General features: G+C 49.8%; 4 protein-coding genes, 1 long non-coding RNA gene and 1 pseudogene across 27 annotated transcripts in view; 5 read left to right on the forward strand and 1 right to left on the reverse strand.

The window, feature by feature from the left end:
• Positions 1–4,131: 4,131 nt before the first annotated feature.
• On the reverse strand, positions 4,132–61,789 carry LOC122429075. Of its 7 annotated transcripts, none has more exons than XR_006265919.1 (4): positions 61,652–61,789; positions 55,762–55,861; positions 7,169–7,236; positions 4,132–4,580 (listed from the first exon to the last, which is right to left on the reverse strand). It is a non-coding gene; the product is annotated as an uncharacterized LOC122429075 (long non-coding RNA). The 7 variants fall into 7 exon arrangements; XR_006265918.1 differs by lacking the exon at positions 4,132–4,580 and adding an exon at positions 6,104–6,992; XR_006265917.1 differs by lacking the exons at positions 4,132–4,580; positions 7,169–7,236 and adding exons at positions 11,720–14,983; positions 37,829–37,912.
• On the forward strand, positions 17,618–53,451 carry SCUBE3 (signal peptide, CUB domain and EGF like domain containing 3). Of its 5 annotated transcripts, none has more exons than XM_043449205.1 (23): positions 17,619–18,161; positions 30,729–30,851; positions 31,817–31,942; positions 33,564–33,698; positions 34,747–34,869; positions 35,039–35,155; positions 37,266–37,313; positions 39,633–39,749; positions 41,459–41,581; positions 42,087–42,203; positions 42,693–42,818; positions 43,103–43,219; positions 43,355–43,459; positions 43,745–43,861; positions 44,177–44,335; positions 44,559–44,774; positions 45,110–45,271; positions 45,479–45,646; positions 46,154–46,315; positions 46,741–46,938; positions 47,377–47,529; positions 47,644–47,723; positions 49,409–53,451. In XM_043449205.1, exons 1-23 carry the CDS (start codon positions 18,077–18,079, stop codon positions 49,556–49,558), a joined length of 3,027 nt encoding a protein of 1,008 aa, XP_043305140.1. In that variant the 5' UTR covers positions 17,619–18,076; the 3' UTR covers positions 49,559–53,451. The 5 variants fall into 5 exon arrangements, with proteins under 5 accessions (XP_043305142.1, XP_043305140.1, XP_043305141.1 ...); XM_043449204.1 differs by having other exon boundaries at positions 17,621–18,161; positions 34,744–34,869; XM_043449207.1 differs by lacking the exon at positions 37,266–37,313 and having other exon boundaries at positions 17,618–18,161.
• LOC122429074 lies at positions 57,073–57,978 on the forward strand (annotated as a pseudogene).
• Positions 61,790–61,972: 183 nt separating the features above from the next.
• On the forward strand, positions 61,973–90,145 carry ZNF76 (zinc finger protein 76). Of its 11 annotated transcripts, none has more exons than XM_043449212.1 (14): positions 61,973–62,106; positions 77,051–77,222; positions 80,538–80,648; positions 80,764–80,841; positions 82,066–82,265; positions 84,239–84,355; positions 84,694–84,769; positions 85,319–85,444; positions 85,537–85,716; positions 86,510–86,743; positions 86,834–86,997; positions 87,719–87,883; positions 88,648–88,761; positions 89,298–90,145. In XM_043449212.1, the coding sequence occupies exons 2-14, from the start codon at positions 77,147–77,149 to the stop codon at positions 89,400–89,402; spliced, it is 1,746 nt and encodes a 581-aa protein (XP_043305147.1). In that variant the 5' UTR covers positions 61,973–62,106; positions 77,051–77,146; the 3' UTR covers positions 89,403–90,145. The 11 variants fall into 11 exon arrangements, with proteins under 11 accessions (XP_043305147.1, XP_043305144.1, XP_043305148.1 ...); XM_043449209.1 differs by having other exon boundaries at positions 80,781–80,841; positions 82,007–82,265; XM_043449213.1 differs by having other exon boundaries at positions 80,568–80,648.
• A 1,525-nt stretch (positions 90,146–91,670) lies between these two features.
• DEF6 (DEF6 guanine nucleotide exchange factor) lies at positions 91,671–113,948 on the forward strand. The gene is made up of 11 exons (XM_043450531.1): positions 91,671–91,954; positions 103,146–103,286; positions 103,934–104,119; positions 105,784–106,020; positions 106,110–106,256; positions 110,007–110,115; positions 110,303–110,601; positions 111,658–111,824; positions 111,939–112,137; positions 113,079–113,169; positions 113,364–113,948. Exons 1-11 carry the CDS (start codon positions 91,859–91,861, stop codon positions 113,585–113,587), a joined length of 1,896 nt encoding a protein of 631 aa, XP_043306466.1. The 5' UTR covers positions 91,671–91,858; the 3' UTR covers positions 113,588–113,948.
• A 4,896-nt stretch (positions 113,949–118,844) lies between these two features.
• Positions 118,845–140,257, forward strand: part of PPARD (peroxisome proliferator activated receptor delta) — an 86,417-nt gene continuing 65,004 nt past the window's right edge. The window contains exon 1 of one of the 3 annotated variants that reach the window (XM_043449615.1): positions 118,845–118,996. The gene's annotated coding sequence lies outside the window, so the exon portion shown is untranslated. The remainder of the gene's footprint in view (positions 118,997–140,257) is intronic. The other 2 variants (XM_043449616.1, XM_043449617.1) reach the window with 2 other exon arrangements.

Below are 140,257 nucleotides of genomic sequence, written 5' to 3' on the forward strand. Positions count from 1 at the left end.
TCATGTACTATGTGCAGAGAAAATAGCTGGTATAATGGGGGGTGGTTTAGAATTTGGGGGGAGTTTATTGTATGTGAATTCTAAACATGTATTTGAAAAAAAAGTGTTCTCAGTTTGTAGGGTACAACATATATTAGTTAAAGCTTGTTAACTTTGTCACTCAAATCCTCTATTATTTTCATTATTTTTCTACTTCACTTGCAGATTTTGGAGACTTCATCCATGGCAATCAGTCAGTTCAGTTCAGTTCAGTTACTCAGTTGTGTCCGACTCTTTGCGACCCTATGACCTGCAGCACACCAGGTCTCCCTGTCCATCACCAATCCATGGCAATAGATTTGTTCCTTTATCCTTGATTTCCACTAACATTTGCTTTATATATTTTTAAATTTGACTGTTAAAAATCATAGATGTTAAAAATTTTTGTTAAGACCTTAACTTTTTTCAGTGAATCTTGTTTCTTTTAGGGCTTTTTGCCTTGAATTCCAAATTATCTAATGCTAATATACTTGTTCTACTTTTGTTATCATTTGCTTGGTATATTTCCCCCATCTATTCATATTCAAAATGTTCTGCCACTTGGTTTCAAACGCATCTGTGTAAACAGTATATAGCCGGATTTTGCCCTTTAATGGAAGAACCGTCTCTTTTTTCGTGTAATATTAATGATAGTTGCAGACTTACCCTGTCATTCTATGCTTCCCCTTTACCATGCTTTCTTTTTCTTTTTAAAAAATCTTTTCTTCATGCTTTTTCTTAGATTAAGTTTTTTGCCCTTTTCATTCACTCTTGTGATTTGGAAGTTGATTTTCCAATATCCCATTTTCTGTTCTTAAATTTGAATCCTATATTCTTAAAAAAAAAAAAAAACACATTTATTTTTGGTGTTAGTTGTGGCACACAGCATCTTTGCTGTGGCCCGGGGGCTTTTTAGTTGAGGCGTGCAGGCTCAGTAACTGCCACACGAGGGCTCCCCAACCAGAGATTGAACCTGGGTCCCCTGCATGGGAAGGTAGATTCTTAACCACTGGACCACCAGGGAAGTCCCAAATCCTATGTTCTTTAACTCACAATTTTCTATCAATGTCTAGAGATGATTAGGAAATTCTTTCTCCATTAATACACGTTAACATTCTTTTTCCTCCCCCATGTTTAGATCTTCCAGGTAGATTATGGATCCAAAGTGTTGTTTTTGAAATGTTTACATTATGCCTCAATAATTTAGACTTCACTAATAGTTTTACTAATTTCTTTGCTCACCACAGTTTTAGCATCCCACGTCTTCCTCTTTCTTGCATCCACTTATCTTAATTGAAGCATCTCTCCTAGGAATTCTTTAGAGAAAATGAGGGTGGCAAACTTTCTCCTTATAAAACAAAAAATGTCTTAAACATCCCTCCCACTTGAATACTTCCTCTCCCTTTGGAACTTGGAGATAGTGCCCCATTGTCTTTTAACATCCAGTCTCATGCCAGTATAAAATATTGTGTTAATGACCTGCTTTTTCCTCTCTGGAAACTTCCAGATATTTTTTTCTTTATCTTTGGTGATCTGAAATTTCACCAAAATGTGTCTAGGTATGAGAATTTCTCCCCCCCAACCCCCTTGGGAACATTCAATCTAGTAATTAATTTCTTTCTTCAACAACTGGAAAATTTTCTTTTATTAGTTCTTCAATTACTTTCTCTCTTCTATTCTCTTAAGCTATATCCTTTTGTAATGCCTATTAGACAAATGGTTCTTAACTTTCCTCTCAGACTTTCCGTCTCTTTATGGTTTTCACTGTGTTTAAGAAGACTTCTTCAGCTCAGTCTTTCTAATAATCAGATCACTAAATTTATCTCAGACCATCTACTGAGATTCAAATTCTGACGATCAGTTTTAAAATTTTTAAAAAATACCTGGTTGGTTTTTCAAATGGACTTTATTATTATTTTTCATCTCTTGAAAATAACTATTCTGCAATTCAAGTGATCTTAACAAAGACAGTTAAAAAAACAAAACCAACAGTTTTTTGTTCTGTTATCTCTATTTCTTTCGGCGTTCACTCTTCTACATGTTGAGTTCAGGGCTTTACTATCCAATACTGTATCTGCTTTCTATTTAAATTAAATTAAGACAAAATTAAATTTAAAATTCAGTTCCTCAGTTGAAGCAGCCACACTCAGGTGGTCACTAGCCACATGTGGCGTGCGCTACATGTTGGACAGCTCACATCCAGAACACTTCTATCATCACAGAAGGTTCTATTGGACAGGACTGGCTGTGCAACACAATTTCTCTGAACCATGGTTTTATTTTCCCTTTCCCCTTAGAGATTCTTGGTGTTTTGCTCATTTTTGTGTTGGAGAATATCTGTTTGCCAGTTTTGTGTTCACTATAGCCTTGTCACTGGTTATTGAGGGTGGGAGAGAGAGGAGTGGCCTGCTAGCAGCTTTTCTTCTGAATGAGGACTCCCTACTTCCCTTTCAGAGTGTCAGTAGCTGCTTGGAACGTTGCTCTGCCCCTCTAGAACCCCTGCAACCTGGGGCAAATCCTCTACTGTGAACTACTGAACACAGATCAGGAAGCAGAAAGGAACACTTCTGAGACCTCCTCTGGTTATTTTGAGTCTGTTGTCTCAGGCTTAGAGCTCCCCTCTGACCCCTGTCTCCCAAACCACTTTTCCCTCCTCTGTGGCCTTCTCCTTCATATGTATTAGCTTGGTTTCCTCCAGTCTTATTCCTTTATAGCTTTGATGCTATTTGTTCTTTATCTTTCTGGCACCCAACATTTCTGATAGGCTGAGCATTCTCTTTTAGTTTTCTCACACTATAATATAGTTTGTTTGTTTTCTTGTAGCTTCCTGTCGTTCTGTGGATTGGGGCAGGAGAAAGGGTCTTCTGCCAGGTTGACCCAAACTTTAACAATGCCTTTGTATCAGCATCATTTTGCTCTTTTGTAGACCCATTTCATAACTAATACTTCCCTAAACCTGGGGTTCCCAAATTCAGACAGGTCCTGGTTGCATTAGAATCGCCTGAGAATCAATGGGCCCCACTCTTTGGGGATTTGAATGCATAGCTCACTGTGGGAAGCTTCAGCCTACTTAGTGGGATGGGTGGAAACTGGACTTCAATCCTGGAGACAAGCCACTTACTTTGCAGGCTAGTTTGTGTCCAATGCCCAAATGGCCAAGATCTCTCATAGTCAAATGACTGTTTCTGGGAGTGAATGGGGCACTGAGTGTGTGCAGAGATGGGGAACATAAGGAACCTCTTCCTCCTTGAACTGAAGGAGGGTGAGAAGTTACAAAACCCTCTGAGGATAACTTAAGGACAAGAGAGATACAATACGTGCAACTGAATGAAATTGAAATGAAGGATTGCTGTAGGTCCCCCTCCCTCCCACAGTGATATCAACTCTGCAAACCCCCAAAATCAAAATGGGCCAGAAAATTCCCCCATCTAGAGATTTTTTTTTAAAGCTTTAATTGCTATCCTACTGAGGGGTCCAACTCCAGCTTTGAGGAGATATATTTACTGGTTAGATTTACAGTAATGATTATTATTGTTACTGTTAAGAAGAATCCACTCATTGTCTCCAGTGAACTCACAACGCTGCATAAACATGACCTCATTTCTCCTCTGAACGGGGCAGGTATTGCTAACTCTGTTTTCCTAAAGGAGGACGTGGAGGTCCATTGCAGTCCAACGCCTTGAGCAAGGCCACACATCAAGAGAGGGAGGGGAAAAGCAAGCAGGCCCCAGGCCGCTTGCATTGGGGTCCCAGGGTTCTCTGCGCTGGTCTAGACTCCCTTGTCTGGTCAGTCCCCTCGACTTCCTTTGTGGCCACAGATCCGGTTCCAGGGTCGAAGGGGATCAGAGCCATTGGAGTCATGGACATCAGATACCACAAGAGGAATAATTATTACTTTTCATAGGCTCAGCCAAGTCTAGACTCCAGGCTCAGCAATCAAAATCGTCCCTGGTTCATCTCCAGTTTCACTAGGCTCCAACTTAGCTGACTTCTCTCCTGGCTTCTCCATCAAGGGACACAAACACTTCACCCCTGGATCCGTTCAGACCAGAAGTTGTATTCACACTGCATTTGTTCTTCTGCCCCTTGTGGACAGAAGACAGAAGGTCTGCGGCCTGCGTGTTCTTTGGGTCAGTTGCAGTGCCTGTTGCCCACTGTGCTTTCTTGGGGCTTTTGCTTCTGCCATTCCCTAAGCCCTGTCCTAGAAGACATTTCCCCCTTCCTACCCTCTAGTCTTCCTAACCAAGAAGACTTCCTTTGATTTTCCAGAGGGGTCCCTCTCCCTCTCTGAGCTCCTGCCATCCTTATTTATTCACTCTACAGATAATTATTCAGAGCCGGCTATATGGTGGGCACCAGGGGAGGTAATGCAGATACAACGGTGAACAAGCCACGCACTGTCCCTGCTCTCATGGGGGAGATAGGACAAACAAAAGTAAGGAACTCTGTATGTCAAATATTTATGAGTTGTCATAAGGGTGTATGAAAAGGCTCCAAAACATATCCAATACTTGCCAGTGTCTCTCCGTCTTCTGTTTCGTCCAAGAAAAAGCTTGGCTTACCTAGGTACATAAAAAAATTCCACGTGTCAAAGACAACATAAAAGCAAAGTCTCAGTTTTACACAATAATAGCATTTTAGTGGAAACCAAAGAAGTACAAAATGAAAATATATGATAAATATGGTCTGATTCTTAAGATTGGTTCATGCAGTCTGTATTGGAGTTTCTTTTTACACCTTAACTTATAAATTAAGAATAATTGGTTTTTCTCTCACTCTACTATACACACACATATATGTGTATATATTTAAATAAAAGTAAAGCCAAAGTTCTAAATAAAAGGAAATCTTTTAAAAAAGCTTCCCTTGACTAAAGGGTGGTAGATGGTGGACAAGAGCAGAGAGGCACACCTAAGACAAGACAAGCCCACCGAGGCCGTGGGGGCCACGCTGAGTCGCTGGATCTCATCCTCAGAGCAGTGGGAAGTCATTGCAGGGTTTCACAGGGAGTGACATGATCAGATTTATACTTAATGACAGAAATCCTCAGTGGGATGGGGGTGGGGAGGGGAAACCTCGCCCCCCTTTCCTGAGGGACACTTGACAGGATCTGGAGACGTGTTTGGTCGTCACAGCTCGGGCGGGGGTGCTCCTGGCATCCAGCGGGTAGAGGCCAGGGTGTTGCTGCACGTCCAACGAGGCACAGGACAGCCCCCCCAACACATGTCAAGAGAGCTGAGGTTGTGAAACTCTGTTTGAAGATGACTCTGGCTGCCATGTGAAGAACAGGCTCTCAGACCCCAAGAGTGGAATTAGAGAAACTACTTGAAAGGCCACTTAACGTCATATAGCTATTACACTGATCTGCTGGAAACGTCTCTCCATGTATGCCAAACCTCATCTTCCGGGGTCTGGGGACTCTGCGTTCTGTTGGGTGATGGACAGCCAGCCAGCGCTACTCATCTTCACAAGAAGCCCCTTTGCATTTTAATAGGGGCTTTCTGATGACAATGCCATAACCTGTGAGAACAGTCAGCCTTAGCTGAGCAGGAGAGGAGCCACTCTGAGGCATCACTGTGCAGGGGCCATCTGCTCTGTCCGGGAGGACGCGGGGTCGCAGAGACTAGCTTCCACGCCCTCTCCCCCGCTAGTCACAGCTGTGACCTTGTCATGACAGCTGCAGCCAGCTCAGCGTTCCTCTCCTCCCTGACCTCCTGAATGCCAGGCAGGCCTATATGGGGTTTGCAGAGGATCTGGGCGCCCAAGACATGTGATGCCCAGCACTTACAGTGAAGTTTATGAGTATTTACACCAGGCATGAGAACCTATCATTTACTGCCTTGCCATGTAAATCAGTAGAGTTAAAGGGCTCTGCTCTTGCCCCTGCCCCCAGCTTGAGGTTGGTTTTAAGATTTCAGAAAGGCATGACTGAGCAGTGGTGACCGTGGGAGGTCTGTGGAAGAAGCATCTCCAGAGGAGCGGGGCAGGGGGTGGGGGTGGGGGTGGCCCAGTTCCTCCTCAGGGGTGGGACGGGACAAGCAGGTAGGACAGTTTGTCTTCTGGGCCCCAGTTATGAACCAGTCTTCTCCCACTTCCAGAGAGATTTTCTGCCTGTGTGAGGGGGCGGGAGTGTCATGAAAACTTTGAAGAAAGCTATAGAAAACCTCTCTCTGGAAAAATGAACACCGGGGATAAAAACCCGTGTACAGTACCAGAGATTCCCAGATCCCCTCGCAGCCAATCCATGACCTTATGAACTGATTCACACCAAAATGCAAATTACTAACAAGGTTCAGTATATTTCCATATTTAATGGGGAGTAAAGCCCTGAAGCCACACTGGATTTCTTACGAGGGGAGCTGCTCCATCAGTGGGTTGAGACACATTCTAAAGCAGATGGGAGGCATCTCCTAGCTTCTGAATTCTTCCCAAATCCCTGCTGTACCGACATAGAAAACTGGGTTTGGAGGAGGAGAAGGAACAGAAGGAAGAAGGGGAACAGGGGCCGTTCTTAGGCTAATTTGGAATCAAAAGGCCACCTGAAACTGGACCCAATGGGGCTTGTTGGGAACCCACACCAGATATTCCTGGTCAGCCCAGGGCATCTGATCTTGTTAATGGGCCAATAAAAATTAGGGGGACAAAGGCTAAGCCCTGGCAGCTCAAATGAATCTCCTCTGCAAGAGGGAGCAATCTCGTAAAGAGTCATAACCAAGCAAACGGAGGACTCATTGTGTTTCATTAACTTTAATAGTGCTCGTTAGGTTGGCTTCCAAGGGCTGTGGGACAGGAGAGAGAAGGCCAGACTCATCATCAGGGCTTGAGAGCAGGCGGGCTCGCGTGGACTCCCCCCTCGGCCCCCAGTGCCGAGCTGAAAGTGGCTGCTCTTTGTACCCTTACAGACTCCCCAGCCCAGCACGACATCCTGGCCACACAGGCAAGGAGCCCAGGCCTCAAGGACTCTTAATTTTTTCCTGTCGGGGTAGAGAAAGACAAGGACAAAGAGCTGGATGCAAACCATCTCTGTGCTTGGGCCAGCCACCACCTGGCTCTGGGTGCCCACTTAGAGGCCTCTCCCAGGAACATCCAAAGTCCAACTCCAATGCCTACAAGCCCCCACTTGAAGAGTCCCAGCAGCCCAGAGCCTGACCTGGGGGCCACTGTCACTGCGAGCCACGGTGCTGATCTCCTCCTTCTTCTCTACCCCAGATGCATCCACTGCCAGGAAAATAATAATAATAGAAAACAAACAAACAGGGCCAGCAGCAAACACATCACCAAACAAGCCCGCCTCACATTGTCCTCTGTGGTTGCCGGGGCTGGGAGCCAGAGGCTGCTGGCCTGGAAAAGTGCAGACAGCTCCCTGAGCACAGCACCAGGCCGAGCCTCCTCCCAGGGCGGGCTCTGCCTTCCCCCTCCCCTGCTGCCTCTCCTCCTTCTCCATCTTTTCTTCCCTTCTAGCCATCATTTCCCTCCCCTTCACCAGTTTCTGTGCCCCCTTTCTGCTCTGTTCTCTTCCTGCATCCTTGATGAGATAAAGTCGCTAAACACTGAAGAAGTCCCACAGAGCACATAAGTATCCAGGGTATGGAAAGGTAGCTCATGACAGGAGCCAGCCCTGCTGCTGCCTTGCTTAAAGTCCTCCGGGTTCCCGGAGCCAGGACACCAGGATCGACCCGTTAGCCCCGGCTGGGAACAGGCTCTTCACCACCCCACCTTTCAGATCTTCCTCTCCAGCCCCTTAAACCCGTGTCAAACCCTAGTCAAACCACATTAATTCCTGGCAGACATTCCCCCTCAAATCCTTGCTCACCTTGTTTCCACCACCTGGAAAGCCCTCGCCATCTTCGCCCAACTCCGTGTATAGAAAGTCTACCTATTCTTTGGGGGTCGTCTTTAAAACCTCTCCTCGTCTGAGTCGTTCCCCAAGCTTCCAGCTGGAATTAATCTGTCTCTTTTAATGCTTTCATTAGAATTTTATGTTGGCACCTCCGTATTTGGGTATTTACCATGTTCTGCCTTTTTTAAAAAAAAAAATTTTATTTTGTGTTGGCTGCCCTGGGTCTTTGTTGCTGTGTGAGGGCTTTCTCTAGTTGCGGGGAGTGGGGGCTACTTTGCGGCCGCAGTGGGCGGGCTTCTCACTGAGGCGGCTTCTCTTGTTGCAGAGCGCAGGCTCCAGGGTGCGGGCTCGGTGGTTGGGGCACATGAGCTCAGCGGTTGCTGGCTCAGCTGCCAGCATGTGGAATCTTCCCAGAGCAGGGATCGAACCCATGTCCCCTTCATTGACAGGAAGATTCTTAACCAGTGGACCACCAGGGAAGTCCCATGTTCTACCTTATACTCTAATTATTTAGAGGCACATTTCGCTCTCCTACGTAATTATGAACTTTAAAAGAAAAACCATGCCATCTCTGAATGCCTGTATCTTTTAAGTTCCTGGCACGTAGCAAGTGCACAATGAATGTCAAACTGATTAAAAATGGAAATCTGTGGTTATTCAGAAACACACAATTAATTTCACATTTTAACTTCATCAATGTGGGAGTATCTCATTTATAATAATTTCATTTGCAGATTGTCTGAAGCGCTGGGTGCTTTGGGAAGGCTCCCCAAGGTTTGGCTTCAGGACTTCACCAAAGACTGGAGGATGGTATGATAGACGGCGGCACCTACTGGTGAAGGGTAACATTACAGCTTGGGTCTGGCGAAGAGAAGCAAGGGAGTTTCTCCGCCAATCCCAGCAGGACCGGACCAGGGCCGGGACGGGTGGGTAAGGGCAGGAGAGGACTAGCAGGAGTTCCCCTCTCTCCTCAAGAGCCCTCAGGCCCAAGTCAAGGTCAGGACTTCTTCAGGCTCCTGCAGACAATTGTTGCAGGACCAGGGTGAGACACCAAGGAGTCCCAGCCTGGCGGTGATGCCCGTTAGCTTCGCTGAGCAAGCTCGCCAAACGCCCAGGACAGAGGGGAAGTGGTGGCATGAAGAAGGGAGAGCCTACCACCAAACAAGGGAGGCGCCCTCTCTGAGGGCCTCAGCACTCAGCTTGAGGACAGGCGGTAGAGATGCCAACCCCTTCCTCGCTACGGGTTTTCGGCTTCTTCTAAATGGATTCTCAGTCCTGTAAGGGCCCTTCTTGGAAAATAGAACAATAGAAGCTAATGGGGGAACCGAGTTTTGCTTTACAGCAATTCACCTTATAAGTTGGTTCGCGAGTACCTTGAACTTTGCCCCAATACCTCCATCTCCACTCATCCTGGCTTTAATCCAGGATACCTGTAGCAAGGCCTCCTCCATCTCTCCATCTTCTCCTCTGGGGAGAGCTGGGGCAGCAGAGCCATGAGGAAACAGGGCAGGCGGAGCAAAGCCGAACCGGTGCTCAGCCAAGTTCAGAAGTTCAGCCAGTGTCCCTGTAGCCCCTCCTTTGCCATGGCACTGTTAGAGCTTCAGCAGATAACTAACATGTTAACTCACAAAGGAGTCATCTCTCACAGGGATATTTGTATTTGGGACCCAAGAAATACAATTTTAGCTCAAAGGAGTTATCTTCTAATGGTGACATTTGAAGCATCAGTATGAAAGATCTCTGATGAAGGGGTAGAGACGATGAGGGTTCGCCCTCCTGAGTCTGCTTCCCCAGGGTTCAGCGAGGGAACCTGCCAGTAGACCCCACCCGCCTCATCCATCTTGGCCCCAGGCCTCGGATCATTGCTTCTCTCCCCAGTTTCTTGCCTCTGGCTGCTTTACGCAGATTGTCATCATCCAGTTCTCCAAACCTTTGGGGAGACCTCCAGTCCTGGCTTGGAAGGTTCCAGCTCGGATTCTTTGCCTTCCAGAATCTCAGAGTCTCTGGCCAGAAGAGCCCCTCCCAGGGTCTCCTGCACCTCTGTGCTCTCTCCTCAGGCTGGCCTCTCCACCCACCCCTGACTTCCATGCTGAGCCTCCCTTTAACACCTTCTGCTGCCACCAGTCCTTTAGGCAACACAGCTCGGGGCTGGTGGGAGGCAGGGGGACAGGTCAGGGGCGCACTGCCCCCCTCCTTGGGGCTCCCAAGAGCTCACCATTCCTCCATTCATTCGGCAAACACTCACTGAGCACGACTATGTGCCAGGCATATGCTCGGGGCTGGGGATACAAGGTCCTGCCCTCAAACGTCTGACAGATACTGAAGAGAAACCATTAAAGCGCAGCACACCCAGGGCCATCCGGGTAGGTTTCAAGGGCCACTGAGCACCACGCCTGTGGGGGCCACAGGAAGACCTCATAAACAAGGTACATCTAAACCGGATCTCGAAGGGCAGTAGCGGTTTCCCAGCTGTCAAGGCCATGGTATGTGGCAGGCTGATGTTGCTTGGCTGTGCCAACAGTGAGATCAGAAGGGGGACACGAAGTGTCTTTGGGGAAGAGGGCTCAGGACTGGCACGGAGGCCCGTGTGTGTCCACGGGAGACATGCTGAGCGCCTGGAGGCTGAGGCAGCAGCAACGGGGGTGGAGAGGAGGCGTAGAACTGAGGGAGGTTTCAGATGTTTCGCCCTCAGGATGCAGTGACCTCTCAGATGGGAGAGGAAGAGGGAGTCTTTTCAGACTCTGAGAAAGCCAGCTGGGGCCGCTGAGTGGTCATGTGGCCATTATATGGAGGTCAAGAAGAGGACAGGTCAGGGGTGCGTGCAGAGAGGGACAACGTTCGGCTGGGGTTGGTTCATCTTGAGATCTTGAAAAACACCAGTGGGAATCTCTCTCGGTGGGCAAAAATACAGGGCAAGTTAGGAGAGAGAGAAGAGCGCTAGACATACGGGCCTGAAAACTGGACACATAGAGTTAGAGTTACAAGGAAAGTGGGGGCTAGAGATGTAGATTTGGGGGTCATCACATTGGTGACCGTTGGAGCTGTAATGTCCCACACTGTGGGGTAAACTGCCCCCTTCTTTGTGCTGGACCTTCCACGCGACCTATCTGTGCCCTCCAACACGAGCAAGGTCAGAATTTCATCCTCCCATTTTCTAGATGAGAAAGTTTATGCTCCGAGAGGTAAAGAAACTTGCTCAAACTCACCCATTGTTGGGACTGGGATTGAAACCTAGAACCATCTGACTACAGAGCCAGTATTCGTCCCTCCACCCTTGCTGTTCCTGGGTTAGGGTCCCTGAGAAGGTCACACAGGGTGAGAACTGAAAAGAGCCAAGCTAGAAGTGTTTCAGAGGCCAGTGAAGGGGGAGTGACTGGCGAGATACTAGGGGAAAGAAAGGACGCAGGAAGGGAAAAGAAAACATTCAGAGGCTTCCGATGATGCAGAGAGGTCAAGATAGGTATGGACCAGCAGGCATCCTCATACATGGAGATGGGGAAGGTGGTGGAGACCTGGCAGACGGGTTAGAGAGGGCCTGGGCCGGATTGCACAAGGGCAAGGGGTGAAGGAAGCAGGGGAGATGGAGAGCAGGAGCCCTCCTCCTAGAAGTTCAGGAGACTGGGAGGACGAGAGGCAGCAGGGTCTAGGGGAGCTTGCGGTTGCTCCTGTGTTACTCCTGCCGCAGGTTACACTGTGTTTCTAGGAGAAGAAGGAGCCCAGGTGAGGGATTCGGGAAAGGGAGGGGGTAACTGACAGCACTGGTTCCCTGTCGAGGCAAGACGGCGTGGGATCCTTGTGCATGTATGTGGGGGTTGTTCTTGGTCAAAAGGAGAGACCCCCTCTCCTAGCAGTGGCGGGACAGGGAGGTGGGAGATATGAAGTGCATGTCAGATGGCTTCCGGCTTCTCAAGGAAACAGGAGGTGAGAGCACTGATTGGGACGTAAGGGGCTGAGCCTGGTGGAGCGGCATCCGAAGTGTGGAAGAGCAGCTGTGTTGGAGGTGACAGGGCGAAGGCTTGGGGCAGTTTGGAGACTTGCCTTGTGATGTGGAGAAGTCTGGAACCACACATCAGTGCTCATGCCAATTGGCAGGTTGGAGATTTTTGCTTCCTTCATGAAAGCAGCCAGGGAGCAGGTGGGGAGGAAGCAGGTGGCAAAGTGACTCAGGTGTGGGGGTGGGCAGGGAGGCAGGGCTGGGGGGGGGACCCTGGGATGAGAGGCCAAGGAGGCTGCCCAGTGGGGAGGTGTGGGCGGCTCAGACCAGGTTCTCCCCGCCCCCAGCAGGTCCTGGCAGGACTGCCAGCAGACCTCTGCACAGAGACAAGACCAGGGGCCTTGGGGAACAAGCTACTCCTAGAATCCCAGGGCCAGAACACACTTTGAGAGAGCGTTACTTCCAATCTTCTGCTTATCTGTCTAAGCGGCTGCTCAGCCATCCTGGGCAGGTGGGAAACAAGGCCTGCCCAGGGTCGACCTGTCCACTGACCTAGCATGTGCCCCACTCCTTTTGTCTATTTCTTCTACTGTTGTTGTTCTGACTGTTCTTTATCTCTGTCCCTGATTTTTGTTTATATTCCTCTCTTGTACCTCTCTTTCTAAGTGTCATTAACATTTACCTCAAATCCCTCCTAATGTCCACGGAACCTACTTGGATGATCGACTCCTGTCTCCTCTGACTTTCTCTGGTACTCTCTGTCTGGATTGCTTGATGTTGCATTCAGATATTATTTTGCATATACAAGCCTTGCCTTCCTGGTGAGACTCTGGGCATTTGGGGATTTGCCTTATGGTACAAAGGGGTCTGAAAGCATACACTGGTGCTGACCTCTTTTTAAAATGAATTAATTTTCGGCTCTGCTGGGTCTTCATTGCTGCAGTGTGGGCTTTCTCTAGTTGCAGCAAGTGGGGGTCTACTCTTCCCTGAGGTGTGCAGGCTCTCGGGCACGCGGGCTTCAGGAGCTGGGGCTCGGGCTCAGTTGCTCCATGGCACGTGGGATCTTCCCAGACCAGGGATCGAACCTGCAGGTGGACTCTCATCCACTGGATCACCAGGGACGTCCCTGATACACCTCTTTGATTGGGGATCATATTTTCTATTTCTTTTGTACATTCTAGAGGGCCTTGGACAGTGTATACTGGGGAGAAGGATGTGGGATAAGTACCATATGCCACTTGACAGAAGGATTTGTGACTGATCAGATCATGAGGAAAAGGAAAACTGAGAACTGGAAGAGGGGAGATCCGCAGCTCTCAGGGTACAGACTAAGGAGCACTGATCCAGGAGTCAGAAGTCAGAGGAGGGACTTCCTTGGTGGTTCAGTGACTAAGACTCCATGCTCCCAAGGCAGGGGGCCCTGGTCCAATTCCTGGTCAGGGAACCAGATCCCACATGCCACTAAGATCCTCCATGTCACAGCAAAGATCACTGATCCCACATGCCACAGCTAAGACCTGGAACAGCCAAATAGACAATAAAAATAAATATATTTTCTTAAAAAAGACGTCAGGGGAGACATGAATCTTGCTTCTAGCTTTGCCTCTTTACTATGTCGTGTGACCTCTCAGTCTTCTGAAATCCTACCCCTGTGTGATTCTCCGGGACAAGGGTACTGCCCTGCTACCTCTTGTATGTAAAGGGGCTGATCTACGCTGAATGATTAAATTGTAACAGTGGCAAGAAGATGTTGAGTCGCTGTCTTTTCAGAGGAGGCAGAAAAGAGAATGAGGAGGCCATACACATTTCAGAGTCAAGCCTGCGTCCCAGATCCTGGCTTCATCCGTTCCTAGTCAGTCATCTGGGTGGGCTGACGTTTCTTCGCTTCGGTTTTCCCACCAGCAGAATGAGGTTAGCAGTTCTTGCCTGGTGCGTTTGTGGTGGAGCACCTGGCACATAGGAAAGCTCTGAGTTGATGGTAGCCATGAGTGCTCATTAGAGTGTCTGTGCCTTCTGAAGGCCGGGTGGGAGGTACAAGGTGGTGGGGAAAGAGCTGCTCTACCTGGCAGGTAAGTTTCCTTCCACCCTTCCAGTTTGGAAGTGCTGCTGACAAGGGCAGTGTGCTGGAATGCATGGCATTTTTGGAACCTTCTCAGAAGGAATGTGTGACAGACAGGACTCTATGGAGGGTGGTGAGGCTTGAGCCCAGTTGGCTGCACTCACACTCAGCTGGGTCAGAGTCTGGCCTGCAACAAGACTGCTCCTTCCCAGGCACTACTATACCTTTACCATCAGACATCTGTGTTCCTTGTTCCTTCTGAGAAGTAGTCGAAATAACAGCAATAGCCACCACCTATTGAATGCCTACTGTGTGCCAGGGTTTTCCATTCATTAGCTCATTCAGTCAACACCATAACCCGATGAGGTTTATATTCCCTTCGTCATAAAACTGAAGCTTGCTGAAATTAACTTATCTGAGTCACACAGCTGAGATTTGAACTGCAGTTTTATTTCACTCTAGGGCTGGTGTGATAGATGCCTCACCTATGCAGCTGTAGGCACATACCCATTTTATAGATGTGGAAGATGAGACTCAGCGAAATGAAATAAATTACCCAAAATAGATAGATGGCTGGGATATGGTAGGGCCTGACATTGACCTTGGGGTACTGTTGTTTCAGTACATGCATGTTCTCCATTAAGACTGTATCTTCTGTCAAGATAGAGGCACCAGATTCATTTAACAGATGGGGTAGCTCAGGAGCAGAGAGAGAAAAAGCAAAAGCTCCTGGAAAGAGACTTCGCAGGGGAGGCTAAGTCCCTCCCCTGGCAGAGGCCTGGCAGAGGCATCCTTGGAAGCAGGACGAGAACTGAGAGATACTAGCTGTGGGTCCCCCAGCCCCACCCTTCTCCCTCAACATCTGCAAGAGAAATCAGAATGAAGTGAATGTCAGAGATTTCCTTGAAGGAGAGAGGCACCCAAAAGCAAACTGCCACCTGAGGCGAGTGTAGGAGACCCCAGAGAATGCAGGGACATTTTACCCACCCCACTCCACCCACACCCCGCACCCCCCTACCCGCCGCCCCCTTGAGGCCGTGGTATGTGCTGCTGCTTTGTAGAAGCACTTGCAAGAGCCATCTCCTTATTCCTTCCTTGTCACCGTCCGGAGTAACTCTCCCGTTGTGAGCCCCTGCAGAAATGGACAGGACAGAGGGCAATGTGACCCACACCCGGCTCCTATAGACTCCTCTGAAGGGCTGAGGGTAGGCGGGGACTAGAATGGAAGGTGGGGAGCAGGGCAGGGAACTGCCTCTTCTGCCCAGAGGTAGAGAAAGCTCACCTTCCTAGAGGAACAGAGGAATAAACAGAGGAAAGTAATCGGGGTGGGGGTGGGGGGGAGGAAATGAGTAAGAGACACTGAGCCTCCCAGAGATATAGCAGCTAAGGTGGGGCCACACACTTCCCTCCCCGCGAAGCCAGGGCAATGTCCACACTCAGAGGATCAGGAAATCAAGCTGCCCTGGAGAGAAGGTCTGAGTTAAGCTATTGATCTGCTCATGCAGAACCCTCCAAGCCCATCTCACCTGCTTTAGAGACTGGGCAGGAGCCCTCCTCCGTAGGGACCCAGAGGAGCTCACACCAGTGTCCAAATCAAGGCAGAGACAAAGCAAGTGAATTGAAGTGAAGTCGCTCAGTCGTGTCCGACTCTTTGCGACCCCATGAACTGTAGCCTACCATGCTCCTCCATCCATGGGATTTCCCAGGCAAGAGTACTGGAGTGGGTAAAAGCACAGTGCAATCTCCTTTCCCTGCCTGGGGGGCGCTAATCAACCCTCTGTGCCCCCATGTGGATAGGCACCCTCTGGCAACCTCTGATGCTATTTTTTTTTTTAAACCACTCTCCTGTTTGGGGCATAGAGGATGGCAGGTTTGCACTTGTCCTCTAGTCCTACACATAATTGGTGGCAGCAGGCAAAGCTGTTTCAAGGGGAGGGGTTTGCCAGTGGAATGAAGGAGGGAGAGAGCCCTAGAGTGACGGGGCTGAAAGGGACCTCGGGGATCATCTGACCCAAACGTTTGTGGCCTTCACTCCATCCCCATGTTCTGCGTGCTCCCATCCCAACTGCCATCTCTCATGTCATGCAGGGAATTCTCCAGGCCTCCTCCCCTAGAGTTCCTAAGGGCACTGTCTCCTTCCAACCACTGAGCTAACCCAGCCTCCTTTTCAGTGACAATACTGAGGTACACTGAGGAATGATCTGCCCAAAGGTAATCTCCGACCCAGGATAGAATCAGGACAGGAAATCCAGATGCCTGAGTCCGAATCCTCCCACTTGTCCACTCAGTCCCTAGGGGCGGAACCGCTTTGTTCTTCTCCCTGGGGGTTAAGGAAACCTCTGACAAAGCACACCTGTCACCCAAGCTAATACCGGATGCCAGTGTGAAGGGTCTAAGGACTGAGTTATTTTCAGGAGAATCCTGATCATTATCTCTTCCTCCAGGGTACCCTGAAGACAGACTCTGAGGTTAGCCTGGGTCCCAAAGGTCTCTATCCTGCAGAAGTTTGGCTCTGAAGCATAAGTGACTGCCTAGGGCCAGGCAGTCTTATTCCGACCGAACAAAGCTCCCTACTCCAGAAAAGCTCTCACCACTATCAAGAAGTCCTTCATCTTTCCCCTAGGATGGACGGAGAAAAGAGGCAGAGCTGATACATGCAGCAGGTGGTGTTGTCCATGCTTCAGGGACACTCCGTTGGCACACTTTGCCCCTATTTTTTAAGATATCGTTTATCTTCCCTTTTTTGCCCCTGCAAGTTGGAAGGATGAAGGCTTAAGGATGTTCCGGTGAGGACCACATCTTGAAGGTGGGAGGGCAGGTTTGGAGGAGAGAGTTGCGCATATTTTGGGGGTCTCGTGTTTACACACATAGTCAGGTTTCTGCGGGTTAGCTTTTGCCCTCGTGCTGAGCCCGAGAGTGTTTTTTCACATGAGTCCAGGTCTCTATGGGGAGAATGCTGAGTGAGACAGTAACTGCAGGACAGTCTGCCCTAGAGCTAGCAGTTTCAGCTGGGGAAAGGCTACTTTCTTTTTGGTCCTCGATTAAAGCGGACTAGGCACTAGGCGAGGGAACTGGGTCCCGAGGGCGTGGGGGGTGTGGTGGAGGTGAGCTGGGAGGGCATTAACTCGGCCGCTGTCGGAGCCGCTCTCAGCCTTCCGAGGTCCTATGTGGCTGTGCCCCGCGTGTCGTGCTGTGTCGGCGGGCGTCCCGGAGTGCCCGTGCGATTCGGTCTGCCCCGGCCTCCCCGACACCCTTCCCTCTCTTTGTCTGCTCTGTAGGTGTGCGTGCAAACCTGCGTCGCACAGCCCTCGTCGCGTGCGAACGCGGGGGCGCACCCTGGCTCCCCCGCGCTTTCCGCCGGTAGACAGGACTAGCCGGAGCCCGGTGCTGTTTGGTCTGGAGCCGAGCGGGGCTTGCATTGATCCATTGATTGTGCGCGGTCTGCGCCTGACCTCCCTGCTCCCGGGGAAGCCGTCTCCATGGAGACCGGGCCCGCTCCCCCAGCGCCGGATTGTAAATTCCTGCAGGCAGCGGCCCGGCAGCCTGGGGAGGGGGCCGCCGCGCCCGGGCGCGCAGGGGGAGCGGCCGCCGCGCCGAGGCCCCATTTGAAAGAAAAAAGGGCACGGAAAACGAGGTGGAGGAGGAGGAGGAGGGGGGGGGAGGAGGAAGAAAACGAAAAGGAGCGAGGAGAGGAGGAGAAAGAGGAGGAGGAGGAGAGAGGCGAAGAAAAAGAGACGGAGCCCGAGAGACGGAGAAAGAGCGAGAGAGGAAGAAAGAGAGGCAGAAAGGGCGTGTTTCTGGCGCTGCGTTTCTCCTCCCCTTTCCCAGGTCCCTCGCCCGGGCTCTGCGCGCTCTCCGCGGCAGCTCTCTCCCGGCGGAGCTGGGAATTGGGTGGGATTGTACGGAGCAGCCCCGCCGCCGCCGCTAGCGGAGCCGGCCTTGGAGAGGGCGGGGGCTCCCCTCCGTCAGCGGCGCCGGGCGCCCCCAGCCCCGTCGCACCCTCCTCCGCCTCGCTCTCCCGGGCATCGCGCCGGGAGAAGCCGGCAGCATTGGTAGCCTCCCGCCGAGGGCGCCGCTGTCCGCGCCCCGCGCCCACAGACCCCGGTCCGGCCCTGGCCGGGCGCCCCCGCCCCTCTGCCCTTCGGCTCGCGGGGGCCCGGCCCGCTTCCGCCCTCCCTGGGCTGCGAGACCGACCCCGGCCGCCCGGCCGCCGGTAGCTCCAGCCATGGGCTCGGGGCGCGTGCCCGGGCTCTGCCTGCTCGTCCTGCTGGTCCACGCCCGCGCCGCCCAGCACAGCAAAGCCGTGCAAGGTAAGGAAGGAGGGGCGCGCGGCCGCGGGGCCGCCGGGGCTTCAGGGTCCGAGGGCGGGGGCGCGATTTCCACGGGGCAGGGCAGGTGCTGGGAAGCGTGCTCCTGTCAGGACCGGGCACCGTGCGCCCACCCTCCTCGGTGGGGGACCTGACCTCTGGGCACCAAGCCCCGGGCGAAAGGCTGGAGGAGACAGGGGCAGCACGGATGAGTGAGAAGTTTGGGGAGCCCCACGCGCCTCCAAATGCTGCCCGACTTCACTGCCACCCCAGCATCTTCCAAAGACTTCCTGCCTTCCAAAAGTATGAGAGAGAATCTTCTCTTCTCCCAAACATTGCCAGAAACTTAAGTTTTGGCCTGGAGAGACTGAAAGAATGAAAACTTTTTCAGCCATGCCATACATTTCTTCCGCTTGCCCCCAATTCTCCTCAAAGTTAGACAGAAATTTTGTAGTTGTCTTATCAGAAAAAAATGTTAAGGAAAAATAGGATCTTTTATGGAAAACTAAAAAAAAAAAGAAAAGAAAGAAATCAACTTGTCTCCCTCTTGTTGGAAGAGGGCTGAAGAAGTGAAGAAAATTTCTGTGATTCTGGCTCCCGGCAAGAATGTCGCATTTCTGCCTCTTTGGGGGAAATCTTTTTCGTCTTGCATGGCTTTCATTTCTTATCATAATATTTATTTATTAAGGCCTTGGGTTTCCAATTCCATTTAAATCCAGGTCAGAATTGCATTAAAATAACAAAGTAAAATTCCAGGCTGGGGAGCTCTGACAGATCCCTCTAGGAATTAGGGAGAGAGAGAGAGGGAGGCCCTCCCACCCCCATCTCTGACCCCAGGCTCCTTGCCTGGTCAGTCCCAAGGCTGTGCTGGGAGAACCAGGCTGGTGGGCTACAGTTCTCTTGGGGACAGCCTCCCCTCCCCCTTGACCTCCTGCTGCACCCTTCCCCCATTGAGTCCTCACCCAGGAAGAGATTTATATGGACAAAAAAAAAAAAAAAATTCCTCCTAGCAAAGCTTCACTCAGGAGGATATGATTCTGCCTATTGTCCTAGGGGCTCCGTGAAGCCGGGCTGGGGTGTGGAGGTGGCTGGGCCAGAAGGGGAAGTTGAACTTGGGAGTTGGGGAGGCCTGGGTCTCTGGCAGTCAGGTTGCGGCATCCTGGAGCCTGAGCACTTGGCTCTTAGGCTGCTCTGTGTCCTGGATGGACTCCTGCTCTGCTAAAAGGAAGGCGCTGTATCACTGCACTCTCTTCTCCCCAAGCACTGCCTCTTCAACTACCCCCTTCCTCCTCGAACCTGTTCTTTAACAGAAGCACAAGAGACCCTCTGCTGTCAAACACCAGACCCCATCCCTACCCCTTCCAACCCCAAACTACCTCTTCCCTGGTCCTGGTTCCACACCGCCCACTACCACCGCCACCCCCGGCCTGGGAGCAGCCCTCCTTCCACTGTGGATTTGCTTGTGTTTTCATAAACAAAGCTGGCTTTTGTAGTGCATGCTGACTTACTCATAGCATGGAATTAGCTTGGGAGTTTAGTCTGAAGGAAGGAACAGATTTTGAGAGACAAGATAAGGGCCTCTTTCAAGTTGGAGCCAGTGTCTGTAGTGGCCTCGTGAGACTGGAGCCAAGACGTGGAGCAAGCAGTATCCTCCAGGGGGTTCTTGGGGCAGATGGAGAGTCTGAGAAGGGACAGGTGCCCTCAAGCCAAGGCTTTCAAGCCTGGGAGATCAACTATCCTTCAGGGACAGAGGGACATAGAATCTCTCCGGAGCACTTTAGGGCTCCCTCTTTCATTTCATCCTGCTGCTTCTGCTACTGCTGTGGGAAACACAGAGTGGAGACCCCTGCCCTCAAGGAACTTCCAGACTCTAGTGTTGCCCCCTGCTGAGCTCACACTCGGGCCTCACTTGATCTGTCTGGGCTGCAGTTAGCTTGGCATCTTCCCTCCTTTTGACCCCAGAGTCTAGCTGGGCATAAATTCCAAGCCAGTCACCTTTAACCCTACTATTCAGGACATTTGTCAACCTGGTCTACTAGAGTTGCCTAACGACAGGTTTGCTGGGTTTGTGGGACATCTTTGGTCCCAGATCTGCATGCTAGTGTTGCAGAAAGGATGGTTAATGAGCGGGCAGGGCAGCCTTACCCATAGGCAGAGCTGTGGCCATCCCTGGCCCTCAAACATACCTCCAAGATCTTACCAGTGCCAGAAGGTGTGCCTTGAATGCCACATGCTTTCAAATGAAGCTCTAGAGGGTCTTTAAAATACAAATAACCTTGGCAAGTATCTTGTCAAGAGTTACTATAGCACTGGGGATATCTGGGCCTCTGTCTCTATTCTTGAGAGATTCACCAGAGGGAGAACCAAAGTGGTGTGGACTGGAGAGGAGGGGAGGGACACAGAAGGGAGCCCTGAGTGTGCAGGTGAACGTGTGTGTGCGTGCGTGCATGCGTGTGAGGTCTACCACGATTACCCACAGGTGACATACTTGGGTGTATGTGTCTGTTGTCACTTCCTTGCTAAGCATGTATATAGATGTTTTAGTGTCTTTGAGAGCTGGTATGGACGAGTGGCTGGGTAAGCTTCTGTGACTAGGAATGAGTGAGCATGAGGGTACATGGTTTTGAGTGTTTTTCAAGTGCCTGTCTGTGTATTTTAAAGTAGACAGACTGGATAACCAGGATAATTGTTAACTTAAAAGCATTAATTTGCTTTGCCTTTTTTTTTTTTTTTTTTAAGGGGGATGGTGTGCAGCAGTGGTTAAAAAAGACCTAATCCTTGCACGGGGCTCAGGTTACAGCTGAATGAAAAGGTCTCCTGGGGAAGACTTGTCCCCAGGGTGGCAGGGCGCGCCAGCCTGGACATTTAGTTTACCTGGTTGTTTTCTCTCCTCATTAGGGACAGAATTTTGATAAGGTCGTATTTTAGAGCTCCCAGGTAACAGCGTAGCTGGGACTGGGAGCGCGTATCCGGCAGCACACAGTGTCTCCCTGTCTCGGTGCGTCTCTCCGAGTCTCTGTCTGGCTGTAAGTGTGTCTCTCTCTTGCTTCCCCCCACCCCTCTCTTCCTCTTTAATGTGGCTGTTTCCTCTCCTCCCTGCTTCCCTGGGCTCCTGTGGCTGGCTCTTACAGTGAGGGGACTGTTCCTCCTAGCCCCTCCCTCCAAAATACAAAATGAAAACTATAACCGTGTCAGCGGGTGAGGGTGGCCCTGTGGGCCGCTGGCTGTTGCCGTGCCCCAGCCAGGCCACGCGGGGGAGAAAAAGGGAGAGTCAGCCCCAACCCTTGGAGCCTGATCATCCCTTTAAGCCTGACCCCCACCCCTCATTTTTCCAGAGGGTGGAGAAGGGGGGTGGACTGCTTAGAAATTCCTCAGGAATCCCTTTGACCTCTCTTCTCTCAGTGACATGTCCCCTAGGGGGATGGGGAAAGCTCACAGCCAGGGGAGAACTTTTCCCCTTCCTACCTCTCATCTCCCGAGTCTCTGCTGGGTGGGGTGAGAGAGAGGGGACAGGAAGACACAGGAGCCAGAATCACTACAGGCAGAGAAAAAGTTATCAGCAACCCCTCAGTGAGATTGTTTCCTGAAACCTTCAGCAATCTGAGAGCATGAGAACCGGTTTGAGATGTGAATAGCTGGGACCTGTTGTAAAAGGAGCCAGCTCTGGGTGTGAGTTTGAGAATGTGTGGTGTGCACTCACTAGGGTGTGTGAGCTTGCGTGTGCATGACCCAGGGTGTGTGTGTGCGTGTGTGTGCATGTGTGCGCAGTGCTCCGGTGAGAGGAAAAAGGAAGCAGGCAATGTGCATTTTGTTTTCATTGGAGAAGTGAAGAAGTGGAATGGCTTGGTCCCGTGCCTTGAACTGGGTGTGGGGGAAGGGAGCAGATGGCTTCAGACCCTCCTGTGAAGACGGAGGTGAAGAGTTGCTGCCTGAACGCACCCCAGGCCCTGCCCCGGGCACGGTCCCCTCGTGTTGGGGTGTGGGCCCCTGTTGACGGCCCATACCCCTAGCACATGACCGCTAATAAGAAAGAGTCCCTGTCAGGGCTGGAAACTGCGGAGCTGCTCTGAGGCTGGCAGTGCCCGCAAGAGGCCCAGACCTGGGGACAGCTTCTTCGGGCTCAGCTATTAGACAGGAGTCTGGAAACAGAGGGACTGCCGATCCTTGCGGGGGGAAGTGATATAGCTGCCAACCCAGAGGTGTTTGAGGGGTGGGGGAGCTGGTTGCCTGTGCCGAGAGGGAACGTGGACCCTCCGCTTGCCCCCTTTGGCCCCTCTGTCACCAGACTGCGCATTCTGTTCGTTTCATGCCCACGTACTGCCAGCCCTGCCAGGCAGGGGGTGGGGACTATGGCAGGTACCAGTGGATTTAGGTAAATGCAGAGCCCGGGAATTGGGCCCTTTGAGGAAATAACTGAAATTCTCCTCCTCACTTATAAAATGGACGAGAGTATTAGTAGGGTCCTTTTCATCTCTGAGATTATGCATCTCTTCAAAATCCTTCCTGCTGGGGGGAGGGGGGGGAAGAAATCCTTCCTGCTGAAGGTAAAAGATACTATAGCAAGCCCCTGTCCTGCAGGGGGGCCTCCCCAGGCTCCTTTCCTGAATCTCATGCCATTTTCTCCCCGAGTCCTGCTTCACGGTTCCCTGCCAAGTCTACGTCCTCCGGCCCAGTTTCCCGGGGCCCCATGTACCTGCTAGTTCCTACTGTGTCCTTAAGTGGGGGTATTTCCCTTGGAAACAGCCCCTGCAGCACAAACGTGCGCTTCTATGTGTGTAAATGTGTGTGTATCCAACAGCATTGAGAAGTAGAGCTGAAATGCTTCTGTTCTGGGAACTGAAGACTAGCCGGGCCAGGCCCCACGGCCCCAGTCCTGGGTCCCACACCCTGGATTCTCAGTTCCGAGATGAGCCCTCTCTGCACTCCTCCAGCCTACATATCTCCCCTTTTTGGGCCGCGGCGCTGCTCTGTAGTTGCCATTGGGTTTGCGTTTTGGCTCTGCAGGTGGACAGACGCCCCTGAAACAGGGTACGATGGCCCTCACTCTTACCTGTGCTTTCCCTGTGGCTGAAACCAGGGCCCTAGAGAACTGTGGGGTTTGGGTTTCAGAGCCCCAGGCCAGGGGCTGTCTGCATCTGGTCAGCAATGGCAACAAGCTGAGGACAGACCTGGGCAGGAGGTGCTGGGCTGGCGAGGAGATCCAAAATAAGGAAACAGATCTGAGGGATCCCTGGAAGAAGGTGGAGTGTCAGGATATGTGGGCTTGGGCGGGGAGGAGGAAGAAGCGGGGTGCTTAAAGCATAGACCCTGGGGAGCAGGTTTACAGAGAGGACGTTTTTACAAGTTTCTAATTATATTTATTTGGAGTTTTCCTCTGGCGGTTTGAAGCTGTTAACAGCAGGAACCTGTATCCCTGGTGTTTGTTTTTGTTTCTAACCAGCTGCTTGGCCCAGTCTAGTGAGTCCGAGTGCAGGAGACACCTGCCCACGGCCGCGCCGCCCGCCCCTCCTCACGGCAACGCCGTCTGTGCCCACCACGGTGCAGCCAGTGCCCTCCCTGCCCACACCCAGCCCTGCCCTCCTCCCAGCTGCCCCCGTGCCCAAAGCTGGGAAGGACCTGCATGCCTACTGCTGACTTCCCCCTAGGAGCATCCTAGTAATAGTTCCAGGCCATTCCATGGTTCTGGAGTGGATGCTTGCTTCATACTGAACCAAGTGCTGAGCTGGAGTGGGTGGTGGGGGAGGCCTCAGTGACAGCTAAGGCATGCATCTCTCCCTCATGTGTTTATAAAAGGCAGTGTGCAGTGAGACGACACCAGACTGGGGGCCAGAAAACCGGGGTTTTCTGACACTGGCTGTTTTCTCTTCCCCAAGATATCATCTCTGGGCTTGTTTCTCATCTAGTCAGTGACAGACAGGACTGTTTGAGGATCACATGAAATGACCTAAGTGAAAGGCCTTTACCGGAATTAAACATCATCTGACATCATCGTTTATCTTGTTATTTTCCACATCAATTTGGAGAGATAAGACTGATCATCACGAAACAGGGACTCTGCCCGCTGCTTGACTCCCTCTCCAGTGTTCTGTTCTTTCCTCTCCACTCCCACTCCCCTCCACTCTACCCATCCTCTAAAGACCTCTGACTCAGGGTGGTGGGCTTAGCCCACACTGAAAGGGAGAAAATTCTTGTCCATCTTGGGGCATATTCAAATAAGCAAGGAGCTGGGCTGGGGATCAGGTAGGACCTGTCAGGCTCAGCCCTGCACCTCTCCAGTTGCCAAACACCAACTGCTTTCCCTGGCTCTTCAGTTGAGCAGGCTAAGCTTGGATAAGAGGGAAATGTACTTTTTAAAAAGAAGAAAGTGCTCTGTACTCTCTGCCCGTGGGGTCATCTGTGTGGTTTCTGGGCTCTTTCCAGGCCTCCTCACCCCTGCCTGGACTTTGTCCAGGCTGAGGATGGGCCCAGAATCCAGCTGCGGTCACATCCCAGTTCCAAATTGGGAAGACGGCCTGATAAGCCAGAGCTGGGGAGCCAGGCTTGCCCAGATTCCCTAGCTGATCTAGAGGTGGAGCAGATGTGCACACGTCGCAGGTTAGGGTACCATGGGCAATACCTGGGCTCATTCTACTCTGAATGTTGCTTGGGCATCGAGGCAACATGGAGGAGAGGGTAAGAGAACTGACAGGGAGTGGCAATGGAACCGTGGCCCCTGGTACCCTGTCATCGGGTGTTAGCACGGAGGCTAGGGAACATCCATCTAACTAGGATGCACTGAAGAGATGTTTGAGAAGCCCCAGGTAACATCTGAAAACCCTGAGGTCCTGTGAATTCTGTAGGATTCCCCAGAAATCCTATCTTAAATTTGCCGGTCCCGAGCTCTTCTTACCTCAGCACAGCCAAATAGATGCCTTTAAGTGGGTATCTTCCCTTCTCTGAGTTTCCTGTCTTCCTACCCTTAACTTAGGACTAAATTCCTTGGGATTGTCTTCTACCCAGAACAGCTATAGGGTTGCAGAAGAGTAAAGAAATGAATTTTTTCTCTACAGAAACATAGAAAAGATGCTAAAATATAGAGCTCAGTCACTCACCCACAACCCATTCTTCTATCCATCCATCTACACACCTGTTTAGCAAATATTCACTAAGTGCTTTCACTATATTAGTCTGTCTTGTTCACTGCTGAACGCCCAGCGCCTAGCGCAGTGCTTGGCATGTTGCAAATGCTGTTTGTTGAATTGTTGCATGAATGTGCTCAGCTCTGTTCTAGCTGCAGTACAGGTTTCAGAGATTCAGAAGCCATGGCCTCAGGGAGCTCACTGCTTCCTTTGGAAGATAATACACAGAAACCAAAAGTTAAATAATGGTATATGGAGTATATAAGAGGTATCTGTACAAGACCGTGACTGGTCAGATGAGAGAAGCTGACAGTAAAATCTCCAGAGTGAAGAGAAAGGATAAACTAGAGAAGGCTACCACAGTCAAAGGCAGCTTCCCAGCAGGGGCACCTGCACTGGTCCTCAGTGATAAGTGAGGTTCGAAGGCATCTCAGGAGAGGAAAATAGAGGGATGAGGCAGACCCGGCACACATCTTGGGCTATCCTGGCTGGGCAGGAAGGATGCCACAGCCATGTGAGCACGTGAGGGCATCAAGCAAGCTGCTCTGGACCTTCTCACTGGGCCCAGCAAACGTATCCACAACTGCCCCCAGCCCCTCTGAGTTTAGTAAGGTAACCACGGTAGTAACCTAAAGGTGGAGGAGACTCTACCTACAGGCATCTGCTTATCTGCAGCCTGCATTCCTGCCCATTTCGGTGGTGGTTATTCCAGAGCTGGACCTTGGCAAAATTTTGAAGTAGACAAAGTGTTTCCTTGAGGGGTCTTCCTGCTTGCCTTTTAGGGTACACATCCCCACCCTCAGAAGGGAATCTTAGGGCTGCCTGTGTCATAATACTTCATGTTTTCTAGTCCTTTCTAACCCTTGTATTCCCTGCCTCATCCCATCCCTCCTCCCTACATTTATCAGAATTTATGGAATGCTCTGCTAGGTGCTGAAGCAAATCCAGAAGAGACGTCGGATGGTGCAGGGAGAAGCTGCTGCCGTGACAGACCTGTGCGTTCGTGCCGGGAGAGGGTGGCAGGGAGGTCTTGGCTCTGTAGTGTCTCTGCAGCCGCCACTTTCCCCTAATTGAGCATGTGAGCCAGCCCGGTGCCTGAAGCTGGGGTAAGGGCACCAAAGAAGTGCCTTTACAAAGGACTGTGGAGGGCAGCTTTGTGCTTCCCAACTGGCCTCTCACCCACTTCGCCCTGCTCCCGAACCAGCACAGGCGGAGCAGGCAGTGACGCAGATGCCCCCAAGGATATGTCTCCCCAGATTCCCTGTTCTATCACGTGTGCCCCTGGGGCTGCATCTCCCCACACCAGGCCTCTAATGGGGCTTTGATAAGGGGACTGGGGGAGAGGACAGGGAATCAGAAAGGATACTGTGGGGAAGGTTGGAGAGAAGGAATAAAAATAACAAGCCTTTACTGAGCACTTACTGTATGCCTGCACTGCAGTACTAAGTACTTGCCAGGTATTAACTCATTTGATGTTCCTGGTGGCCCCATGACCAGGTGCTATATCATTATTCCCATCTACAGAGGAAGGAGCAGGTAAGCTCAGAGGCTGGCCCAGGACCACACAGACATGCAGCTGGCATCTGAACAGACACAGCCTCACTCCAGAACCCCTTTTCTCAAATACTCTGTCGTGTTGTTGTCCCTGGTCTCTTGCTGGCTTGGGCAAATAGTCTATCACATTATCTGAGTTGAGAAAGGAAGACAGACAGCAGTCCAGCCTCACCCTGGAGATCCCGATGCAGCTGGTCTAAGAGAGTGACCACATTTTTAAAAGGGGAACCCCAGGGTGCAGCCACTGGTCTAAACCAATCCCCACCCAACAGCACCCTCTGGTTTGTCAGGCCAGCTCATAAACCCCTGCACCCTGAGAGAATGAACTAAGATGAGACTGTGCCCATGCGTGCTGAAGGGATCCCTACAGGACAGGTTGTGAGTGGGCAGATTGGGGGGGGAGAGTAGGGAGCGTTGAAAGAATGGGCTGGCAAATGGAGACACTGGATATGATTTGGGGCTGTATTTCAGAACTCTGTTTTAGGATTGTTCTGCTGCAAAATATTCCTTCCAAATAGTTGAAGGGTCCCTTCCTCAGTCAGTAGCCAGTCAAGTGAGGAGAGGTGAACACACCACCAAGATGACTTGGAAGCGCTAGCAGAGCAAGTCAGTGGTAGCTGCAGTGAGCCGAGGCAAACCCAGTCTCCTCAGACCGGGGACTCACTGAGAATAGGGCTTACGAGGAAGAGCTTTTGGGAAGACAATTTTTGAGCTGGGTTTGGAAAGTTGGGAACAGTGCGTCTACAAGAAAAAAGAAAGGACTGCATCTCAAATGCAAAAAATGAGAAGTGCAAATGTGTGGGAAGGAACTGAAGGGTTTGGTGTTGCAGAGGGCAAGTATCATGTGCCGAGAATGGGTGGGGGTGGGTTAGATGGCAGGAAAAGCCCAACTGCCCGAAGGGTCTAAAGGCTCGTCCAGGAGGCCCGGGTTTGCTGCAGTCAGCATCAGGATCCACTCTAGTACCTGCAAGCACTGAATCAGCAGCAGAGGAGAGAACCAGGAGCAGACGTGGACTGTTGTAAAGCCCCAGATGATTCAGAGACAGGCGGATATCCCTAAGATGGCCCCAGAGGAGGAGCTTCCTGATGAGTTTCCAAGGTGCCCTGCGGGCTGCTGGGGAAGGGATGGAGAAGCACACGAGGGGCTCAAAGCAGGGTAACAGGATGGTTTTTAGTCACTGGGATTGCCCTGTGCTCTGCTCCTGCCTCTGAGACTCACAAGGGTTACCAGAGTAGAGAGGGGACCTGACAAGAACATCTCAAACTTTGGATTCCAAGATTGGAATTAGTTGTTAAAAGATATTTTCTCCACCGTGGGGGCACATGCAAATAAATGTGGGGACAGAGAATAAGGACTTGGACCTCAGAGTGCCTTGTCTTTCTTCATGCATCTAACTACACTTGAAATTTCCTTTCCCCTCTAACACTTACCCAGCTTCCAAAACTCAAACTTGAGTCCCACTCCAAAGAGTTTTTTTGGCCTACTTAGGCCCAGGGTATTTCTCATTCAGAACTCCTAGAGATGAATAAGGTTCCAATAGAACCTCCTGTGCTGTTGGAAACGTTCCATACCTGTGCTGTCCACTATGGTAGCCTTTAGCCACATATAGCTATTGAGCATTTAGCCTGGGGCCGAACTTTAAATTAATTTAGATTTAAAATACCCCCAATGTACCTAGTGGCTACTATCTGAGACAGCATAGTCTTAGAGCATCTATTGTCTGAACCAATGATTTTATACTTATCATCTCAAGCTTCCATGTATTAGGAACCTAATATTTACTAAATACTTTATTAGGTACTTTACACAAATTATCTCATCAACTGTTCATAGCCTCTCATGAGAAGGCAGCCCTACATTAAAGATGAAGAAATAAGAGAATCGGAAAACCCTTCCTACTGAGTGGCAGGGCTGAATTTGAATTTGGGACTGAACTAATTCCAGAACTTAGGCTCTTTCTACAACAGAGTGTTTCTTAGTACCACTTTCTCTTCATCAGTTGGACAGACTGATTCTCCATGCAGCCTCTTACTGTCTAAAGAGGTCCCTTTTGCCCTCTCCCATGAACTAGAATTCTGTGCCCCCCTCCTCTCCATCCATTGACTTTGGGGTAACTTCCTAGGGTAGACCAGCAGGCAGACACCATCACTGCAGAGCCTGAGGGAGGTGAAGAATAAATAAATGTGAATTACAGCAATTAAGTCACTGGGCGTGGTGGGCTGTGCAGAGGGGTCAAAGAGAGTTGGAGGGTAGAGTGCAGAGCTGAACAGAAGCCCAGAAGACTTGAGGCAGGTGTTTGAGAGCACTCTTCCAAATTTCAGTTCTCTTCTTAGCCCTAGGAAGCCTCAGTCCTGCCCCTGAAGTACTTGAAATAAAAGATAACAGATAACTGTTTCAAGCTAGGACTCATGGGTGTCTATACATTGGAGCAATTACTGGTCCATTCATTCATTCAGTAAAAAATATATCAGGCACCTTAAGGATTTAGATTCAGTAGGTCAGCAATCGAGCCTTAGAACCTGCATTTTAACAAAAGCTAAGCAATTCTGTGGCCCACAGATCACACTTGGAAGTTATGATCATTTTCTGCAAGTAAAAGAAAAAAAAATTTTTTCTTGCAGGTTGCTACACTATCCTGGGTTTTCCCAGTTCACAGCTGGAAGTGGTCTCTTCCTCTTCTGATCTTCTCTATAGTGGAGATTCTCAAGCCTGGCTGCATATAGACTCACCTAGGTAGCTTTAGAAGCCTACTGATGACCACGTTTCGGCCCAGACCAGCTGACCAGCATTTCTGGGGGTGGCACTTGGGCATCTCCTAGGAGAGCTGACTCTGATGTGCAGCCCCTTTCCTTATTCTAATGCCCTCGTGGCACTCAAACATATCCTGCTTCGCGTTACTCATGTGTTTCTCCTCTTGGCTGGGCTGAGTCATCTCTGAACCGCTACAGCCTTTAGTTATAAAGCATTTTGGCTGAAACATTTCCCCCTATTTCAGTTCAGCTTTATGGGCATCATAACATTGCCCCAGAAGCTGCAGTCTTTGCCCAAAGGTGATAAATTATTCTCTCTCCTGTGTCCTTTCTGAACATCGTCCAGGTCTTGGGTGGCCCCTTCTTCAGCATAGCTCTGTGAGGAGCACCTCGTGTCAGAGCAAGGTGTACCTGGGGTTAGATGAAAGCACTCAGGGTGGCGGGATGGATGGGCCTGGATGAGTCAGCTGGAGAGCTGCAAAGACTGCACTTATCAGGCTTCGGGTTGCTGGTGCCAGCCCCTGCCAGCTCCTAGTCCCTCTGCTGCTGACAGCACAGGGGCCTCGGCAAATCTTCCGGGATGGAGCTTCTCTCCTTTAAAGATTCTTGGCGCCATGGTGGGCAAGTGGGAGCAGGCCTGGTCTCAAACAACTGTGAGGCAGAGGAAGATTCCTCAGATGCCCCGTCTCCCTTTCTTCCTCCTTTAATTACCAGCAGTCACTGGACACTGCCACTTGCCCAGAGGCCACTGTCCTCATGCCTTTCTCTGCCCCTCCCTTTAAGCCTGCTTCTCAGAAAGGTAAACTAATTCACCCTAGGTTGAAAGTTTCTAATCAAGTTAAGTGTGCTACCTACCCAGTCCAAGGGTTTTTTGTTTGTTTTTAAACCAAAGAGGAGTGTTTCAAATGATGGAATTTCAGTTGTCATTATGGATTAAGTATTTTTGAGGGGAGTGGGGGTTCTTTCTGAATTCCTGAAATTACAGGGTCAGCCCACTCTGAAATCAGAGAGGTGTGGGAGGCCACATGCTTCTGGAGGGGTTGCTGTCTATTGTAGAGGAGAGGGGATTTTGCCCCAAGGAACCACCTTCAAGATACCCCTTGGAAGGCACCGAGAGGGTCTCACGTGTCCCTTCTGCCCCTGCCAGATGTGGACGAGTGTGTGGAAGGGACCGACAACTGCCACATCGACGCCATCTGCCAGAACACCCCACGGTCGTACAAGTGCATCTGCAAGTCTGGCTACACGGGGGATGGTAAACACTGCAAAGGTGAGGCTGGGAGGGTACCTGGAGAAGGGGGAGCTGCCAGAGGGGGAAGCCGTGCCCCCGCTCTCTGTTGGCCACGCCGTGCATGAAGCCCTGCACTCCCTGCTGGCGTGGGGACGGGGCTAGAGGAAAGCAACTCCTTCCCAGAGAGGGTATCGTTTTCTAATTTGCACAAAGACACCATATATACACGCTCAGGCCCGGGTGGGAACAGTTCACAGCCATACAACCTGACTGGGTGAGGGGATCAGGATCACGGGACTAAGGCCTCAGGTTCCCTGCTATTGGAACCTCTGTCTTTAGACCCTTACGCCATGCCCAAAGAGAATGAGAACAGACAATTTACCCTAGGGCAAGTTCATACTATAAACAAACACATCTCCTCATAATTAAAGCAATGCAAATTAAAGCAGTCTTGAGATGTTATTTTAAATTTATGACCTTCTGTGTTGGTTAAGACTTCAATAGACAAGGTATACTCATTAATTCCTGGTGACATTATAAATTGAAAAGTGATTTTGTCATACCTAGCAGGAATCTTGAAGTCATTTATACCCTCCAACCCAGGAATTTCATATTTAGGAACTTATTCAAAGGAAATTCAAAGAAACAATATACAAGAGATGTTTTTCATGCATTTATGAGAGCAAAATAAATGGAAGGAATCTAACAATAGAAAAAAGGGATTAATAAGTTATGATGTAGCAACATAATGGAATATTTTGCAACCATGTCCAGTGATAATTGGAAAGATCTGATGGAAATGTAAAAATGTTTATGACTGAAGTTTAGATGAAAATAGCTAAATGCAAAATAGTTTGTAGGCTATGAAAGTAACTATGGAAACAGAGATACATACAAGCACACACACACACACACACAGAGGTTTTATATTTTTTAAAAAAACACCATAAAGCTGAGCCCAGGGCACGCAGGTGGGTCCAGCTGCCTCAACTATTTGCCCACAGATGTGGATGAGTGTGAACGGGAGGATAATGCAGGTTGTGTGCACGACTGTGTCAACATCCCTGGCAATTACCGATGCACCTGCTATGACGGATTCCACCTGGCACATGATGGACACAACTGTCTGGGTGAGCGAGGGTTGAAGGGATGTGGGCAGGGGATGTCTTGTGGAGAAGGAGATGTTTTCAGCATTTCCCATTCTCAGGCACTACAGGAAAAGTAAACGAAAAGCTGCATTCCTACAAAATAGAAAACAAGGTCAGCCTCCCCTTTGAGACAAGATGCTGAGGATGAAAAAATCCTTCTGAATGAAAAACATTAAAGAGATGCTGCTTCAAAGTGTTCTCAGGGGAAGGGCCAGGAGATGACAATAGTGGGCTTAGTCACAGCGGGTGGAGCATGGTGGGAAGGTGGTTTGGCTCCAGACAGACCCTGGCTCTGCTGCTTGCTCGCCGTGCAGACTTGGGCAACAGGGGTGGTAATAACCACCCAGAGGGCTGCAGTGTGATGACACAATGTGTGTAAAGAGCCCTGTACCATCCTTAGGACATGCAAAGTGCTCAGAAAACAGGAGGAATAATGATGGTGATGATGCTTCCCTAACCTTAGGGTTAGGGTTCAAAGTCTTATTAACCTTTAGCTTTTAGGGGAACCCTGTATAAGTCATCCATGCCCTGGGCCTCAGTTTCTCCACTGCAAATTGTAGGAAAGAACTTGGCTAGAGTCACAAAATCACAAGGTTGGACTAGAAGGGAGCAAACAGAAGGGCGGAATGTAGGACAGGGTCAGATAGGAAGGCAGGGATGGGGAGAAGTCAGGGGCGTAGGAGATGGGACGCGAACAAGGCAAACCAGGGACGCCTCCGTGGCTTTTCCTCCCCAGGTGCACTCCTCAGGCAGGAGCCTGCTAGGTCTGGGCCCCTCTTCCCTTGGCCAGAAGAGTGAAGGACAGGGTTTTGGGGCTCAGCAGAGAGGAGGGGAAGAGAAGGCCCTAAGGAGTCAGGTTCCTTTGGAGCTAGATTGGTCCTTTTGGGTCCCTCTCCCTGATGCCTCCTGCACCAAGGAAAACAGAGAAGGACTATGAACTTAGGAGGGTAGTAAGAAGCATGAGATGGAGTCAGAGCATTGAAACGGGAGCCCTGGGATGAGCCTGGGGATGGTGATTTGGGGTTGGTAATTAGGGTGTGGCCTGGCAGCTCTTTCCCCATCCCTCTCCGCCAAGCTACCAGACTTTGTTTTGTTAAACCAAAATAGGAGAAAGGCTAGGGAATGTGGCAGCAAGCCCAGGCATGGGAGAAAGGGAGGAAGGACAGGGCCATGGTCCCTCCACAGAAGTGGTCCCTGCCCCACAGTGAGTTGAGGCTCACTACCTTTCCCCACCCGCCCCCTTCAACCTCAGCACCATTGCCAGAGCTCTCCCCGCACACAGAGCCCCGACTCCCTGGCTGCTCATCACTGCCAACTGCTCACAGGTCTTGCCCCTGACCAACCTCCATCCTTGTCTTCATCTCTGCTCCTCTCGCTCTGCCTCCTTTCCTGATCTCCTCTGCCTTCAGACCCAGTTTCAACAGGTGAGGGAAAAAGAGGCATGTCTTCCCCTGAGTGGGCCATTCTCGCATGTCGCCTCCCCACTTGCCGCCCCCTGAGGGTGGCAGTGGGGTGTGAGAACTGCCTGGCCTCCGGCTGGGTGCTGGATTTCACGGGAGGCCCGGCTGCACTGGCAGCCTCACCAGCCACCTGTCCCGCGCAGATGTGGACGAGTGTGCCGAGGGCAACGGCGGCTGTCAGCAAAGCTGTGTCAACATGATGGGCAGCTACGAGTGCCACTGCCGGGAGGGCTTCTTCCTCAGCGACAACCAGCACACCTGCATCCAGCGGCCGGAAGGTCAGCCTGTGGCTGGAGGGGGTGGGGGGTGGGGGGTGGGGGCGCGGCCCCGAACCACCACGCTCCTCTCTCCATCTGCTCAGGAGCCCTCCCTCAGTACCCCCAGGTTTCCCTCCGCTGCCCCTTTTGTTCCTGAACCAGTCATACCCTAAGGGCTCTGTGGACAGATGCTCTGGCTTAGAGTGAAATCTGGGAGAATTGAATTCATTTGGGGCTGGGGGTCACAGTGGGATCGAGGCTACCCTGGGACATCCTCTGCGTCCAGATCTAAGGTGGGTTTGCTCCTCACTGTAGAGCATTGACCAGAAAGTTCACTTGGGCTTTTCCATAAGATGCTACATAAAAACCCAAATGAACTTTTTTGCCAAGCCCGATAGATGGCCGAACCCTAAACTGAGGTCACTGGACCGCGCCCGTGCCTTATTCCTTGGGTTGGGCTGGAGCGTCAGGCGGGAGTGGTGGGGCACGTGTTGTCTCTTTCTGTGACTCCGCCATCACCCTCCCACCCCCAAGGGCAAAGACTAAGCCTAATTCATCTTTGTATCCCTAGAACCTAATATGCTGCCCTGCTTGTAACAGGAGCTTAATAAATATTTGTTGAATAAAATGCATATTAATGACCTGTGCCAATTACTCCTCACTCACGTAATAAATGTTATTTATCTTCTTCCCAGTTTGACTGTAAACTCTTTGAGAAAAAGAGATCATGTCTTGTATTTTTCTGGGTCCTTTCTAGATCTACCCAGTACAAGCACAATGCTGGGCAACTATTAGACACTATTTTTTAGTTGCTTGAAGGAGAGGGTGATCATGTAGAGTTTAGGAGGCCTGGATGTATCATTCAGAGTAGCTATGAGCTCTGCTCATTAACACCAGTTTGGTGGCCAGGAAGGGGGCCTGTGAGGGGGAGAGTCAGTCTCCTCTGTGCTACAGCCTCCGAGAAATTGTCCCAGTTCCTGAGGCCCATGGCTTCCCTTCTAGTATCTCTTCCTCTAGGGGCCCAGGGGCACAGCATGTTCACCCCCACCCTCTTCTTCCCTTTTAGAAGGAATGAACTGCATGAACAAGAACCACGGCTGTGCTCACATTTGCCGGGAGACACCCAAAGGGGGTATTGCCTGCGAATGCCGCCCTGGCTTCGAGCTCACCAAGAACCAACGGGACTGTAAATGTGAGCTGACTGGGATGGCAGTGGGGGAGGAAGGGCGTGGGGCCTCGCAGCAGGAGTGGGAAGAGATGGGTGCAGGAGAGGCAGCTAGCTTCGAGGGCCAGTTTCTGCGTTATGGAGAGTCAGGGTGCCCGGGGGCAGCAAGCTGACAGGCCCCCTGCCCTCTCTGCAGTAACGTGCAACTACGGCAACGGTGGCTGCCAGCACACGTGCGACGACACGGAGCAGGGCCCCCGGTGCGGCTGCCACGTCAAGTTTGTGCTCCACGCCGACGGGAAGACGTGCATCGGTGGGTGAGGCCGCGGAGAGCTCAGTGCACTTGCGATGGGGGCCGGGGGAGGGGGAGCACCGAGGCAGGGCTCAGGTGCTGCACTAGGAGCACTGAGGAGCGGGCTGAAGCCCCCAGACGGCGGCAGGTCTAGTGAATGATGACTCAGAGTGAAGGGCTCGCCTGCCCTTCCTCCTTCCCCACCCCTTGGTTCTGCATCCCCCACCCCAGGAGCCTTGCCATCCTCTTGATGCAGGATGAAGTGTTGGCAGGTTGGAACTATCAGCCGAGGTGCTTGCAGACCCAGGCTGTGGTCGAGAAGGGGGAGAAAAGATGGGGCAGTCGGTGAATTAAGCCTGACCAGAGGCCCTAGTTGAGTAGTGTGGTGAGATGAGAGCTGTCACAGCCCACTGTCCACACTCAAGGGTGGGGCAGAGTGCCCTTTCCTGGGACAAGACAAGTGGGTTGCCTGGCTCCAGTATCTTCCTCTTTCTTCTGTCTCTCCTTGCTGTCCTCCTACAAATCTCCTTTCCAGGCCTCCCCCCAGGCCCCCATGTTCTCCTCTCTTCCTCCATATTCCAGTGGAGCTCTGTCTAGGGTCCTCCCATTTCTTCCCCAACTCTAGAATTCTACCCTCTCACCCTGACTTGGGGTCTTCTTAATACCTGGACCCCTTTTCCTGAATTCCTAGGCCTTACCTCACATATCTTTAGGTCCACAGATGAGTTCAGTTCTTTGATTCCTAATTCCCTAAATCTTCAGGGGTGTGTGTGTGTGTGTGTGTGTGTGTGTGTGTGTGTGTGTGTGTGAAGGACAATTACTATGTGCTTACAGAGTGCTGAGAAAGATGATGGGACAAAATGTCCCCCTGGCAAAGTGGAAATGAAAGTAGAGAGTGTGGGCAGGGGGAAAGGCTGTGTCTCGAGCCGGGCAGAGGCAAGCTTGTCCTGTGTGGTGTTTATGAATGGCCATTCATCTCATGGGCTGTAACATGCTGGGGATGGGAAGGTGTGAACACAGTCATTTGGTGTGTTTATCAGAGACAAGACATTCTGTTTCAGAACCAGCCTGAATCCCATCTCACTCCAGAAACCCCTCTGTCTCTGTAGAGAGCACTGCCTTTCCACCAGACACAAGGACTGGGGAGCAGGTGGGGCTCTTCAAGGCCTCCCTCAGGTACCTGCTCCAGAGACTTGCACACACAGTTCTAAAGTTCCTTAATTAAACTCTCTCTTGCTACATGTTTCCCTCTGAACTAACTCTCTTAAATCTTCAAACATTTTCGGGTCCTCATGTTGCCTTCTCAAGGCTGGTTTGTTCCACCTCCATTCATTTTTTCCCTCATAAGTCTAATTCTTCTGCTTTCCAAACCTCCTGCGATGCCCTGGACACACTTACACACCCTTAGAGACTCCCAGAAGAAACTGCATGCAGTCCCCAAAGAAAAGCTGCATGTGTCACGACGGGGCCATGGATGGGAGGCCGGTGCCTCTCTGATGTTCTTTCTGTTTAGATAGTCCCGGGCATGGCTGCTTTGAACATACTCCCATTAAGCTTGAGCTCTGCTATAATGCAAGACCCATCCACCCTCTGTGCCATGGCCAAGTGAGGCAGAAGAGAGCAAATGAGGCTGTTCCAAGGTTCTATGTCTTTTTCAAGTTCCTCTCCCTCTTCTCCAGAAGAACTTATTTTACCTTGACCTGTATCTCATTTTTCTCCCCAGCCCTGGTAGGAGGAAACGTCATCGTTTGGGGCCATCAGGACGTTCAGATTTAGTGGGGAGACAGAGAGGGCAGTGCAGTTTAGCAGTAAGGGTGGGCGCCCTCTGGGATTTGGGATTCGGCAGCTTATAAGACTTGAGGTTGCATCCCAGCTCTACCTCTGGCATGCTGTGTAGTACTGGGACCATGACTGCTCCTCCCCAAGACTCCGTTTCCCACCAGTTGCTTGGTGGGAGCCTGGCTTCTTTGAGGGTACCAGGCAGGGTGAGGCTGGGGAATAAAGTGTAGGAATCTCAGAGCTCATCATTCGGGGCCAGTGGTTTGGGCCTGCGGGGGTGGGGGGGTTGGGGCGCAGAGGGCCACAGTAGCTCTGCCCAGCGTCTAAACAGCTTTTTTACAATGTCAAACAGGGGAAAGGCGGCTAGAGCAGCACGTCCCCCCTCAGGCCGTTTCTAATGGTAAATATGTCTGCTCTCTCCGCTTGCTCTCACTGGCTTGCTAGGGGAAGGGCTAACCCTCTGGGGCTCCCACTAACCGCATGCCCACTGGGCCCAGCCAGACTGGGCTCCCCAGCAGCCTGAGCGCTGGGCCCATCGAGTGACAGGAAACCTGAGTCCCCAGGAGCTGGGCCAGAAGCCTTCATGTCGGTTTTCTTTCTGCAATCCTGTCACTCTCCTTCTCTCCTTCCTCTCATGTTCCTCTGTCCCACCTTCTTCCTCACCCAGCTTCTAACACCTCCCCACTTCCCAACTATCTGCCGCACCCCTCCTTCTACACGGCTGAAGACCGCGCCAGCTCCACGCAGCCGGCATGCCTGCTGTGCCACCTGAGATCAGGGTGGGGTAGGGTTAGGTGCCATCCCCTCCTCAGGGTCTCTTTCTTGGGTTCTTACCCGTGTTAGCTCACAGACCCCGCACCCCTCGTCCTCTCCCACCATAACGGTTCAGTGCACGACATGTGAGTTCAGACAGACCTGAGCCTGAGTCCCGGCTCTGCCGCCTTCTAAGTGTGCCTCCTTGAGCAAGCTCCTCTCCTCTCTGGTCCTCAGCTTACTCGTCTATAAAAGAGGGAGAGTGAGAGTCCTCTCTCGGTGTTCCTGTGATGATGGAGATAGCGCGCTAGAGCGTCTACTAAGTGCCTGACACAGAATAAGCACAGATTAAACCGTGATTTTAATGCACGACCTGAGGAGCAAAGGTTTGGGGCAGCCAGAGAGGCCACTCAGGAGAGCTCTGCCCTGGGCTGGAGGGCAGGTTTGCCCAGCTTCCTGGTCCAGCCTGGGATGATCCTGTGCTGGCAGTACTGCTCCCCACCAGGGACCCCCCAGAAGTGACCAGACTTGGTGCAGGATCTCTGTTCCCCCTCCCTGCTCCAGGGCTTAGAGGGCCTCTCACGCTAAGAACACTCTTGTGGAGGTGGCTGGGCCTGGAGCCTGAAGTCAGGGTTCCCTCCCAGTTTCCTCCCTTGGTCTTGGAAACCTAAGGAGACTGAGGTGGGAGTGGCACACAGGCGCTCCCGCTGTGGCTGCCCCAAACCTAGGCATCGCGGGCCCAGCGCATGGCCAGGGACCCCCAGGTAGAGGTGGGCTTTCTCTGAGTCTTTACTTTGCTCTTCTCCTCAGTGCCGTGGGTTGCGCCTGAGTTTCAGGAGTGGGAGATTCAGGATGACAGTGCTCTCCAGGGCTTTTCTCACTCAGCTCTCTTGACTCTGAGACCCTCCCTCCTCTCTTCCATGGCAGAAGCCTCAGGGTTTTCTCTCTCTAATGGGAGAATTCTAAGCCCCACCAGAGGATGGCACACACCTCCCTCATAGTCCCTGTGTCAGGGCCTTGCACTTTTTGAGCTGATTTCTTTTTCCTGGGCTCATATCACTCTCCTGAGCTGCAGTTCAAACCTATTTTTCTCCTGCTCTGAATTCAGAAAATAGGGAGTGTGGCCCATCTCTATTCCCCCCAACTCCAACCTCTCAGGAAAGGGAAAGCTTCAGTCAAGAGGGGAGCAACAGAAGACAGGCTCTGAAGTTCTCTCTCTCACTTACTTTCTTATGTCCTTCCTTCACCTCTGGATTCTTCTCCTTTTGCCCCTTCCCCTTGCCTAGACAGTATCTCCCCATTAGGAAAGTAAAATAACAACAGAACAGCCAGCTTATCTCTATCTGGAACTAAGAGGACTTGGGAGGAGTTGGAGGTAGCCAGGAAGGGGCTGGGGAATGATGGAGTAGGAGCTGTCTCCTCTGGGATCTTTCTTAAGATAGCTGAGCAGAGAGGAAGGGGAAGATGAATTGATGGTCATCTCTCAGCTGTCTTAGGAATCACCAGGCTCACTCTTCTCAAGACTGTCCCACCGTGACCCCACCCGCCAACGAGGCAGTCGGGGGAGAGAGGAGGAAACTCCTGTTGCCCCTTCTTGTTTGCTCCCTGGCAGTGAGAACCACCCCTACTTAGCTTTCCCTCCCTGCACCCTCCCCTCTCCACCTCCTCCACCCCCTCAGCACATTCCTGCCTGACAGCTCTGGCTTGTACCTGCCTCACTGCTGTCCACCTTGTTTCAATCAAGTAGGGGGCAGGGAAGTGGACTGCTTGGCTGCACTTGTGAGGGGCTGGGGGCTGGGAGTGATGGGAGGAAGGGGGCTGGGAGCCTCCACTTGATGCTCCTTCCGAAGCACAGGGAGGCAGCCAGGGCCTCCTCTTGGGCCTCTGCGTTCCTTCTCTGCCCTCTCCTCTGGGACTCCTGCATGCTGATAGCCAGGTGACCATCCCCCACCTCCCTCCTAAACAGAGACCTGTGCTGTCAACAACGGGGGCTGCGACAGCAAGTGCCACGATGCAGCGACGGGCGTCCACTGCAGCTGCCCCGTGGGCTTCATGCTGCAGGCAGACAGGAAGACCTGCAAAGGTAAGGGTTTTCAGAGGACAGGAGCGTAAAGATAAGGAGCTGAGACTGCGACCAGAGACAGGGCACCTCATCATGGGACCTCCTCGACCCCCGGAAGTTATCCTGACTCTAAAGAACTGAGTCCGTGACGAAGGCTTGTGTCCTGTCCACCTTCCCCATCTCAGTCCAAGGGACACAAAACTCCAGCCAGTTCCTTAGCGCCCCTGCCCCGCTTTATCTTCCTTACTCTCATTCCTCTTCTCCCTGCGGGTCCCTAACCCTCTTGGTTAATGAACATGCCGTTCACATTTGTTCCTGGGTCTAGAAGGGTGTTTGCGCCCTGATTATGTATGCACAAGGTCACAGGTGTGTTCCTTCTTGGCCCACATTCCCCAGACCTTCCCCGTGGAAAGGATCTCCTGGTCAGAGGGAGATTAGGGGAGCAGTTGGGAGCCCTGACGTTAGAGCCTGGCTCCCTGGGTCCAGATTCCAGCTCGGCCTCTTATTAGCTCTGTGATCCTGGGCTAGCTCCTTAGTATCTCTGTGCCTCAGTTTCACCACAGTAAAGGTGCAGTGCCTCACAGAAATGCTACAAGGATTAAACGAGTTACATATAAACTACATGCGAAGTCTTAGAAGAGTGCCTGGCAAATGGTAGACACTGTGTTAGCTACTCTTATGATAGAATTTCCCAGATCATCCATTCTATTTCCCTCTCCTTTTAATTAGCTAGGTTTAGGGGAAAGGTGGAATGGGGAGGAAAACGGGGGGGGGGGGGGTGGCCATACTGAAAATAATGATTCATCAGATCTGTGTCCCTCGGTCGCAAGGTGGAGGGACTGGAGGAAGGCTGGGCGCGCTCTTTGTGCCTTTCAGCCCAGCAGCTGGCAAACAGACCAGGGAGGAGGCTGGGCCGGGGTGGGGTGGGGGCGTATGTGGCTGGGGCAGCAGGTCAGACAGCCAGGGTTGAGAAGTTTGCTGCTAGGAAGGACTGCTGACAGATATGCTGAGAGTAAAGTGGGAGACTGCCCTCTCTGCCCCCCCTCCCCCAAGTCAGGGTGAGTAGCCTGGGTCCTGTCTGCCACCAGCTTGGGGAACTTGACCTCAGGAAGGAAGCCACTCACACGCCCCCTCCTTCCCTTCCCTTCTCAGTGCTGAAAGCTGCCTCAGGCCTGAGTCTCTCCAGACCTCCCTGGTCCACCCCCTGCCTGGCCCCTGCCCTCCCCCAGCAGCTCCCCAGTCTCACTGGCTTTCCTGGAGGTCCTCCCGCCTGGCCTCTCTTCCAGCTCCTCCTTTCTGACACGCTGCCCCTTTGGGTCTCCACCTCTTTGCCGCCCCCACCCGTGAAGGCTCTTACGGCAGGCAGGGGTGGGGGAGAGTGAAGGGATAAACCCTGTCCACCAGCTTTTTTGGAGTGGGGCCATCAATGGCAGAATGAGGGGCAGAAACTAGCTCTGTAGGTCAGATGCCCACCTACTTCTAGGCCACTCCCTCAGGGTCTGACACCCGTTCCCATCTCTCCTGTTCTAAGACCCAAGAAACAAGGTGTTAGTAATGGTCACAGACATCCTGAAGAGGGAAGGAACAGATGGGAGGGAAAAAGGAGCAGAGGCAGACCCGGGCTCTCCTTGATGCTCTGTCTCTGCAAGGGAGGGAGGGAGGCGCTGGTCTCCTAATTTGTCCCCAGCCTTCAGTATTACCTTTGGTTCTATTTTGTCCTGCTTCCCCAGACATAGATGAGTGCCGCCTGAACAACGGGGGCTGTGACCACATTTGCCGCAACACGGTGGGCAGCTTCGAATGCAGCTGCAAGAAGGGCTATAAGCTTCTCATCAACGAGAGGAACTGCCAGGGTGAGCAGACCTGGGCCAAGGGAAAAGCCTCTGGAGAGTTTCTAGGGTAGGAGAGCTTCACAGAGGCCAGAGGGCCAGAGTCTGAGATGCTCAAAGGACACTGTGGGGAGTCTCCATAGGCAGTGTCGTGCTGTGACCTAGCAAACGTGCTCCTTCCTCTTGGCAAACCGGCCCTTCTAGGGTACATGGCTCAACAAGGACGGAGGGGTGGATTTCACCGCAGTTCACATCCTTGGCAGAATCCGACCAGCCTAACCACACATGGCAGCCCTAATCCACAGGCACAGATCTCAAAGTTCCTGACTTCAAAGACTCCAAGTGGAGGGGCTTAGGGGGTGGGTAGGCATTGCTGAGTCACTGATCTTAGGGCTGGGCCAGAGGTAGGAACTCTTCAGTTTGAGGGAGAGAGCCAAGGCCCCTCCCTGGGGCCCTTCACCTGAGCAAGGAGTCACAGGGTCAAGTGGCCCCAAGACAGATGCAGTGGCTTGAAACCTTGCTCTTCCAGATATAGACGAGTGTTCCTTTGATCGGACCTGTGACCATATCTGTGTGAACACACCAGGGAGCTTCCAGTGCCTCTGCCATCATGGCTACCTCCTGTATGGCGTCACCCACTGTGGGGGTAAGCCGGCACCTCTGACCCTTAGCCCTTCACCTCCTCGCCTTTCAGCTGAACACGCCCCTGAGGTGGCTTGTGTCTGTGGACGGTCCCCAGGGGCATTTGCCATGTCTACATCCATCATGAGGAAATGGGAGAAATGAAGACAGTAGAGACATTGGGGTATCAGGGAACAGCATCCTGTTTCCAAAATATCTATCTCCCATCCCCATCACTGCCCCTTGCCTCCCATCCTTAGCCCCCAGATTACAACTCCTCTGCTAGGTAGGTATGGAAAGCTTTAGAAAGTTTGTTAGTTTGGCCCCTTCTCAGTCCTTCTTTGGACTGAGAACAGAGACAAGGGAAGGAGGTCCTAGGTTTGAACTCTTCTCAGACTGGGAATCATCTTAGGGTACCTGGAACTCTAACCAAAGGCCCCCCACTCCCTGCCCACATCCTGGCTCCTGCCCCCCCTCCCATTGTTTGTCTGTGTCTCCCGCCTCCTTCCCCCAGATGTGGATGAGTGCAGCATCAACCGGGGAGGCTGCCGCTTTGGCTGCGTCAACACTCCTGGCAGCTACCAGTGTACCTGCCCAGCAGGCCAGGGCCGGCTGCACTGGAACGGGAAAGACTGCACAGGTGGGCGGCGCCCTCTGCTGGCTGAAGCTTGCCCTGCAGTTTCAGGGTAGGGGGTCGCTGGGGTCCTGGAAATCGTGGCGTTAGGGTATGACGGAGTAGGGGATGGAGAATGTGGCCATTTGAGACATGGAGTTCCCGGTAAATAACTCCTTTGTCCATTTCCATGTACAACTGCAATTCTGCATGTAGCTCATTCTCTTCCTCCAGTTACACACCTGACTGACAGACTAGAACGGGTAGGAGAGGAAGAGCCTCTCTTCCTCAGGCTTCTCTCCCCTTCCTAGAGCCAGTGAAGTGTCAGAGCAGTCCTGGTGCCTCAAAAGCCATGCTCAGCTGCAACCGGTCTGGGAAGAAGGACACCTGTGCCCTGACCTGCCCGTCCCGGGCCCGGTTTTTGCCAGGTACATAGAGGAGGTTGCTGGAGGGCTGGCAGAGAGGAACGCTGGCTGTTTAGGCAGCTCCTCTGCTCCCCTTGGATTCCTTCAACCAGTGAGGGGAGGGGGCAGGTCAGAGCTGTGACAGCCCCCTTCTCTCAGAGTCTGAGAATGGCTTCACCGTGAGCTGTGGCATCCCCAGCCCCAGGGCTGCTCCAGCCCGAGCTAGCCATGCCGGGAACAGCACGAACTCCAACCACTGCCATGGTGAGCACCAGCCCAGATGCCTTGTCTCATGCTACTCTCTGGCTTATTAACCCCGATTTCCCTTCCTTACTAAGCCTCCTGGCCTTACTTTTTCCTGGATCCCCTTCTTTACTATTTGTCCAGACCTGCTGCCTTGCTCCCTCTGCCCTTGACATCTGATGCTCTTGGCTTTCGTAACCCCTCTCCTCTGGCCAAGACCCCAGCCCCAGCTTCCCAATACCCTCTATGGCCACCCCCACCCTCACGGGGCCCCCAGGCTGTGCTGAGCTTCTGCCATCCCTCTAGAGGCTGCAGTGCTGACGGTTAAACAGCGGGCTTCCTTCAAGATCAAAGACGCCAAGTGCCATTTGCACCTGCGAAACAAAGGCAAAACGGAAGAGACTAGCAGAATCACAGGGCCAGGTGTGGACTGGGGACCCCACTCCAGTGGGCTATCTGGCCACCAAACCCTTCCCACCCCTCAACTCCTCAGCTTAGTGAGAGCTCCAAAAACCCACTAACACCCTGAATTCTGGACAGAGCAGGGGAAGAAGAGGTTGCAGGTGGAGGGTCCAAGGAAGTCCTAGGATATTCCCCACCACTAATTACTATCCTAGACCAAAAGCACAGTCAAAGATCTGGTGAGATCTGTCTGGGTTGGGATGGAATAATGAAAGCCAGGAGTGAGAACACTGTCTCCAGGGGGTGCCCCTGAGGTTGACAAGGCCTCTTCCCTAGGTGGCGCCCCCTGCTCTGACTGCCAGGTCACCTTCATCCACCTCAAATGTGACTCCTCTCGGAAGGGCAAGGGCCGGCGGGCCCGGACCCCTCCAGGCAAGGAAGTCACTCGGCTCACCCTGGAACTGGAGGCAGAAGTCAGGGCCGAAGAGACCACAGGTGGGACTGGGGACACCGTTGGGAGTAGGATGGAAAGGGGAGGGCAAAGGTGGGCAAACAGCAGGTCTCGGCAGTGAAGGGAAAGGGCAGAGCCTGCCTAAAGCTAAGCTGAGGACCCAGTCCTCTCCCCAAGCCCCTCCCAGCTCCTCACTTTGCTCCCTCGCCCTCCTGCTCACAACCACTCTCTCTTTCTTCTCCAACTCACAACACCATCCATCACCAGCTGGCTGTGGGCTGCCCTGCCTCCGACAGCGGATGGAACGGCGGCTAAAAGGATCCCTGAAGATGCTTAGAAAGTCCATCAACCAGGACCGCTTCCTACTGCGCCTGGCAGGCCTCGATTATGAGCTGGCCCACAAGCCAGGCCCAGCGGCTGGGGAGCGAGTTGAACCAGTGGAGGCCTGCAGGCCTGGGCAGCACCGCTCTGGGGCCAAGTGTGGTAAGGGAGCTTGCTGGGGAGCGGGGAGTAGGGAAGGCTCAGCTTGGGTCTGGTTCAGAGCAGGACACTTTACATCTCTCAAGGTGTGAGGCAGCCAAGACCCTCCTGCCCATCATCCTCCCCTCCTTGGTCCCAGACTGAGATCTAGAGGGCCATCATGTGAAGCTACCAACCCCTACACATGGCTTTGGCCCCTGAGCCTCCCAAGCAGGATTCTGTCTGTCCCCAGACCAAGAGATTCTCCTTGAATCTGGGGGAGAGGGTAGGGGAGCCCCAGACCCGGGTGGTGGGAAATAGGTGGGGGTGGGTGGCTAGCGCGGCCGACTCTCCCTCAGTCAGCTGCCCGCAGGGAACGTATTACCACGGCCAGACGGAGCAGTGTGTGCCATGCCCAGCGGGCACCTTCCAGGAGAGAGAAGGGCAGCTCTCCTGCGACCTTTGCCCTGGGAGTGATGCCCACGGGCCTCTTGGAGCCACCAACGTCACCACATGTGCAGGTGCCAGGGGAACAAACAATACAGAGTGGGGTAGGGTGGGCACTGGGACGCCCATGGGCATGGGACTTCCCAAGGGCAGGCCCAGGCTCCAGGCCACTCTCCTCGTCAACATCCTATCTGTGTGTGCCTCTGTCCCCTGAGACTGGGTGACCCTGTGGGGATAACCAGGACCACCCCCATCAGAGTCGGGCCCTTGGCTCATTGCAGGTCAGTGCTCACCTGGCCAACACTCTGCAGATGGGTTCAAGCCCTGCCAGCCATGCCCACGTGGCACCTACCAACCTGAAGCAGGACGGACCCTGTGCTTCCCGTGCGGTGGGGGCCTCACCACTAAGCACGAGGGAGCCATCTCCTTCCAAGACTGTGACACCAAGGGTGAGTGGGCCACTCACCCTGGTAGGATCCCCAGCCCCAACTACCTCCCAGACTCTCTCCAGGTCCCCAGAGTAGACCCAAGTATGCTGCCCTACCATCTTCCCCAAGCCACTAAAGTCCCAGCTGCATGACCAACCCCACCATCCTACTCACAGGACCCATCCTGACCCTACACCTGTCCCAAGCCTGGGAACTGGGGAATAAGTAACAGTTCCACTTAACCCTCTGCTTTGGAAAAGTGGTGCCACATTCCCCTCAAAGCTATCAACAAGTTCCTCTATAGGTGTGTGGCTGTGCTAGTGCCGGAAAGAACAGGACTGACACTGTAACCAACCACTCTGTCTAGTTTGTTTTCTCCTGGGCTTCAGTTTTGCCGTGATTAGGGAAGGCTGGGACTCCAGAAGGAACTCTGGTGTCTTTTGTTTATTCTCTATGATGAACGTGTCCCTGCCCCAGAATTCCTGCTTGCCTGCCATCTTAACCCCTGCTCCTCCCCCCTGCCTGCAGTCCAGTGCTCCCCTGGGCACTACTACAACACTAGCATCCACCGCTGTATCCGCTGCGCCATGGGCTCCTATCAGCCTGACTTCCGTCAGAACTTCTGCACCCGCTGTCCAGGAAACACAAGCACTGACTTTGATGGCTCCACCAGTGTGACCCAGTGCAAGAGTATGTGGCAGGCCAGGCTGTGGAAGATGGGGTGGAGAGGCCTGGGAGCAGTGGGCATGGGAAGAAGTGGGAGGTGGGCAGGGTAGTGAACCAGCATGGAGCAGGGCTAGGGGGTGGATAGGCAGGCCAGTCCCACCCTCCCTCTCTCCCCAGCCCACCCACACTCAAGTCCAACAACAGTGTTGGACTGGGCCCTGAAGTGCCCTCTCCCTGGAGGGGAAGGAGACAGGTAGTAGGGAGGTACAGACAGGTAAAGTGAGGCAAGAAGGTACTAATAGGGCAGGAAGGAAGAGGAACCCAGAACTTGGAGGAGATGATGAACTCCATGTGTCTGATTTCCACTTCAGAACTCTTCAATTTCCCCAACCTGTTTACCCACTGATTTCCCTTCTCTTTCTTGCTTTGTCCACTGGGCTTGGCTACAGATCGCCAGTGTGGTGGAGAGCTGGGTGAGTTCACTGGCTATATCGAGTCCCCCAACTACCCAGGCAACTACCCAGCTGGTGTGGAATGCGTCTGGAACATCAACCCTCCACCCAAGCGCAAGATTCTTATCGTGGTACCCGAGATCTTCCTGCCATCTGAGGACGAGTGTGGGGACGTCCTCGTCATGAGAAAGAACTGTGGGTGGCTGCAGAGCTGGGCCAGGGAAGGGCAATCCATATCTGGTTGGGGGCGGGAGAGAGAAAATTGGTGGTAAAAGAATTGGGGCAATGAGTAAGGCCTTGGGAGCAAAGGAAAATAGCAATGAATGCTACATGTCCAATGGAGGGCAGAGTTAAGAAAGCCAGCTTTGGGAGTAGAATTCCAATAGTGTTACATGTGTTACTTTCCTATTCTAGTATTTTTGCAATTCCATCCATTTAAATGTTAAATTTTTCACACTGTGTGAGTGCCTGGGTGTCAAAGAACAAGCCCAGGGCCGTGAGAAAGGATATGTGTATGGAGGGGGCTAGGGGAGCTACACATATGAGGGAGGCCTCTGTCAGCCCGAGTCCTCGCTCTAGGAGGACTGGGGGAGCTTGCCCTGCTCTCTCCTGATCTGCTGCTTACTTTCTCAGCCTCCCCATCCTCCATTACCACCTATGAGACCTGCCAGACCTACGAGCGCCCCATCGCCTTCACAGCCCGCTCTAGGAAGCTCTGGATCAACTTCAAGACAAGTGAAGCCAACAGCGCCCGTGGCTTCCAGATCCCCTATGTTACCTATGATGGTGAGCAAAGGCAGGAAAGCCAGGGAGGTGGGTGAGGAAGGGGCGGTTCCAGGGTCTCAAAGGGAGGAGGAAGAGTTCTCACTCATCAGCCCCTCCCCTTCATGGACTTTTCAGAGGACTACGAGCAGCTGGTAGAAGACATTGTTCGAGATGGCCGGCTCTATGCGTCTGAAAACCACCAGGAAATTTTAAAGGCGAGTGAATATTACCAATAATGACGGCCAGTGTTTAATGAGCATGTAACAATGGGCAGGCAATATGCTAAGTGCTTACTTGAATATTCTCTTTGATATACACAACAGGTCTATGGAGTAGGTACTTGCATCATTCCTAATAAAAAGCCTTTCATCTTTACCAATGAGAAAGCTGAGGCACAGAGAATTAGAGAACGTGCCCCAGTGGTAAAGCTGGAATTTGAGCCCAAACCCATCTGACTGCAGTGTCAGCCATACTGTCTTACACTCTGGGGGAAGGGAAAGGGAAGATGAGGAGATGAAATGTCCTCTGCCTCTTCCACCAAGAAATAAATGGAAACTGAGGTTTAGAAAGATGCTTTTGGCATTTCCCTGGCAGGGAGCTCCCTCCTCAGTTCCCAGAGAAAAACAGTGCTCCTGTTCAGTGTTTCTCAGGGTTAATTCAGTATAGACCTCTTTTAAAGGAAAATAAATGTTTCCAACATTGAAGGGTGGTCTGGATACTCAGGTCCATGGATCCCAGTTTGAGAATATCTTACTGAAGAAACTATAGTCCTAGTCACAGTATTATCCTTCATAAACTACAATGCAAAAAAATGTTATTTTATGATAAATAAAATAATTTTTTATTATTATCAAAATGAGACACAATGACAAAAATCTCCTAGAACTGGCTGACTGCAAAGAATATTTCAGCTATGCTTCTCAAAAATTTTTAGAGCATCTGAATCCTTATTTCAAATGTGCTGTGAACTCCAATGCATAAAGCAGAGGTACCATTTTGATTAAAGTGGAGATGAGAGGCTGGAAGCTCCACCTCCTGTTTTAAAAAATCTCCTGATGCAATGTGAAGAACACTAGCTCAAAAGCCAGAAGAGCTGAGTCCTAATGCACAGTGCTTGGCACCCAGTAGGCTCTCCACACAAGATATTGCTGTTTCAGACAGGGTGGTCAGGAAAGGCCTCTGAGAAGAGACCTGAATGAGGTAAAAGGCTACCTATTAGAAGATCAAGAGAGGATCATTCCAAGCTCAGGAGCATGGGAGCCATACAGCATGTTCAAGAACCTTGAGGCCAGTGTGGCTCAGCAGAGCAAGGAAGAATCAAGGGGGGATACGGGAAAGACAACAGGGCACAGATCACATCCCATCGATGGGGCATGCAAGGGATTCAGCTTTACTAAGTCATAAAGAAACCAGAGAAGTGTTTAGAATAGAAAAAGGACATGATCTAATTAAGAACAGAAAGTCATTCTGCTGCTGCTGGGAGTAGGGAGAAAGAACAGCCTGTAGAAGGACAAAAGTAGGTGGAAGTACGGAGACCAGTTAGGAGGCCATTGCCAAATGAGATGATGGTCTTGGACAGGGTGGTAGCTGTGGAGATAGTAAGAAGCAGTCGGACCCCGAATATATTTAAAGGTATATATTTAAAGGTAGAATCAACAGGTTTTGCTGTGGTTGTGAGTAAGAGAGAGGAGTCAAGGATGGCTCCAAAGACTGAGACTAAGCAATGGAAGGATGAACTGCCACTGACTTGAGTTGTAGAATTCTAAGGAGGATGGGATCCAGAGTTCACTTCTGGATATGCCTATTAAGCATCAAGGGGGCTGCTGCTGGGTAGAGGCCGGTGGTCCTCTTTCCCACCACTGACACTGATGCTGATATTGCCACTTGCCATCCTCTGCAGGACAAGAAGCTCATTAAAGCCTTCTTCGAGGTGCTGGCCCACCCCCAGAACTACTTCAAGTACACAGAGAAGCACAAGGAGATGCTGCCGAAGTCCTTCATCAAGCTGCTCCGCTCCAAAGTTTCCAGCTTCCTGAGGCCCTACAAATAGTGCCCCAGGCCCAAGACCCAGGTTTCGAAGCCCCCACCCTCAGATGAGGGACTCCTTCTGAGCTCTCTTTTTGGAGAGGAAAAAAAAATCTCCATATAGACTAAGCGCTCTGCCTTTCTGTTCCTCTAGCTTCCTTTCCATGTCTCCTTTGGCCTTGCTCTTTGTCTTTACTTTCTCACTTCCTACATGTTCCTGAAAAAGACATTCAGTGCTGGCTGTGTTCTCCCGAGGGGTGGAGGGATGGTAATCCACTCCCCTCACTAGCCACACTGCCCATTTCACCAGCCCACGTCCTCGGCCCTGTCAGCTTAGAAGGGTGCTTGAGGCCCACAAAGGAAGTGGGTCTACTGGGGGAGGGGGAGGAGGGGCTTCTGCTGTTAGAGGTTGTGCCTTGCTAGTCAGGAGCCAAAATGTCCCCTGACTGTGCCCCCCAGGGATATTCTAATAGCCCAGGGTTCTGCCAAAGAAGCCTTTGACTTACAGGCTTAATGCCAGCACTCGTCCTCTGGGACACCTGGTTTGAGCCCTGGACTGCCCAGACAGTCAACTTTCCTGTCTATGTGCAGCTCCTCTCCTTCTTGGCCCATGTCTGCCTGGGGTCCAGTGCATGAGGGCTTACAAAAGGCCCACACCACTGGCTAGTGGACACCAACTGAATGAAGAAGAGCAGCAGGAATTACCATGTTGAATATGCCGCTGCTGCTCCCCGAGACAGACTCTCTCTGCAGGACAGAAACCAAGTTTTCAAGCTTTGCCCAAAAAAGAAAACAAAAAGAAAATGTGTCCTTTAAAGGACTAGACTACAGAACAATTGGAAGCCAGCCTCAAACACTAATCCCTTTTCTTACTTGTCTTCTCTGGCCCAGCCATTCCCTTACTCCCACCTGAGTGCTCCCTGGGGGAGCCCCACTCCCCATGCTAAGTGTTGCCCTTAAAGAAACATGACTGCTGACCAAAAGCCAGTCTGGGCCTTGCCCCCAGAGTTGTCTTTCCCCTGCAGTCCTGGATGGCTTGTGGGCTCCACCAAAGAGGACCCTGCTCTGTAGCCAGCCCACAGCCACCTACCTCTGGCCCCAGGCCGTGGGCAGCAAGAGGAATGTGTGCACGTGGCGAGCCTTCTGCCCACCTTGTCCACATCTAATAAGTGCAATCATTTTGAGTCTTTCTATGTTGACTAGAGGGAGGGGTTTTTGTTTTCTGGTCTTGTTTTTTGTTTTTGTTTCTTTCTCCTCTATTAGAACAACCCTATTTATAGCTGCCCAAGAGAGAAGAGTGTATGTTTGGAGTGGAAGAAAAAAGGTTTTGAATCTCATGAGCCTCGAGTGCTGGAGCATCTGATCTGTCTCTTCTCCGCCAGCAGAGACACCTGATGTGTGGGACCTGGTGGAGCATTAAGGAGAGGGACCTGTGTTTGCTAAACCAATCCCACCATCCCTGTGCCTCCATGGATTCAGCATGGACCTCAAGATTGTAGAGGCCGATGGAAGTGGTCAGTGATTCTCCACCCCACGTAGGGAAAGCCTCCATCTTTCCCCTGCTCTCATCCGGTTTTCCCCTGATGTGCGCGTGGAAGAGGACCAGGACCAACCCCTGGGGACAGGTTGACTCAGGGCCCGGAGGCCAGAGACAAGGCTGTGGGAGCCAAGATTAGGACAGTTAGCCAGGCATGGAGTTGTCTGCCTGACCTTGGCCATTCTGCCTACCCCTGTTTGCCATTTCCTCTTGGAGCTGACTTCAAGCCTAGCTTCCTCAACTACTGCTTTTCAAAAGGAAGAAGAATCAAGTCCATGCCCAAGTCCAGATCCTTCACACACTCCACCTTCAGTCACTGCTGCCTGTAAAATTATTTTCCATTTGCTCCTTCTAGTTCCCCCAAAGCTGTACCCCTATTCAATCAAAAGCTAACAGTCGACTCCTAGGGCTCACTTCTAATGACTATCTCAAGCTATTGTTCCTTAAAGAGGCTCAACGGTAAATAAAGGAACCAGCATGCGCTCCCCTTTGCCCCACCACGACTCCCGCCCCAAGTCAGTAGCATTCACCAACCTTAGGCAGTAGGTAACCAATGTCACAGCTAGATCCACTGACATCCGTTAGCCAACACCATGGCTAACTGGGGGTGGAGTATCTGGCTGCCTTTGTCTCTCTGGGCCAAAGAAGGTTCTGCTGTAGAGATACAAAATGGTTGCTTCCAAGCAGGTCATTTAGGAGAAGGATCCACACTTTGCAGGAAATGCCATGAAAATTGCTTTAACCAACTTTGACCATCCTCATTCTCCACTGGAAGCTAGGATAACTTTCTGATTCCTCTCTCCCTACCATTTTGCATCTGTCTCAAAGCCAGAGTGCTTCCCAATGCATGCCTTCAGGGCCTGGCTCCTTGCTCTCCTTTCCTTTCCCGTCACCCCATACACAGAAACACACTTCCTCTAACCGTTTATTCCATGGTTTCTGGGCCTTACAAATGGTTTCCACAGTATGGAAAGTACAGACCACCAAGCTTCTTAACTAATGTCAAGACAGATCCTGGAGACCAGATGAAGACCTACTCATGTCCACCAGATTTGATTTATAATTTAGGTTGTCCAAGTTGGGAGTTAAGAATCCAGGCAAAGTTGCTTCTGTAGGCCCAGGGGAATGAAACAAAGCGTTAGTAGATGGAGGGGTCCACTTTCAGAGACTCTCTAGGCCTTTACAGGTCAGAAAAAGAGGTTTTTATCAGTGTAGGGAAGTAGGAAGATGGTGTAAATGGGAACCCTTCAGGAACAAGCCAAGAGGTATTTGTAGGGTCACAGTATTGACCCTATATAACTGAGGCCTCATTTATCTTATTACAAAAACCTGTCCTGATTTGAGTCTCAGAATGGGTAGCCATGCTTTCAAGGGCTCCAAGCACCAAGTGATGCATATCAGAAAGGCACTTAGAACTTCAGCAACATGGCAATCTCTTTTTACTTCTCTTCCTCCATCTTTTTGTATTATTGGGCCAGGCCCATTCCCAAAACCTTGAGGAACAAAGTCAGGAGAAAACTGACCAGAGCCTGGACTTGAACTGCCCTGCCCCAGGCCTACAAATTCCCAGAGGCTGACATCAAGCTGTGACTGCTCTGACTCCCTCAGGACTGGATTAGTTTGAGGTGTTGGAGGCTCAGATTCATTGCTGAAAGTTCAGTAATATAGCCCTAGTCTTTAGACCTAATGTAAGCTTTCATATCTGAGAAGTTCTCTCCATACACATGTTTGAGGTGACTGGAGATTAGGGGGCCGTATCTCAAAATGTCAGAAAACACAGAGTGCTGAAACTTCTGTATTTGCTGCTTAACCTCAATATAACAGGCTCAAACTAGAGAAAGGGAGACAAAGTATAACTGACCATAAGCAGAAAATAATGTTAACCTGCTTGGCTTCTTTCTTAAGCATTGTAAGAGAAAAGTGGAAGCAAACAACACAAGGATATCCTTAAATTTGACTTGTCTCAAAGGTAGCATACTTTGTCCTTGGGCCATTATTTGGACTAGGAACCCTCTACAAAAATATGTGATAACAGGGACTAGAACCCCCAGTTCTGTTATCAGCTTATCTAGACAACACAGATTATAACCGTTTAGACAAACCGAAAACATTCTTCTGTGTGAGCTGAACTTAAGTTTCAGAAAATAATCATTACCATGTGGGAGGCTTTCTTTTTTAATGCAGAAGAAATCTCAAAGTATTTGTATTTATATCTACCTTCCACTGCTGCCGATATAGTAAACATCTCCTACACAACAATAAATGATGCAGTTTATAGAGTATTTTGCACTTGGGGGAAAAAATGTATCTGAGCTTGTAAAAAGAAATGTTTGGATTTTGTATTGTCCTTTTTATAATTATTATTAAAATACTAAATGAAACTCCTCAGCTTGGCATCTTTTCCTGTCTCAATAGTTTACCCTAGAGCTGAAAAAAGCTTTGAGGAGAAAATGTGTCTTCTGGCTTTCAGACAGGACTTACCCCAATTTTTCATTTATCCTTCTTATTCATAAAGATTTTAGAATCTGAAAAGGCTTGTCTATTTTAAAAAGCAGTATCGAGAACTATCCTGAGTGCAAGAAATTTGGAGTATCATTGCTCATCATAATATAGTCCCCAAAATCTAACCATAAGACTTCCCTAGCTGACCAGTGGTTATGGCTTCACTTTTCAATGCAGGCAGTGCAGGTTCCATCCCTTAGCTCCCACATGCCTCAGGGCCAAAAACCCAAAATGTAAAACAAAAGCAATATTGTAACAAATTCAATAAAGACTTTAAAGTGGTCCACATAAAAAACAACAACAAAAATCTAACCATGGTTCACCTTCCTAGTTTAGATGTCCCATGTCTAGCAAAGTACCAACACAGAGTCACCAAGGTTTTCTTTTTATGCAGTACACTCTTGGTCACAAACAACATTCTGAAATAAAGATCATTCAGCCACTACCAACATTAGTACATAGGTCTTGGGAAAGTAATCTCTAATCTCTTAAAAATGAACAGTCTCAATTTCTAGGCTCAGAGATGATTGTTGCAATTATGTTCCATGACATGAAATTTTATTGGATTTAACAGTTCCGTGATATAGCCATTAAAGAGGAACAAGGAAAAATCAACCCAATCAAAAACTATGCATCTAAAAAAACACACATCTATAAAGCACATGGGTGCATTCTATTCCACAGTTACTGAGCTCCTATTATGTGCCTATCATCGAGTATTAGGCTATCATAGCTGGATAATAATAGCCATGCTCAAGATCTGCATTCCTCATGTAAGACTGATTACAACTGATCTTTCCACATGGATCTGCCACAAGGAGAGAGAATCCAGTTTACTTGGTGATTATGAGTATAAATTAACTCAATGGCATTCTATTTCATACGTTAACTTCCTGTAAGTTTGATTCACACCTTTGTGTTGACTGACAAAAATCACCTTTTTAGAACTGCAAAGCTGAGGACCATATCCAGGATCATAGTAAATGACTACATCAACTTGGGGTCATCTTCTCTGACTTCTTTCCTAATCCTCTTCTATTCCAAACACACCAAGCCTACTCCTCCTCTCTAGGACACTTGCAATTATGTCCTAGAATAATGTATAGTCACGACCAGTGGAGTATGGGTCTGTCTATATCAAGCAATCCTTTTAAAGGGAGGCACATGAAGACTTTCCAAGGAAATCTTCCTAAAGTATGTGAAGACTTTCCAAGGGATACCTGGGCAAGGAAATCAATCTGAGGAGAGTTTTAAGCAAAAACACTCCAGTTCCTCAACTTCTGTAAGAGATCTTCCCTAAAACTAATCTGTTTGAGAGCCAGCCAGCATATATATATTCATGCTATCTCCATTCCAGCTCCTCTTTCACCATAGTCCTTGTCTTACTTTACAAAGGAAAGGTGTTTCCCTCACCTACACTGAATCTTGATGCATGGCCCAGAGTGTAAAAACCTGAGGAGTAGAAGGAAGGAGTTGTTTTTTCGCTTCATAACAAAATATTCCCATTACAATCAGTACTCTTATTTCATCTTAGAAAATGTTTCCTATTTTCTACCACCTGCTAACAAAAAAAAAGAAACTGTTAGCTGCTCAAACCATTATTTCCTACCAAAACCCTTTTTTTATTAAATACATAAGTTTGATCATGAAGTGTAACAAAATTATTGGAGTTCTTTCTTTCTTCTGTTACATGATTCTTTAATTGTTCCCAAAAGCCAGACATGAGTTCAACACAAGTGGATACCTGTATTTGCCAAGGGACTAACTAACACACCTTCTATCCTACTTCTCATTTAATAAATTAACTAACAGATTTAGCTATACATTTTATGGCATCGTTACAAATTATACAATGAGAAAAAGTACCATCTTGGTTTTACAGTTTTTATATTAATATTAGATCTATATAATTTTAATCATGGCTGACTTTTAATAACCTATTTTATAAGCTACAGTTAGTAATTTATTTCCCAGTGATTTTATAATATTCTTTAAAATGAGTATTAATTATTTGTTTAAAAGGAAGAATAAAGTCAGACCTTTTCCTAACAGAAAGTAAGTCTGATTTGAAATGAAGACTGGCTTTGCTGGTTCTACAAATGGCAGGTATTTTCCATATGGATATGAATCTGCACTTCAATATTTTAATAAAATGATGCTGAAAACATGTAATGATAAAAGAATTTTACCAGTGAATTCTTCTCTCACCACAGCGTGTCAGCCTGGATTTTTATTCCTCTTTCTCAGCTCTATAGTTCTTCTGGAAAAGGTCAGTTTTCATTCCAATCCCTAAGAAAAGCAATGCCAAAGAATGTTCAAACTACTGCACAATTGCACTCATCTCACATGCTAGCAAAGTAATGCTCAAAATTCCCCAAGCCAGGCTTCAACAATACGTGAACCATGAACTTTGAGACGTTCAAGCTGGTTTTAGAAAAGGCAGAGGAACCAGAGAGCAAATTGCCAACATCTGCTGGATCATTGAAAAAGCAAAAGAGTTCCTGAAAAACATCTATTTCTGCTTTATTGACTATGCCAGAGCCTTTGACTGTGTGGATCACAATAAACTGTGGAAAATTCTGAAAGAGATGGGAATACCAGACTACCTGACCTGCCTCTTGAGATATCTGTATACAGGTCAGGAACAGTTAGAACTGGACATGGAACAACAGACCGGTTCCAAATAGGAAAAGGAGTACGTCAAGGCTGTATATTGTCACCCTGCTTATTTAACTGATATACAGAGTACATCATGAGAAACACTGGGCTGGATGAAGCACAAGCTGGAATGAAGATTGCCAGGAGAAATATCAATAACCTCAGATATGCAGATGACACCACCCTTGTGTCAGAAAGTGAAGAAGAACTAAAGAGCCTCTTGATGAAAGTGAAAGAGAAGACTGAAAAAGTTGGCTTAAAGCTCAACATTCAGAAAACAAAGATCATGGCATCTGGTCCCATTACTTCATGCCAAATAGATGGAGAAACAGTGGCAGACTTTATTTTTTGGGGCTTCAAAATCACTGCAGATTTTAAAAGACTGCAGCCATGAAATTAAAAGATGCTTACTCCTTGGAAGAAAAGTTATGACCAACCTAGACAGCATATTAAAAAGCAGAGACATTACTTGGCCAACAAAGGTCTGTCTAGTCAAGGCTATGGTTTTTCCAGTAGTCATGTATGGATGTGAGAGTTGGACTGCAAAGAAAGCTGAGCACCGAAGAATTGAAGCTTTTGAACTGTGGTGTTGGAGAAGACTCTTGAGAGTTCTTTGGACTGCAAGGAGATCCAACCAGTCCATCCTAATGGAAATCAGTCCTGAATGTTCTTTGGAAGGACTGATGTTGAAGCTGAAACTCCAATACTGTGGCCACCTGATGCGAAGAGCTGACTCATTTGAAAAGACTCTGATGCTGGGAAAGATTGAAGGCAGGAGGAGAAGGGGACAACAGAGGATGAGATGGTTGGATGGCATCACCGACTCAATGGACATGAGTTTGAGTAAACTCCGGGAGCTGGTGATGGACAGGGAGGCCAGGTGTGCTGCGGTCCATGCGGTCATAAAGAGTTGGACACGACTGAGCGACTGAACTGAACTGAACTGATAGTTTTTCTAGGTTACTTGGTAGCCGTTTGAGCCTAAAGCATCGCCTTCCACTGGAACCCAAAGACCTAGGAGGAGCTTCAAACTGTGACTAGACTCCCAATGGATTCATCTGAGGATAACTCAACTTGGGCCCTGCAGTATCTTAAAATGTTGAGGGATGAAGCTTCCTAAGCAATGCCAGTTGCCTCTTAATGCTCTGAAATGTTAACAAAGAACTTGACTCAGTAAGATGACTCTCAATCCTGGTATCAAACTGTCATATCTACCAGAAGATCCACCTCAACCTATTGGGAAGTTTCCTGGTGAGGAAAAAACCAATAAGAGGAGAGGCATGAGGACACTTGAGTGAGCAGAGATACAGGATCCAAAGGTTGACTGAATCTCTTAGACTTCACTATGGCAAAGGAGTTCCTTGGTCTGACTCCCGAAGAGAGCTATAGCAGGAGGAGGACATTGAGACTGAATCAAGAATGCGAAGGTTTCAATGTACCTGTAGTTACTGCTGGTTTAACAGAGATCCTTCCAAGGATAATTATGAGAATTATTACAACACAACATACAGTAATTATGCCACGGTGTTGAATGAGTCATAAACCTTGTTTCTGTATTATTTTTTCTTGCTGGTAATTTTAGGATCATTATGAAGCAGCTTGGGAAAGACTGTACCAGTATTTTGATAACCTATATGAAATTAAGACGCTTACCCCTTGGAAGGAAAGTTATGACCAACCTAGATAGCATATTAAAAAGCAGAGACATTGCCAAAACAGGTCCGTCTGGTCAAGGCTATGGTTTTTCCAGTGGTCATGTATGGATGTGAGAGTTGGACTGTGAAGAAAGCTGAGCGCTGAAAAATTGATGCTTTTGAACTATGGTGTTGGAGAAGACTCTTGAGAGTCCCTTGGACTGCAAGGAGAGCCAACCAGTCCATCCTAAAGGAGATCAGTCCTGGGTGTTTATTGGAAGGACTGATGCTGAAGCTGAAACTCCAGTACTTTGGCCACCTCATGCGAAGAGTTGACTCACTGGAAAAGACCCTGATGCTGGGAGGGATTGGGGGCAGGAGTAGAAGGGGACGACAGAGGATGAGATGGCTGGATGGCATCATCGACTCGATGGGCATGAGTTTGAATAAACTCCAGGAGTTGGTGATGGACAGGGAGGCCTTACGTACTGCAATTCATGGGGTGGCAAAGAGTCGGACACAACTGAGCGACTGAACTGAATTGAAGTGATATTATACGTTGATCTTTTTTTCTTGCATTTCCTTCTACCTTAATATGGTTAATTTATGAGGAATCTATGTCGCTTGTATTTGAAATGATCTGAATATACTTTAGTTCCACTTTGATTTAACACAAAGAAATACTAATAAGTCTCAGGTAATGCCTGTTTCATAAGCCTGAAGTTCCCTGTAAGATGAAACTCAGTATCAAGAATTGAAACAAATTAACTTGTGGAAGGAATGTAAAGGAAACATTGGTTGGCTTGGCCAAAGCATTGTAATAAAAATTTTTGATGTGCTGTTTCAATTTTCAGGAGTGAATAAATGTTTTTATAGAGGATCTTAATAAAACTTGAGACATATTTGAATACCTTAAAAAAAAAAGAATTTTATCCAAAAAATTGTATTGACAAAGAAGTATGAAAATCAGTATCTGATTAACTAGCTGCCTCTGAGTGAAAAGATGACATAATTATTTTGATAAGACTGAAATCAATACTCAAATGACTAACAAATCCTTTTGCAAGATCGGTGGTTTCCAATTCTTTTAATTAAATAAAACTTTTAATAAAATTAAAGGAGAAGTCTATTTGGTAATGGGACACTTATGAGGAATTGTGATTGTTGGCATGTAATTTAGAAGTAGTTCAAAGGCTTTAGGGATATCATTTTAACAGTCTCTTCCTTTCCCAATGTGAACATTCCTCAACATTTATGTCTATAAAAATAAAAACCAGGCAGAAAATTGTTGGGCTTCCCTGGTGGCACAGCACTAAGGAATTCACTTGCCAATGCAGGGGACACAAGAAACATGAGTTCAATCCCTGGGTCAGGAATGATCCCCTGGAGTAGAAAATGGCAATCTTCTACAGTATTCTTGCCTGGAAAATTCCATGGACAGAGGAGCCTAGCGGGCTACATAGTCCATTGGTTCTCAAAGAGTTGGACATGACTGAGCACACATAGAGAATTGTTATTGCACCTTATCTCCTTCCACCATTAGGTAATATTAGTCCAGGAACACCTGAACTAAGTGAGGAGAAACACCATATTTCTCATTAACAAACACATTTAAAATAAAAATTGTACTTTTTTCAGTTTCACAAGTTATAAAAATGTGTAATATATTTATGTTGCTTAATAAATTGTGTACTAACAATCTGATTCACAAGAAATTTTACAACAAAGCCTATGGTCATAAGCAACAAACTTAAATATATACTCAATTTTGTTGCAAAGAAGGTAAATGATCAATAAAAGACTTTAATGCATACAAATATACTAATTAGGATAAATTTCTAGGGGAAGTGAATTAGGAGATCAATAAGAAAAGGAACCATATAAAGTTTAAATAAATTTTAAATAAAGGGAACCATCTAAAATTGCTGTTAAAGAAGAACTTGTTCATATATTATTAAATGGATGCTGGTGGGCATCAAATACTTAGGGTATTTGGAGTCCACTAGATACATTTAAGAATGATATAACGGTTTCAATTTAAAACATAAAAATTTGCAGTGAGTCAGAAATTATATCCTCTACAAGTATTTATATGATGGAAAATTTAGGTGTCAACTTAGGAATGAACAAGGAGGTACACAGTTCTTTAAAATTCTTTTATGGAGTCCATTTTAAAAAATGTCTGAAGACCACCAGCCTATACGGTATATTGTGGAGATGGGGTTCAAAGGTAGGACAGAAGCTGCTAGAAATGATCTTCAATCCTGCATTCCAAATTATATTCCTTCCCAGTTCTCCTGAGTACCTGAAATTACCCACCATCAGAATCTTAATACTTCAAATTCAGACACTGGTTTCCCAGAGTTTTTGTTGTGTAAGAGGAGAGGTGATTACCAATCAGATTAGGATCTGCAAGGAATATGAGAAAGGATAGATGTATTTTTTATAATGGAAAAAGGTGGTGGAGGTACAAATTAGGACACCTGAGTATTAGTCTCTGCTCTATGTCTATCCAGAAGTTTATGCTACAGGTCAAGCTACTATATTCTCTATCTAGGTATTAATAAAATAACTTGTCAAACTTCCACCAAAAAGGAACAGAGAGGGAGCACCTTAAAGGTCAGGCTGCTTATTTCTGTACCAGGAGGTATAGAAAGGATTGGGGCTTGCCAGGTGGTGCTAGTGGTAAAGAATCCGCCTGCCAGTGCAGGAGATAAGAGACAGGTGTTTGATCCCTGGGTCGGAAGATCCCCTGGAGGAGGGCACAGCCACCCAATCCAGTACCCTTGCCTGGAGAATCCCATGGACAGAGGAGCCTGGCTGGCTCCTCTGACCCCCACAGGGTCTCAAAGAGTCGGATATGAGTGAAGCAACTGAGCACACAGCACATAGAAAGGATTAATTATTAACCACAAGAATAGGCCATCAATTGTCACTCACTGCCCCCCTAAGCTGAGAACTTGATGAGAACTATAAACTGTGGTGCCCAAACCAGTAAGATGCGGAACAGAGAATATCTAAAACTGAAAGGGAGGCTTTGTGGTTAAGCTTTGTACAGACAAGGGAGGAGAGGAATCACCCATGCCTCCTATAGCATCTTTAGCTACCACAGACCCCAAACACAGTACTTTGTAAACGTTTCTATTGGAACACTCCCTTCAAAAAAAACTTTTTTAGTTAAATTTTTTTTGGAGGGGGAGGGGAGAGGAGACAAAAGAAATCGAGTTAAAGTCTAAAAGGGCAGAGAGGGTAAAGCTTCTCACCTCCTTCCTCTAGTCACCCAATTCCTCTTCTAAGAGGCAACCTTTACCAGTTCCTCATCTAACTTCTCTCTTTTATTTATTTTTACCAAAAGCTCACTCTCTTTTACTTTGTCTGAAAATTCTCCAATCACAGTCCCTCCTGGTGAGAGGGGGGAACCGTAAAAGGGCCTGGCTTTGTTCACCCCGAAACGACCCGACGAGGGTCAATAGTAGCTGGTTTTGAGGCTGGGGGTGGGACTGACGGGGGAATGAGGGTGAGAGAACCCGAGAGGGTCGTCAGGGCGCACTCCCTAAACAGGCGAGTCCCTCACGGCTCCTCGACGTCGTCCCTTTCAATAAGGCGCTAGTAATACCTGCAGTTGCTTCCTTCAGGGGGTGGGTCGAAGATCGCAGGCAGTGCGTGCGGACTGCGCACAGCAAAGCGCCTCAGGACCCTAAAAGGCGCAGGAGGCCGCCTGGCGGCTTTGAGCCACGGCTTCCCTCACAATCTGCCCCTCCGGCCCTCCCCGGCACCAGGAGCGCACCTTCACGCCCGCAGGCGGCCGACGAGACGGCGCAGAGCCCGCGGGGCCTCGGACTCCTCCCCGCGCCCGCCTCAGGCCTCAGGTGGACCGAGTCCCCTCTTCAGGAACAGGTGGCGGCTCCTTATTGCTATAGAGACGACCCGGCTCGCGAGCCGCGCCCAGGCCCTGACCGGGGCGTCGTGACGTCATCACGCCCTCCCCGGGCGCTCAGCCTGGCGGGCGGCGCGTCACCCGGCTCGCGGGGCGGGGCGGGGCTCTGAGGGGCAACGTTCGAGACCCCGGCCGCCCGGGCTCCGGCGGCCCGGGAACCGGGATAAGTGAGACGGCGGCCGCTACGACTCGGGGTGCGGGGTGGAGCCTGCCCTGTATTTTCTATACGGGTTCCGGGGCCCGGTGGAGGCCCGCCGAGAGGAGAGGAAAAGTGCGGCGGCCCTGGAACCTGGATATCGCGCGAGGCAAGCGGCTCGCGGGCGGGCGGGCTATGGCGCAGGCGGGTTGCGGGGCCGGCGCTGGTGGCGGGGCCCGGTGCATGGCGGTCTGTCGGCGGAGTCGCCCTCGGGGGCTGTCAGGTTGGTGGCTGGGGGAAGAGTGGGTCCACCGTGCCCAGGTGGGAGGCCGGGCGGGCTCAGGGTCCCGGGAAGGTCCCGAGCCTGGCGTGCCCACTCGACGGCTGGTCGGCGGCCTGGCCCTCCCGCACCTCGGGTCCCGGCCCCCATCCCTGCCCCCCCAATTCCGCCCAGCGACTCCTGCCGCGTGACTCCCACACCCCACCATGTGACTGCGCCCGCCCCCACCTCTGACCCCCCACCCACTGACCCTAAAACCTCACCAGGTAATCCTCACATCTTACTCATGGACTCTGCCAATCCAGGAGCTTCCCCAGCACTGCCCAGAGACCCACCAACACAGTGACTCCCCCAGCTCTCCGCCAGTGACTGACGACCCGACATCCCCACATCCCCTTAAACCTTACTGACTCCCTACTCTGGTAACCCGTCCAGTTCTACCCTGTATTCCCCACCCCACCCCCCCTGCAAACTTGGTGACTCCCCTCAAACTTTTCTGGTAACTCCTAAACTCAGCCATCTAAAATAGTTTCTCACCCAGTCATCTTCTATATAACCCTCAATATCTGATAAGCCATTCTTTTCCCTGTAACTTCATGATCCTCATTCCATGTTCCCCCTTCATCCTAAAGTCACCTCCACTGATGTGGCTCTCTGCACTCCAGACCCCCAGTGTCAACCAGCACATGACTAAACAAGTGCCCTAGCATGGAGCTGGTGCCCAGGAAATTATAGAGATGAATATGAAGTGGATGTAGTTGGAGGCATCAGAGAATCTGAATTGAGTATGTGGTCCCAGATTCAAGTCCTAGCTCTGCCACTAGAAGTCCTTTCCTCTCTCTGGACCTCAGTCTCTCATCTCTATTATGATAAGGTTGGGTTAAATGACCTCAGTTTTCTTCCAGCTGTGAAGTTCTACAATTCTCAATCAAGATAATATTTGTTTGCAATCGTTTTTGTATTCCTAGCTAGAAGTTTACTGTTGTAACCTCACCCCAGGGTCCACTCATTTCTTAACCTTATTCCTTCACTCCTGTGACCCCCTACACAATAGGCTGTACCCATTTCCCTTGATCAAGCCTCATCAGTTAACATGTTTGCAAAGCAGGATAAGAGTGCTTCAGCTTGGGGTATTGATGTGATTAAAGACCTGCTCTGGTTTGACTCTGGCCCTTAAGCTATGGTGCCTTGGGCATATCTTTTAGCTTCAGTTGTCACCTCTCCTCCAGGAGGATAATGGTAGTGCTTGAGGTAATGTATTCAAGGCACCAAACCTAGCCTAAGGGAGCCCTTAAGTATATGCTGAGAAGCTCTTATGGGTCTTAACTCCCTCCTGGGTGCTAGGGAGTCAGCAGATAATGAATGCAGGGCCCACACTTTGCATTATCTTTGTACGCCTGAACTCTTGGAATCCCTGTCCTCTTATGTCTCTTATGGCCTCCTCATTTCCTTGGCTCTTGACTCTGGTATCTCCTTAATGACGATTAGCACTTAGTGCTGAGCACCTACTGTGTACCATGCTTTGTATGTGTAAATTAAGTTTTCCCTTCACAACCTCAAGACAGACGTGATTCTTCCTACGTCTACCACGTTTCCCATATTTTGTTTGTTTTGGTTTAGTTTTAAACAAATGATGAACCTGAAACTCACACAGATGAGTAGTAGAGCTGGCATCTGAACCCATGATCTTCAAAACTCTTTTGATCCGTAGCTTCTCTTGCTCCTAAACCTACCTGGTTTTCCAGGTTACCCTCAGCCCCTTGTTGCTTATTTTCTATTAATCCTAAGCCCAACACCAACACTTGCCATAACCTCCAAGGTTTCTATTAGTATTAATCTTTGCCCCATGGCTTGGTGAGTTCCTCAACCCATTATTCATAACTTCTGACCCCATGTGTCCTGAGATCCCTGCACCTTAGTACCTCTATCCTTTGTCCAAATATCCTCTCACCCTATGAGTTCTTGGAGCTCCCACTTATCCTAAGGTGTCTCCCATTCACTGGCACTTTACCCCAAATCCTCTCATCCTAGGTCTGCTTACCCCCAGGAATTCATATAAATGAGATCTCCAATCTCTTATGAGTGTTCCAGCTGCCTCCCTTCTGCCATCCATAGCTGCATCCTATTACCCAAAACCTTTATCTGGTGACCACTTCCAGCTTCAGTGAAGTGATCCCCTTCCATTCCAGTGGGAACCCATCCTTCATAATCTGTACACCCTCCCATTCTAAGGTCCCTCCTTTTCACACCCTGTTCAGTATCTTGTGAGATCCTGCCTCTCAAGATTCTTGGATCATGTGGCATCTTTCTCACTTCCATCAGTGATGTTCTTTTCAAACCAGAATCATCCCTTTCCTTATCCCTATTCCTGTGCCCCATCCAGTCTCACAGTGCCTTTTTCCTACCTTACTCTTTTTCTCTCATGCATCCTCACCTCACCAATCTTGGTGACATTGATGATGATGTAAACCTTTCTTCCATCTTAATTCTGCCCTTCTTCCACTCTCCTGTGCATCTAATTCCAGGGGCATATGAATGACCATGCACTTTCTCCTTCCTACACAACCTGGCCAACCAAACCTCATTGGTTTGTCCAAAGAGCTGCACTCTTCTGATAATAGATCACTAAGGTCACAATCCTTTAGGTAGCCAGGAGAGAGTTCTTGGAAGTCCTTCTGAATCCATCTAGCCATGTCTCCTTGACACAGTCTCTGGTGTTTATGAAGCTGCTTGCTGTATGTGCTCTCAGAGTAGGAACACTTTGAGTGTCGGCACTGAGGTACCAAACCCCAGGAGGACCTTCCAGTCAGTCCTCTGCCACCAGAAGACTGGATGGTGAGTAGCAACACGTGACGTGAAAGATCCACTTCCGAAAGTCTATTCTGTGGGTCACTGAAATCTCCGATCCCATACATATTGGCTGTATAGCAATAATTTCAGCAGAGGGCAGAATTAGAGTTAAGGAAGAGGTCAGTCTTGGGGTCTGCAAATTCTGTGGATTGACTTTTTTAAAAGGAACTTTCGCCTTGGGTTTGTTTAACCTCTCAGACTACAGAATGTATTCTGCCTTGGATGTTAGTTATTCCTACTATACTCTTCTCACCCAACATCCATCCTCCACCCCTCACTGTGATTTCCTTAAGAACAGAGGCTGGGTTTTCTTATCTTCTGTCATCTCAATCCTGTCCCTCATATGTAGCAGGTAGTCAGTAAATACTTACTGGATTGAACAAGCTCATTCAGAAATTCTGCCTCAGATACAAACAAGTGAAGACAGCTTATGTCTACATCTATTTTGTAGCTACAAAACCCTTCTCCCCAAAACCCTCCAAACATGATAATTGGCAAGTTCCTTGATTTAAACAGTCTGGAATTTAGATACTTCCTCTTTTAGTCATTGCTTTGGTGAGAGAATGGGTGTAAGTGCCTTTTTTTTTAAACTGTATTTCTGGTGAGACTAGAGAAATTGGTTGACATAGTTGCTAGAATACAGTGTTAACAAGACAAGAGTCTGTCATATGTAGATCAGTTCTCAAGAAAACAGCTTCATGAAATATTTAGTGGGGATTGCAGAGACAGAGAATAGAAGAAACCAAATTGAAATAATGTTGGTAATAGTTGAATTTGGGTAATGGGTTCATGGAGTTCATTATACTGTTCTTTCTACTATTATGCATGTTTGAAATCCATAATAAAGATCCATGCTTGAGAAAAAAGAAGAGGACAGCTAGGTGAACACATGCAAGTTTAGCACTGTTCCTTGAAAGATATTTCAAAGCAGATGAGTTGCTGTTAAACTTAGTCAGTACTACTATCTGGTCCCAACCTATTTTTGACCTCTTCTGTTTATGAGGTATCAGGATGCCAGAGCCAAAAATTAGCACTATGCAGAATTGTACCATCCTGGCAACAAGCACCTGTCGCCCTGGTCCTGCCTTGCTTCCCAGCCCAGACGTAATTTCTTGTAGTAAGGGACTGGGCTGGACCTAAGAAGAAGGAGAAGCTGTGTGGGGAGTGAGGGAGAGGTCAGAGGTCAACCAGGGTCTTCCCCTTCTGGCTTGAACCCTTTAGATTACTGGGAGATTATAAAGGTAAGGATGTTCTTTCATTCATTCATTTACTTATTCATTCATTCCACTAATGTTTCCTGAATATCTGCTAGAAGCCAGGTACTTTTCTAGTACCTGGGGATAAAGTAGTGAATAAAACAAAGCTCCAGGATTTAAGGAGCTCACCTGTTGGGATGAAGCAGAAGCATATGATAAACAAGTGAAATATATGTTGAGAAAATTAAGCAGAGAAGGAAGATAAAGAGTACCAGAAGTCAGGGTATTAAATTTTATTAGGGTGGTCAAGGAAGGTCTCACTGAAAGGGTAACATCTAAGCAAAGACCGAGAGGAAGTTAAGGGGTGAGCCAGGCATTTATCTGAGGGAAGTATATTCCCTCTGCTGTCAGACAGCAAGTGCAAAGGCCCTGAGGCAAGAGTATGCCTAGTATGTTCAAGAAACTTGAGGACACCAGTCATTATGGCTACAGTAGGGGGAAAGAGGAGAAACATAGCAAGAGATGTGGGTGGTAGTAGATTTGTGGTAAATCATATTAGGCCTTAAAGGCCCCTGGATTTTTTGTGAATTGTGAGTGAGATGGGAGCCATTGGGACGGTTCGAGACACATAAGTGACATGATCTGACATAAAGGATCATTCTGGCTGCTATGTTGAGAATAAGTTGTAGTGGGCAAGAGTGGGAGGAAGGAAACTGATTAGGAAACTACTGCTATATTCCAGGCAAGAAGAGTGGGTAACTTGGACCCAAAGTAAAAAGCCGAAGAGTGAGAAGGGCTTGAATTCTGTATATGTTTTGAAAGAGGAGCCAGTAGGATTTGCTGAAGGATTGGAAGTGGCATGTGAAAGAAATAGAGAAGTTGAGGATTGCTCCATCATTTTTGGCCTGAGCAGTTTAACAATGGGGTTCCCATTTACTGAAATGGGGGAGCCTGGAAGAAGGGCACGTGGTGAGAAAGGGAGCCAAGGTATTCACTTTTGAATATGTCAAGTTTGAGATGTTTTTGGACATGGAAATATTGAGTAAGCAGCTAGATATTCAAGTCTCTTTGACTTGTTAGTGAATGTCTGCCCTTCTGGGGACTGAAAGAACACTGTTACCGGGCCAGAGAAGAGTGGAAGAACACTGGCGGCTCTGGTGTGAGACTCAGCTCTGCCCCCAGGTAGCCGTGGGATCCTTTGGGACTCCTCTGGCAGCTCTTGCCTCTGTCTCTTCATCTGCAGAGTGACTGCTTTAGACTAGAAATGAGCAGTCTTCTCAGCCCCTCCCGCTGTGAGAGCTGATGAAGCAATGCTTAGAGCAAGTGAGATAATGTATCTGTGTATCTGAGAGCATATTGGAAACTGCTGAGCTCTACACAGGGTAATGTTATTGGTGCTGAGTCCTCCCTTCCTTCACTAAAGCAATACCCAGTGAATGCCTGCCATGTTCTGGGCACTGGACACAGAGGATCCAATGACAAGGAGCTATATCCATGCCCTCATGGAACACTGCAGACGAGCCACCTGGTGTAGTAGCTTCATTGCTGAGTGCGGAAGAAGTGACTGGGGTCTGACAGTCTGGTCTGGTGTTGGCCAGGGAAATCTTGTTCTTGAACTGGGTCTGGGAGAAAACTTTGTGGATGTCATAGATGAGGCAACATGGTAATTCAAGTGAGGAAAAAGTGACATCCTATCTGGGGCTGGAGAAAGAGCTGGGATGGTGGGATTCAGTTCCCTCCCTCTTTCATTTCTTCACTCAGCATTTACTCTTCTGCCAGGAACAACTTCTAGGGAGCTTGTGTCTCTGCGGTAGATGAAGGATTTCAAAGCCAATCTCAGAAGTTTCAATCAGATCTGATCCACAATAAGTGGAGCTGTTTTTAGGATTCAAATTTGAGCTAAAGAGCTCAGTTAGCTATGTGACCTAGTAGTGTTATTCATTTAGTGTCTGTGGGCACATTCTTTGTAAGGTGCTAATTAAGCCGAAATGCTTGCTCTCTAAGAACTTGTTAAAAGCAGTTTAACAGTAAGTAGGAGTGTGTTGTTTTCATCCCAAAAGAGTTAAGTTTGAGGGAAAAATAACATAACTGGCAGAGTAATCCCTTCACTGCATCTAGAAGCACAAACATCTTATCCTGTGTCATTTAGATGTTTTTGTTTCTATTTAAGGAGAGTCTCTGACCAACTAAACAAGAATATAAGGTATAAGGACTTCTCTGGCAGTCCAATGGTTAGGACAGGTTAGGACTCTGTGCTTCCATTGCAGGGGGCACAGGTTCAATCCCTGGTCAGGGAACTAAGATCCTGCATTCTGTGTGCCTTGTGGCGCAGCGAATAATAATTTTTTTTTTTTTAAATACAAGATATAGCCCATCTTAATGAACCAGGTTCCCAGGAGAAGGGAATGGCAACCCACTCCAGTATTCTTGCCTGGAGAATCCCACAGACAGAGGAGCCTGGCGGGCTCTAGTCCATGGGGTCCCAAAGAATCGGGCACAACCGAGCGGCTAACACTTTCAGCTTTGAATGAACAGGTCACTTACAGAATGAGAGCGGGTATGTAGCCGAGGAGCTCTTGTTTTCTGTCCTGTCTTTTTCAGGATGAATGTTAGACCTCAGCATCTGAACCTTTTCTGGTGGGGTTGAGCATTGACAGACTGTTCTCTGGAGAACCTGGAGCCCCGGTAGTGCCATCAGCAATGCACTTACACCTGCTTCTCCTGGCCTTGCCAACATCGATGGTTGGAGATTTCTTTTTTTTTTTTGTAATTAATAGACTATTTCTCAGAGCAGTTTTAGGTTTACAGAAAAACTGAACAGAAAGTAGAGTTCCCATGTATTCCCTTTTTATGCACCCCCTACCCTAACCCTCCCAGTTTCCCCCAGTTAGCATCTTACATTGGTGGGGTATATCTGCTACAATTGATGAACCGATGTTGAGGCATTATTATTAACTAAGTCTATAGTTTCCATTATGGTTCATTCTTTGTGTTGTACACTCTGGATTTTGACAGGTATATAATGTCAAGTATCCACCATTATAGACTTAAGCAGAATAGTTTCACTGCTCTAAAAATGTCTTATGCTCTGCCTATTCATCCCTCCCCTCCTTCCCCTGCACCCTTGACAACCACTGATCATTTCACTGTCTCTTAAGTTTTTTCTTTTCCAGAATATCATATCATTAGAATGATACTGTATGTAACCTTTTCAGATTGGCTTCTTTGACTTAGCAAAGTGCATTTTAAGGTTCCTCTCTGTCTTTTCGTGACTTAATAACTTTTCTTTTTATTGCTGAATAATGTTCCATAGTATGAGTGTACCACAGTTTATTGAAGGATGTCTTGATTGCTTCCAGTTTGGGGCAATTATGAATAAAGCTGCTATAAACATCCACGTGCAGGTTTTTCTGTAGACATATGTTTTCAACTCATTTGGGGAAATACCTAGGAATAGGATTTCTGGATCTTATTGTAAGAATATGTTTAGCTTTGTAAGAAACTGCCAAACTGTCTTCCAGAGTACCATTTTGCTATGCCATTGTGCATTCCCACCAGCATTTGGAGTTTTCAGTGTTTCGGATTTCCAGCTCCTGTAGTAGGTGTGTAGTGATATGTTATTGTTTATTGGCTGTGAATACTTTCACTTTGATTTTTGGTAATTCAATAAGTATAATATCATCATGATTATTCTTTCTTGTTCTTTAATTGCTAATGAGAATGAACCGTTTTTGTGTGTTGTTTACTTAATATTAGTGTTTTTTGGCTTGTGTGAATTCATATTGTAGCCTTATTTGTCCAGGGGAAATTTGGTATTATTCTTAGAGGTTTGTAAGTGTCTGCACGTGGCTTTTTCTCCGCCCAGTTTTTTTTTTTTTTATTGTGGTAAAATACACAGAACATAAAATTTGCCATCTTAACCATTTTTAAGTGTACAGTTCAGTAATTTTTTTTAAAATTATATTGGCGTATAGTTGATTTACAATGTTGTGTTACTTTCTACCGAACAACAAAGTGAATCAGTTATACATATGCATATATCTGCACTTTTTTAGATTCTTTTCCCACATAGGTCATTACAGATTATTTAGTACTGTGCTATACAGTAGGTCCTTATTAGTTATTTATAAGTTACATGTGTTTTTTCATATCATGCCTTATATTTTATTTCTTTAATATTTTCCTCTAATGCTGAGGGTTTTTTTAAAAGCCAACTCTTCTGACTTAGATTTCTTATGCTTCAAAGGGCCAAAATTACCTTTTCTTCCATTTTGAGATCTGGATATTATTCCATTTTGATGAACTGATAATATAAATTTAACCTTTTTGTCCCAGAATGATGTTTTAAATAACATGATGTTTCTAAATAACTGGTGATACAGTCCCTTCTATACTGTCAAATAACCCTTCTCAAGCATACAGTGACCCCGAGCTGAATTCCAGTAACAATTGAAATGTAACCTCCTCATATCTGTATTAATTTGTTTGGTGATATAAAGTGATAACCTTAGGCTAACCCTTCCAAATTGCCTTTTTTTCTGGACTTATCTTTTCATGGACTAAAGGTGAGTCTGAAGCTCAGCCATGATTGCTCTGTTGAGTGTTTACAAATTAAAGTATTAAATTCACTTAAACATTTGTCTGAAAATTAGATTTTTAAGTTATCTGTTTTAGTTTAAATGAATGCCATTCTGCAGTAAAGGAGACTGTATTTTCACTGACTTTTTTGGTGTTAAAAATAATCCATTTTGCCCAATTACTCCCTTTTCTGTGACTAATTCAAACCTGTAAAATTGCAGTAGCCAAATAGGAACCATACTAAAAAGTACTTTGGGCTTTTAACATCAGTGTGCCTTTTGGAAAGAGATGTTTAGCTGGTGTTTTAAATGTGTTTCTGTTATTAATTTCCTGTTTTCTCTATAGTTTTTGGAAACCCGCAGAACCAAGCCTGTTTCACTCTTGGTTTTGTGTGTGTACTGGTCTTTTTCTATAATAACAAATACTGAATCACTTTACTGCAGCCCTTCCCAATCTGCTGCTCATTTGTTTGCCACTCAGTCTTTGTCCCTCCCAACCTAATGTCACTTTGTCCTTTCTGAGAAGTCTTCTGTATTTCCACATTAGTAATTATCTGAGTGAAAATTGTGATTTTTTTCCCCAAAGTTGAACATTTCTCTGTTTCCAAGCAAATGTTTTCTTTTTTTCTTCTTCTTTTTTTTGGCTCCTCAGTACCCTCTGGGCTGACAGAGTCCAGAAACCCTTATTTCAAATGTTCCTGGAGTTTGGGTTAGCAGAAAATGATAGACTAGCAAACAAGGTGCCTATAGTCCAGGCGAAGCCTTGCTTAGGTGTGGGTCAGATTAGATCTGACATAGTGGAGAAGCACGTGGCTACTCTTTGATTTCCCATCTGTCATACCTCTTATTTTTCTGCTTTGAGGAGACAATTTAAGCCCATCTCTTTTCACAGAGAAAGATTCAATGTATCTAAAAAGTATTTCTAAATGTTATCTCACTGGTAACTATAATTTATGTTTACAAGAGGAAACACATTTATATATTATGAAGTCATAGAGCTGTTTCCTGCACCAGAATCAACAATAGGTTAAGTTCATTTAAAAATGCAACAAACAGGAACTGGACTTGCTGCTAATTCTGGGTGTGTCAGTCTCCCTTTTCATCCCTACCTTTCTTCCTGGCTCTTATTCCTCACCACAGCTCCCCCTAGACTAGCTCTCCATTCAGCTCAGGTCATTAGGGAGCTGGTAAAAATTAACACCCTCCAAAAAGAAAACATAGCAGCTACTCCTGTCCCCCCCTCCCCCGCCGCACTCCCCTGCCCTTTGTCAGAGGGCCACGGGAGTTAGGAATCTGAAATGTCCAGTACAGGCAGGAACTGTTCAGACCCAGCCATCCTCAGGCAGTGACAAGCCTTTGGCTCTGCCAATGTCCCTGCGGTTGATTTAGTACTGGCACAGGAGGCTTTGGAGTTGACCATTATTTAACAAAAGAAAGGGAGAAAAATGGCAATCAGACACTTGTACATGCTTGGCAGCCAAGAAGAAACCTCACCATCCACAGTCAGGCGCTGTTGGAAGGCAGATTCAGCAATCCAGAAGGGCTAGAGAGCAAGAGGGGACTGTTTTATTAAAGGTTTATGTTATGAGGCTTAAGGAGGAAAACTGAATATTTAGCCTGGACATGAGAACATGTAAAAGAGCGGGGATTTGTTTTCTTTGAGTCAAAAAGCGTTATTTTGGGAAATGTGGCTGCTAGCTGTTCCCTCCTTCCATGTGGTCAGGTCAAGAAGAACCGGGATTAAGTTGCAGTGGGTGAGATGAAAGTTAAACAACCAGTATTCAAGTGTTCTAAGAGCTGATGTTGTGTTACAGTGGATTAGCAAAAGGAGGAAATAAACCAGATATTAAGAGGTATGGACTCTGGGGCCGGCCAGCCTGGCTTAGATCCTGGCTTCAGCACTAACTTGTTCTAGGACCTTGAGCAAATTACTCCACCTCTAAGCTTCAGTCACCTCAGCTGTAAAATGGGGATAGTGTACTCACTTCCTCATAGGATTGTTTTTAAGATTAAAAGAGATAGTATAGGTAGAGTACTTTAAACAGCAGCTGACATGTATTAAGGGCTGTATATTTAATAAATTTAATTACATGAATGGTGGCAAGGATTTTAGGGTCATTTGGGCCAACAATTCATTTTACAGATTAAGAGGCAATAACAGGAGGTGAAATTGAGGTTACAAGCCTTTCTGCAGATCCCAGGCTGTTGTCATTACTCCTAGCTGTTACAGAAATACTCATTGCTTCAGAAGCATATCCCTTTAGGTCCCCCTTTCATCCCCTTCCCCAGAGCCAGCATTTCTTGAGTAATTCCTGTGCTAAATTCCCTGTGCTAAATGCTGATGTATGTGACCTCATTTCATCCTGACAGTAACATATGACGAAGATGCCGCTGTTATCCTCATTTTTTTTTAAGATGTATCTAAATTTCAGAGAGGTTCAGTTACTTTCCAAGGACACACAGCTTGAAAGAGGCAAAGTCTGAGTTAGAACGAAGACTGACACCAGAGCCTGTGTTGTTAACCATGGCACGGATTTTCCTCAGAAAATCTCAGTAGAATACAGATGAGCTAAGTTAAACCAACCATTGCCTCAGCAGCCACAGGGCCCAGCCATAGAGATCTGAGGCCGTTTTCCAGTCCCCTTTCAACCTGTAGTCTGCTGTGTTTTCAGACATAGGTCTCTCAGGTGTATTATTTCTGATACAGTGCTGTTAATATGAAAACAGTTCCCCAAAAGGACTTCTCTCCCTGCTTAAGAGAATGCAAGTCAGAGGTCCTGGAGCAGTCTAATGGAGGCCAGACCCAGGGCTTTCATGAGGGCGGGACCATGTCAGGGGTCATCAGGACTCTGGGCAACACTGGGGTCACTGCCAGGATCCAAGTAGACCAGAGAAGGTGAGTCATACACGGAATTCCCAGCTAGACCAAGGGTTCCTTACCTCCTTCAATCCCTGCGCGACTCCGATGACAGTCATGACTCTCCCCTCTTCAGAAGAGTGTGCAAGCTCACATATCAAAAACGTGTTACCAGGTGGCTTCAGGGTTCGTAAACTCCAGCTAAAAACCTCCGTGTTAGGCAGCAGAGCAGACTGCTTAGGATCACTGCTCTGGTGCCGGGTGGCCTGGATTCAAATCCTTTTCCTTCACTTACTAGCGGTGCAACCTTGAGTAGAGCTTCACCTCCCTCAACTGTGAAATGAGGATAATATAGTATTTGATTAAAGGGTCACTGTGAGGATTAAACAGTTTACATGGTCAGCTCTCTGGCCGTACTCACTCTCAGCAGTAGTAGCATTGCTGTCCCCAGAGCGTAGCCCATTCAGTAAATGTGTATGGACAGAAGGAATGAATCATCCTGGTGGAGATGCCAAGTCTAGCGTACAGCATCCCAACCAGTGTATCACAGATGGGCTATGGTTGTGTCAGGAGACTTTCCCACTCAGCCCTTTGAACCGCCAAAGCTCTGTCTAGCTGGTTGCTCATGGCTTCAAGCACCAGCACCCGAAGTGTGACATACAGATATCCTCTCTGGGTGCCCTGATTGAGAAGCTCAGCCGGCAGCTAGGAAGGATCCAGTAGGCCGTGCAGACTCCAAGTCCAGGCGAGTCCTCTGATGGGTGGCAAGGAGAACCTTGCCCTGGAGCAGGGCTCTGGTACCCTCCGTCCCACAGCAGACGCAGTGAGCACTGCGCTGCCAGTCGGACGCATCAGTGCTTCCCTGCTGGCACGAGGACCGGCGAGTCACAGCTCGAGGATTTGTGGAGAGCCCGCAGTGAACCAGGAACCAGGTTTGGAGCCCAAAGTCTTGTGTAGGCAACATGTGCTAAAGAGAGATAGGCATGTGACCCTGGGACTGTGAGTCCCAGGAATACATAGTTGCCGGGGCTGCAGGGACTTCTGAGGGGACCAGCCTTGCCTGCAGGGTGAATGAATTCTTAGCATGATAGGAAGCCACTGAAGAGTTTTAATCAAGGAAGTAATAGGTTTAGATTTGTACTTAAAGGAAAAAAAAGGCATTCTGACACAAAATTTGAGTGAGAAACAGGCAAGAATTTATTGAGGACATATATTAGGAGGTTCTTACATTAGTCAACAGGTGAGAGGTAATACTCACCTGGAATTAGGTACCTTGACTTTCTTGTCTGTCTTGTACTTATTTAAATTGAGGTATAATTGACATGCCACATTATATTCGTTTCAGGTGTACAACATGAGGCAGTATCTGTATATTGTGAAATGATCACCACATTCAGTTTAGTAACAGCCAGCACCATATGCAATTACAGAATTTTTTTCTTGTGATAAAACTTTTAAAATTTATTCTCTTAGCAACTTTCCAATATGCAATACAGTATGATTAACTGTAGTCACCGTGCTGTGCGTTACATCCCCGGGACTTACTCTATAACTGGGAGTTTGTACCTGTCACTCACGTTACTCATTTCACCTACCCCACCCCTGCCTTTGGCAGTCACCAATGTGTTCTCTGTATCTATGAATCTATTTTTTTTTTTAAGGATTCCACATATAAATGAGGTCATACGGTGCTTATTTTTTCTCCGCCTGACTTATTTCACTTAGCGTAACGTCCTCAAGGTGCATCCATGTTGTTGAAATGGCAAGATTCCATTCTTTTTGTGGCTGAATAATATTCCTGTGTGTGTGTGTGTAGCTTCTTCTTTATCCATTCACTGATCAGTGGACACTTAGATTGTTTCCATGTCTTGGCTATTGTAAATAACGCTACAGTGAATATGGAGTGCATATATCTTTTCAAGTTAAGGTTTTTGTTTTCTTTGGATAAATGCACAGAAGTGGGATTGCTCAATCAAATGGTAATTCTACTTTACATTTTTTGAGGAATCTCCATACTGTTTTCTATAATAGCTACACCAATTTACATTCCCACCAATAGCACACAAGGGTTCGCTTTTCTCCACATCCTTGCCAAAACTTTTTTCCTGTCTTTTTGGTAATAAACCATTCTGGTAGATATGAGGTGATATCTCATTATGGTTTTGATTTGCATTCCACTGGTGATTAGGGATGTTGAGCATCTCTTCATGTACCTACTGGCCATAGAAAGCTGTCTATTCATATCATCTGCCTGTTTTTTCAGTTGGAGTGTTTGGCTTTTTGCTACTGAGTCATTTGAGTTCTTTGTATATTTTGCATATTATATTAGCCCCTTATCAGATACAGGATTTGCAAATATTTTTCCCATTTAATAGGTTGCTTTTTCATTTTATTGATGGTTTCCTTTGCTTTGCAGAAGCTTTTAGTTTTTTACTCCCAATTGTTTTTTTTTTGTTTCCTCTGCTTTTGGTGATAAATTCCAAAAAGAAATCATTGCCAAGACTGATGTCAAAGAGCTTACCACCTATGTTTTCTTCTAGGAGTTTTATGGTTTCAGGTTTTAAATTCAAGTCTTTAATCCATTTGAATTAATTTTGTATATGGTATAAGATGGTGGTATTCCTAGACTTCTGAGGATAAAGGAGGAATCAAGAATGACCCCACTGGGAATCCCCTGGTGGTCCAGCGGTTAGGACTCTGTGCTTTCACTACAAAGGGGCTAGGATCAATCCCTGGTCAAGCCACTAAGATCCTGCAAGCTGCATGGCCCCCCAAAAAAAGAATGACCCCACTGATTCTGGGTGAACGGATGGATCTGAGCACAGGAGAGATGTTAGAATGGTCACAGAGAAACAGCAACAGCGGAGTTGGCCACCTGCCTTCCGTGGGTCTCCCTTCTAGGGGAGTGAATTGAAAAGTGGGTTTTATAAACAATATTGACTTGTTTATTATTTATTTGGCTGCCCTGGGTCTTAGTTGCGATATGCAGGATCTTTAGTTGTGGCGTGTGGTTTCTAGTTCCCTGATCAGTGTTCAAACCCCGGCCATCTGCTTTGGGAGCACAGAGTCTTAGCCACTAGGCCACCAAGGAAGTCCCTAAAAGTGGGTTTTGATTAATGAAATCTTACTTTACAACCAATTTGGCTGGCATGTTTCTCTTGAATGCTCAGTCTTTAGAATTCTTAAATACGTATATTTTGAACTCTTTTAATAAAAGCCAACATAGTTCTCTACTTTGAAGAGTTCGTCTCTTTTTATTTTTCTTCTTGGCTGGCCTCATTTACTCTCCCTGTGTGTCCTTGCGGCAGGAGGAAGCCATGCAGCTCATGCTATGACACTGTCCATTTTCTCAGATTTGTGACGCAAAAGGAAATCTCTTAGCCTCAGCTGTGGCTCCGGTGCTGGGAAGAAGCCAACTTCATGTCTGAGTGCACGGGCAAGAGTTTGCCATGGAGAGCTTGGGGCTGCAGACGGTGACCCTCAGTGATGGGACAACGGCCTATGTCCAGCAGCAAGCTGTTAAAGGTATTTCCACGGACCTCAGAATCCTGCCCTGTCCTGGTCCAAGAGTCTCACGACCACCCTGCCCTCTTGCCTGCTTGCCACAACTTGCTCTGCATGAGAATATCTCAAAGTGATTGATAAAAAAGTAACTCTAAAATATAATGCCACCTAGGGAGGCTAGAAAATCAGATTAGCCTAGCTACAGGAGCCAAGATTCCCTTATGTGTGGTAAGAAGTTGATAAATATTTCTGTCATGGATGAACACAGTGCTGCTTGTGTCTTCCTGCTTTTCAAATATTCCCTATCCAGTTTTCTCAGTTCTTTCTAGAAGTAGTTCATTTAATTTAAGCAAGTTTAAGCAATCAAACTATCTTCTGAGCATACACCATGTATAACATACTCTTTAGGTTCCAGGTAAGGGGGTCACCCAAGCATAGATCTCATGCCTTAGGCCCCACTAGGGTGACCAGAAAAAATGTACAGGGCACATAGTTAAATTTTAATTACAGATAAACAATGAATAATTTTGTAGTGTAAGTATGTTCCAAATACTGCATGAGAAAGCTATGTATAAACATAAGATTAAATACTAAAAGCAGTAACGTAACACCAAGAACTAAAAAAAAAAACCTTCATTGTTTATCTGCAATTCAGATTTACCTGAAATTAAAATTCTCGAGGAACCTAAATTCAAGGGGGCATGGAGTCAGAACAGAGCATTGTTGAAAAGCAGGGCCTTCTGGCCAGGACACTCACTGTCCTGACAAGCTCCTTCTTTTCGCCAGCATTTACAGGCACGCCAGATGGCATGTGTGTCTTTCTTGGACAGCACTGGCCGAACACTGCCTCATTCCTCCTCTATATTTTGCCTTTTCTGGACTCTGTGAGCACTGCAGTCCTCATTTCTCCACTGTCATTGCAGCACTGCCCTCCTTCGTTTCAACACATTGTCAAAATGTATTTCAGGTCCCAAGCTTATAAATTGTTGATTTCATGTTAAATCGGCTGCTTCCTGATGACAACAAAGAGGCTCCTTAATAGCATTGGTAGGCTCTTTCCATATGATGACGTGTGGAGCTGGCTGGCTTTGTTTTCTTGAGAATGGACTTCTCTAGAACACTTGTGAAGCCTGCAGCCTTCTGTTTGCAGCCTTCCCATCAGAGGTCTTTGCCCTCTCACAGCAGTCTCAGTGGGATGGAAGAACTCAGGACCTGTCGATCAGGCTGCGTTTACTCTGTGGACCCGGGTATTTCCTTTGCCTCAGTCTTCTGTTACAAATTAATGGTTGAATGAATGAGAAAAAAAAAAAAAAAAGTGGCTACGCTTGGCCTTGGAAAGCCACTCTCTTTTCTTACATCTTTCCTTCTTATGTCTGGATGATCTCTTTACCTGCCCATTTATATCTTTCTCCTGTCATTCTCCTGGCTCTGTTCTCTCCTTCCTCCATGGTGCTATAGTGTGTCCTTACATGCATGCACACACACACACACCCAGCAGATTTCACACTGCTTAGAGTAGAGCTGGCCTTGAGGAACCAGAGCTTCACTGTCCTGAAAGGCAGCGCTCTTGCAGGTGAGCACCTCTGATGCTCTCAACCAGCGCGCTTTCATCTCTGTCAGCAGGCAGCTCTGTCTGGGCCCAGCTCAGCCAGTCAGAAGCCCTCAAATGTGATGAGACTTACCTATAAACAGGGTAAGCATGAAATGTGTTATTCAAAGCTGACACTTTGGAGAGTGGAAGAACATGCTATGAATAAAGGCACCGGGACCATTCCAGGCAAAATGGAACCTCCAGTCACCTCTGCAGTGGGGCACGAGGGCCCTGACAGTCAGCTCTTCTCCCCACCACCAGCACCCCACGCCTCTCCCCATTGTCGTCTCTGCTTGTTAGAAGAAGTTCTAGGTTGAGAATTTTCCCTTAATAACTCTTCTTGGCATCTTGTTTCCTGCCTTGCAGCAGTACCCACTCTCCTAGCAAAAGCTCTGCTGATACTTTCAGATCCCCAAGTACTGGTGCCCCTGGCAGGGCAGCTAAGGTGTTCAAAGGCAGGGTAGCCTGCTGCTTGCTGGGCAGGAGGGAAGAGGGGGTTGCTCTCCCCTTGTCTCAACTGCATTTCTCTCCTGCTTCCTACCTTTGTCCCCACGTTACCTACCTCTGGCTGGGTTGTAGAACTGTGAGTTACAGACCCAAGAAAACTCAAGTTTGGGGACAAGTTTGGGAATTCTTCTGAAGGGTAGACATCAGCAGAGGTGAGCCAGAACTAACTGTCTGGTCTTAAAACTTGTAAGTAAATGAACAAAGAAACCACTTGTCATTGAGTCTTCAGTCTCCCTTCTTCCCTTTCTCACTTCCTTTACCCCTTCTCCCTCCCAGACTCCCTGGACATAAGGAGAGGCCTATATAATTCTAATTCTAAATCTAAGAGCCTTTTGCTCTTAGAAGAGGAAACGGAGGCACAGAGAAGTTAAATAAGTTGTCTGAGATCACACAGCTAGTAAGAGGTAGAGCTGAAATTCAAACCCAGGAGGTCTGGACTGGTTGTAGAGCCCTCTGCTTTTTTGTGGGTGGGGGGTGCTGTGCTGGGTCTTTGTTGCCGCACAGGCTTTTCTCTGGCTGCAGCGGGTGGGGACTGCTCTCTTGCTGCAGTGGCTTCTGTTGTCGCAGGGCTCTAGGGCGCTCAGGCTTCAGTAGTTGCTGCGTGTGGGCACATTTGTGGCTCCTGGCTCTATAGCACAGGCTCAATAGTTGTGACACACGGGCGTAGGTGCTCCATGGCATGTGGGATCTTCCTGGACCAGGGATCAAACCTGTTTCTCCTGCACTGGCGGAGGGATTCTTTACCATTGCGCCACCAGGGAAGCCCCAAAGCTCCTTGCTTTTAACCTGTAAGTTATCCTGCCTTATCGAAGGGTCTCGGTCTCGGCATACTGCCCCAGTGGGAGACAAGGGAACGTAGTTTGATTTAGTTAATTTGAGTCAGATCTGAACTTGGATCCATTTGGGGCCTTTCCAGATTTCAGGGAATCCTTTGTTTGCCGCTTAGCTCAATCTCAGCAACTTACTGCCAGGTTGGAAGTCCCTGCTTTGTGTGGCATGGGTAGAATAATAAATGAAGTTGCTCCTCCTATGAGTGACAGAAGGGGTATCTTCTGGGAGCTGTAGGGTTCATGGCAGGATGTCTCTACCTCAGTACCTCTGAGGCCCAGACCTGGGAGGCAGGGAGTGAGGTAACTTAGAGAATGTCTAAGCTGTGCTTAGACGCGCAGACTCTGCCTCCAACAGGCCTCTACTAATGCAGGCAAGTGTTCCTCAGCCTTCTTCTGGGCCTGGCGCAGGCCCACTTCTCTCCATTTCTGCCTCCACAGGAGACAAGCTTCTTGAAGGGCAAGTGATCCAGCTCGAAGATGGGACCACTGCGTACATTCACCAAGTGGCAGTGCAGAAAGGTGAGGGCATCCCGGACGCCCCTGCCACATGAGGGAGGCCAGGCAGCCTCCGCCAGAGGGGCCCCGCTCCCCGACCCCAAGCTCCGGAGAAAGGCAGGCGTTGCTCTCATTACAGAACCTCTTTCCTTTGAGGATGGACAACCCGTGCAGCTGGAAGATGGCAGCATGGCCTACATACACCGCACACCCAAAGGTGGGGTCACAGCCCTCACGACTGGGGAGAAGGAAGGGAGGCAGAACTGGCCGTGGTCGGGGGATAGCGTTGTGCACCTTGGGGGCTGGGGCAGAGACATGGAGCCGTGGGCCCCACGCTCACCTGGATTGGCAGGCACCCCTGCCTTCCCTGGTGTGGACCGCAGGAACAGCTGCTTCTGCCCCTCAGAGGCTGAGCATGGGAGTCCGTGGCCTGGGCCTGGCAGCTTTGGCTCCAGCACAGCCACAAAGTCTTAAGGCTTTAAATAGGATCCAGTAATATTATCCAAGACAAGGACTACACACTTAAGTCACATTTTTTAAGAATGAAGCTTTTAAGGTACTGAAGAATAATGCTTTATTTCTTCTACAAGTAGTTTCTTGAGCAATTACTGCATGCCAGGCACTAGGTGTGGAGTATACAAAAGAGAACAGGATCGGACATAGTCCCTGCTCTCCTAGAATCTAGTGGGGGAAAGGGCTTGAAATGAACCATCATGAACTGATCACTGCAAACTGAACCTCCCTGGGTTCAGACTCAGGGAGGGCTTTTCTGAGAAAGTGACACTTGGGCTGGGAGCTGGAGGATGGAGTGGGCCTAGCTGGGGAAGAGCAATGGCAAGAAGGGTTCAGTACTCCAGATGGAAGGAACAGCATGTGTGACCTGGAAACGGGGGTGGAGGTGGGCAGGGAGAAAGAAGGGCACATTCAGGGAACTGCCAGGAGTTTGAGTCCTAGAGGGGAGGGCAGAGTGGGTGAGGTGAAGCCAGACAGGGGCCAGAGCGCTGGGGCTGCAGAATAAGGGTGTGGGCTTTTATCCTGAGGCCGATGGGCACGGTTGAACTGCTTAGGCTGTCAGGTAACAAGACCGCACGTGTGTCCTGCAGAGCTCCCTCTGGGTGCTGTGCTGCCTGGAGGGAACAGGACGGGGTGAGGGGCCACCAGTCAGGAGGTTCTTACGGCCGTCTTGGCCAAGATGCTGGTCCTCTCAGGTGCTCACCAAGCTTGTGCGTTCCCAGTCGGTACTCCCTAGGAGACCTCATCCTTAGGAGAGGGGGCCCGAGAGGGAGGGCCAGTCAGAGCGGGCCACCAAGGTGGGGGAGCAGGAGAACCCCGAGGCTAAGACCCGCCTCGGTATATGTACCTCTCCTTACCTCAACGCCCAGGTCCCAGCCGCGTCTCTTGCCCTTGTGCAGCATCTGGGCTAACCGCATGTTCCCCGCAGAGGGCTATGACCCCAGTGCCCTGGAAGCTGTCCAGCTGGAAGATGGCTCCACCGCCTACATTCACCACCCCATGGCCGTGCCATCAGATGGCACCATCCTGGCCGTGCAGACAGAGGTGGGCCTGGAGGACCTGGCTGCAGAGGAGGATGAGGGCTTCAGCGCGGACACGGTGGTAGCCCTGGAGCAGTACGCCAGCAAGGTGAGCTCTCTAGAGGGCGGGGCTGGTCCTGCGCCTGGACAGGACCGGGCTGCTCCCTGTGACCCCTCGCCTGGCTCCCCCGACTCACCTCTCACGTGTCATCTTCTGGGGCAAGCATCACAGCCCGGCTGGGGCCGCCAACGGCTGTGTGCACTCACGCTGTTTATGCGTCTCTGCAGAGGGAAGGCAGCTGTAAGAAACAGTTATACCCGTACGGTGGGAATTTAGGCCCAGCTTCACTTTGGCTGCACTGTCTGAGAAAACCTTTGCCAGTGACTTTTATTAGTTTTCCAGTCCGCTGAGGTCAGATGTTCTTGTGTTTATTTCTTCTCTGCGACTCATTAAGTCACTTGGGAAAATAACCTCAGTAGGCAGTGACGAGAGCAGATGCACCAGAGCAGCTGGGATTCTTGGAACCCGGGGCTTGCACAGTAGCTCAGCTGCGAAGGAAAAGGATGTTGGCTTTCCAAACATTAGTCAGTCTAGGCTCTCTCTGCCGGGGCTGTGGTCCTGCCTATAGGGGAAACTGGTCAGAGATCTGAGAGCCTTCCAGACCAGGGTCCTCCCTCCCCGGCTGAATTACAGCACCTCAGGGTGGATGTGGCAGGGCTTCCTGGAGCGTGCATTTTACCCAGGGACTGGGGGAGTTGTTCTTATAATTAAACTAGTATGGCTATATCATGGAAGAGAAGAGGAAGTCCTTGTGTCTTTTCAAGTTGAAAAGACACTACAAAACTTTGCAGTAGGCCTCTCTGGGCTGTGCCCACTCCCACCCCCATGCTGTCAGTGTGTTTTAGAAGCTCACTGCTGTTGGAAAGACAGCCAGGCTTTAACTGGGAGCCCTGAAATCTGTGGCTCTGCCTCTGCCTCGTGTGGCCTCAGTCACTCCCCTCGGAGGCCTCCACTTGTTCCCATCTCATATGATGAGTTGGGGCCAGATGCTCTCAGAGGGTCGCTTCCAGCCCTGAAGTTTTTTGATTCCCTCAAGAACCAGTGGGACATGGGTATAAAATATGAATGCCTGACTGGGTTAGCCTGCCAAGCAGGCCCAGCCACCTGTGACCCTCTCCTGCCACCCACCAGCTACTTGAGTGTCCAGGAAACTTTGTCAGCTGCCTGACCCCTTGACCTGGAGCTGACTAGACAGACCCGCCGTGGATTTGGCCTCCCTTCTTTGACTCCTGCTCACCACGCCTTCCAGAGTTCAGTTTCAAGAACTCCTGGGAAGGCCACAGTGTCCCAGAAACAAAGATTAAGGGACAGTCCCAGCTGGACTCCGCCCAGGAAAGCAGAACAGTAAGGCTTCCTGGAGCCAGAGGCTGGTGTGGAATGGTTTTGGGCAGGAGAGGGGGAAAGGAAGGGCTTGTCAGTAGCCAGGTGCTGCAGGTAGAATGGGCTTCTGTGGGACTCGCAGGCCCCTGCCCTGGACACCTATGCACTTTGTTGGTTGTGGCCACCTCGCTTCTGGTGAGCCCAGGTGAGCTGCTCCCCATAGCCAGGCCCTTGGCAGTGCCCCTTCCGAACACAGGTTTCCCCAGGGAGGAGGGAATCTCCTCCTGTCAGAGGATAAACGTGTCCGCAGCGGCAGCCTCCATGGTTGATGGTCAGAAGGGGGGCAGCTGGCCCTCAGTCCAGCTCAAGTGTGGCCGTTGCGACCACTCCTGCCCCCACCTTACCTGCCCATCTAAGACATGCCCTTTCTCCCCAAGAAGTCAGAGCCTCAATGACACTTAGTCGTCTCTGTATCCTTCAGAGCTGGGTGGTGACTCCATTGGCCAGCCCTGTTTCTTCTGCAGCACGCTCAGCGTCTGTTCCGTCTGTCTAGCTCGATCACCCAGGTTGTGCTTCTCCCCCTTGGTAGGTTTAACCCTGTTTATTGGGTCTTAAACTGCCAACCGGGCCCTGTGTCCCACCTCTTCCCTTCCTTCTTCAAGGAGAATACATATAGGGACCCCAAGATTTTTTCCCCTCAGGTTCTGCATGAGAGCCAGGCTCCTCATAATGGCAAAGGACAACAGGTTGGGGACAGAGCATTCCGCTGTGGATACAAGGGCTGTGGGCGTCTCTACACCACCGCGCATCACTTAAAGGTAAGGTGGCTGCAGAGAGCTCTCAGCCTTGCCGTCTGCCCAGCAGGCTGTAATCCTGCCCTCCCGCTTTGACTGGAACTGGTCCCTGACCTCAGGTTGCTCACTGCCCCCTGGAAGGAAAAGATGCGTGTATAGCAGTGTCCGCGCGGGGGGCTGTGACACCCATGAAGAGTGCAGGTGGGAAGGGAATCAAGGGAGGCTCCCTGGAGGCGGCATCTCCGCTGAGGAGGAAGCAAAATAAAGGAGGCGGCCAGTGCTGATACTCTGGGCCCTGAAGAAACCACAGAGCCCATTCATACCCTCTCCCCTCTGAATGACGTGGTTGCTTGTCCTCACAGGTGCACGAGAGAGCTCATACCGGTGACCGTCCATACAGGTGTGATTTCCCCAGCTGTGGAAAGGCCTTTGCCACAGGTAACCTACTGGATGGAGACCAAGGTGGACTGCTTCCAGTTGAGGGATAAGGGTTCTAGATTAGCTCTGAATGTTCCCTCAAGGGAGCCAAGCACCAGGCTGCCTTCCGGAAGAAACTGCGGGCTCAGTGCTCCAACTGCAGGGCAGTGTCACTGGAGGAAACCCTGTCATGGAGGCAAGAAGCAGCCCTGATAGAGACCAGTGGGGGGTGCCAGTGGTTGGAGGGGTTGCCTCCCTCTGGATTTCATTTTCCCTCTCAGTTGAGGCCCTGAGGTCATAGGTTCTCCAGGTCTCCTCTTCCACGGGTTCTGGAATGGCGCCAGCTGACCCTGGACAGGGCGGGGAGCAGGGACCACTGCCCCAGCCCCACTTCTCTGCCCCGGCAGCGGCGGGACGGCGGCAGACACGGGCGCTTTGTGCCAAAGGAGGCTCAGAGCCTCACGGGGCACACCTTAAGGGAGAGAGCCTCTGCCTTATTAGGAAGACAAGGTGGTGAAGACAAGGCCCTGCCCTGTGCTCTTCTCACCCCTGCCCCTCCCCCGGGGACAGGATATGGGCTGAAGAGCCACATGCGCACCCACACTGGTGAGAAGCCATACAAGTGCCCAGAGGAGCTGTGCAGCAAGGCCTTCAAGACCTCAGGAGACTTGCAGAAGCACGTCCGGACCCACACTGGTAGGCCGGGCCCGGCCCGCCCAGCCCAGTTAGGACCTGGCCACTGCCCGGGGCTCATTGCTGAGCCGCCCTCACACAGCGGGTCTCCACAGGTGAACGCCCCTTCCGGTGCCCCTTCGAGGGCTGCGGCCGCTCCTTCACTACATCTAACATCCGCAAGGTACATGTGCGCACCCACACGGGCGAGCGGCCCTACACCTGCCCCGAGCCCCACTGTGGCCGCGGCTTCACCAGCGCCACCAACTACAAGAATCACGTGCGCATCCACACAGGTGGGCCAGCTGGCATGCGCGAGCCTCCCCCTCCGAGGCCCCAGCCCCCCTACCGAAGGCTTCTGACCTGAGACACCTTCTCAACACCTAGCCCAGAGGGTCATTGCAGGCTGGTCCGTGGGCGGGGCACAGGGTTCCCCGGTTCCAGCTGTGCCCCCAGAACTGCTCTTTCACTTGCAGTGAGCAAGCAGTTCCTCGATTTCCAGTTGGGGCTGATCTGATGGGCACTGCGGGCCTTGTTAGCCCCTGCCCCATCTACACCCACCTGAAATCCCCCTCTCCAGCTGAGCTCCCAGATAAAGGCCAGGGTCAGGCACAATGGGGAGAAAGCAGAGTGAAATGTCGTCTTCAGCTCCTTACGTCGTCCACTGTCCATGTGACTCCCGTGTGTCCTCACCCTTCCCCAGTGTTGCGTCCCTGTCCAGCTTCTGTGTCATTTCTCAGACGCACGCGTCCCCTCCCTCTGCCATCACACCTGGCATGTCCCCATCGCCACCCCCTCTGTCTCCTGCTGTTCACAAGGCCCTGGTGCCCCCCACAGCCCCTTCACTAGCCTCAGCCTTGCCCACCTCCCCGTCTTCTCTCCACCTTGTCTGCAGGCCCCGTGGTCCCACACTCACTTCCTCTGTCTCTGCCGCTGGCCACCTTCCCCAGCTCTGTCCCTTTGGAGTCCCAGATCTCAGCCCCTCTTCCTCCCTGGCTCTCTCTTCGCCAACCCTGTCCCTCACTCCTGCTCCCCTAGTTTCCCCCTTGCCAGCCCCAGGCCCCGCCCCTCACAGCCCAGTGTCCCCAGGGGAGAAGCCGTACGTTTGCACGGTGCCAGGCTGCGGGAAGCGCTTCACCGAGTACTCGAGCCTGTATAAGCACCACGTGGTGCACACACACTGCAAGCCCTACACCTGCAGCACCTGCGGGAAGACCTACCGGCAGACCTCCACCCTGGCCATGCACAAGCGCAGCGCCCACGGCGAGCTGGAGGCCACGGAGGAGAGCGAGCAGGCCCTTTACGAGCAGCAGCAGCTCGAGGGTGAGGGGTGTGGGCAGGAGGTGAGGGGACAAGCCAGGCCGCCCCGCGACCACCTGGGGGCAGGTGTCAGCCCAGGCGCTCCTCTCCCAGCCGCCTCTGCAGCCGAGGAGAGCCCGCCCCCCAAGCGACCCCGCATTGCTTACGTGTCGGAGGTGAAGGAAGAGGGCGATGACCTCCCGACCCAAGTGGCTATGGTGACCGAGGAGGACGGGGCCCCCCAGGTGGCTCTGATCACTCAGGATGGTGCCCAGCAGGTACAGGCCAGGGGGCGAGGGGTGGCTGGGCCCCTCTGGCTGGTACGCCCTCCCTCTTTCTCTGGGGAGCTCTCTCTGGGGAGCTCCAGGTTCTAATAGCGCCATCTTCACCCAGGTTCTCTTTTTTGCCCTTGTGGATCTCAAGAGCTGAGGCCGAGGCTACCAACTCCCTGTAACACAGGCCCCCTGCTCCTCCTGCCCGTGCTCCAGCTCAGTCTCGGGGGCTTCTGGAGCACAGCTGCTAGTTTCGCTTTTTACTTGAGGGCTGACAGGTCCTGTTTGTCTGAGTCAAACACTTGGATGTCCTCCTGCAGAGAGGCACGTTGGTGTATGGGCCAGAGCATGGGGTGGCATCTGGAAAGCTGGGCTTTCTCGCCAGCAGTATAACCTGACCTTTGTCTGCACTCTCACTGGCAAGTGCACCTATGACTCTTAGAGTTGATATGAGGATGAAATTGGGTAGAGACCCTGAATTGCATGGAACAGAGCCCTGAGGCAAAGTGGTGGTGAATAGACGTGGTCAGCAGAGTTCTTCCAGTGTAGCCTCTCTTTGCAACCAGGGCCTATTTCACTTGCTTGTCCTGACCCCTCCCCCTGTGACAGGAAGCTGATCCTCTAGTCTACCAATAAGCAAACCTGAAAGAGCAGGTCCATCTGCCTAGGGGCCCTCAGACAACCCTCCCCTCCGCTCCTAGCTCATCTTCCTCCTTCCTGTTGGCAGGTCAGCCTGTCCCCAGAAGACCTGCAGGCCCTGGGGAGCGCCATCAGTATGGTGACCCAGCATGGCAGCACCACCCTTGCCATCCCCAGTCACGACGATGACCTTGCCACCTCTGGCGCACACACAGTCGCCATGGTCAGCGCCGATGGCACCCAGACACAGCCCGTACGACCAGGCGGTTTGCTTGGGATTCTTCCTCTCTTGTCCTTCCTTTCTGTGGGACGGGCCTTAAAGTGCGGGCTAAATTAGTCCAGCCTTCTTAGAAGGACCAAGATTCCCACAGATAAAGCGTCTTCCCTACAGCTCCTCCGGGTCATCAGCAACTCTCCTTTGTTGACAAGCATTGCTCTGAGAGTCAAGAGACAGTTTGCTTGCTGCCATAGGCATGTTGCACGTTACTTTTCCATGAGCTTTAGTCCATTTTCAAATGAGAGTATTAAGTTACCTCTGGGGCCTTTTACAGCTCTGTCCTTCTATGGCTCAAAATTCATAAATTAAGTTGGCTGTAAGTTAAAGAAACATACAGCCCCACTTAGGGCTTCCCTGTTGGCTCAGACAGTAAAAGCATCTGCCTGCAATGCAGGAGACCCAGGTTCGATTCCTGGGTTGGGAAGATCCCCTGGAGAAGGAAATAGCAACCCACTCCAGTGTTCTTGTCTGGAAAATTCCATGGAAGGAGGAATCTGGTGGGTTCTAGTGCATGGGGTCTCGAGTCGGACACAACTTAGCGACTAAACCACCACCGCCACCACCACAACCCCCACTTAGCTCTGAGCCCCAAGCTAGTTCATTAATCTGACTCATAATGATTTTATTCATTTCCTTCTGGGTTGTTCCCAGCCACCTTGCTTGAAGGGATTTTTTTGGATTGGGGGTTGGGAGAATAATGTAGGTAGGTTGGAAAACCTCGTTCTTAATATATGTTTCAGGTCACAATCATTACCTCTGGGACTGTGGTGGCTGAGGACTCAAGTGTAGCATCCCTTCATCATCAGCAGGTGGCGCTGCTGGCCACAGCCAACGGAACTCACATTGCGGTGCAGGTGAGGGGGCTGGGGGCTGGAGAAGCAGCAGGAAGGGCAGGGGCACTCGGAGCAGGACTAGGAGAGGACAGCATTCGGGTCTGAAGGTGCCCATTTCAGAGGACAGAGCCCTTCCTGCCCGCATCCACACACCTGTCTCAGGCCCAGGCTCTTCCTTCACTGAGGCAGGGTGGGGAGCCCCTTCTGACCTTCATGGTAACTTTCATGGCAGTCTGCCTTGCAGTCTCAACCCTTCATTTCTTCGTGTCCCTGTTCCTTCATCTGGAAAATAAGGGGGCTGAAGTAGATGATTATTCCAACCCGCCATTCCCCTGCCATGAGCAAGCTGCTCTGTCTGACCCTGGACCATTCCATGGCTCCTCACCATGCCTAGCCTAAAAGGGTTCTATCAGTGAACTTCCTGTTTCCTGGGGCCCTACTGAGTGCTCAGGTGTGTGTGACATTGGGTAGGTGGAGGACATTCAAAAGAGTAGACCACATACCCTACCACTGGGACCTGGGAGGGAAGGTCTCACTCTCTCCTTCCTTCTCCACAGCTGGAGGAGCAGCAGACCTTAGAGGAGGCCATCAGCGTGGCCACTGCTGCCATGCAGCAGGAGGCGGTGACCCTGGAGACTGCAGAGTCGGAGAGCGGCTGCTGAGCCCGCGGGCTGGGTCCCACACCGCGCTGAAGGAGGTGCTGGGCCGCACAGGCATCCTTGCCTCCAAGGGCCCAGGCTGTGGCTGACGTGCAGGTGGCCACACAGGCCTCTGAGGCAAGAAGGCAGCAGGAAAACGGCCTGAAGGGCACAGGAGCCCTGCCCCCAAGGAGGGCCGGGCAGCTGGAATCAGGGGCGTGCGTCATCCTCAGGAGCTAAGGAGGACAAGCTTGATCAGCAGGCTGCACTGGGGTGTCCTCCCCCCAGAATCAGCTGAGCACCCTCTCTCCTCTCTGGAAAACACCCGTCCTGCCCTCGATCCATCCCCCTTCTCAGGTGGCGATTGGGGCTGCTCTTGGGACTGGTCCTCTACTCCCAACTGGTCATTGCCCACTCTGGGAACAGTCAGACAGCTCTTTCGCCCAGTAGGGGCAGAGCGGGCCCAGCCCTGCCCCTCTCAGCAATAAACACCTCCCCGGAGGCCAGGGACTTTCTGCCACCACAGTCAGAATCGCTCAGGGGCCCGTGGCTGGAGAAAGGTGCCCAGCCCCACGCCCACCCCAGCTGCTCCCCAGCCTCTCCGCAGCTGTGGCAGAGAGGCCAGGAATGACCTTGTACATACTGGGGATCAGGTGTAATTTGTTTTATTTTTTTTAATTCCATTTTGATAATTTTTTTTCCTGCTCTGGATGGTGGTGGCAAATGGGTGAATGAGTATTTAATAAAAGTTCCAAGTTTCCACCTGGGTCTTTTCCTCCCTCCTTTCAGCTTTGGGCCCTGGTGCCAGGGCTGGTCAAATCAGGCTCTTGGCCCTATATCCCAAGCGCAGACCTCACTCAGCCTCAGTGTCGGACTGGGGTGCCTGCCCTCCCAGGGGTCCCGGGAAAGGAAGCCCTAATGTGAGAGAAACCCCAAGGAGTGGTCGGTGGCTTCCTGCCCACAGCTGAGCAGGTGGGCTCCGGGTAGCCAAACAAGGCCAGTGTGACCGCTGCTTCCAGGCTCTGGTTGAATCTCAAGCCTCAAGATGAGTAGGCTGAAGGAACTCTGTTTTTTTCTACCTTGCCTTGTGATATGTCATCACAGCCCCTCCAGACCCAACCGCTTCTCCACACACAGCACACAGTCCACTGCTCCAAGTCAGCAAAGCCCCACGGATTGAGGGTACCCTTGCCAAGGCACCCAAGATTTCTGATGGCTCTGCTGTCCTGGTGCTGAAGTGCCAGCTTCGATACCCAGCTCTGGGGGTACCCACCTAGGTGTCTGGGACCATGCTGTAGAAGTCTGAAGACACAGTCGGAGTCTACTGAAAAGTATGTGGTAGGACCGGACCAGTCCAGGCGGGAAGGACAGAACACAGGAAAGGGAGGTGATGGGAAGAACACATGGGTTTGACCCCTCCTGCTTGGGAGCATCACAGGGATTGGAGGTGGAGGTGTCTCTTTTCCTCTCCCCACTGTCACGGGTGTGCCCCACCTCCCCTAACACAGGCATCCTCTCCTAGGATGCCCAGCAAACTCTTGTACCTGCTCCTTGGAAGGACAGGTGCTGGGGCATGCCCCCAGGTAGGGGCGCTTCAGTTACCTTCAACATCCAAGGCCACTGTTAGTGGCAGGAGTATGTGCCATCCCTCACAGGTACTGAGTCTAAAGAAACAGAAGCACTGATGTCCCCACCCTGGGTCCCCACCCTCCTGCTCCCAGTGCCCTGGAAGCTGGGCCCCACCATGGGGCTCACCCCATGAGCCTCAGAGTCTCTGGGTCAGAGCCACTGGGCCCCAGAGAGGGCAGTCCTCTGCGTGCCTTGTTAGAGCCAAGGCCAGGCGATAAGGAAGCAGCTAATCACGTGCCAAGCCCTCTCAACCTAGAGAGGTGCTCTGGCCCAGTTCCTCCTCCAAGTTCGTATTGGTGGTGGTGGGAGGAGCCCCACCACCACAGTAGTATTAGATGGCCTTAAAAGAGATGCTTTATCCAGAGCCTACTCCAGCTTTATGTCCATCCTCAGACCTCTTTACAATCTATGAGGTGAGCATTCTTCCTCTTTACCAATGAGAAGCTGCTTGAAGAGGTTACGTCACTCATCCAAAGCCTCCCACCTGGTAAGTGTGGGATTGGTACAGGACCTGCCCCTTGCTCTCTGACTCCAAAGTGAGGACAGGCTCGCTTTTCCTTCAGCAAGCTGCCTCTGGGGGCCGAGGAGGCTCCCAAAGGGCCTCACACCCAGGGAACCAGGTTGAACAGAGCTGGGGCCATAGCTCCCCAGGGCTTGGTCCCCAGTCCCAAGCAGAGAGCGGGATCGCTGAGCCACAGGCTGGGTCCTGCCAGCGCGGGAGCCCGCGAGAGCAGGCAGGTGGAGCTCTCGGTCCGCGCCGCGGCCCTGCTGCGGTCTCTGCTGCCGTTTGCATTTCCTGAAACCGGATCTTGGTGTCAGAGCCGCCCCTGGGCCGGGCGGGCGCCTCAGCCATGGCCCTGCGCAAGGAGCTGCTCAAGTCCATCTGGTACGCGTTCACCGCACTGGACGTGGAAAAGAGCGGCAAGGTCTCCAAGTCCCAGCTCAAGGTGAGAGGCACCCGGGGCGCGGGGAGGCCGGCGGACGCGTCTCAGCAGCCCCCGCTTCCTGGGCTCTAGGCGCGAACCCTGCGCTCCTCCAGGGGCACCCCAGCTAGCCAGGGGCCCGGGAAGGGTGGGGGGCCAGTGCTGGGTAACTGGGGTGACATGGCCTGGTGGATGCTGCTGCCTCCAGAGGCCCCAGTGAGGGGTGTGCAGGGCCATGGTCCAGAGCCCCGACCGAAAACTCTCAGGAGAGAGGCGGCATCATGGGGTTCTGAGGGCCACGAGCCAAGCTACATCCCAGATTCCATGTGATGAGCACACGTCTCCCCAGAGTCAAGCTTGGGCATGCACCTCACTCCTTCCTGCTGCTTCCTCCTGGCTTTGAAGAGAGACAGTTAGCTAGCACTTGTCAGTCACTTCCTCCCAGAGCTGAGAGAGAGGGTTCACGAGCCTCTCGCGGCCCCAAACCAGGCAGCTCAGTCGCCCTTGGCAGGAGAGCATCTACTCTGCACCCTGCCTCCTAGGCAGGACAGACCTAGGAAGGAGCAAGGACTGAAGACCCCAACATACTGCTGCCCGTTCACCAACCCCCTCATGCCCACCAGGTTGGGAAACTTACCTTAGGCCTTGAGACCTCTAGCAGGGAAGGAGTGGAATCTGAGTCCAGGAAGAGCCCCATCAGTGATTGCCCTGAAGTTCATTGCTTGGTCCTAGATAATTCCTGGGAGACCAAAAAGTTTCTCTCCTGCCGTCCTGGGTTAGTGCTGCCTTCACCCTCATTAGTGGGCAAGAAGCAAGGCCCTAGGCCACTAGAGCCAGGGGACACAAGGAGGCAGGATGAGGGAGGCCTCAGCCCTCTGGGATCTGCCTTAGGGGTTCATTCATTCACTCTACAAATATTATTGAGCACCAGGTATGCGCCTGGCATGAAGCTAGGCCATAGACTCCTGTATCTTTCCTGCCGCCTTCCCCCTCCCCCGCCCACCCCCCCGCCCCACCACCCCGCACCGCAAAGGAAGAGTGTAATCTCAAGGAAACCTCCATTCTAAATGAGCAGGAGGTGCCTGGAAACCCAAGAGATGAATTGGATGGCACTGTTTCCCCTCCCTCTACTTTGCTGAACTTGGACATAATGAACTTGGATATCCCAAACTGGTCCTATCTGATAATTGACCCCTTAGCCAGACTTGTGAGCCTCTAGTAAATGATTCTTGGCTCTCCTAGGAAGGAGAGTCCATGACCACCTTTGATCATCTGAGAGAATCTCCCAAGAGGCAGGTTCTTCCTCACATTCTACTTAAATCCTCTTATTGCAGGTTATGTAGTCTAGTGAGCTCTGCAGGGCAGACAGAGGAAAAGCAGATCCTCCAAAACCCATCTTTACAGAAACTCCATGTCCTATATCCGCCTCCCATGTTGCCCCTTTAATATCTTTCAGGAACAATCCCAACCTCCATAGTCTGTTGTCTCCATTTTCCACCACTCCATTAGCTGTGGCCCCTGTGACACCTCCAGGCTCTCTATTTCCCTCATAAATGGAAGGTACTGCACTCAGATTTCCTGAGCCCACCAGGCAGTAAGGCTTCTTAGTTGGAGCTTCTGTCTCAGCCTCTAACTGGGCAGATGCCTGTTCCCCACCCCCACCTACTGAGTATTTACAAGGAAGATTGCATGGGGAGGATGCAAAATCTAACCATACATCCACTGTCTTTGTACCACATCACAGCTCACAACGAGCCCACCCAGCAGCTTCTGCGGTCACACAGAATTAGTGGTAGATTTCAACCCATCAACAGAAAAGGTGTCCATTCTGGGAATCCGAGTAGCAATGGTAGTCTCAGGCCCAGCGGCAGGTGGACCAGAAACTGCAGGGCCCGTTTCATAGGAGAGAAAGATGAGGAAGGCAGTTCTCCCACCAGCCTGTGATACTAGAGCCTGGGATGGGAGGAAGTAGTGATAATGCTGGGGGTGGGGATGCCGGAAAGGCAAAAGAGCAATAGAGAAGTGGTCAGAAGGCAGAGGAAGAAGCAGATGACAGATAGAGACCAGCAGGGCACACTCCCTAACCGGAAAGACTGGGTGAGAAGGGAAAAGACCTTGGGGTCAGCCTGTCCTCACCAAAACTGTCCCTGGCCTTGGCGTCCTCTCTTGGGAAGAGGCCGGGGGACCTGCACCAGCCCAGAGCAAGCTGGGACAGTCACCCACTTCTCTCCAACATGTTGGCAGAAAGGCTGCCACCGGTCATCCTGGGCAGAGCTATGATGGGGCCAGAAGGAAGAGGAAGAACAGCGAGTCCTCTGAGAAGTAGCCCCCAAGGAGTCAGGATTGTCTTCTCTGAAGAAGAGAAGGCTTGGGGGAGAGATCAGATGAGTTTTTCCTTCTCTGAATTCTTATAGAAAGTACCATAGCTTTTGTCCAGATGGGTGGGAAAAAAAATAAAAGTAGATCAATAGGAATGGCACTTCTGCTCAGAATGGATTTCGGCTGAACACAGGAGCTAAGGACTCTGAGCTTTTGCAGGGTCCCCAAAACTTCCCTCTTTGAAGAGCTTTAGGAGTGAGTACCCATCCTGACAGAGGGCTGCAGGGAGGGGAGCCTCGGGAATGGTGAGTTTCCCAATGTCCACACCGTTTCCCCTCCAGAAGCAGCTTTAGGCTTCCTGGGTGATCAGCTGAGAATTTGGCTTCCTCACCCCCTGACTGCCAGGCCCAGGGTGAGGGGCCTGAGACTGGGTGTGTGGTTAGAGCAGTGTGTGTGATGAGGATCCTAGGAGGCCCTACCTCTTCCCCTTGACCAGCAGGAGCAGAGGCAAGGCAGGGAGGATGAACTGGGGCCTTTCCTACATGACTGTGGGGTCCCAGAATCCTGAGCCTCTAGTTGGCACTCAGGGCAGTCCTGGGGTCCAGGGAGGGAGTCTTGCCCACCGAGAGCCCCTGAGTTTCGGGCTCTGCCTCCTCTGGAGCGGGACAACAGCCTTCCCCTACGTGCTGCTGCTGCTTTAGACGTGTCCAACTCAGTGCAACCCTATGAACTGCAGCCTGCCAGGCTCCTCCGTCCACGGGATTCTCCAGGCAATATTACTGGAGTGGGTTGCCACTGCCTTCTCCAGCAGATCTTCCTGACCCAGGGATCAAACCCGGGTCTCCTGCATCGCAGGCAAGATTCTCTACCGCTGCCCACCAGGGAAGCCCTCCTCTAGGTGAAGGGAAGTTAGTAACAACTCCAGTCCAGGAATCTGATGACAGATCCTCAGCTTTGCCCAGACCTCTGCCTGCTGTGGTCTTCTCAGTCTAGAGTGTGAAGGAGGGAAGGATGATTAAGTGATACAGAGCCCTTGACTCACAGCCATACAGGCCAACTTCTATATTGCTCCCCAGCAGGGTGACCTTAGACAAGTCACTGCCCAGCTCTGAGCTATAAAGCCCAAGGGCTGAACTGGGGATCACCAAGCTCTCCAGCTAGCCTAGGAAAGTAAATTTTAACAAAGTATATCAAGCAGGTGAAACTGATCCTGACACAGCCTCCCCTCTCCGCTTCCTTCTCTGAGCCTCCATCTTTCCTTTGATGCCTACACCCAATCCCTCCAGCCCCTTCTTGCTCTCAACAGGCACACAGCCAATCCAGAGATCCTCCCCTTTTAAAATGCCTGGTGCTCCTCCCTCATGATAGTAGTTTTGCTTTAGTACCCACTGGTTGAGAAAAATATATTCAGTGACTCTTAAAAAGAATCTATAAATTTTACAAGAATCACTTAGCACCTGGATACATGTAAAGACTACAGGCCATGTAAATGAGAGAAATTAGTCATTCTCTTTGCAGTTAGTGATTGGTACTTTTAAGGATGCCCAAACGCTCTATCTTCATCTACTCCTGAAGTCTAAGAACTACAGGATCATGAGCCTGGCACCCATTGCATTGCTGCACTTGAGTTTTTAGCGAACTTCCTAGATAGCGCCAGTAGTAAAGAACCCACCTGCCAATGCAGGAGACTCAAGAGACGCAAGTTCGATCCCTGGGTTGGGAAGATCCCCTGGAGAAGGAAATGGCAAGCCACTCTACTATTCTTGCCTGGAAAATCCTATAGACAGAGAAGCCTGGTGGGCTACAGTCCATGGGGTCACAAAGAGTCGGACACGATTGAGTTGCACACCACACCACACACACACACACACACACACACCACATGCCCCCAGGGACATGACTGAGTTGCACACCACACCACACACACACACACACACCACATGCCCCCAGGGACATGACTGAGTTGCACACCACACCACACACACACACACACACACACACACACACACACACACACCCCACATGCCCCCAGGGACATGACTGAGTTGCACACCACACACACACACACATGCCCCCAGGGACATGACTGAGTTGCACACCACACCACACACACACACACACACACACACACACCCCACATGCCCCCAGGGGAGAACCACTCCCCCACACGCCTACAGAGGAAATAGTGAATAAATGATGCCTCTCAAAGGTCAATGGCTGCCAACCCAGAGGTCAGGGGCTGCCTGGGTGGGTGGGGGAGACAGAGAGCCCTCTCCGGGGGAGCCCGAATGGCAACTTGTGAAAATTGCAGACACCTGGACCCCACCCCTGGAAACTCTGAGTCAGTAGGTCTGGGCGGGCCCTGGCAGATTTCAGTTTCAACCAGCTCCCCAGGTGATTCTGATGCTTAATCTGAGCCCACGGAGCATAGAGATCTAGTGTAGGGCTTTAGGGTCAGCCCTTGACTTTAAAGAAGACACTTCACCTCTCTGAGCATCGGTTTCCTCCTCTGTAAGAGCAGGATAAGGAGCGTCCCCGCCTCCAGGGCTAAGGAGTGCTTGAAATCGGCAGGTGACTGCTGGGCACGCTCCCGCCGCCGTTTCCTTTCCGGCATGACCCTCCTCTGGCCACGCCCTCTGCCCGCCCCCAGCCCCTTCCCTCCCTTTCCCCGCCCCATCCCCTGCGCCCAGGCACAGGAAGCCTGGCAATCTGAGGTCAGCTGATTTCTCCAGGGAGAGGCCCTGAATCCTCAGTGTCTGGAGCCTTTGATTCCTCTTTGTCCTGATGGCTCACAAGGGCCAGAGCCTCTGCCCGGGGCTTCTCAAACTCAACTGGCACAAGGTACAAATGACGGAGGTCTTAGAGGACAGCCTGGGCCAGTGAACCGAGGAGAGGAACAGTTCGGGCAGCTGTGTCCTGCTGGGTGGCAGCTCCTGTCCTGGGGTGGGAGAGGAGTTCTACAAAGTCTCCTTGAACTCTATTTTTAGAGGTGTGAAAACTAAAGCCCAGCGAGGTTCGTGTAGAGAGATTCAGTCCACATCCGTCTGACTTTTGTGTTTTTCCCACCTCTTCTCTTGAAGCACTTAAGTTCGTTTAGTAGATGGTTGTTGAGTATCCATTACGCCAGATCCAGAGGTACAGCAGTGAATAAAATAAAACAGACAAAAAAAACCCCGCACCCTTGTGTTGCCGGCATTCTAGTCAGAGAACACAGATGAATAAACGCAATAAGTCAAGACTCGTGATCCATGACATGGGGGAAAAATAAAGCAGAAGTGAGGATAGGGAGTGTGGGAGTTGATGGGATGGGACTACAGAGTTAAATAAGGTGGTCAGAGAAGCCCCCCCGCCCCCTGCCACCCCAGAAAGTGGAGAGGGTGTGAGCCGTTCTGTGGCCTGGACGAAGAATGTTTGAGGCTGAAGGAATAGCAAGTGCCAGGGCCCTGAGACAAGGGCATGCCTGGCGTGTCCGGGGGACATCTAAGGGGTCAGAGTGGCCGGATAGAAGGGAGCAAGAGGGATGAGGTCAGAGAAGGTATAGAGTGAAATCTCCGGAAGGACTCCAAGATTTCACCCTGAGAACCTTGGAAAACCACTGCAGCACTTACATTAGACTTAAGGGGAGTTTAATCAAAAACCATGAGCGTGTAGGGGACACGGTGCTGAGCTTTGGAGTCAGGGTTAAGATGAGAGTCCTTGCTGCCCTCAAGGAATGTAGAACAGCCAGAGATGCTCACACAAACAAGAAATAGCAAAAGAACATTATGACAAAGCAACTTAATAGCAGGGTACTTTAATAACAGTGGTTAATGGCACCCTTTGTTTTTTATCACTAGGGTTTAAATTTTTTGTCATAAAAACAATATATGTTCCCGGCACAGAAAATTGTGCTTTTTGAAGAAGTTGAAATTTGTTATAAAAGTAAAATATGTTTTACTGGTTAAAAAAAATTCAAAGACAAAAATAGTGTTAAAGAAGGTGAAAGTCCCTCCCCTCCCTGGGGAGGGTGGTAGGGTGATAGTTGTTAACAGTTGCTGAGTCTTCTAGATTTTTTTTCTATGTACAAATAAACACATTAGATTGAACCATATGAAATTGCTGACATTTGATTGTTTTGGCCTACTCAAATGGCAATTTAAAATGGTTCAACCTGATATTTGCACACGTATTATTTTACAGATATTTCATTCTAGAGCGTGCTTTTTTCCACCTGCCAGTATAGTATACGTATCTTTCCATGTCTGCTCACACAAACATAATAATAAAAATAGCTCACAACTTTTATTGCACTGTGTACGAAGTGCTGTGCTGAGCGCTTTGTTCTAAAACACCCCGTGGAGCAGGCCCCCTTATTTTCCTCAAAGAGGAGACTAAAGTCTTGGGGAAGTTAAAAATCACTTGCCCATAAGCACACATGTGGCAGAAGTAAAATTTTTCAACCGCGCACAGATCCATGATGTGGTATACCTGTCCCCTCTTGAAGGAGACTCAGGCGGTCTCCAATGCCTTAGATGTTCTTTTTTTTTGGGGTGGTGGCAGATTGTGCCAGGGCATGCAAGATCTTAGTTCTCTGATGAGGAATCAAACCTGTGCCCCACTCACTGGAAGCTTGGAGCCCCAGTCACTGAACTGCCAGGCATTTCCCAATGCCTTATATTCTAAACAATGCTTCAGTGAGCATTCTTGTACAGGTGGCTCTGTTCCCTTGAGCATCTGTAGGTTGGATGATTAAAAATGCTGGGGTTATGCCTAATTTTACATCTGATAGAGTTTTGCCCTCCAGAAAGACTACCAATTCACACCTTGACAGCAGGGCATTTGAATCCCCATTTCTCCACAATCTCCTCAATACTTGATAGTATCAGTCTTTTGCATAAGACTTTGTTAATTTGTTAGGTTAAAAAAGAAAATCACACTTACTATACAAGAAGGGAACTTATATTTGCTCTGGCACTCTTATCTATCTATCATCTTACTCTACCCTCGTGGCCCCTGTGCGTGGTGGGTATTATCCCATTTTACTGACAATGAAACTGAGGCTCAAGGAGTAAAGAAGTTTATTCAAGGCCTCACAACTAGAAAGTGAAGGTCCCTGGCCTTCCATGTTTCCCCCTTCACTGGACTGTAGCATTTGGTTGGCCTATGCAGGAAGCTTCCTCAAAGAGGCGCTCTAGGACACTTGAAGAAACATAAAGACATGGGTAATTTGAAAAGAGGCCAGGAGACAGCAGATAGAAGTGTGTGAAACTTAGAATAACACCTGTCTCTTCAGAAGTGGGTATTTCTCTTGTGCTGGTCACTCTGGATTTTAAGTGTAAGCATTTAGCAGTGGCACCTCTTGGAGTGTGGATTAGTGTCCTATGACCATAGATGTGTTAATCATGTCTTCTTGATTATAGGTGGTAGAAACCAAACTCAAAATAGCTTAAGGGAGATATATCTTAGTTAACATAAACGAAACTCCAAGCACAGTATTGACTTCAGGCTTGGCTGGATCTAGGTCCTCAGATGACGACTCTCTTTATCCCTTGACTTGATAGCTTGATAGTATTCTCTGTAGTTGTTGTTGCTGTCCAGTCGCTCAGTCATGTCCAACTCTTTGCAACCCCATGGACTGCAGCATGCCAGGCTTCCCTGTCCATCACCATCTCCCAGAGTTTGCTCAAACTCATGTCCATTGAGTCAGTGATGCCATCCAACCACCTCATCCTCTGCCGCCCCCTTCTCTTCACGCCCTCAATCTTTACCAGCATCAGGATCTTTTCCAATGAGTCAGCTCTACGTATCAGATGTCCAAAGTTTTGGAGCTTCAGCTTCAGCGTCAGTCCTCCCAGTGAATATTCAGGGTGGACAAAGATGTTAGCTGCATTTATCTTCTAGCACCTTAACTCTGTCCAGGTTTACCCACAGAAAGAATATACCTCTTCTCCACTAGAGGAAGCAAAAATCCCAGGACTGCTTCTCAGTGGCCTAGATTTGGTCATGTGCGTTCTCAAACCAAACACCGTGACTCAAAAGTGCCCACCCCTGCAGCCAGATGGGGTAGGGGTGCAAACGGCTAATACCACAGATACTGAAAATAGAGGAGAGGTGTTTCTCAAAGGAAAATCAAGGCTCCATTGCCAAAATAAAGAAAGAGGGCAGAGTTCCTCAGGAAGAAACTTCAGATGTCCTTTAGAATAAGAGAAAAGCAAAACTATAGACAGCACATGAGATAATTTGAAGATCATGGGAATGAGGGTTGGGGTGGGGGCCACAGATGACCGCCCAGGCAGGGGAAGTGAGGGAAAAGAGAAATACTGATCCCCTCACTGGGCCCCCCAACTTCCCACTTTGCTGAGTTGAACCTGAGGCTCAGGGAAACATTGGGGAAAAGTCTCAAACCCTTATCCCTCTCCTCTCACAAAAGACAATAAGGAAATCAAGACAGCAGGCACACCAGCTCGGAGGTATTGCCCCAGCTGATTCCAAGGTGAACTGCTGGTGTTGAAGCAGCCCTTGAATACAGCATTTATTGACTACCTTGGGTGTGCAGACAGGGACATGGTGCTGTGAGACAGGAAGATAACAGAGACCTTGTCTCCAGAGTTTACTTTATAGTTGGGGGATGAAGGTGAGGTCAATATTTTAATAGGGAAGCTGCCTTCAGAATCAGGAACACCTGTTTCCAACCTCAGCTCTGCTATTTACTTTTAAAAAATATTTGTTTATTTGGCTATGCCAAGTCCTAGTTGTGGCATGGGGTGGGGGAGATCTTGGATCTTAGTTGTGGCATGTGGGATCTAGTTCCCTGACCTGGGATCAAACCCAGGCCCCCTGTGCTGGAACTGTAGAGTCTTAGTCTTAGCCACTGGATCCCTAGGGAAGTCTCTCTCCCACTTATTCTGAACTTCTCCAAGCCTGAGCACCTTCATCTGGAAAACAGGGACACTAATGTCTGGATATCACGGTTGCCGAGATTAGATCTGGGGTATAGAAAGCACCTCATACAGTGGCTGGCACAGAGTAGGTGACTGTTTTTCCTCATTCACACTTTCTGTGATAAGTGCTATCGCAGAATTACACCAAGACAGTTTCATTTTTTTCCTGATCTCCTTGTTCAAGCTTCAACCTCTTTGTGCTAATATGATGGGTTTGTTAACCTACCCGTTTCCCCTGTCGTCATCCCTTTTAGCCTTGTCATCCACACCTCGTGGACCATTTCTTGTGCCCCTTCTTTGCACCCTCTCCAGCTCCCTTCCACCTTTAGAAGGGCAGTCGCTGGAACTGAGCACACCTTTCCTGGAGCAGGCTCACTGGACTCCAGGCCAATTCTGCCTGACCCCGAGTCTCTGACGGTAGATGTCAGGTTTCTGCCCCCGAGCCTTGGGATCTGCTGAGCTGGATTGGAATCTTAGGCTCTTGTTCACTGAATCCTTGCACAAGTAACTGAGTCCTTTGAACCTCCATGTCCCCGTCTACAGAAAGGGGACACACCTGCCTAATGATTGTCAAAGAGCATGGCTGTCTGGGTTTGAATTCCAGCCCTGCCAGCTCTGTGCCTTTGGGTGAATTACTGAACATCTCAGAGTCTAGGGGTTTTTTTCATCTGTCAAATGAGGATGTTAACAGTTGTTCTGGGCGTTAAGGGAAATATATGCAAAGTACTGAGCACAGTTCTTGTTGCATAGCAAGTGCATATGTTTTTACTTTTTTGTTTTTTATTGAGGTATAATTGACATTTCAATTTCAGGTGTACAATGTAATGATTCTTTATTTGTATATATCGTGAAATGATCATGAGAAGCCTAGTTAACATCCATTGCCATGCATGGTTTAAAAAAATTGTTTTTTTTGCAATGAGAATTTTTAAGACCTACTCTCTTAGCTACTTTCAGATGGCTTACAGTATTACTCATTATGGTTACCATGCTATATATCATGTTCCCATGACATATTTAAAAACTGGAAGTTTGTACCTTTTGAGCACCTTCACCCATTTCACTCACCACCCCATACTTCTTGCAACCACCAATCTGCTCTCTGTATCTATGAATCCCTTCTTTTCCCTTTTTAAAAAATTCCACATATAAATGAGATCATACTGTATTTGTCTGTCTTTGTCAGATTATTTCACTTGGCATAATGCCCTCAAGGTCCATCCATGTTGTTGCAAATGGCAAGATTTTGTTCAGTTTTTCATGACTGAATTACATTCCATTGGAAGTGTTCAGTTCAGTCACTCAGTCATGTCTGACTCTTTGCGACCCCATGGACTGCAGCATGCCAGGCCTCCCTGTCCATCACCAACTCCTGGAGCTTACTCAAACTCATGTCCATTGAGTCGGTGATGCCATCCAACCATCTCATCCTCTGTTGTCCCCTTCTCCTCCCACCTTCAATCTTTCCCAGCATCAGGGTCTTTTCCAATGAGTCAGCTCTTTGTATCAGGAGGCCAAAGTATTGGAGTTTCAGCTTCAGCATTAGTCCTTCCAATGAATATTCAGGACTGATCTCCTTTAGGATGGACTGGTTGGATCTCCTTGCAGTCCAAGGGACTCTCAAGAGTCTTTCCAACACCACAGTTCAAAAGCATCAATTCTTTGGTGCTCAGCTTTCTTTATAGTCCAACTCTCACATCCATACACGACTACTGGAAAAACCATAGCTTTGACTAGATGGACTTTTTATTTTATTTATTGTATGTGTATATGCATATATATGTATATGTGTGTGTATATGTACATATATATATAAAGAGAGAGGCGGGGAGAGAGCAGTTTTAGTTATGATTGAACTAAATAACATGTGTAGAAGACTTAGCCAGGATGGGGGTGAGGACAACAGGGCAGATGGGAGCAGCCCTGTGGCCCAGCTTGGGCCGAGGCTCAGGAAGGTAAGCGCCCCTCTGTCTCAGGTGCTGTCCCACAATTTGTACACTGTCCTGCACATCCCTCATGACCCCGTGGCCCTGGAGGAGCACTTCCGAGACGATGACGATGGTCCCGTGTCCAGCCAGGGATACATGCCCTACCTCAACAAGTACATCCTGGACAAGGTGAAGCCCCTTTCACCTCTCTCCACTTCCCAACCTGGCCAGCACCCTAATTCCTTGCCACCCCAATGCCTCCCTCCATGAACTCCATCTCTGTCCCCTCTGCCACCCATGTCCCCCATCTCCACCCTTCACATCCCCGTCACTTGCCCCCTTGTTGCCCTCCTTAAAACTCACTCCAGCTGCCTCCTCTCTATCCTAGCCTCCACCTTCCCCAAGATCTTCACCCCTCCCTGCCTAGCTTTCAGCTGTCATTTCACAAGCGCTTTCCAGCTCCCCTCTAAGTCTGTCCCCTCCGCTCCTCCTTGCTGTCCCTGTCTTCTCAAGTTTTTCTTGACTGTTCATTTCCTCCTGAGCTTCCCCTTCTTTCTCCTCGGCCTGAGGGACTGAGCTGCTCTATGGATCGGGAACTTGGGTGAATGTGGATGCGTGGAAGTGATGGGTGTGGCAGGGCTGGGGGTTTGGGGGTCGGGCTGGTTGGCCAGACAGCTCCCTGATCATCAGCTCAGGGATTACTCAAGCAAGAGTACCAGCATTGGCAGGGTGGGGAGCATGGAAGCAGATGACCCTGAGAAGCCAGCTGGAGCCTAGTTGGGTGGTGGAGCTGGGATGAGGCAGCCTTCGCAGCTGACTTGTAGGCCTGGTGGCAGGTGGAAGAGGGGGCTTTTGTTAAGGAGCACTTTGATGAGCTGTGCTGGACCCTGACGGCGAAGAAGAACTATCAGGTGGATAGCAACGGGAACAACATGCTCTCCAATCAGGATGCCTTCCGTCTCTGGTGTCTCTTCAACTTCCTGTCCGAGGACAAGTACCCTCTGATCATGGTTCCTGATGAGGTGAGCCCCAGGGACTTTATCACTTAGGGACAGGCCTCAACAAAACCATGAAGGAGGCCAAATTGTCTCTCGACTTCCCCACATCCTCTGTCTTCTTTATCTCTCCACTGGCTACCTGTTCACACCCACCCGTCTCCAGACACTTCGAACTGCCCATGTCAGAGCAATGATGCCTTCTCCCAGGAGACCCAAAACTACACCCGCTTCAAGGCTCTGCTTGCTCTCACAGTAGGAAAATGATTCTGCAATCTCTGTTTACACAGAGGTGTGAATGCCTGATACACTGCTGAGCGTTTTGAAATGAAAACATTTAAAATCAAATGGCAGGGTTTCAGGCACTGGGGCAAACTGAGAAGGATGCTATTTTAGGGGGACAGAGACCTTCCAGGGACGTCTCTCCACTCACTCCCAAGTGGGCAACCAAGTCTCACCCTGGTTCCAGATTTTCTCTTCCTGTCTCCTACAATATAGGGGGGAGCCAGGACGGACTCAGCTCAGACCCCAGAGAGAGGGCATCCTGGAAACATCAGCCTAGAACCCAGCTTCTACCTTCTCAATTCATGGGTGAAGCTGGGGCAGGTGACCCCTTTGGCAACCAACCTGCCCCCTCCCTCCACTCCCCCACTCGCCTGTCCACTCAGCCTTCTCCTGACCCCTTCTGCCCTCTGGTGGTGGTAAAGATCCCAGGGCGAATTTAGGTCTTTTGAGTAGGGCACAATGGAGGAGGGGTCCTCTGTATTTACGAGAGGTCTTGGCCTGTCTAACTGCATTCAGGTTTGTGCCCTCGCTTCTGTCTGTGGGAAGAGTGCGGGTGCCCCCACCCCACTGCCAACCAAGACCCAGTAGCTCCCAGAGTGAAAGCCCTGCAGAGAGTCTTCCAAGAAGCTGTTGGGGCAGCAGAAGGACATGTGTCTGTCTTCACAGACAGACAGCTGGCCGGGTACCTTTGTCAGACCCCTGCCAGGAGGGCGAGGCGGCCTCTCCGAGGCCAGAAAGCTGTCGCTTTTGTGATCAACACGCAGTGTGAGCAAACTGCAGCAGGATGTACCCCAACCACCACTTCCTGTTCCTCTGCAACAGGTTTCCTGTCCCTGCCCTGCTCGCTCCCACCTCCCGTCCCCTTGCCCTCTGACAAGGGAACGATCCCCAGGGCTGGGGCTGGGGGCTTGGAATAAGGACTCATGGGGTGTCGATCTGAATTGAGTTCTGGCTGCTACCAACTTTCTGTGTGATTCAAAACAAGTCACTTCCCCCCTCCCGCCCCAACTTGAACCTCAGTTTTGTCATCTGCAGAGTGAGGAGATTGAACGAGAGGGCCCTTGTCCCCCGCTGACGTTTTATATGACTCCCTGTCTCTGCCTGGGCCCCAGTCCTCAGCTCCCACCTCACCGTGCCCTCAATTCAAGGCAGCAAGGACTGGAGCTTGGGGAGGGCATGTCTGAATTGAAGTTGGGGCCCCAGGATCCCCTCCCAAATCTCTACTCAGGAGCCCACCAGCGTTTAGTCATTTAGTCCTCTGCCACGCATCCACCCCCCACAACCTGCCAACCCCTGTCCGTGGTCACTTCTGCCCCAGCTCTGGGAGCCTGATGGTAGCGACCCCTGGTGTCGACACCAGCAACACCACCTGCTGTCGCCACCAAGCCTTCCCTCCCGCCCTCCAGGTGGAATACCTGCTGAAGAAGGTGCTCAGCAGCATGAGCTTGGAGGTGGGCTTGGGGGAGCTGGAGGAGCTACTGGCTCAGGAGGCCCAGGCAGCCCAGAGCAGCGGGGGGCTCAGCGTCTGGCAGTTCCTGGAGCTCTTCAACTCAGGCCGCTGTCTGCGAGGTGTGGGGCGGGACACGCTCAGCATGGCCATCCACGAGGTCTACCAGGAGCTCATCCAAGACGTCCTGAAGCAGGTCAGGCCCGGCTGGGGACCAGGGGCGGACCCCAAGGAGGGTGGGGGTGGGGGCCAAGGACACCTCTGACTTGGCTCTGGCTCTGGCAGGGCTACCTGTGGAAACGAGGGCACCTGCGGAGGAACTGGGCAGAACGCTGGTTCCAGCTGCAGCCCAGCTGCCTCTGCTATTTCGGGAGTGAAGAGTGCAAGGAGAAGAGGGGTATGATCCCTCTGGATGCGCAGTGCTGCGTGGAGGTGAGGCGGCAGCTGAAGGGGTGGAGGGCATACTGAAGCACGGCCCAGAGGGGCCCTGGTGTAACCTGAGGGCAAGGGGTCAGGAGGAGGGCAAGGCGGGAAGCCCCAGTGACTTCCCCACCTAAGATTCCTGCTTAGATGAGTGCAACCCAAATACAACTGACCCCTGAACAATATGGGTTGGAACTTGGTGGGTCTACTTATACATGGATTTTTTTTCAATAAATACATACAGTACTGCACCATCCACAGATGGTTGAATCTGCAGATGCAGAACTGGGATACTGAAAGTGAAAGTCACTCAGTCGTGTCCAACTCTTTGCGACCCCATGGACTGTAGCCCACCAGGCTCCTCTGTCCCTGGAATTCTCCAGGCGAGAATACTGGAATGGGTAGCCATTTCCTTCTCCAGGGAATCTTCCCAACCCCGGGATCGAACCCAGGTCTCTTGCATTGCAGGCAGATTCTTTACAGTCTGAGCCACCAGGCTGACTTTAAAGTTATAAGTGGATTTTCGACCAGGCAGAGGTTGGCACTTCTAACCCCTGAGCTGTTCAAGGGTCAACTGTATACCTGAGTGCCTCAAGGCCATTCTCAGCCATGTCAGCACTTTTTTTTTCTTTTAGAAAAGTAACACGCTTTATTTTTTCCTTCCAGTTTCATTGAGATATTATTGACATACAGCACTGTGTAAGTTTAAGGTGTACAGCATAGTGATTTGACTTATACATATCATAAAGTGATTAGCACAGTAAGTTTAGTAAACATCTGTCACCTCATATAGGTACAAAATTAAATAGAAAAAATTTTTTTTCTGTGATGAGTAATCTTAGGATTTACTCTCTCAACAACTTTTATATATAACATTTGTTGTTGTTTAGGCTTCCCCTGTGACTTATCCATAAAGAATTCACCCCCCAATGCAGGAGCCACGGGAAATGCAGGTTCAGTCCCTGAGTTGGGAAGATCCTCTGGAGGAGGGCATGGCAACCCACTCCAGTATTCTTGCCTTGAGAATCCCCATGGACAGAAGAGACTGGCAGGCTACAGTCCATAGCGTCGCAGAGTGGGACACAACCGAAGCTACTTAGCATACACGCAGTCGCTAAGTTGCATCTGACTCTTTTGTGGTCCCCGTGGACTGTAGCCCACCAGGCTCCTCTGTCCATGGGAATTCCCAGGCAAGAATACTGGAGTGGGTTGCCACTTCCTTCTCCAAGGGATCTTCCCAACCCAGGAACAGAACCTGAGTCTCCTGCATTGGCAGGCAGATTCTTCACTACTGAGCCACCAGGGAAGCCTCATATATTAATATAATCTACAGTAGTATTAATTATATTTTTCATGTTGCATGTTACATCCCTAGTAAACTTTCTTATTCTATATCTGGAAGTTTGTACCTTTTGACCGCCTTCATCCAATTCCTCCTCCCCTATCCCCTCAACAACCCCCCCTTCCCACCTCTCGGTAACCACAAATCTGATCTCTCTTTCTACGGATATGTTTGTTTGTTTTTGAAGTATAATTGACCTGCAACACTATGTTAATTCCTGTTAACAACATAATGATTCAATATTTCTATGTTTTTCAAACTGATCTCCACGATAGTTCTACTTATGATAGGTCACCATACAAAGATAACTATGTAATCATAATTATTGACTATATTCCCCACACTATTCATTTTATACCCATGACTCACATTTTGCAACTGGAAGTTTGCACCACTTAATATCCCTCAACTTTTTCTCCCCTCTTCCTGCACCCCTTACCCTCTGGCAAACAAATCTGTTTTTTTTCTCTGAAACTGTAACTCTATTTAGGTTTCGATATGTTTATTCATTTGTTGTTGTTGTTTTAGATTGCTTATGTCAGCACTTTTTAAAAAAAACCGAACTGCAAATCAAATCCAATACTAAAGTCATTGGTTAATGATGTGGACTTTGCTAAAGATTTCAGAGGTGATAACTTATGACTCATTCTATCCAGCAAAATTTTCTAAAAGTTCTCTTTAAAGGTCTTTCTCCTTCACCCAAATTCCATTCCTTTTGGCAACAGACCAGATAAGGACTTCCCTGGTGGCTCAGACGGTAAAGAAGCTGCCTGCAATGCAGGAGACCCAAGTTTGATCCCTGGTTGGGAAGATCCCCTGGAGAAGGAAATGGCAGCCCACTCCAGTATTCTTTCCCAGAGAATCCCATGGACAGAAGACCCTGTTGGGTGACAGCCCATGGGTTGCAAAGAGGCAGACATGACTAAGTGACTAACGCTTTCACTTTGGCCACTCTATATTTCCCTATTCTTTCTCCTTTCCTATCCCTTTTCCTCCTTTGACTCTGTCCATTATTTTAGAGGCTTAAAGTAAAAAATATATATATAACATGAAATTTGCTATTTTAACCATTTTAAGTGTTACAATTCAGTCATATTAAGTACATTAAGTACATTCGCATGTAACCATCCCAATTATCTATTTCCAAAGCTTTTTTTTTTTTATCATCCTAAATAGCAGCTCTGTACCCATTAAGCAATAACTCATTCTCCCTTCCCTCCAGTCCCTGGTAACCTCTTCTCTGCTTTCCACCTCTAGGAATTTGCCTATTCTAGGAGCCTCATATAAGTGGAATCATACACCATTTGTCCTTTTGTGCCTGGCTTCTTTCATTTAGTATAACATTTTCAAGCATGTTTTGGCATGGATCAGGACTTCATTCCTTTTAATGGCTGAATAATATTTCACTGTATGGATGGACCATATTTTGTTTACCTATTCATTCATTGGTGGTTATTGGGTGGTTCCCATCATTTTGATGTTATGCATAAAGCTGTTATGAACATCCATGTACAAGTTTCTGGGTGGATATATATTTTCTTTTCTCAAGGCAGATACCTAGGAGGAGGATTGCTGAATCATACAGTAATTCTATGTTTAATTTTTGAGGAGCAGCCAAACTCTTTTCCTTGGTGGCTGTACCATCTTACATTCTCACCAATAGTAAATGAAAGCTCCAATTTCTCAATAACACTTGTTATTTTACATGAAAAACATTATTATAGCCATTCTAGGTTATGTCCATCTTTGTCATGTAAGGAAACAGCTTTCATTGTGGAAAGAGCACAGATCTAAGCAGAAATCCAACTCCACCACTAACATGCATTGTGAATTGGGCAGGTTCCTGGACCTCTTAGAGCCTCAAGTTTCTTTCTCTGTAAGATGGAGCTAATAATCTTTGCCTGGTACAGACTCTAGAACACATGAAGCTCAGTACGTGGTACCTATTATTTTCCACTAGAATGTGAGCTTAGGCAAGGCAGGGATTTGATCTGTTAGGCACATCTTAGTAGTATCCCATATGCCCAGAGCAATGAGTGGCCTGTAGACACTACAGAATATCCCTGGAATGAATGAATGGAGAAATTTCTCAGCAGGCAGGCTTCTGTGGAAATGAATGGTCTCATTAGTGAGGACCCTGTCATGAGAGATGTTGAGCCCTGATCTGGATAAACACTGAGTGGTCACTGTGTGTAGACCCCATGGAGAGATAGTAAGAGGAGGGCTGTCCCACCTTCAAAGAGCAAAGGCTCTAAGAGTTGTGGGGACACTAACCTCCAAACCAGGCCACACAGGCTCCTGGCAGAGTGGGTGGAAGGGGTGCCAGGAGGAGATGATCAGCCAAGGGGGAAGGGGCTGGAGCTCCCCTGGGGCAGGTGTGACCCCAGTGAAGCCAGCCTGTCTGGGCCTTCTCCCAGGTGCTGCCCGACAGAGAGGGGAAGCGCTGCATGTTCTGTGTGAAGACCGCCTCCCGCACCTATGAGATGAGCGCCTCTGACACGCGCCAGCGCCAGGAGTGGACAGCTGGTGAGTGCTCGCGGGGTGTCCTGGACCGGGCTGGGCCCCAATCGCCTCATCGGTGCAAAGGGAGTGAGAGCACTTTGCCCAGCAGGAGGCCGGAGGCTGGACAGGAGCCACTCCAAAGGCCCCCTTCTGGCAGTGGGCCCCTCGAGGTCCCCCTGTCTCCGGCTAGCCCCTCCCGCTCCCTCCACAGCCATCCAGACGGCGATCCGGCTGCAGGCGGAGGGGAAGACGTCGCTGCACAAGGACCTTAAGCAGAAGCGCCGCGAGCAGCGGGAGCAGCGAGAGCGGCGCCGGGCCGCCAAGGAGGAGGAGATGCTGCGGCTGCAGCAGCTGCAGGAGGAGAAGGAGAGGAAGCTTCAGGAGCTGGAGCTGCTGCAGGAGGCGCAGCGGCAGGCGGAGCGCCTGATGCAGGAGGAGGAGGAGCGGCGCCGCAGCCAGCACCGGGAGCTCCAGCAGGCGCTCGAGGTCCAGCTGCGCGAGGCGGAGCAGGTGAGGCTGCACCCGGGAGGAGGCGGTGGGCCGAGGCGTGAGGGCCGCCGGGTGCAGAGCGCCGGGGGGCGGGGACCGGGCGGGGCCTGGGCTGGGGGCGGGGCCACGCCCTGAGGGATGAGCGTGGAGGCGGGGCTTGTCTTGAGGGATTTGTGGGGAGGACAGAGATAGGTATGGGATGGGGACAGGGCCTATGGGGTAAGGAACCTGGCAGAAGGGTGGCTTGAGAGGAGAGATGATGTGGGGCGGGGCCCGAGGCTACGAATTGGGAAGGATGGAGCGGAGTGATAGGTGTAGAGTGGAGCCAGGTTGGGAGACCTTGGCTGACTGGGGGGCGGGACCTTGACAGAGGAGTTGCTGAAGACCTTGTGTCTGGGGATGAATTTGGACCGAGGCTGGACTACATGGGACTAGACTTGCTCTGAATTTATAATGAGGCCAGTCTGGAGAAGGTAGGATGGGAGGAAGACGGGGTGAACCTGGAGACGGACTAGAGGTATAGAGGCAATTAGATTTAAGATTTAAGAGATCTAGATCTGGAGTCGAGACACTGTGGGTTCCATACCAGCTCTGTCTCTTAGGAACCCTGTGATCTCAGGTAAGTTACTTGGCCTTTCTGTGCCTCAGTTACCTGTGACATGTTGATGCCAATAGAACTTGGCTTACAGAGGTGTGGAAAGGAGAATCAACTAAGGAAATACTTTTGAGTTACAATTGCTCTAACAATTATAATTATAGTTGTTCCCTTGCTAGCACTAGCCTAATTATAATTATAAAATATTATATTACAATGTATAATAATAACTATTAAGGCTGGTGCTAAAAGGGGATGACTTGAGCCCCTTTCCCCCATGTAGTTTACTGATCCTTATATCTGACCTAGTCAGGTTTTCAGAAAGGGATCAGATCACGAAAACCGGACATGAGGGAACTCCCCAGACCCTCATCCAGAGATAACTAGCTGGGCTGGCCTAACAAAGCCCTGGGGAAAGGGCAGCATACCTGCAGCCTTCCTCCGCAGGGCCCCCGCTGACCTGGCTCTGTGTCCCGGTGCAGGCCCGGGCCTCCATGCAGGCTGAGATGGAGCTGAAGAAGGAGGAGGCTGCCCGGCAGCGGCAGCGCATCAAGGAGCTGGAGGAGATGCAGCAGAGGCTCCAGGAGGCCCTACAGCTGGAGGTGAAAGCTCGGCAGGACGAGGAGGCCGTGCGCCTCGCCCAGACCAGGTAGGACCAGGCGGCCCCTTCTGCTTTCCCTCCCTGACGCCCCCACCCTCCCACCTGTCAAGCACCGTGTGAGGTGCCTCGGCCCCCGGGGGTGACACATTGGACACCCCGCAGGCTGTTGGAGGAGGAGGAGGAGAAGCTGAAGCAGCTGCTGCAGCTGAAGGAGGAACAGGAGCGATACATCGAGCGGGCGCAGCAGGAGAAGCAGGAGCTGCAGCAAGAGATGGCCCTGCAGAGCCGCTCTCTGCAGCAGGCCCAGCAGCAGCTGGAGGAGGTGCGGCAGAACCGGCAGAGGGCCGACGAGGATGTGGAGGTGAGGCCTAGGGTGGAGCAGGTCGCAGGCGGCAGGGTGAGTGCACAGGCTCTGGAACCTTCCCTGACGCGCCGTCCCTCAGGCTCTACCGTGGCCTGACTGTGTGGCCTCCGACAAATGGCCTAACCTCTCTGAGCACCAAGTCCCTCATCTGGGGAAGGGGACTGGTAATTGCATTGCTATGAAGGTTAAACAAGGTAGCATGTGATACTTAATAATTTTCAGTAAGCACTGAAGAAACATTAACTGCTGTTTTTATCACTGTTATTAATCTGGGCAAAATTTTTTTCCTCCTACTCTTCCAGCCCCTACTTTGCTCTTCCTGCACTTTGGTTCCACTCTTTGGAGCCCAAATCTCCATAGACGATTTAAGAAAAAAGACAAACTTTTGATGTTTTATTTTTATTAGTATTCATTATTTTATTTTGCTTTGTTGGCATATATGGTCATTAAAAAAAAATTCAAACACAGAAATAAGTATCATAAAAAGAGAAAATTCCTCTATGACTCCTTATCCCACAGCCGCTGCTAATGGCTAGATGAACACTGGAGCAGAGGTTTTGCATCAGGTCCTGGATAGGTGGTGTGACACAGCTGTTCAGAGCTCCATGTTTGTCCCTGGGCAAGTCACTTAACCTCTTTTGAATTTGTTTCTTAACTTCTTCTCTGGAAGTTAAGTAAGATATTAGTACATTTTAGCTGCTTGATAAGTGGAAACTATACTTATGATTATTTTTGACTATTTGATGGTCTTTGAGTCCCCTGAAATTGGAGGCCAACTCTGCTCATACACATAGCTCTTTATGAACATACATGAGTTTTTCTGGGAAGATGATCAATAGCCTTTGTCGGATCCTAAGGGGCCTGTGAACCTGAAAAGGTCGAGACTTGCTGTCTTGGATGGTGGCTCTGACCACTCTCCACTGGTCCTGTCCCCACAGGCTGCTCAGCAGAAGTTGCGCCAGGCTAGTACCAACGTGAAACACTGGAATGTCCAGATGAACAGGCTCATGCATCCAATTAAACCTGGAGGTGAGAAGGGTTAGACCCTGGAGCTTTCCTTGGAGTGGGGAGGGACAAGGGAGGGAGGAGGGGAGACCCCCACATCTGCAGAGCATTGCAGATCAGGGGGTGCTCCTCTCCCCTGAGGGCTGAAGTGAAGCCCCTCAACTTCTCCCCTTTGCACACACCTTGCTGCTTCCTCATACCTGCCTTTTCTCTGGCAGACAAACGTCCCACCACCAGCAGCTCCTTCACAGGCTTTCAGGCCCCTCTACTTGCCCGCCGCGACTCCTCCCTAAAGCGCCTGACTCGCTGGGGATCCCGTGAAAACAAGACCCCCTCACCCAGCAGCAGTGAGCAGCAGAAGTCCCTCAATGGCGGGGAAGACGCTCCCAGCTCAGCTTCTGCGCCTCAGGAAGATAAATTGGACCCGGCACCAGAAAACTAATCTCTGCCAGCCTCTTGCCCCCAATCTCATGTCTACCAGAACCTGGCCACAGCTGGCCTGTGGGTGACACCAGCCTCTGCAGAAGAAGGAGCTGCAGCCCTGGCACCCAGGGCCCAGGCCCTCGGACCATGAAACAGCCCGGATTGGAACCTGGTTCATTTTTTTTTGCACCAGCCCCAGGCCTCAGACCACTGAGGCTGTCAGGGATGTTGATCCTTGAGGACTTGACCCTGTGCCTTAACTCCAAGGGCCCTATGCCCTGGGCTGGGAAAGAGAGTCAACGAGCAGGCCAGGGACCACCTGTCCCCAGACTGCCACCAAGTTTGGAGGCACATTTCCAAATAAAAACTGCTATTGGAATAAATTATGCAGCAGGTTTGTTGTCTATCTCTCCTACCACTTTCTCGCTTCTTAAGTCCAGTTATAGATCCCAGGAAGAATATGAAAGTCCACTCTACCACTTACCAACTGGGTGACTTTGGTCAAGTTTCTTCACTTCCCTGTGCTTCAGTTCCCATGTTGATAAAATAGGGCTTACCTTATAGGATTGTTCTGAGGATTAAGTGTTTGGCACATGAGAAAGCACCACTATTGGTATTGCCCAAAAGTCTTTACTGAGCATATATTCGGTGTCTGGAAATTTCTCAGGTTATTTGTCATGGCAACCCTGAGAGATGGATATTATTATTCTCTTTTTACATATGGGGAAACTGAGGCTCAGAGAGGTCAGGTAACTTGCCTAAAACCTTCCAGACTTGCTTCTTTCCCATATTGCCTGATTACCTACCTCACTACCTAAGACAGAGATCTGGGAATCTAGGATAATTTGCTCCCTCCCTGACACCCCCTTATGAAAAATCCATCATCAAATCCAGTCAATTCTCTCTCCTTCATGGTTTCATATTTATCCCTCCATCTCTAACCCCATGGTTATTGCCATGGCTAAGGCCTTCATATCCTCCACCTGGGATTGAACCTGGGCCCTTGGCAGTGGGCATGCAGAGTCCTAACCACTGCACCACTAGGGAATTCCCTAAGGTTAGATTTTTAATGGGGGACTGGAATGGAAATACAAGTATAAGGAGAAAAGGAGACAATGTAAAATTTTTGATTGCTGAAGAAGAGCTTGTTCATGGTTTTTTTTTTTACTGTCTTGACCTTGATACTTTTTTCTACCATTTAAAGAAATTGAAGTACAGTTAATTTACAATGTTGTGTTGATTTCAGATGTACAGCAAAGTGACTCAGCTATATTATATATATATATTCTCTTCAAATTCTTTTCCAATAAGATATTGAATATAGTTCCCTGTGTTATACCGTAGGTCCTTGTTGTTTATCTGTTTGTTCACTATGGGATTTGAGTCTTATTCAGCACATTTAAAAGGGTAATATAGTAGTTTTATGGCGCACCAGGTGGCACAGTGGTAAAAAAAACCCGCCTGCCAATACAGGAGACACAAGAGACACTTGTTTGATCCTTGGGTTGGGAAGATCCCCTGGAGTATGAAATGGAAACCCACTCCAATATTCTTGAAAGTTCCATGGACAGAAGAACCTGGTAGACTGCAGTCCATGGGGCGGCAAAGAGTCAGACACAACTAAGCACATACGCCTGCCCATAGTAGTTTTATAATAAAATGTTAATGTTTATAAACTAGTAGAAATTACATCCATTCTCTGCAACTGTTTTAAACCAATATGAAAAACAGTAGATGTCACCTTAAGAATGTGCAAGGAACTGCATTAGTTCTTATGTTCTTTAGGGGTAGAGGGGCAAAAATTTTGAGGACTACTAACTATGAAGGACTGTGACTAGAAAGATAGAATGGGAACTAATGAGATATTCTTGGAAGCCAGGTAGTGTTTAGACTTGAGGTGGGAGGACAATCTCTAAACCTCGGTCTCCTCACCTGTAAACGGAGTCCATTCCTGCCTTTTGACCATTCTATGATGGGAACAGGAGGTGTTGCTGGTTGCAGCAAGGCAGGGAAAAGAAGACCACCCTGAATCGGGACTGGCATGAGAAGCTGTCAGTCCTGGGGGACATTTTTAGGAGCAGGAGAAGATATTTTGCTGTCTTTTAATTGCAGGGTTAGAAAAGAACACCTTTGACCTTACCAATATCCTGGACAAAAGAGAATGTATCCAATCTCTGATGCCTTCAAAGATACCTATAAACTTGGGGCCAGGTGCAAAGTGCAGTCATTGCGGCCCCAGGTCACCACTCTGAGGGTTGGGGAGGTCGGGCAATGGACTGGAAGGGCTGGAATGTAACAGGCTTTTTGCAAACTGTTGTCAGGATATGTAAAGCACCTATTTCTCAAGCCCAGTGTCACTCCAGGCCGAAGAGACCAGTTCAGTAATGCCTCTCTGGCCCCTGCTGTAGCTGAGAAGGACAGAGATGGGCTGAGGAGGCCGATTTCAGGAGGCCAAGGAGGACTCCACCTGCCGGCTGGATCTTGAAATGGCTGTGGAGGCGACCGGATCCAACAATTCAAAGCAGGTCTAGCCTTATTCCATACTGTAAGTTACCATTCACTTACACTGTAATTGGGCATCACAGCAGGTTTTCGTAGCTCAGCTCTCTGGCTGGTCTGAAAAACCTTGGCAGGAACCAAATTTTCCCACTGTGAGCTGTGCCTGTAGGCAAATCTAGTCAAAATGAAGATCCGGGGAAGCTATATTGGTCTGTTTTGGACTCAAGCAACAGAAGCTAACTGATTTAGGTGAATATATATATATATATATATATACAGACATACATATATATATACAAATATATATATACATACACATCTTTTTAGTATAAAAATGAAGTGAGGTTTAAAATGTACTATCCCTGGGACTTCCCTGGTGGTCCAGTGGTTGGGACTCCATGCTTTCAATGTCGGGGATATTGGTTCAATCCCTGGTGGGGGAACCAGGATCCCATGTGACTTGTGGCAAGTTTAAAAAATAAAAGGAATAAAAAATGTACTATCTTAACAGTGTTCCCAGAATTTCTTTTAGAGAAGGAGTTGTCTTTAGGGGAAATGAGTCTTTTAAAGGAAGGAAGTGAAATCTTCAGGGCATGAATGTTGGCAGGAATCCTAGCAATGAAGAGATGCGCCTAGAAAGCCACAGGGATTTGCTTTTTTCTCTGGACACAGTGGGGCAGAAGGGAGAATGGTGGGGCAGGGAGGAGAGGTAGTAATTTGGGAAAAGGCCAGGCCCTAAGGGGAAAAGAGCCAATCAGAAAACTTCAACTTTACGAAGAATGTCCACTGTGTGAGTTTAAACTATTTGCAATGCGTCATGTGATCCTGCCCCAGGGCCCAGAGCATCATACCATCTATACCCGTGAATGTTTTGTGTGGGAAGAGGTTTGGGCAGTCCTCAGGAAGGGCTGAGTTTCATCTCTACATTTCTGAACTGTGACTGCAACAGCCTCGCAGAAGCTGAAGCCTAGAGGCAGAGAGATTTATGAGAATATAAATCCCCCAGAAATTTGCAGAAATCTTAGGGAAGGCTTTGACTTCCACAGCCCATTCTTCCTTCCATCTCAAAGGCAAGGAGGTTGATGTCTGAATTACAAAAGTACTGCACATTCATTTCACAAAGTGGGGGGTGGGGTGGGGAAAGAGAGAAGCAGAGAGAAAAAAATCACTCAGTTCTATTAACCAGATATCTGAGGGTGTAGCCTGGGGAGTATATGAGAGAGTGGAGTGTAATCTTTATGTTAAAGATGATGGAGAGGAGATAATATACCTACAGAGTTTGTTCATCTCCAGATGACAAATCCAATCTCTTTCATAAGATTGCCTTCTAGGGACTTCCCAGGTGGTCCAGTGGTCAAGAATCCGTCTGCCGATAAATATTTATTTATTTTTTTTAAAGACTGCATCCCAGCTGCTAGGTACTTTAAAAAAAAATTCATTTATGGCTGCACTGGATTGCTGCACGCAGGATATAGTTCCCCAAGCAGGAATCAAATCCAGCCTATTTGCATCGGGAGAGCAAAGTCTTAGCCACTGGACCACCAGGGACCTCCCTGCTAAGTACCTTTTTATGGTCTATCTGAAGGTTGGGATGACAGGTCCCTTCCAGGTCCTAAAGACCTGGGTTAAATAGGGACAACAGAATTTTCTACAACAGGAGGAAGGATGTTCTCCATTTACAGGGCAAGTATTTTAGATAAATGAGAAGATAAGTAAGAAATCCAGGACCATAAATTTCTAGTTGTGGTGGTTTAGTCGCTCAGTCGTGTCGGACTCTTTGCAACACCACGGACTGTAGTTCGACAGGCTCCTCTGTCCATGGGATTTCCCAGGCAAGAATACTAGAGTAGGTTGCCATTTCCTACTCTGGGGAATCTTCCCCACCCAGGAATGAAATCCGGGTCGCAGCATTACACCTGGATTCTTTACCGACTGAATCACCAGGGAAGTCTAAATTTCTAGTTACAGAAGCCTCTTGAAGGCCGAAGAATTGATGCTTTTCAACTGTGGTGTTGGAGAGACTCTTGAGAGTCCCTTGGACTGCAAGGAGATCCAACCAGTCTATCCTAAAGGAAATCAGTCCTGAATATTCATTGGAAGGATTGATGCTGAAGCTGAAACTCCAATACTTTGGCCACCTGATGTGAAGAACTGACTCACTGGAAAAGACCCTGATGCTGGGAAAGATTGAAGGCGGGAGGAGAAGGGAACGACAGAAGAGGAGATGGTTGGATGGCATCACCAACTCGATGGACTTGAGTTTGGGTACGCTCCGGGAATTGGCGATGGACAGGGAAGCCTCGCGTGCTGCAGTCCATGGGGTCGCAAAGAGTCCACACGACTGAGCGACTGAACCGAACTGAACTGAACTTGAAGGACAAAGCCCTTTTGTGAAAATCAGAGGGAGCATAGTCTTCTTCAGCGGAATATCCAGGTTCCAGCCTCCGTAATGCCTCTCACTGCAAGTCACACACCTTCTCTGGGGCTGTTTCTTCCCTGGAAGGATAAGGAGACGGTACTAAGATAATCATTACGTTCCCTTCCAACTTCCAATCCTCTTCTGTGATACTTGCCAGACGTGTCTTACCGGTCCTGGAGCTTCCGCCTCGGCTCCTCCCTGGGCACCAGAGGGCGCTGCAGGTGGGCCCGGCGCCGCGTGCGGTGGGCGGAGCGGCAGAGTCTGGGGGAGGATCCCAGGCGTGCGGTGATTGGCCGCGACCAAAGCGGAAGGGGGCGTGGAAAAGAGGGGGCGGGGACGAGCGGCCCGGTGACGTCGCGCTGGCGGGGGCGGGGCTGGGCCGCGCAGCGTGTGACGCCGCAGCCGCCGCGCGGAGCCGGGGATTAATGGGAAAAGTTTTGGCAGGAGCCGGAGGCGCCTGCGGAGCCTGTGGGACGGCGGCGGCGGCGGCGCGGGGGGCAGCCGGGACAGGTCAGTCCGGGTCCTGGGAAGTGGGTCGGCGGAGCGGCGGAGGCGGGAGAGCCGCGGGCCCGGGCTGAGGCGAGCCGCGAGCCTGGTGCGCGAGGCCCGGCGGGGAGTGGAGTGCGGGGCGAGAGGCGCAGGGGGTCCATCGACCCGGCGGCCGTCGCTTCCCGTCGCTCGGGCCCGGGCGGGCCGCGGCCGTCCGTGGCTCTCCGGGCACCCCTCCCCGCTGCCGCTGCGCCCCCAGCCTTTGGACGCCCGTCGCTTGTCGAGCCCGAACTGTGGGCCTCCTCCCCTCGACCCCCAGACTTCTGCGGCCCCTTCTGGGCCTCGTGTCTTCGCCTCTTCCCACTCCTGTGTTCTGAGAGCCGGAGTCTCAGGCTCTGGGTCCCCTCCCACCCCTGCCTCTCATCTCTTTCTCCATCCCTCCTCTGATGTCCCCAAAGCCTTGACCCTCTTTGCCCAGGGTCTCCTTGGAGAGCTTCTCTGCCCTCCCCCGCCTCATCATCCTTCTCTTCGTCCTCCTATCCTTGCCTTCCCAGTCTTTGCTCTCTTTCCCCATCCCCGTCCTCTCTTTCCCCCAGTTGCCTGCCCGCCCCCCCGCCCCAGTATTACTCCTCCCCCACAGCTTTCCCACCTTGTTACTTGGCTTTTTCAGCCCATGCCTTCAATCCCTGTCTACCTAAGCCTCTCCTACCCTGGTTCCCCGCAGAAGCCCCGTTGTTTTTTTGCCCCACTCTCAAGATTTCTTTCTAGTCAGCCCTGTCCCCTGCATTCCTGTCATCCACCTCCCCTTCCCTCCCAGTTCCTTGCCTCTGCTTCTGGGAGAAGCATTGAGCTCCAGACACTACTTTGTTTCCCATGACCTACAGATGAGATCCCCGTGGGGTAGGGTGTGCAGTCCTTGATTGAAGTAAGGCTCTGAATGTCTGAAGTGAATATAACGTGTGTCTGTGTGGGAGAATTTACTCGGGTGTTGCGTCAGGGATAATGTCCAGTTTATAGATCATTCTCCCAGTCTCAGCTGAGTACTTCCCCTTTATGGGTTTGTTGACTTCCAGGAACCCTTGAGGAGAGACCAGCCGCTGAATTGGGTGTGTGCCAGGGGTAGTTGGAGGCCTCATCCAACTCTTTTCCCCTTCCAGGAAACAGGGCTTTGTGGCTTTACACTCTGGACATATTATACACATTTAAGCCATGATACCCCAGCCTGTCTCTGCCCTTCCTCCTGCCCTCCACCCAATGCCCCATCCCAGGGAGCTAAGAGAAGTCTCCAGAGAATGCCTGTGGACCTCAACCTGTTTCCTCTGTACTGACTCCAGAACATTTTTTTCCTGTTTAAGTTTTGAAATAGATTGCCAGCCTGATAGCCCTGGGGCTGGCAGGTATCTATCCCTCTTGTTATTGGTGGCTCAAACCACCTGCTGATCTTTCCCTCACGCATCTCTTAACCCACTGAGTGAGTGTGTTCTGGGCTTCTGATGTCAAATCACTGAGCAGGTTCTCCTGAAGGTTTTTCTCCTTCTGTTTTCCTTGGGCGCTTCATTTCCTGTGACTCCAAGAGGGAGGCTGACACTGAGGTTCTGTTCCATTTGCCCAGGCGTAGCCGAGGCTATCAGGTCGTATCTGCCCAAGCAGTTTGTGGGTCTGCTTTAGGAAGACAGTGCCAGGAGCTTGCCTTGCTTCCAATCACAGGCATCGTCCTCTCTGGGGCTGGAGAACCCACCATGTTCGTGGTGCATCTGGATGTTTAACCTTCTTGCCAAGGTGAAAGTTCGTCACAAATGTGTTCAGTTTGAGCTCCTTTATTTGGTGTTAGTCCTCTCGGGGACTCGGGAGATGTTCAGGAAGTAACATATCCTCTGTTTCTGTCCAGTCTGATCTTGAAGGATTCTGAAAGTGTGACCCACTCGCAGGTTCAAAAATGAAAGCCTGTTGTTTCACCTGGCTCTGGGTTTCTGGGTCTCCTCTTTTGAGGATCGTGCTCTCTGCCTTTGAGCCAGAATTGAATACAGAATTGGCAGCCTTCAGGAGCTGTGGTGGAGAGCCAACTGAATCGGCCAGACCAAACTTTAAGGTTTTGGAGCCCTCCTGTGCACAGACCCTTTTCTGTGAGAGGAATAGGGCTGTGGAAGGCTGAGCCAGTCCCCTTTCCCAAGCAGCACTAGGGGAAGGATTTGGGCAGACAGGACCAAAAGGGGTCCCTTGTTGCTATAGAAAACATCAGGTGAGTCCTGATGAAGTTGGGGTCGTGTGTTTGGTAGTCCTTTCGTCCATCCTCTGGCTCCCCAGGACTTCATCCAACTCTTTTGAGCTGTTTGCTGCTCCTCTGCCTGCTTACCCACTGGTTGCACTCTCCACTGAGGCGGCCAGTGAGAAGGGCTCGAGAGGAGGTCAGGCCCGGTCCTTGGGGAGCAGCTTGGGCACCAGCAGCTCCGGCCAGATAGCTTCTTGCAGTTTGTGCACCTGGTCGTCTTCTGTGTAGGTAGTCGTGATTATCCAGGACCGAGTGCCCGTGATTTTTGCAGAGCTCAGCAGACAGGCCGCTGACTTTGTCCCACAGATAGGGTCGCCCAGCAGCCCTCAGCTCAGTGACCCGCTCTGTTCGGCTGCCTTTCTCCTCGCTTCTCCACTCCTGCTTTCCTCCTCCGTGCACGCAGGAAGAGTTGCTGCCACACAGCCTTCCAGTCCTACCTGTGGTCCCTCAGAGTCCGCTCCCCAGGGCCCGGTGAGAGGATAGCCAGTGTTGGGCGCTGGCCTGGGAAGCTCGTCGGCCTCTTTTTTGGACAGAATGCCGCTGTCCTGGCTGTTGTGCAAGCTGTCCCCAGGGCCTGCGGCTCCCGGCGTGTCCTGGGATGGTGCAGCTTCTCTCAGAAGGGGCTGGCCCTTTCTCTGCTAAAGGCTTCAGCTGTCTTCTGTCACTGAGCCCCACCTCCTAGGGTGCTACCTGCAGGCTGGGAAGCTAAACTATGGGGCCTTCCTCTGTGCCTTTGGATCCGGAGGGAGGAGCCACTCGCAGCAGCCGAGTTTGGTGATGTCAGGAGAGCTGGGCACATGCTTGAGCCTGGCAGGGAGAAAACAGCCCCTTGCATCAGGTTTCAGATACCCGGGTCTTCTTCCATGGCACATGGTTCTTGGCCTTCATGGCTCAGAGGCTGGTGATGAGGGTGTGACTCCAGTGCTGTCTCCACTGGGCTGTGATCAAGGAATCAAGTATGACTCAGGGCATCTCTGCTGCCACCCGTGGGGAGTGTTGGACTCCGGCTACTTCCTCACCTTGCCAGCTCCTCCCACCCACCTGGTAGAAGCAGCAAAGCCAGTGTCTGCTGACTTGGAAATGAGCAGATGACTTCCAGGATTGGGAAATATTTGCTGACTCAGGCTCAGAATCACAACATCTCAGGGTGTGTGTCAGTGACAGAGAAGGAGCCAGGTTGCCCTGGGAGCACCCTCTGAGCCCTCATGTTTCATTATAATGTATCAGAGCTGTTTTTCTGACGCCCCGTGTCTCTCAGTTAAAGATGGGGGGTTTCTTTCTCTCCTGAAGCCTTGTGCGGTGTTTTGGGGTATGTACATGGTACTCACGCAGTGGCTTCTGTTCACCAACAGATGAGGACAGATGCACCAAAGAGGTAATCCTGTCTTTCTTACCTCGGGTCTTCTGACAACTGATGGATGTGATTTCTCTAGCGCGGGGTCCCAGATCCCAGGCCCCTGTCACTGCATCTGGTAGTGACAGTAATTAATTAATTATTGAATCTGTGGCTTACATGGTTTTTTTGAGGAGCATTAAGGTTTTCACCTTTACACTCACTGAAACATAAATTCCACAAGGGAGAGGTCTTATTTTATTTCCTGTTGTGTCTAGGGACAGTGTCTGGTACAGAGGAGATGCTAAGTAAATATTGAATGAATAAAGGTACAGACTTTCTTCTCTGTCCATGTGGGTGCCAGGCCACAATGATGGTGTGCATCTTTCTCTTTCATTTATGCAACAAACATTTTTGAGTGCCTGCTGTGTGCCAAGTGTGTTACTAGGCACTTGGAAAATGATGATGGTAAGAAATCAGATTCTGTCCCTGTTCATGGGTCTGTAGTTTGCTGGCATGTATGCGAGAGCTGGGCGTGATACATAGAATTGTTTCTAACATCTCTGCTGGGATATCAGGTCCTCAGGAGAGTCAGAACAATGCTCCGTACTTCCCATTGCTGTTTCCCTATTTGGTTCTCAGGATGCCTGGCAGGTTTTGTAAACTCTCAGAAGGGGAGCACCGTGGAATTCGATGTTAATTGTCCCAACTATCTGGGAAGCCTGGCCATGATGGGGTCTCTGCTGGGGGCCAGGGGAATGTGGGGCTCTTGTTTGATTTGTTTTAATCTCTGAAGCTCAGTAGTTTTAATAGCTGTTTATGGATTTCACTTCCCTTTCTCTGCCTCTAACACCCCATGGGTTTTCCTGTTGCCAAACAGGGTGCTGAGCTCATGTGTCTGTCAGTCTGTGGGGGTCAGGCTGTTTGTGAATCTTGCAGGAAGGTCTCAGGCAAGGGCCCCTCCTATTAATCCAATACCAAGTCTTTTTCTCAGAAGGAAATGTGAATGTGGAAGGAGGAGGATTTGGGAGGACTTCTGAGGTTCTCTGAGAGAAGGCAGAGAGAGAAGTTCCCCATAATCAGGGAGAACTGCTGCGTTGACTTGATTTGCTTGGTCATTTGTTTGAGCAGCAGCTCGCCACAGTGGCAGCTATTGTCCATGTCCAGGGTCAGTTGTCCTGTTCATCTCTTAACTTTGAGCTCCCAGCCCCAGCCGGAAGTTTTCTTTCTCAGTTTCCACTGGCAAAGATGAGGCTGTAGGTTTATCGGATTTTTCAGTGTTAATCTCAAAAAACTGGTGTTGTCATCTTAGTCTTTCCCACCTCAGGCACTTTTTTGGGGCCAGATGCTGTGACAGATGATTTCAGACATGGTCCTTGGCTGTCCCCATGGCCTGGACATATGCATAAAAACGTGTTTTGAACACTGAGAGCCAGTGAGTACTAAAAATATGTGCCATACAAGGACAGTCATTGATAGGAGTGCGTCATCCGTGAGGGTTGGCTTTGTCCCTAAAGAAACTGGGCATCAGATTGGAAGGAAGCTGGTTTATTCTGAAGTCAACTTCATGCTCTTAAAAATTGTTAAGGACGTCATGAACTTTTGTTTACTGTATTGGAAGTTAAAACCAAGGCAGTTTAAAAAATTACTAATTTATGAATTCATTTAATATAATAATAAAACCATTACATTTATCATAAATAACATTTTTAATGAAAAATAACTATTTTCCAAAACAAAAATGTTGAGAGGAGGGACATTGTTTTACATATTTGCTAATGTCTGTTTTAATAGAAGAGAGCTGGATTCTCACAGCTATTTCTGTGTTTAGTCTCTTGAAGTACAGTCTCAGTTAAAGAATATGAAGAAAATCTGGCCTCATACAGAAAGGTAATTGAGAAGGAGAAGCGTATTTTAATAGCTCTTGCAGATAATTATGGATATTCTTCTTTTATACTGTACCCAAACTGGACAAGTGGTAGTTTCTTAAAGGTTAGTTGAAATGTGGAGTCTGAAACCTTATCAACAAACTTCTCATACTTTGTGACATTTATAATCCGTTGGCCCATCTTGCACTTCGCATGGATCTTTTATTTTGGTCTTTGGAAAATATTGGTTCACTGAGTTATATATATTTTCTAAATGTTGACATATTTCATTTTATAACATCAGTAAATCATGTTCAGACCATTGATTTTAACCTTCAAGTACTGGGAAGCTGTGAAGCTCACAGTGGTGGATACAAGTTTTCTATAATGTAAATTTTTTGTTGAAAGCTAGATTTCTTATTGTTGGTAACACACTGTCAGTTTCTTTTCTTGAAGTGACAGCTCACTTCATTTTCAAGAAAAAGTTTGTTAAATACCCAGTCTAAATAATCATAATTTATTTGGCTGTTATTCTTTTCTTTCAAGTAAAAATGGTACTTTATGAAGGAAAACAAAAGTGGCTAGTTTAGCTTGCAACTCAAACAATTGCCCAATTGTTTTTCTTTGGAACAGTCTTGGAACTCCTGATTTGTTATAAAGGATATTTAAAAGACATGTACTTGGGACATCCCTGGTGGTCCAGTGGTTAAGACTCCTCTCTTCCCCTGCAGGGGGCACAGGTTCAATTCCTGGTTGGGGAACTAAGGCCATGCATGCCTTGTGGCGCAGCCTAAAAAAAAGAAGACATGCACTCAAGGAGCATGATTTAATAAAGTTAGTTTTTTATTGGTTCATCTAGGACATTCTTAAGTGAAATTGGCACATTATTATTTTTCATGATTCTGTGGGTTGACTGGGCTCAGCTGGGTAATTCTAACTTGTGGTCTGTCATGTTGCTATAGTCAAGTGGAGACCAAGGCAGGAGTCATCTGAACGCCCAGCTGGGCTGGATGTCCACACTGGCTCACTCACATGGCACTTGATGCTAGGTTTTGACCAGGGTCCCTACACGGGGCCTCTGCATGTGCCCTGTGCCTCTCACGGTATGGCAGCTGTTCTGAGCAGAAATCTAGAAAGACTGAGTGTGTTGAGAGATACAGGCAGGGTTTCTTAGGGCCTCGCCTTGGAAGTCACACAATGTCACTTTGTGTTTTCTTGGTCATCGGACCGGTTCAGATTCAGGAGAGGGCTGCACAGGGGTATGAACAACAGGACACATGGTTCATTGGGAGGGAGAGAGGGCTCCAGGGAGGCCAGGTATCTCTTTTTTTAGCATTCCTTCTGAGAGGTAACCCAGCCTGTAGATGAATACTCACAGGAGAAAAGTGTGTTTTCTCACCATTCCCATTTCTGGAAACCACTGTTAGGAGACTTCTAGTAGCTTGATAGATGTCATTGAATGCCAGGTGAGGAAATTTGTACCCCATGTTCTTTGGGCAATGGGTGACTGCCTATGGTTTTAGAGCATGGAGTCATTATGTTAATATTGCACAAAAGTTGATTAAATGGAGAAAGAATGAAGGTAGAGAGGTTAGGTAGGAGATTACTACAGTAGTCTTAAGTATGAGGAAATTCTTCCTCATGTATAATCTGAGTTCCTCTGTTTGCTGTTGAAATTAATTGATTTTGAGCTGCCAGCCACACAGATTAAGTTCACAGAGCCTGGGTGGAGTAACGCGCACACACACATACACACACGTTGTTTAGGGGTGCTGATACACCAGAGAGGCTAAAGGGCTCACAAAAGTTAGAAGGCAACTGAATTTAGGTTTTGTTGGCAAGACACATTAAAAAGTTCTTCATAGTTTATCAGATAAGAATCAGGAAAGATAAAGTTTCATGTGACACGCTGACAGTTTCAGTATCCCTGACCAAGAGGGAGTGAGGAAGAGAGTGAGAAGAAGGGGACAGATGAAAGGATGGGAGGGAGAGGGATGAAGAGGGGGAAGGAAGAGGGCTGGGGGAGGGGGGCGGGAAACAGCAAACAGAGACAGAGGACAAGGCTGGAGGAACTGCTTGAGACCCAGCTAAGACTGCTGTCACGGGTCTCCAGCCTAAGGGCAGGGGCTGGCTGCTTCCACAGTTCCCGGGGCCCTGGCTGCCGAGCTCAAGCACCTCATGCCCTTGACCTGTCTCTGTGGCTCTTTCTGTCCGAGAAGACGCCCGGGGAAGGGCTGGAGCGGCATTAGTGTCGGGCAGAGCTGGATGTGACTCTTAGTGCTCAGGGTGTGGGGTTGTGACGTGGAGACTGAGGAGCCTCCGTAAGTGCTGGGTTCTCCGGGGCACTCTGCTCAGGAGGAAGTGGTTTCCTGCACCAGCCCCTCCCCCACTGACAGCCGTCTTCATCTGCTCCTCAGTAGTTCCTGGAGTTCGGGGCAGTATGTGGCCCTTCTTCTCCTTTCACGTCCCATCTGCAAAGCCTGACTTCTCCCAGGCCTTGGTGTCCTCTCAGCAGCTCTCCCGAGACCCTTCCCGAATTATCTACAGCTCGTAGCAATACAGCTTTGAAAGAGATCCCCCACGAGACGGATCCTGAAGGGAGTCTCCCGGGTGTTATGAGAAAATGACCTCATGTTTAAGTTCATTTCTTTATTATTGTATTGTTCAGTTCAGCTCAGTCGCTCAGTCGTGTCCGACTCCTTGCGACCCCGTGAATCGCAGCACGCCAGGCCTCCCTGTCCATCACCAGCTCCCAGAGTTTACTCACATTCATGTCCATCGAGTCGGTGATGCCATCCAGCCATCTCATCATCTGTCATCCCCTTCTCCTCCTGCCCCCAATTGTATTGTTAGGGACCTAAAAACAGATTTTTGTTGCTTTCCTTTGTAACCTGCTATGACTGTCTGGTCCTTATCTTATGACTGCTTTTGGCACTTCCTTCATCCAAGAATTGTGACCTCAGTGGCCCAGAGTTTCTTGGCTACCGCTCCGCTGGAAGCGCAAGCCAGCTCTGCTCGCCTGCCGGCAGTGAGGGCCAGGCAAGCTACTCTGCGTACACAGCTGTCTGCAGGCCCGCTCGCCTCCCAGACAGGCCGTCCTTGAACTTGCCAGAACCCAGAGCTCGCTGATCATCCCTTTTTCCAAACAGGCAGGCCAGGTGTGCCTTTACCGTTTCCCTTAATCCCATAAAGCATTCCTTGCTTGTGGCTGTCACTCTGCTTTCTTCACCTCCAGTGCTGTCTTCTCTGGCGTCGGGTTTCTCAGCCCCAGCACTGTAGACATTTTGGGCTGGTGCCTCTTTGCTGTATGGGCTGTCTGCATATTGTAGCGCGTCAAGCGTCATCCCTGGCTTCTACCCACCAGATGCCAGTTTTACCCCCCCAACCTTGGTGAAAACCTGAAATGTCTCCAGACATTGCTACATGTCCCCTTGGGACAAAGTCACCCCTGGTTAAGAACCACTCCTCTGTCATTTCCCTACTAAATATTTTTAGCCAGCTGGGTCCACTGGTGACCCAGTGGATCAATAAAACCCATGAGATAAGCATATCGTTCTTACAGTGGAAATTTATCATCCTCAGTCACCTCCCTGAGCCCTTGAAGGCTTTGAGGGGAATGAGCAGCACATTCCAACCAAGAAACCGTGTGGTGCTACACAGCAGAGGGACCGCGTCCCGGGTTTAAAGCCGTATCCTGGGGCAGCTGTGTTTCTCTTGCTTTGCCTCTTCGTGTCTTTTGATGTCTGGGCAGAAGCCACCTCGCTGTAACTCCCAGAGGTGCCGTGTGGAGCAGAGTGGGTAGTATGCAGTGTTCGGACTGACTTTAACCTGGCCCTTCCTGGCATCAGATATCACCAGCTAATCTGGAACCTCTCTCTAGACTCAGATGGGTTCTCACAGCCCTCCTCCCAAGTCAGGTCTCGTGGGAGAAAACTTACCTGCCATCCCAATCACTGCAGACAGTGATTGCAGCCATGAAATTAAAAGACACTTACTCCTTGGAAGGAAAGTTATGACCAACCTAGATAGCATATTAAAAAGCAGAGACATTACTTTGCCAACAAAGGTCCATCTAGTCAAGGCTGTGGTTTTTCTAGTGGTCATGTATGGATGTGAAAGTAGGCCTGTGGAGAAAGTTGAGTGCCGAAAAATTGATGCTTTTGAACTGTGGTGTTGGAGAAGATTCTTGAGAGTCCCTTGGACTGCAAGGAGATCCAACCAGTCCATCCTAAGGGAGATCAGTCCTGGGTTTTCACTGGAAGGACTGATGCTGAAGCTGAAACTCCAATACTGTGGCCACCTCATCTGAAGAGTTGACTCATTGGGAAAGACCCTGATGCTGGGAGGGATTGGAGGCAGGAGAAGAAGGGGATGACAGAGGATGAGATGGCTGGATGGCATCACTGACTCGATGGACATGGGTTTGGGTAGACTCCGGGAGTTGGTGATGGACAGGGAGGCCTGGCATGCTGTGGTTCATGAGGTCGCAAAGAGTCAGACACGACTGAGCGACTGAACTGAACTGAACTGAAGCCCATCTCGAGCTTGTTCATCTGGCCCGATCCTTTCCTTGCAGCTGCCCCTCCGTTGGAGGCTTTCAGGCCAGTCCAGAGACCGTGCTGGGTTCCCTTGACCCTCAGCATGTGCATCCTGAGATGGACTTCTGTGTGGTCCCCCAGGGACTTCAGGTTGGAGAAGAGAAAACTACCCTTCCCTTCTAAGAAGGCCCTCCAAAGGCCAAAGTGTTCAGTTGCATTAAAATAACTCCCGGCCCCCCTAATTAATAGCATGCAGTTAGAGCAAGAGAAGGACCCTGATCTAGGACCTTGCCAAGACTCCAGATCTGACTCTTCTTTCCTGCAGACCATTGGTCTGAATTTCTTCCAAACTCTCGGCTCCTGTCTTCCGTGGTGGTGGACTGGGTAATGGCCCCCAGAGATACTCAGGCCATAAGACCTGGGCCCTGTGGGCGCTGCCTTATATGGCAAAATGGGTTTTTCAGGTAAGGATCTTGAGATGGGGCGATTATCCTGGCTTACCTCCCTTCCAGGTGGTAAAGAACCTGCCTGCCAATGCAGCAGATGTAAGAGATGCTGGTTCAATCCCTGGGTCAGGAAGACCCTCTGGAGAAGGAAATGGCAACCCACTCCAGTATTCCTGCCTGGAGAATCCCATGGACAGAGGAGTCTGGTGGGCTGCCGTCCGTAGGGGCGCATAGAGTCGGACACGACTGAGCGCACAGCACACACATCCTGATGGGCCCTAAGTGCAGCCTCAAGTGTCCTTCGAAGAGGGAGGCAAAGGGAACTCTGGTACAAAAGGCGAGTGACCACGGCAGCAGGATGCTCTGCTGCTGGCTCCAAGAATGGGGGAAGAGGCCAAGGAATGCTCGGAATGCAGCTGTGTAAGCTAGAAAAGGCCAGGAAACAAATGCTCCCCTAGAACCTCTGGAGGAAGTACGGCCCGCCAGTACCTTGATTTTGGTCCAGTGAAACTAATTTTGGTTTTTTGACCTTCAGAATCCTAAGAGAATAAATGTTTTGTTTTAAGCCACTGAGTTTGTGGTTATTTGTTATGGTGGCAACAGGAAACTACTGCAGGGCTTATCCATCTCCAAACACAGGTAGTGACTTGGCTGACCCTTGTTCTTATTCTGAGGCAGTTGTAGAGCGTCCCTTTCATGGTACTTGGAGATTCTAGGTCCAGCCTTTTTGCAAACTAATATTTAAAGCAATGTGCTGTCTGTAGCTCAGTCGGTAGAGTCTGCCTGCAGTGTAGGAGACCCGGATTCAACCCCTGGGTTGGGAAGGTCCCCTGGAGAAGGAAATGGCAACCCACTCCAGTATCCTGGCCTGGAAAATCTCATGGACAGAGGAGCCTGATGGGCTGCAGTCCATGGGGTCGCAAAGAGTGGGGCACGACTGAGTGACTAATACTTACTGTCTGGGGGAACCTTTTCGGGAGTTCTTGGGAGCAAAAGAGAAGGCTTCAGATAGTATGTGCTCCTTGCTTTTGGAACTCACCCCACACCTTCATTCAGACTGTTGAGGATCCAAGGTTAATTTAAATCTGACCCTGGTTCCCTCTTCCCCTCCACTCTTCTTCCTACCATTCATCCAGTCGGTATTTACTGGGTCCCTGCTAGGTGCCAGGCTCTGTTCCAGGCACTGGGAATGAAGGAGTGAACAAAACAGATAAACAGATCTCCTGCTTGCCTGGTGGTTGTGGTGGGGAAGGGGGAGGAGCCAGAATTAAGTAAATGGCATGTCAGATGGTGAGAAATGCTATATCAAAAAATAAAGTAGGAAAGAGGTCAGGGCAGTTTCAAATAGAGGGCTTGAGGAAGGCCTCGCTGAGAAGGTAATATTTGAGCCAAAAGAGGAGAGTGAGCCATGTGGGGGAAGAGTCTTAGAGGCAGAGGGAAAGGAAGTGCAAAGGCCCTGAGGCAAGAACCTGGCTGGTGTGTCAGAGGAGGAGCCAGGTCAGGTGGCAAGAGCAGTGAGGGAGGAAGAGAGTAGGAGAGGAGACGAGAGGCACGCCTGGGGCCAAAGCCACCCACCTGAAATGCTGTAGAAGGTCCTCCAGGCGGGCCCTTCCTCCCTTCCTCCTTCCCTCCCTCCCCCCTCCCCACCTCCCTGCCTTTGGGTCTGTGTCCTCAGTCCCTTTCTGTAGAACACTTGTCACTTCATGCCAGTGGAATAGCAGCAGGCAGACGGAGCTTCAAATGCTAGAAGAGGGAGAAAGCATCTTCCAGTTTCTGAATAATAAAAGCAGCTGTGTGCTAAGGAAGGCAGGGCCGGGTGGCCCCTGAGGGTCCTCCCTCCCCTCCTCCAGGCCCCGAGGCTGCCCCCCCCCGCCAGGCCCCGAGGCTGCCCCCCGCCACCTTCCGGCCACCTTGAATGCTTTCTAATGCTTTCTTTTTTTTTTCTAATGCTTTCTTAACAGCCCCTCGCCTCCCGGCCCTTCCCCGCCCAGAGCAGCACCTCAGCCTGCCTCTGTCCCCGCGCTCAGCTGGGTGGGTGCCTGGAGGCTGCCAGGGGGAGGGGGGCATGCGAGCTGGGCCCCTGCCTGTTTACACTGTCCCCGGGCCCCCAGCCTCACAGCCCCCGGGTCGCAGCCGAGTCTCCCTCTCCTGGGAGTGGCCGTTCCAGACCTCAGGACTCTCTCCGCTCGGTCCTCACCATGCAGCTGGGATTTCGAAGAATCGGATTCCAGAACATCTAGTATGCCCAGCTAGAAGAGTCACTCTCCCTGGATAGTGACCCAGGACAGTTCTGGTGCTCCGGCAGCTTTCCAAAGTGACATTTTGTCAGCTTTGATGTCACTGGGAGGTCGGGTACAGACTGTCTTCACAGATTAAATCCTTCATGCCTATGTCCCTGATTTTAGAGTTAGTCCTAGGTGACTCTGTAGAACCTGTTCTAAGTAATGGCACCATGGGACTTCGCTGGCAGTCCAGTGGTTGAGACTCCGTGCTTCCACTGCTGGGAGCATGGGTTTTATCCTTGGTCAGGGAACCAAGATCCTGCATGTCGTGGTACAGCCAAAAAGGATAAATAAATGAATAAATAAATAAATAATGGCACCAAATCAATTGCCATTGAGAGATGAGAAGTCAGATTGACCAATGATAACTTTGATTTCCCAAGAGAAAATCACTAGGTAAATAAATTCCCAAACTGCAGACTGCGTCCAGTCAAAATTGTATTAATCCAGTCCTGTTTACATGCTGTCACATTGTGTGATTCCTGTGACTTCTTTTCTGGCTCTTTAACACCCCACTGTATTTACAGCACCTACTTATAGTTTGCCTCTTATAATCCTTGCAGTGGGTCACCTTTTAGAAAAATATTTTGTCTGTTTTTTAGCCCATTCCCTGACCCAGTGGACATATGTGCCCCCAGGCCTGCCTCTGCCCCTGCCAGCCCAGGGTGGCTTTGTCCTCTGCACCGCCAGGACCGTGTGTTTTGGACTCAGATTTGTGCTCCCGCCTGGGCACCTCGTGGAAAACCAGGGGTACCTCTCACGAGCAGCCTTCAGTACTCCTAGGGCTTTGCCTGTGCTGCTTCCTGTCTGCGGACTGCAGCCTGAACCTTGCCTTCCTTTCTGCTTTCTGCTTCCATTGTGAGAGAGAACCAGTCCATCCATCCTATGCATGGATGAGTCAGACACCTTGCTGAGTCACAGGGGAGCAGCCTGCCTTGCACGGTCATGTCAGTCCTGATGGGCGTTCACCAGCCACATCAAAGGTCTTCCCAGAAGCTGGCTGCTTGCGGGGCCAGTGCCTTGTGCAGAAAGGTTCACCAGGCACTTGCTGGATGGAAGGGAGACTGGATGGCCGGCCTGAGTGGCCCTCTGCCCACAGAGTGGGGCTCAGCCAGCCCACCACAGAGCCGTCTGGCGAGGCACCTCTCGGGGAGCAGCCAGAAAGCTGCCGTGTTCCCTCTAGGACCCCTTTCCCAGTTGTTGCCCCTCCCTCTGGTTGAGGCTCAGTGGAAACAGCCGAGATTTCTGGCTTTGGTGGTTTCTCTCAATTGCCTCCTTCTCCCTGCTCCCTCCACGGGGTGTCTAGTAAGGCTCCCTTCTCACACCCCTGGCTTGGCACCTGCTGGGGTGTATTTTGGTGGGGTGACTGCCTGCAGGCTAGGCTCTGACCCTGACTGTGTGTGGCCTCGTCAAGAGCTGGGCTCACCTGTGTCTAAGCCCCTTCCATCCCCAGCAGACATCAGTAGATAACCAGCAGCTGAGTCGAATATGTGTTGAATGCACTGTGCGCATCACGTCCCGTCACGGTATCTTGTTTCATCCACACCTCCCTGAGAGGTAGAAATCATTGTGCCCTTTTACAGATGAGAGTGCTAAGGCTCAGACTGGTTAGGAAAGCTGCCCGAAGCGGCACAGCTAATAAGTGGCAGAGCTGAGATTTGAACCCGGGGGACTGAAGCCTGCTTATTTGATCACCACGCAGCAGGACCTCCGCTCAGAGGGGTGACTGGCCAAATCCAATTCTTCCACTTCGGAAAGTACCTGCCTGACCGGCCAGACTAATGTTGCCTTAGAGAACACTCCCTGCTTTCGAGCACAGCAGAGCCTCTTGTTGGTCACCTAGCAGAAGCAGAGCGTTGGCAGGCTGTGGGGCCCCCTGCAGAGCCTCATTTCAGGTCAGCGGGCAGAGGAGGCCCTGAGAGTGCCGTACTCAGTGACTCCCCGGATCTGCCCCAAGGCAGTGAGCAAGCCCCCTAGAATCGTAACAATAACCAGCCAACTGTTGGGCCAGGCATGGACTTGTAGGAGCTGAAAGCAGTCCCTGCTCCAGTGACAAACCCGCCCGCTTTCAGCCGAGTGAAAGAGGAAAAAGAAGATGGCCCGCGTGTGCACACATGGAGAGAAGGGAGGGAGATTGCCCCTGTTCAGATGCTCCCTTGGGCCAGGCCTTACCCTACGGAGCAGCTCACTCTCACACCATGGACATGGTGTACTGGATGAGGAGGTGTAGGTATAGATACAGGATCAGAGAAGCTGAACAACTCGATCAAGTCACACGGCTGACAGACGATAGAGCTGGGGTTGAGCCCTTTGGAGCCCGTGTTCTTCTCAGCTCAGTGACTCTGCCCTCCCTGCTCACGTCCCCTTAGCCTGGGCCTTCCGGGTGTGTATGGGTGAGTGCCAGTTTGCATCAGCTGGCTGGAAGCAGAGGCAGAAGGGGACTCGGTGCTCCTGGCACCTGTCTTGCTCAGCAGCACTGGCCCTGCCTGCACCGGGAGAACGTCCCGGGCTCCAAGCAGCAGTGGCATTCCATTTTCCTCCTTTCTTGTACCTTGCCATCCCTGGTTTCTTTTGGGAGAGCTATATTTATTTCTGCTCCCACTTCCTCGCTAGAGGCAGGGGTTGGTGTGCAGGGAAGGTGTTGGGAATCAGAGAGGCGGCCTTGAGGGGCATCTCAGTGGGGGCCTTGGCTGGACCCTGGGGGCTGGGCCTTGATGGCCGCTCCTTCGCCCAGCTGTAGGCGCGGGGGTTCTGGAGAGGGGACAGCCACACTCCTCATTTCTTTGACTTCTCAGAAGGGAATGGGCTTCCACCTAGAGCAGAGCAGGAAGGAAGTAGCATGTGGCACTCGCCGGCAGTGTCTGAGGATAAGAGCTTTGAGGGCATATGAGGTGCTGGTTAAAAGCCAGACTGCTCAGGACTGTATTCTGGCTCTGCTAGTGGCCTTGGGCAAGTTTCGTTATCCCTGGATGGCTTCCCCATCTGTAGCTTGGGGGAGGTGACTATAGACCTTCCCCTCAGGGAGGACTTGAGGATTAAAATTGCCTTTAAAATTATATGTTGAGGCACAAAAGAGACATTCATTGAGTGTTTTGTTTTACTGGCCATACCACGTGGCTTAGTTTCCAGATCAGGGATTGAACCCAGGCCCTGGCAGTTAAAGCATGGAGCCCTAACCACTGGATCACCAGGGAGGTCCCACTTGCTGACTGTTGAGTGTTTTACTGTTAGCATATCTCTGGACTGTCAGTGTCCAGCACCCTAGGGGATGCCAGTAAACACTGGTTGGACTCAACAGAACTTCAAGACTCTTGGGCTTCCTCTCTGCATCTGAGTGTTGGCTGGAGTGGGTGTTGACTCCTGTGGGACCTTGCTGGGTGATTCCCATGGCTGCTGCCTGAGGGTCACCCCCACGCTCCGCGGCCTGGGCCCTGGAGGAGGCAGCCAAGTCAGGTAAGGCATCGTCCAGCCTGAGGATGTCAGGGGCCCACGGCCCTGTTTTTCCTTTTGTAGCTTTCTGAGGCTCTGGCTTTGGGGTGTGAGCTCTGGAAGGGTTGGGGCCTATGTCCCACGGGTGCAGTCACTGCTGGCTGGTTCTGGGTGGTTGGGCCTGAGGTTTTAGAGGAGCGGCTTGTCCACCAGCAAGCTGTTGAACTTGCTAGTAACAGTGAAAGACACCTTTGGAGACTTGTGTTTGGGGACCTAGGAATTAATCAGATGTAACCAATATTTGTGAGCTTCCCTTGTGGCTCAGCTGGTAAAGAATCTGCCTGCAATGTGGCTGACCTGCATTTGATCCCTGGGTTGGGAAGATCCCCTGGAGAAGGGAAAGGCTACTCACTCCAGTATTCTGGTCTGGAGAATTCCATGGACTGTATAGTCCGTGGGGTTGCAAAGAGTCGGACACACCTGAGCAGCTTTCACTTTTCATGCATGTATGTATGTGTATGTGCTTAGCCGCTCAGTCGTGTCTGACTCTTTGCCACCCCATGGACTGTAGCCCACCAGGAATCCATGGGGATTCTCCAGGCAAGAATACTGGTGTGGGTTACCATGCCCTCCTCCAGGGGATCTCCCCAACCCAGCGATTGAACCCAGGTCTCCCGCATTGCAGGAGAATTCTTTACCATCTGAGCCACCAGGCAAGCCCATACACATATATGTATATATGTTAGTCACTCAGTCATGTCTGACTCTTTGTGACCCCATGGACTGTAGCTCACCAGGCTCCTCTGTCCATGGAATTCTCCTGGCTATCCCCACAAACCAAAAGCCAGGATTGTGGGAATTTGGGAAACTTTTTTGGATGCGGAGCTGGCCTTCAAGCACAAGAATTCTCTGTGTGTGGTTTTTTAATTTATTTTAAAATGTTTTAACTATATAAATAATGGTGGTTCATTGTAGATAATTGGAAGATACAGATTATTACTGAGGGAAAAAACAGTCATACATGCACACACCTGTGGTCAATCTATGACAGATGAACCAAGAATGTACTGTACAATGGAGAAAAGACAATTTCTTCAATAAGTGGTCCTGGGAGAACTGGACAGCCACGTGTAAAAGAGTGAGATTAGAACATTCACTCACACGATATACAAAAATAAACTCAAAATGGTTTAAAGACCTAAATGTAAGACCTGAAACCATAAAACTAGAAGAGAACATTGGCAGGATACTCTTTGACATCAATAATACCAGTATTTTTCTGGATCAGTCTCCTAAGACAAAAAACAAATAATAATAAAAGCAAGAATAAACAAATGGGTCCTAATTAAATAGCAAAGGAAACCATCAACAAAACAAAAAGATAACCTATAGAATGGAAGGAAATATTTGCAAATGTTGTGACCAACAAGGGTTAATACCCAAAATATATAAAAAGCACATACAACTCAATATAAAAGAACAAACAACCCAATCAAAAAATGGGGAAAAAAAAAAAGTGGGCAGAAGACCTGAATAGACATTTCTCTAAAGAAGACATACAGATGGCAAATGGGCACAAGAAGATGCTCAGCATCACTGATTATTAGAGAAGTGCAAATCAAAATAACAATGAGATAGCGTGTCAGGCCTGTCAGAATGACCATCCTTAAAAACTGTACAAAAAACAGATGTTGGAGAGGATGTGGAGTAAAGGGAACCTTCCTACACTGTAGGTGGGAGTATCAATTGGCACAGCCACTACTGAAAACAGTATAGAGGTTCCTCAAGAAACTAAAAATAGAACTATCATATGATCCATCAGTTCCACTTCTGGGTATATATCCAGAAAAAGCAAAAACGCAAATTCGAAAAGATACCTACACCTCAGTGTTCATAGCAGTACTGTTTATAACAGCCAAGATATAGAAGCATCCTGAGTGCCCATCAGCGGACACATGGATTAAGAAGAAGGGTATACATTTACAATGGAATATTATTCAACCATAAGAAGAATGAAACTCTGCCATTTGCTGCAGCATGGATGAGCATAGAGAATATTATGCTTCATGAAATAAGTCAGACAAAGACAAATACTGTGTGACATGATTTATATGTGGAATCTAAAAAGTACTACAAATAAATGTATATACAAAGCAGAAACAGACTTACAGAGAACAAATTTTGGTTACCAAAGAGGAGAGGGGAGGGAGGAAAGGACAAATTAGGGGCATGGGATTAAAAGATACAGACTACTATATATAAACTATTTGAGCAACGAGGGTATATTGTATAGCACGGGGAATTATAGCCATTATCTTCTAATAAATTATAATGGGCTATAATCTGGAAAAATAATCACTATGCTGTACATGTGAAACTAATATAATATTGTATATCAACTATACTTCAAAGAAAAATTTTAAAAGTCATATCTAGGGAATTCCCTGGCAGTCCAGTGGTTAGGACTTAGCACTTTCACTCTTGGGGCCCCAGGTTCAATCCGTGGTCCAGGAACTAAGATCCCATAAGCCAAGAGGTAGGACCAAAAAAATCAAACATAATTAAGCCATCTGTAAGTGACTACTATAAATTTTGATCTATGTTCATTCATTCATCTATCAATTAATGAATATTATTTTTTGGTGAAGAATGTGGGTAACAATCTCTCACAAGCCAGGGACTGTTCTTTGAGATTTTAGTACTATGTATACCTAATTTTTTTTTTCTCTCAAAAATGGTGTATTGATTCTCAGTTTCATGAGTTGCCTTTCCTGTTTTTTGGTTGGTTTCATTATGTCTCTGCTCTCTGACTGTCCTTGCCTTTTGAGTGTGCAAAGAAGGGCATTTTGCCCAAAGAGAGGCGTTTGGGAAGAGCCATCTGTTGGTGTAGTTGCTTGAAGGGTGGATGGCAGGGAGGTGCGTGAGGTGTGTCTCTGCCTCTCCACATCCATCCCCCATCTGCTCTCCCTCCCCACCCCTCTGCCTTTCTTTTTCCTTCTATGCAAACCCAGGAAAGGATACTGCCTGCGATCTGAAGGTTTCTTTTCATGGCTTTCAGAGAAAAACCTCTCAAGAGCTCAGGAAAAAAAAATACCCAGAGTGAAGATGGGAAGGGTCCTGCCCAGGTTGGGGCGGGGTCTAGAGAAGAGTGACAGACAGGAGGGTCTGGGTCCCTGGCCTGCTCCCTGAAGCAGCGAGAAGACACTCAGTGCTGGGCGGGGCCGAGGGGTCAGGGCAGCTGGCAGCTGGCCGTAGGGGCTTCCTGCTGAGGTAGCCCCCAGGTGGCCAGGAAGAGGCCTGAAGTTTAATATAAGGGGGCGGGAAGTAAGGGAGAAGGAATTATGTCTTGAGGGGACACACTCCTCCACCCAGGCCCTGCTCTTGCCATGAACCTCTGCCTGTCTGCTTTCCCCAACTGGCAGTGCCTAGGCTGGGTAGTCTGACAGCGCTGACACTCCCAGCCACAGTACTCCTCCAACCCTGCTCGGTGGCCCCTCCCTGGGCAGTGGGGGGGGGATCTGAGCATGTAGTCCGGCTTGGGGAAGGTGTCCCCGGTGTCCTCAGAATCGGGGGAGATGTCCCCAGCATCCTCAGAGTCGGGGAAGGTGTCCCCAGCATCCTCAGAGTCGGGGAAGATGTCCCCGGTGTCCTGAGTCAGGGAAGATGTCCCGGGCATCCTCAGAGTCGGGGAAGGTGTCCCGGGCATCCTCAGAGTCAGGGAAGATGTCTCCAGTGTCCTCAGAATGGGGGAAGATGTCCGAGGCATCCTCAGCATCCTGGGACATCGGCAGCTCAGCTTCCTTTCTAAAATGACAGCTCAGAGCCTGGGAGAAATTAAAGCTGGGGTGTTCTAGGAGGAACAACATCCCTCCCCTTCACTTCCTCTTGAATAAAATGGGGTCTCTGGCAGTAGGTGAGGAGGAGGCCTCTGAGCCCTGAGGGTAGGTGACACTTGGCATCTCAGCTTTTTCTGGACCACTCTGATCAGCACACAGACTGGTGTTTCATGGGGGGTGGCCAGGACTTCACGCTTGTGAACAGGATGATTTCCGTCAGCCGTGCGTCCCTGTGGGCCTCTCTGGGTCATGCGTGTTCTCCGAAGGAGCCCAGTCCTGGCGAGACCTGGCGGCCGGCCCCTGGGCTGCAGAGCAGAGTGGCTTCCTGTGCAGCCCCTCGGAGCCTGCGGTGCTCCTCACCCCTCCTCCACCCCTGAGCTATAATTAAGTCCCTGCTTGAAACCGTATCCCTCAGCTGACACACGCTCCTAACCGCAGTCCCGGGCCCTGGGCAGCTCCTCCGGGGTGACCCCGGGGGCTGCGGTCTCAGCCTCCAGACCCGCTTGGGTGGGGCTGAGTGATGGTGGGCGCCTGCCAGGAGAGGCATGGGTTCCGTGGGGCAGGGGCAGGCCTTGCCCACGAGGCGGAAAGTGGGGAATCAGGGGGAGGTGAAGGCCTGGTCAGCAGCGGGAGCACAGGGCACCCGGGGTGGAGGGGAAGGGCAGGCGGACCGGCTGAGATTCTGAATCACCGGGCCACGAGGCAGGGTGGGAGCAGTTCCTCTTATTTGATCGTCTGTACGTTTCTGTGGCATTTGAAAATTGAGGTACACCTCACATAACATAAAATTCACCTCTTTAATGTACGCACTCTAGTGGTTTGGGGAGATTTACTGTGTTGTACAGTCATCGCCACTATCTAATTCTGTAACATTTCTGCTAGCCCTGGAGCAAACTCTGTACGCATTAGTGCTGAGTCCTCATACCACCCTCCCCTCGTCAATTCCCTGTCAGCCGCTAACCTGCTGTCCTTCTCTGGGGGTCTCCCTGTTTGGGACATTTCATATAAATGGAATCATACAGTATGCGGCCTTTTGTGTCTAGCTTCTTCAGTTGGCATAATGTATTCAAGGTTCACTCACGCTCTAACCTGTAATGGTATTTCATTTCTTTTTATGGCCGAATAATATTACATTGTATGTATATCCCTTTTTAAACAAAAAGTTTATCCATTCTTTGGGTGATGGACACTTGGGTTATTTCCATTTTCTTGACTTCTGTGGACACTCGTTCACCGGCTTTGTGTAAGGATATGTTGTAAGTTCTTTTGGGATTATTTATA

The sequence above is a fragment of the Cervus canadensis genome, chromosome 28 (genome assembly GCF_019320065.1).
Source record: "Cervus canadensis isolate Bull #8, Minnesota chromosome 28, ASM1932006v1, whole genome shotgun sequence".
Classification (NCBI taxonomy): Eukaryota; Metazoa; Chordata; class Mammalia; order Artiodactyla; family Cervidae; genus Cervus; species Cervus canadensis.

Bases quoted from the DNA above. Each gene is read 5' to 3' on its own strand.
- DEF6 (XM_043450531.1), top strand. From the start codon at position 91,859: ATGGCCCTGCGCAAGGAGCTGCTCAAGTCCATCTGGTACGCGTTCACC. The intron at 112,138-113,078 runs GTGAGGCCTAGG...CTGTCCCCACAG, and splicing joins GGGCCGACGAGGATGTGGAG to GCTGCTCAGCAGAAGTTGCG. The intron at 113,170-113,363 runs GTGAGAAGGGTT...TTTCTCTGGCAG, and splicing joins GCATCCAATTAAACCTGGAG to ACAAACGTCCCACCACCAGC.
- ZNF76 (XM_043449209.1), top strand. From the start codon at position 77,147: ATGGAGAGCTTGGGGCTGCAGACGGTGACCCTCAGTGATGGGACAACG. The intron at 86,744-86,833 runs GTGAGGGGTGTG...CTCCTCTCCCAG, and splicing joins CGAGCAGCAGCAGCTCGAGG to CCGCCTCTGCAGCCGAGGAG. The intron at 87,884-88,647 runs GTACGACCAGGC...TATATGTTTCAG, and splicing joins ATGGCACCCAGACACAGCCC to GTCACAATCATTACCTCTGG.
- SCUBE3 (XM_043449204.1), top strand. From the start codon at position 18,077: ATGGGCTCGGGGCGCGTGCCCGGGCTCTGCCTGCTCGTCCTGCTGGTC. The intron at 42,204-42,692 runs GTAAGCCGGCAC...TCCTTCCCCCAG, and splicing joins TGGCGTCACCCACTGTGGGG to ATGTGGATGAGTGCAGCATC. The intron at 42,819-43,102 runs GTGGGCGGCGCC...TCCCCTTCCTAG, and splicing joins GAACGGGAAAGACTGCACAG to AGCCAGTGAAGTGTCAGAGC.